General features: G+C 57.8%; 5 protein-coding genes and 3 long non-coding RNA genes across 24 annotated transcripts; 5 read left to right on the top strand and 3 right to left on the bottom strand.

Annotated features, from left to right (window-relative positions):
- Window positions 1-3,794: 3,794 nt before the first annotated feature.
- LOC102900580 lies at window positions 3,795-18,156 on the top strand. 4 transcript variants are annotated; one of them, XR_006591377.1, is made up of 4 exons: window positions 3,795-7,090; window positions 8,689-8,893; window positions 10,768-10,856; window positions 17,601-18,156. It is a non-coding gene; the product is annotated as an uncharacterized LOC102900580 (long non-coding RNA). The 4 variants fall into 4 exon arrangements; XR_006591375.1 differs by lacking the exon at window positions 17,601-18,156 and adding an exon at window positions 11,454-12,087; XR_006591376.1 differs by lacking the exon at window positions 17,601-18,156 and adding an exon at window positions 10,947-10,989.
- Window positions 18,157-20,632: 2,476 nt separating this feature from the next.
- IQGAP3 (IQ motif containing GTPase activating protein 3) lies at window positions 20,633-56,160 on the bottom strand. 4 transcript variants are annotated; one of them, XM_006943075.5, is made up of 38 exons: window positions 56,014-56,160; window positions 53,520-53,607; window positions 48,999-49,155; window positions 48,403-48,480; window positions 47,027-47,103; window positions 46,302-46,369; window positions 46,100-46,213; window positions 45,703-45,881; window positions 44,965-45,043; window positions 44,251-44,414; window positions 43,743-43,830; window positions 42,030-42,193; window positions 40,495-40,652; window positions 39,111-39,229; window positions 38,869-39,032; window positions 37,320-37,410; window positions 36,356-36,523; window positions 36,132-36,271; window positions 35,863-36,033; window positions 32,944-33,027; window positions 32,718-32,789; window positions 32,554-32,623; window positions 31,112-31,320; window positions 30,382-30,534; window positions 29,962-30,125; window positions 29,408-29,632; window positions 28,443-28,583; window positions 27,540-27,624; window positions 26,961-27,193; window positions 26,538-26,670; window positions 26,325-26,427; window positions 25,591-25,717; window positions 24,600-24,687; window positions 23,728-23,940; window positions 23,176-23,342; window positions 22,863-22,961; window positions 22,422-22,530; window positions 20,633-21,551 (listed from the first exon to the last, which is right to left on the bottom strand). In XM_006943075.5, exons 1-38 carry the CDS (start codon window positions 56,048-56,050, stop codon window positions 21,438-21,440), a joined length of 4,893 nt encoding a protein of 1,630 aa, XP_006943137.3. In that variant the 5' UTR covers window positions 56,051-56,160; the 3' UTR covers window positions 20,633-21,437. The 4 variants fall into 4 exon arrangements, with proteins under 4 accessions (XP_006943137.3, XP_044904325.1, XP_044904327.1 ...); XM_045048390.1 differs by lacking the exon at window positions 56,014-56,160 and adding an exon at window positions 55,004-55,022; XM_045048392.1 differs by lacking the exon at window positions 48,999-49,155 and having other exon boundaries at window positions 56,014-56,067.
- On the top strand, window positions 56,082-64,671 carry TTC24 (tetratricopeptide repeat domain 24). The gene is made up of 7 exons (XM_023247276.2): window positions 56,082-56,688; window positions 61,232-61,950; window positions 62,142-62,345; window positions 62,951-63,079; window positions 63,176-63,288; window positions 63,605-63,703; window positions 64,600-64,671. Exons 2-7 carry the CDS (start codon window positions 61,242-61,244, stop codon window positions 64,669-64,671), a joined length of 1,326 nt encoding a protein of 441 aa, XP_023103044.2. The 5' UTR covers window positions 56,082-56,688; window positions 61,232-61,241.
- Window positions 64,672-64,691: 20 nt separating this feature from the next.
- LOC123382689 lies at window positions 64,692-67,268 on the top strand. 2 transcript variants are annotated; one of them, XR_006591379.1, is made up of 3 exons: window positions 64,692-64,919; window positions 65,545-65,641; window positions 66,183-67,268. It is a non-coding gene; the product is annotated as an uncharacterized LOC123382689 (long non-coding RNA). The 2 variants fall into 2 exon arrangements; XR_006591378.1 differs by having other exon boundaries at window positions 64,692-65,641.
- A 3,677-nt stretch (window positions 67,269-70,945) lies between these two features.
- Window positions 70,946-73,227, top strand: NAXE (NAD(P)HX epimerase). Its single transcript, XM_023247279.2, has 6 exons — window positions 70,946-71,167; window positions 71,278-71,386; window positions 71,487-71,597; window positions 71,673-71,786; window positions 72,414-72,561; window positions 72,920-73,227. Exons 1-6 carry the CDS (start codon window positions 70,986-70,988, stop codon window positions 73,120-73,122), a joined length of 867 nt encoding a protein of 288 aa, XP_023103047.1. The 5' UTR covers window positions 70,946-70,985; the 3' UTR covers window positions 73,123-73,227.
- Window positions 73,228-73,428: 201 nt separating this feature from the next.
- On the bottom strand, window positions 73,429-80,267 carry GPATCH4. 2 transcript variants are annotated; one of them, XM_006943074.5, is made up of 8 exons: window positions 79,414-80,267; window positions 77,581-77,719; window positions 77,060-77,133; window positions 76,864-76,956; window positions 76,695-76,781; window positions 75,242-75,333; window positions 74,949-74,999; window positions 73,429-74,535 (listed from the first exon to the last, which is right to left on the bottom strand). In XM_006943074.5, exons 2-8 carry the CDS (start codon window positions 77,657-77,659, stop codon window positions 73,800-73,802), a joined length of 1,212 nt encoding a protein of 403 aa, XP_006943136.4. In that variant the 5' UTR covers window positions 77,660-77,719; window positions 79,414-80,267; the 3' UTR covers window positions 73,429-73,799. The 2 variants fall into 2 exon arrangements, with proteins under 2 accessions (XP_006943136.4, XP_044904328.1); XM_045048393.1 differs by lacking the exon at window positions 79,414-80,267 and adding an exon at window positions 78,513-79,338.
- A 10,278-nt stretch (window positions 80,268-90,545) lies between these two features.
- On the bottom strand, window positions 90,546-94,181 carry LOC123382799. The gene is made up of 2 exons (XR_006591769.1): window positions 92,722-94,181; window positions 90,546-92,002 (listed from the first exon to the last, which is right to left on the bottom strand). It is a non-coding gene; the product is annotated as an uncharacterized LOC123382799 (long non-coding RNA).
- Window positions 91,351-97,219, top strand: HAPLN2 (hyaluronan and proteoglycan link protein 2). 9 transcript variants are annotated; one of them, XM_023247671.2, is made up of 8 exons: window positions 91,351-91,823; window positions 92,769-92,839; window positions 93,179-93,237; window positions 95,244-95,355; window positions 95,570-95,923; window positions 96,061-96,177; window positions 96,305-96,487; window positions 96,690-97,219. In XM_023247671.2, exons 4-8 carry the CDS (start codon window positions 95,268-95,270, stop codon window positions 96,968-96,970), a joined length of 1,023 nt encoding a protein of 340 aa, XP_023103439.1. In that variant the 5' UTR covers window positions 91,351-91,823; window positions 92,769-92,839; window positions 93,179-93,237; window positions 95,244-95,267; the 3' UTR covers window positions 96,971-97,219. The 9 variants fall into 9 exon arrangements, with proteins under 9 accessions (XP_023103439.1, XP_023103435.1, XP_023103438.1 ...); XM_023247667.2 differs by having other exon boundaries at window positions 93,137-93,237; XM_023247670.2 differs by lacking the exon at window positions 91,351-91,823 and adding an exon at window positions 92,012-92,624.
- The last annotated feature ends 9,813 nt before the right edge of the window (window positions 97,220-107,032 follow it).

Below are 107,032 nucleotides of genomic sequence, written 5' to 3'. Positions count from 1 at the left end.
GGCGAGGCGAGGCGAGGCGAAGGGAGGGATGGGGAGGGGGCCGGGCTGGCGGCGCGGGGAGGCGAGGCTAGCCGATCGCGGAGGGCCGGCCGGCGCGGGGCGCCCCTCGGCGCTGCTGCTCCCGTGCGCTTGCCGTGGTCCTCCCCGCAGGCGCGGCAGCCGCCGCGCACCCGCGCACACGAGCGGCCCCCTTCGGCCCCCAAGCCCCGGGAGAGTTGGAGGTGGCGGTCTAAGTAGACAAATTCAGGGTGGACGCCAAATGGCGACAAGATTCCGGCTCCCCCACTTAGTGTGCGCCGAAGCCGAGCGCAGAGGAGCACGTTCTCTGCCGGGGGTTACCTGGGGAGCTCGCCCGCCCCTCTACCTGTGACGGGCGCCTCCCTCCCCGGGCCCGGTTCGGCAGACGCCCAGCAATTTAAAGCGACAGCTCATAGTTCTTGGGTGACCTAATCCCCAGTGCCTGCGGTCCCAGAGCACTTACAGCCGAGGGGGGCAATTTAAAGGGGCGAGACCTTAATTCCCCCCAGCACAGGAAACGCCCGAAAGCATCTTATTAAAGAAGCAGTAGTAGCTCTTAAAAAAAAAAAAATTAAAAATTAAAAAATCCCTAGTTGCCCCAGGGCGTGGTGAATCTTCACGTGCCCTACAACAGGAGTGTGGGTGCCATGCCTGCCTACCCCACTGACCCGGCAGACTTCTTCTCCAGCAAACCTATTACCTCCAGATCCTGCTGCTTTCTACCTGCAGCCTTAGGAAATGATGGAATCCGGCTTCGATCTCTAAGAACCTTGCAGAACAGAGGGGCGCTCAGTTCTTCACACACCCTGATTTCTATCTGGCTGGGTCTGATTTACTGAACAAAGACGAGATTCTGCGTGAAGTGTTGGGTTAAGTTCTGGGTGAAGAGACTAATATATACGAGAGAGACAGCTAGTCGTGGTGATTGAAAGCATCAACAGTGGAGCAGTGGAGCTGCCTGGGTTCGAGTCCTCACCTTACCCTGCGTTACCTTCCCCCATGTATGTTACCTGTGAACATGGGTACATGGGTTAACCTCCCTGAGCCTTGTGATCCTCATGGCTAAAATGGAGATGGTGATAACAGTGCCTAACCCCCACGTCTGGTGTGGAGATTAAATGAGCAAATGAGCGTATGCAAGTAGACTGCTTAGAACAGTGCCTCACGCTACATTATAATAACTTAAGGGTTGGACTCCCAAGACAACTTTAGGCCCATTGTCCCATACGGGCCTCAAAGGAGGCAAGATCAGTGGAGCTGCTTTGCCAATAGGTTGGAGGTTTATCTTGTATGTCCTAAAACAGGAAGCCAGCAGGCTCCTATTTCCTTGGCCTCAGTTTCCAACCCTTCCACCTGGCCCCTCCTTCGGGAAACCTGATTTAAACAGTGTCCTGCTTTGTCCCCAAATGTAGCTTCTCAGTTCTCCATCAGATCTGGGAGATGGGGCCCCAGCACCAGAAGATGTCAGTCTTCCCTGCGAGGCAGGGCTAGCTTGCCCCAAAGACCTCACTCAGGGGAGGCGAGGGGAGCCCATCTGTCCTGTCCCAGAGGACCGTGAGAGGAGCAGAGCCTTTGTGCCAGGGCTGGGGCTGTGGCAGTAGCAAGATGGGAAAGTGCCTCCCCCCTCAAGTGGGGAACCTCCCCTCACTTGTGGCCTCTATTTTTAGTGCTTCCCCAGGCTCTCGCTGGAGAAACCGTTTAGTCATCAGGGTGTTTATTTTCCGGCTGTTTCCGACGTCGGGAAAGCAGAATGTTGAGACTGGAGAGATCCAGGGCTGCTGGAAAAGACTTCTTAGGAACAGGCCTGGGAACTCAGCCTCCAGACCTTTGGGTCCCAGGATCGTAGTTAAAAACCAAAGTGGGCACGGGGCAGCCAAGCCCCCAGGAGACCGAGAGATGGGTTCTCAGCCTGCCTCCAGTTTGGAGTCTCTCCAAGCCAGAGACCCCTATGGCCCCAGCTCTACTTGAAGGATTTTCTCCAAGAACATAGGCAGCCCCCAGAACAAATTCTCCCTGACCGCTGATTCCCAGAAACCCCCTCCCCAACCTCTGATAGATCTGCGCGGTGAGCCTCCCGCCAACCACAGCTCCAGCCAATCTCAAGCCGGAGGCCGGCTTGCCAGGGCTGTGATTGGCTGGCTAGTCCTCCTGCCTTGGAATGTTGGGTCCTTAACAAAGGAATGAGGAAGGAAGGTGAGTCACCTGGGAGGGTGTTAAAGGGCCAGGAGCTGGAGAGAGAAAGCGAGGGAACAGTTCAGTGACGGAGATGGAGTGTCCCGAACCCTGCGATGCTGAATGATAATTCGCTAGAGAACAGAGTAGGAGAGAGTCGCAGAGACTGACGTTACAAGAGGGATAGAATTTACATATATTTATTGGGAGAAATTCATGGAAAAGAAAAGTAACAAATACAAGGTCTTCATTTCCGAGAAAGACTAAGAAAGGATCTAGGGAGAAATGTTGCTGGGAGTTAGATTATAATAAAGACTTCCTGAAACTGACTCACCGCATCTTTGTCTTCTAGCCCCTGCACTACCCATCCCAGGATCCTCAGGGGCCTGGGTTTTCATTCTTCCTTCTCCCCCTCTGGCTCCCAACCCATCTTTTGTAGAGAAAAGTCATCTTACAGCCCAAAGTTGCTATAAAACCCCCGAGGAGGCAGACAAGTGCCCACCAAAGGCCTGTAAAGTGTGTGACTCCTCCGTAACAGCACAGCGTGGCCCTCAAGGGCCCTCGTAGTTTCTACAACAAAGGGACACCCTTTATTCACACCGCCATGGTAATTGGGAAAGGTCTTCCTCACCCCCAAGGGCTGCTTCCCTTCTTGCCTGTTGTTCCAGAACCCTAGGAAGCCACTGCTGCTGTTCCAGCCTTCTTCTGGCTGCTTGGTTTGACCCCTTTCTCCTTCCTCACTGCCATTGGGAGGATCCCCGCCCCCCACCTCCCTCCATTTCATCCCTTCTACTGGGCTGATCATTCTTCCTCCCCATTTTTCAATCTCTCCCCACACCTTCCACCTTGTTTGTGAGGGCAGGGGCCATCAGCGGGGGTCTGGGGGCCCTCCTGTGTGCACATTCTCCACCAGGGCCTGTGTATCATCTGCTTGTGTAGAGTGCTCTGTAAGCCACGTGGCTACCTCGCCAGTACACATCTGGCTGGACTGACATTTTTGGTTTCCAATTTACTCTTCTGCACCGCGTCCTGATCTCCTTGAGGGCAGCAGTTAAATAAGCTTTGGTTTTGCAGGGCCTGGAGTGGAACGCGTTCAGCCAATGTCTGTTACATGAATCTGTGCATATCTGTGTACGTAGCTGTGTATCTCAGTTAAGATTACAAAAACTTTAATGGATATCTCCTCTATTTGTCCATTGATTACTCTGTGCTGGCCCAGGGATGGGGCTCTGATCTGGGGCCCAGACAAGTCCAGCTCTAGGCCAGAAAGGGGGGCGGGGGGGGAGGAGTTAAGCAGAGAGTTGTCCTAGGCTGTGCTGGCAAAGCTGTGCCCCAAGCTCAGTGCCAGGGTGCCCTGTCTGGGGCCAGGCCCGGGGCAAAGGGCAGAGGCCCCGCCCTGGATCTGAAGGGGGCAGGAAAGGGGTGCCAAAGCCGGGTCCTCGGTCCGTGCCCCCCCTACAAGAGTTCCCTGCCCCGGGCTGGGCAGGATGTGGTGGCAGCTGCAAGAGGGTGGGCAGGATGTGGGGGTGGGGGCAGCTGAAACGAAGCCTGACATTCGCCTCCCCAGCTCCTCCCTCCTTCCCTCCCCCCCCAACCCGCCCCCTCCAGGTCACGTGCTTCTAGCCCGGGCACCGACGGACTATTTCTCCCTTTCTGCGGAAGGACATAATTGACATGGCAAACTCAAGTCACCTTCGACTTCAGCGGGACCACGCCTTTTTCTTGCCTCGTAGCCCAGGACAGAAAGTTTGCCAGATACACATTTCTTTAAAGCCCTGCTCACCAATTCGGGAGTGGCCCCTTTAAATGCAAATGAACCGCCTTCTCGCTCTCGCCCCCCGCCCCCATCCCAACTTCGCTCCTCGTGCCCAGACTCCGCCAGCTGCCATTGACGTCACGCGTGCGTCAGCGTCGCCAGCCCAACCAGACGGCACGTGGGGGGAAGAAGGTGGCCTTAAAGGGCCAGCCGCCTTCGGCCGGCAGGGTCGCAGCTGTGAGTTTGGCCTTGGAAAGGAGGAATGAAATGAGAGGTGGGGAAATCTGTTGGAGCGAGAGGACGTGCAGGATAGACGTTAGGAAGGACAGGTAGGAGTTGTGCTCCTTCCCAGAGTAGGAGGGCCAGGCGTTTCCTCTAGACTCCCCAGAAGGTTGGGGTTTGCGCCCGGGGAGAGCAGCGCTGGAGGAGAACAGCTCTGAGGGTAGAGGAGGCTGGCACTTAAGACTCGCCCAGTTATAATGTCAGTCCTTCCTTCGTCCCTGCCCCGCATGTCCGCAACGCAAGGAACTCGTTCTCCTCCGCATCTCCAGCACGGTGCATTTCCAGCACGGAGAGCAAAGCTCCTGGTAGGCAGGTATTCGGTATTTGTAGAACCAATGGGATCCAGTGCAAAGTCGCCTCCTTCAGGAGGCTCTCCCTGAATGCCCCACCGGCGGGCTAGCGCGTCCCAGCTGCTAAGGACGGACCGCCCACAGCATTCAATGAACCTGCGTCTTCCTTCCTTGCATTAGCGACCACGAGGCAGTGCTGAAGCGCTCAGATCTTGGAGTGATGTAGACACGGGGTCGAATCCCCTTTATACTGTTTACTGGCTGAGGGACTTTGGAACAAGTGTGTTCATCTTACCTCTGCTAAGTGTCAAATGGGGCTAATGCTGCTTGGACCACATGTTAGCGGGATTGGTTGAAGGAGGCGGCCCCTCTTGCATGGTATCTGTTTCATTGTAAGCCGCTCAATGATGGTGGGGAGTGCGTTTTAGGATGCTTCCCTCCCCCACTAAACTGTGTGCTTATGGAGAGCGAGGACCGTGCCACACTAATTTATTCCCAGAACCCACACCATGCAGGGTTTAGGGTTGGTGATTTAAAAATGTTCGCTGAGTGAATAAACATGAGTGAATGAGTGATTTCAGTATTTCCTGAAATCTGACCTCCAAACCCACCCCTGAAGCTGTTACCCAAAGGGAGAAAACATTACAAACGCCCCCCTCTGTGCCCCAGCTTTTCAGCTCTGTGGCAGAGGTTGGGGTGAGGCCCTAATCACTGTGGTTGAACCAAAAGTATTATGCAAACAAGCCAGAAATGATGGGTCTGCAGCGGAGAGTTGAGGGGGCCTCCCCACCCCAGCTCTGCTGCTTAGAACCCTGACCCGGGACCCCCAGGCTGGGCTGCCAGGGGCAGAGGACACTAAATGGAGCTGGACGAGGGGAGTTTCTTGCCCCTTCAGAGTCTCTTAGCCCAGGCACGGGTCCATCCTCGGCCTCTCCTTCTCCGGAGCCCTGTCTGTCCTGTGCCCGGCTCTGCCTCCCATCCCCCACCCCAACCTCCATTCCTTCTACAGCTTCCCCGCGGTTATAGTGGGGGGTGAGGGGGGCACAAGGCCTCCTACCACCTGATTCCAGCTCGCTGGCCAGAGGAGCAAGAGCCACCTCATCCTGGTTCGGCCTGGCTCGTAGCTGCTTATCGATCTGATTTTCGATATCTGTCACCATCTCTGAAGTAGAAGGGCGTTCAGACAACAGAAGGAACTTCCTGCCAGGGGAGGAGCTCTGAGAGCCCTCTCCTTCCCTGAAGACCAGGAGGAAGTGGGGTGACCCTCCTCTGGGGGAGAGCAACCCTGTCAGCTCAGGAACCGCGAGGGGCACGGATGGGTCCCCACAGGACTCTCCCCGCTGCCTGGGTGCCGGCTCCACCCCCTGCCGGGGTAGGGTGCTGTCCAGGAGCATTCTGTGTTCCAGAAAACCCCAAAATAACCCAACTTTGCTGTCCAGCTGCTATTTCTGTCCATCTTGTTTAATTATTCAAACCCAAGTTGGGGAGTGAACTATAAAAAGCTCTCCTACTTGGGGACCCAGGAGAGCTGGGAGGCTCGCCAGGCTGCATTACCAACAGGGCCACATGGTTTGGGTGAGGTCACTCGGTCCGGTCTCCTGCCTGAAAGTTCCATCTGCTGTTTGCCTGCTTCCTCTGCTACAAGGCAGAGGCCAGGCCTCCCTCCCTGCATCTCCGGCTCTGTGGCAGCCCGTCCTGTCCTGCCGGGGAGCCGGGCTCCAGCCCGCACTCTGGAAGCGTGCGCTCACTGCTTCCTAGCCCTGGTTCTTATCCCACAGATCCTATTATCAGACCCAAGCATCCAGGACTGAGGGGGTGGGGTGGCAGGAAGTGCAGGTAAAGAGGTCAAGTCAGGTGGACAGTGCGATGGACCCTGGGCCCTTGGAGGGCACTCTGTCAGTGGGGGGGCTGGGGGACGCTTTTCTGGGTGGGGCAGGTTCCTGTCACAGGTGCTGAGCTTCTTCAGGGGCTTCTCTTGGGGACTCTGATATTGTAGCTGAAGGGACAGAGGGAAAGCAGCAGGGACTTTGTTTTTCTGGGCCTAATCCTCTTCTGGTCGCCCAGAAGTTCAACGTCCGTTTCCATTGAAACTGAAGCCCAGGTTGCAGGTGGCGGTGGGAGGTGCGGAAAGCAGGGTACCCCTGGGGGTCTGTTCTGGGATCCCCCTCCCCCCTCGGGCCTTTCCTAGAGAGGTGATAACAAAGGGTGTGGCCACAGTTGCTATGGCAACTTGGGGAGCGTAGTTGGGGGGGGCGGTTAGGACTGGGCCTCGCTCAGCCTGAGCAGGAGGGGCCGAAGGAGAGGACGGGCCTGCCCTTGGGACAGATGCAGGTGGAGGCAGACTTACAGGATGGACAAGAGGACTAGGGCTTTGAGAAGCTGGGGGCGGCGGAGCCCGGCAGGACTTTCCAAGAGACCGTGTGGGACCCAAGTGTTAAAGAGGGCCCTGGGCTTTACCCTCGACCTGTCTGGGGGCTTGTTCCCACACATTCCCTGGCAGCGGTTCCTGTGAAGTCCAACCTGCCCCCACCCCTGCCTCGGCTCTACTGGAGCTGCAGGGGAAGGTGCTGAGGTAGGGGAAGAGGCTGGCCGTTGCTAAGCAACCAGAGGCTGTGTACCTGGAGGGCATGGGAGGGGGCCCTGGCAAGGATCGCAGGCGCCAGGGAGGTGGGGAGACGGCGGAAGGCCTGGGTGGGTGGACAAAGCTCAAGGCTCCCTCTGCCATCGTCCTCCTGACAGCGGCAGAGGAGGGACGCACTTGTCACCCAGTAAGTGTGTTAATGAATGTGTAAGCGTGTGGCCCCTCTCCGGGGGGCTGCCACTGCACACGGCCCCCGTGGGACTCTCTCTGAGGGCAGGCGGGGCCCGGGCTGGGGGTAGGGGCCGAAAGACAGTGTCAGCATCTCTCACTGGTTATGGGAGGGGGGAGGGCTTGCCTGTCCGTTGAAGGTAGCGCCCCTGTGGAGATGCTGCGGCTGGAGGGGGGCAGCTTGGGTGAGACAGGCTACACAGGAGAGGCCGCCTGAAGTCCAAGTGCTCTCAAGGCTCGTGTTGTCCACCGTATTTCATCGTTTCTAATCTATTATTTTCAGCATATTTGGGGGCGGGCTGGAGATTGACAGAGGTAACCATCAAAGGGAGCCCTGTGGCCCACACACCTGCATCCCTGCCAGGCTAAGGAAGCCGCTCAGGCCATCCGCAGTGTGGACACACGACCGCTCCCGCACGTGGCTGGTGGCTCCCCACGGACTCAGCTCCCATCCAGAAAGCGCACCTTCATGGGGCGAGCATTTGCTGTGCACCTGTGCCGGGGTCCTGGGGACTCTCCCCCCGCGCCTGCGGTCTTTCCCGGGATGGTCCCCAAACCCTGCAGGGGACCGCCTGTGCTTTGCCCCCTCCTCTCCATAAGCGCTGGCAAGTCGCGAGACCCCCCCCCCCATTGCACGTGCTCCGGACTGACCCCCGAGGGCCGTGTTGCTGGAAGACGCAGGGGCCTCCTGGTTGCTGACCCACGAGAAAGAGAAAAACCTGGGAATAAAAGGGTACAGGCTCACTTTGTTTTCATGCCCGCCTCACGGGGGCACCCCGGAAGGCATGAGGCGTATGTTCTCAGCATCGCACCACAAGCCCACGGATGTCTGAATCCTCATCCGCCTTGTACAGATGACCAAACAGAAGCTCAGAGAGGTTGAGGAGCCATGTTCATGGTCACACAGCAGGAAATGGCTCTGGGATTCCAAGCCAGGCCTGTCTGTTGCCCCGTAAACGGTCAAGGGAGAAAACACTTTCCCTGTTGCCCTGACTATGTGGTCACAGGGACACTGGAGGGGCCCAGGACCCCAGAGGGAGGGGAGACCTCAGAGCATGGTTAGGCAGTACCCCCATGAACTAATAAAGAAGCAGCAGGCACTCAGAAATCCTGCGTGGTCACACGGGGACCTCGGAATCGCTCAGGTTTAGAGAAAGCCAGTGCAGAAGGCTGGGTCGGGCAGACCGGAGATTGAGTTCCAGCTCGGCCGTTTCTAGCTGTGTGACCTTAGGCACGCCACTGACCCTCTCTGAGCTTCACTTTCCTCAGAGTGAAGGTGACACTCCTGGAAAACCGCAGAGATGACATAGGGCTATGTGTGGTGCCTTGCAATAATTCTCCTCTCCTTCCTTTCCCTGCAGGAGGAGATCGCGGGTGACCAAGGGCACATTGAAAGGCCCACGCAAACCTGGTGGCCGAGTGACAACAGTACTTTGGGGGAGCCTCGAAGAGGTTTGTGGAAGGTCTCTGAGGTGTCTCCCCCTCTCGTGGCGGGGGCAGCAGGGAAGCGATATATGAAGCAAGAGTTATCAAGAAAGGGCCCGGAAGCTGTCCTCTGCTGGAGGGGTGAGTAATGACCACAGGTGACAGAGGGGACACAGTGTCCATTCCTGTTTCTCACCTTTAAGACAGATTTTTTTTAAGTTTATTTATTTTGAGAGAGAGTGAGAGAGCAGGGGAGGGGCAGAGAGAGAGCGGGAGAGAGAGAGTCCCAAGCAGGCTCCACGCTGTCAGCAGAGAGCCTGACGTGGGGCTCGAACTCACGCACCGCAAGATCATGACCTGAGCTGAAGCCGGATGCTTAACCAATTGGGCCACCCAGGCGCCCCCCAAGACAGATATTTAAAGTGGAGACAAGAGGGGCGCCTGGGTGGCTCAGTCGGTTAAGCGTCCGACTTCGGCTCAGGTCACGATCTCGCGGTCCATGAGTTCGAGCCCCGCGTCAGGCTCTGGGCTGATGGCTCAGAGCCTGGAGCCTGCTTCCGATTGTGTCTCCCTCTCTCTCTGCTCCTCCCCCGTTCATGCTCTGTCTCTTTCTGTCTCAAAAATAAATAAACTTAAAAAAAAAAAAAAAGCCCATATGACTTTGGGCAAATCGTTTAAAAAAATAAATAAATAAATAAAGTGGAGACAAGAGAATGGAAGTTCTAGAAAGGATGACAATAGATTCCCCAGCCCAGTCATCCGTGACTTCCTGTGTGCAACATGGGGATCAGCCGCTGTGCCCCGAACACACAGGTGGCCTCGCCTGGTCGTGCGCCCGAAGCAGGTGTACCATTATAGGGTAGTGGACTCGCAGGGAAAGAGGGAAGACGGAGCATCACTGCTGTGCCCGGTGCTTGGACTCTGTGCACAGGGCAGGGGTCTTTAAGGGTGGCCTCGAAGGCTAGGAGCTCGTCAAGGGCCCTCCCGGAGCTCCACGCAGGGCCCAGCGGCTTCCTGCGTTCGTTTCGCACAGCGGGCTCCCAAGTAGGCCTTCCTTTGAAGCCCCCTCCCCGGACCAAAGCAACCCCCCTTCCCCGCCCGCCGTGCTGCCTTGTGGAATGTCTCTGCCGCAGAAGAAAGGCCACACGGCCGCACGGGGCGAGGAGCCGAGCCGGACCCGCCGAATGGCAACTGTCGTTACAGTGACTTACGGTTTCCGGGATTGATTGGGTTCCGCTGGGTGGTTTTCACTCAGCGGCTCGTGTGCTGACCGGGTCAGGGGTGAAGGCGTCCTCTTGGCCTCACGTGTCTGGACTCGGGCTGGGAACACTCAGACGGGCGGGCTCCAGAAAAGCTCTGCTGATTTCTCTGTCTAGCCCGTCCTTGTGGTCTTTCCAGCACGGGGCCTTCAGAATCCTTCCAGGGGGGGCTCAGGGCTCCAGAATTGACGTGTCTGAGCACAGAGAGCCACGGGGGGTCGGTCCTGCTTCTTAGGACCTGGCCTTGGGAGTGACCTAGTGTCGCTTCTGGGCCACGGTAGTGAGGCGGTCACGGGCCCCGCCCGGGTGGGGACGGAGCCTCCACCGGTGGACAGGGCGAGGTTTTGGAAGAGCGGTGGGATAGGAAGTGGCCTGCCCGTTTCTGGAAACCGCACTCTGCCACAGTATGTTTGCACACGTGGATGCAAATATATAGAAAAAAGGCCCCAGAGGGTCTGTACGAAAATATCAGCAAGGCTTACCTGTGGAGGGGGTGGGGTGCAGGTGTCTTCTGTCTACCTCCGTATGCATTACTTGAGTCTTTTACGTGGAGATGATATGTACGTTATTTTGTTGAATGGAAAGGGAAGAAAAAAGGGAGAGACACCAGGTAAAAGTTGGCTGTAAGCCCTTCATCATAACAGGTTTGATAGATTGGTGTTTCTGGAGACTGTGGCACCAGGCATCTGAATTTCATGAACGCATTTCATTAGGTTGGTTATGTTTTATTCATTTTTTTAAGTTTATTTTTTTTAGTAATCTCTGCACCCGACGTGGGGCTCAAACTCACGACCCCGAGGTCAAGGGCTGGAGGTTCTTCCGACCGAGCCGGCCAGTAGCCTCAGGTTGGTTATATTTTATTTTATTTTGTTTTGTTTATTATTTATTATATTTTATTTTAATTGTTTTAATGTTTATTTATTTTGGGGAGACAGAGAGACAGAGCGTGAGCAGGGGAGGGGCAGAGAGAGAGGGAGACACAGAATCCGAAGCGGGCTCCAGGCTCTGAGCCGTCAGCGCAGAGCCCGACGCGGGACTTGAACTCACTGACTGCGAGATCCTGACCTGAGCTAAAGTGGGACACTTAACTGACTGAGCCACCCCGGCGCCCCAGGTTGGTTACATTTTTTTTTTCAACGTTTATTTATTTTTGGGACAGAGAGAGACAGAGCATGAACAGGGGAGGGGCAGAGAGAGAGGGAGACACAGAATCGGAAACAGGCTCCAGGCTCCGAGCCGTCCGCACAGAGCCCGACGCGGGGCTCGAACTCACGGACCGCGAGATCGTGACCTGGCTGAAGTCGGACGCTTAACCGACTGCGCCACCCAGGCGCCCCCAGGTTGGTTACATTTTAAGTAAGATGCAGAAATGGGGACAGAGTTATTATTATCTTTCAGCGTTATTGAGATATCGTTGACATATAACATTATATCAATTTCAGGTGTGCAATGTAACAATTCGATGCGAATTCCTATTGAGAAAGGATCACCATAGTAGGGTTAGTTAACATTCCACAACCTCACACCATCATCGTGTGCGCACGGGTGTGCGTGGGGAGGACATTTAGGACCTGCTCTCAGCAACTATCACGTGTCGCTAACTGTAGTCACCACGCTGTGAGTTACACGCTCAGCACTGGCTCCTCTCCTGACCAGAAGGTTGTGCCCTTTGACTAACATCCGCCATTTCTACCCCTGCCCCCGAGAACAGCGTGATTCACTCCTTTAACAAACATTTATTGCCTGCTGCGGCCGTACCCGGGACATCTTGTTAGCGGGTCTGAGTTAGCTTTGAGGGACATCTCTCTAGGTCCCTCCATGGCCGGGTCCTGCTCCCCACTTTTACGTGGAAAGAGAAAAGTGGGTCCTGTCGAGGAGATGGCGTCAGGATGTAAAAAGACTTCAACGTATTAGATAAAAATCGGGGTGCCTGGCTGGCGGTGGAGCGAGCGACTCTCGGTCTCCGGTTGTGAGTTCGAGCCCCACGCTGGGGGCACAGACTACTTTAAAAAAATCTTTAGGGGCGCCTGGGTGGCACAGTCGGTTAAGCGTCCGACTTCAGCCAGGTCACGATCTCGCGGTCCGTGAGTTCGAGCCCCGCGTCGGGCTCTGGGCTGATGGCTCGGACCCTGGAGCCTGTTTCCGATTCTGTGTCTCCCTCTCTCTCTGCCCCTCCCCCGTTCATGCTTTGTCTCTCTCTGTCCCAAAAATAAATAAACGTTGAAAAAAAAATTAAAAAAAAATCTTTAAACGTGTGTCTGTATATATGAAATAAAAATAGTGAAGATGTTCCTCTCCACCCTCGCGATTCTGTATTGCTATGTAACGAACCGCCTTAAAACGTAGTGGCTCAGAACAACAATAACAACGTGATGGGTATGATTATGGTTCTGGGCCTGACCGAGCTCAGCCGGGCGGCTCTGTCCCAGGGCCGCTCCGGTGGCTGGAGGGCCCCCAGAGGCTTCCGCTCACGCTCGGTTGTCAGCTGGGGCGTCCACCGCCAACGTCCCTGGACACTGACGCTTCTGCACGAGACCTCGGCTTCTTCACTGCGTGACCGGAGGCTTCCAAAAGAGGATGTCCCCCAGGACCAGACAGAAGTCCCCACATTTCTTACGATGTTGCCGTAGAAGTCAACAACCTCGCTCTCAGGGTGAATACAGATTCGAGGGGAGGGAGCACCGATGTCGCCTCTCAGTGGCAGCCGTGTTGCTGTCACAGCAAGCACATGGGCACGGCGATTCTGTCCTGTCCACCTTAGAAGATACAGTCTGTCGGGGCGCCCGGGTGGCTCAGTCGGTCGAGCGTCCGACTTCAGCTCAGGTCATGATCTCACGGTCCGTGAGTTCGAGCCCTGTGTCGGGCTCTGGGCTGATGGCTCATAGCCTGGAGCCTGCTTCCGATTCTGTGTCTCCCTCTCTCTCTGCCCCTCCTCGACTCATGCTCTGTCTCTCTCTGTCTCAGAAATAAATAAACATTAAAAAAAAATTTTTTTTTTAAAGACAGAAAATACAGTCTCCTACGTTCAGTAATTATCAAGGAAATTAAAGGTAAACAGCGATGCTTGTGTTTTTCAAACGAACAGTGGACTCAGTTGATGCGGTAAAAGCTGGGCCTTCTGTGTCAGGCCATGAGCTAAGCTGTGCTCCAGTGAGAGGCGCCCGAATCCCAGAGCAAGAGCCTCAGTGCCCGGGGGCACCCGGCTGACCCAGGCCGGGGACTGTGCGACTCTTTTTTTTTTTTTTTTCTAATGTTTTTGTTATATTTTTGAGAGAGAGAGAGACAGCATGTGAGCAAGGGAGGAGCAGAGAGAGAGGGAGACACAGAATCCGAAGCGGGCTCCGGTCTCCGAGCTGTCCACACACAGCCCGACGCGGGGCTCGAACTCACGGACCGTGAGATCATGACCGGAGCCGAAGTCGGATGCTTCACCTGCTGAGCGCCCCGGGAGTGTGCGACTCTTAATCTCAGGGTCGTGGGTTTGAGCCAGAGATTACTGGGCACAGAGATTACTATTAATTAATTGATTGATTAATTAATAAACAAACGAAAAGAAAAAAATGTCTCAGTGCCAGACAGTGGCTGTCTCTGTAGGGTGCTACCGGCCGGTGACTGGGCTCAGGACACGGGTCACACGGCGGGTCCCAGGCTGATGGAGGCTCCAGGGCTGTCGTCGCTGCTCCCCCTGGAGCACAGATACCACACCAGGGAAAGGAAGACTAGAGAATCACAAGCGGGACTTTTGTTGCCTGAGCCCGAAGGTAACTTGGTGCGTTTCCACTCCCGCTTCCGTGGCCGGGCCGGTGGCACAGCCCCGCCTAACTGCACGAGGCTGGGAGACGAAGCAGAGTAAGCCGGGGGGGGGGGGGGGGGGGGGCCTCTGCCCCAACCTGTTTGGCACCTGGAAGGCCACACGTGGTCTGTGTCACCACCTTTCCTCCAGGCGTCCCCACGGCTTACCTCTCCCTCCTTGTCAGTGCTGAGATGTCTTTTCCGCTGGGAAGCCCCTCCTGATCGCGCTATTTAAAATTGCAGCCCCCCCCCCCCCATTCCCGTGCGTCACCCGGGATGTCCCTTGTTCTGCTCTTTCCGTTTTCCTGAACACTTACTGCTTCGGACATACCGGAGTATCTGTCCCCCCCCCCCCCCCCCCCCCGCCCCACCGCCCCGCCACTGTCCGCTCCGTGAGGACACTGATTCAGGTTGGCTTTGTTTACTGTGCGTCCCAAGTGCCTGAGATCGCGAGGCCACGGAGCGCGTGGCAGTGTAGCGTGCCACGTGGCCTCGCCGTCTCAGGCACTTACTAAATATTTGTTGAAGGACTGAATTTCTTAAAAATACTTGCCGCTGGCAAGGCTGCGGTAAGACTAGCACTTCTGTGCCCTTTCGGCGGGACTACAAATTGGTGCAAACTGTCGTTTTAAGTCAACTTTCAATTTGGGCGCCGCGTCACATTTACAGAAAGGTTGCAAAAGCAGGACAGAGAGTTCCCGGACAGCACTCCCCGGTCTCCCCGAGGTTAGCGCCCCGCGTTGCTGCGGTCCATCTGTCAACACGAGGAAACCAGTATTGACCAACTCAACTCCAGTGCTCAGCGTCACCGGTGTTCCCGTTAACGGCCCTTTTCTCCCGTCCCAGGATCCAGTCCAGGGTCCCACACTGCATCTGGCAAGCCGTCCTTCTTAAACGTGTGTGTTCCCCGCAGAGAAAGGAGTCCCCTTATGCCTCCCTGGCGGAAAGGTAGTGGACGGGTTTCACAAGACCCGGCGAGGGCGGGTTCTGTTGATTCGCAGGAGTCAGGCTGGGCTCCTTTCCGGACTCTGGACGGCTGACCCCGGCGCGCACGCCTTCCCCTCGCCTCCTGTGCCCTCTTTCTGTGAGTTGGTGCAGGTTTTCTGGACGTTTGGCCGCAGGTGAGAAGATCCTTTATAAAGTGCACACCCTGCGAAGCAGAAACAGTCCAAGGAGATACACACGGGCACGCGGATCTAGGTGCCGGGACGAACCGGGAAAGCGGTCTTGGTTAGCAGCAAGAGAGGAACGTCAAGCAAGACGTGACGAGAGGCTTCCAGGCTTGTCTGGAGCAGAGCGACTTGACCCGGGAGAGGTGACGGTCTGACACCCCCCCCCCCCCCCGCCGGGGACCCCGGGGCCAGAAGCTGGTGGCCGTCTCTGCAGGGTGCTGCCAGCGGGTGACTCAGCCCCATCCGGCTTCGCTTCCTGGGTGCCGCCCTCAGAGTTCAGAATTCAAGTTCCCACGGCCGAGGGGAAGGAAGTCTGAGCGTCTGCTCTGGAGTCCTGAGCCCAACGTCCTGGTGGGAGGCAGTTCCGCTGTTAGCCCCACGGCTGCGCGGAGGGAGGGGGATCAGCTCCCCAAAGGAGGAGACCCAGAGAGACCGATGCCGACAGGCAAAGGGTTTGTAACACAGCATTCGTCTGCCAGAACATAAAGCATCTAGAGAGTTGTTTCTTTTTAAGTAATCTCTGCACCCAGTGTGGGGCTTGAACGCACGACCCTGAGATCCCGAGTCACACGCTCCACCTAGTGAACCAGCCGGGCACCCCTGCTTTGTCTCATTTAATGTGGGAGGCGCGGGGCACCTGGCTGGCTCCGTGGGTTAAGTGCCCAACTTCGGCTCAGGTCCTGATCTCTCGGTTCGTGGGTTTGTGCCCCGCGTCAGGCTCTGGGCGGACGGCTCGGAGCCTGGAGCCTGTTTCGGATTCTGTGCCTCCCTCTCTCTCTGCCCCTCCCCTGCTTGCACTCTGTCTCTCTCTCTGTCTCAAAAATAAACATTAAAAAAATATATGGGAGGCTGTTTACAATGTAAATAGAAAAAGCAGGTTATAAAATAAGATGCATAGCGTGGTTCTAATTGCAAATACGATTGGGAGAAAAGACATCAAATGTTACAAGTGGTTATCATTTTGTGACAGTGTCATGAATTGTTATGGGCCCTTTTTTGCTTTGTAAATATTTCCCAAACTTTCTACAATGAATATGTAATTGGGAAAAAGCGACAATAATTTCATTTATTTATTTTTAAATGTTTGTTTCTTTTTGAGACAGAGAGACACAGAGCGTGAGCAGGGGAGGGGCAGAGAGAGAGGGAGACACAGAATCCGAAGCAGGCTCCAGGCTCCGAGCCGTCCGCACAGAGCCCGACGCGGGGCTCGACCTCAGGAACCGTGAGATCGTGACCTGAGCCTCTAGATCTGAAGTCGGAGGCCCAACCGACTGAGCCCCTCGGGCGCCCATATTTTTTTTTTTTTTTAACTTTTGGATTTATTTTTATTTTTCTTATTTAAGCAGGCTCCACACCCACGTGGGGCTCAAACTCACAACCCCGAGACCAAGATCCGCACCTCCACCGGCTGAGCCAGGCCAGCGCCGCCGGGCCGGGCCGACATTTTTGTGAAATACCACAAACGCCAGTTACTAGAAAAATGCAGCGAAAACGTCCCGTGAAATACAAGCTCCATCTTTGCTCGGTAGATTCGGGGGTTAGGCCCCTGCCGGCCGGCTCGGCTGTAAGTTTCCGAGCGCTTGGTCTCAGGTTCTGCGTGCGGCTGGGGGCCAAGAAGGAACAGCTCGTGGGGCCCGCGGGGAGCTGCCGCTCTGGAACAAGGGACGCTCGTCCTCAGCGTGTGCTGGCTCTCCCCTTCCTGAGAGTGACAGAAGCTCATCAAAGTAGCAGCACAGACATTCCCCGCCCCCCCCCCCCCAAGGCGGCCACCACCGAGTTCCCCGGGCATCGTCCGGAACAGCACACACGGGGGCGGCTTTTCACACCAGTCCGCTCGTGTGTACTCATCGTCGCCGTTGGCCGTGCCATGTCCCGTCGTGGGGCTGCCCTGCCCTCACGCACAATCCTCTGCCCCCACGCACAATCCTTGCCCCATCCAGGTGTGTTCACGGGAAGCATCCCCTGCTGGGTGTGTGCAATTACAGCCTTAAAAAGTAACTGCTTGGGGGCGCCTGGGTGGCTCCATTGGTTGAGTGACGTTAGCTCAGGCCGGCTCACGGTTGAGGGGTTCGAGCCCCACATCAGGCTTTGCGCTGTCAGCTCAGAGCCTGCTTTGGATTCTCTGTCTCCTTCTCTCTCTGCCCCTCCCCTGCTCCTGCTCGCTCTCTCTCTCTCTCTCTCTCTCAAAAATAAGTAAACATTTAAAAAAAAAGTACAGCTTTATTGAAATATAACTCACATACCATAAAATGTACCCTTTGGAGATATGAAATCGAGTGGTTTCACTATGGTCAGAATTGCAGCCTTTAGGGGCGTCTGGGTGGCTCAGTCGGTTGAGCGTCCGACTTTGGCTCAGGTCACGATCTCAAGATTCATGGGTTTGAGCCCCGCGTCGGGCTCTGTGCGGACAGCTCAGAGCCTGCATCCTGCTTAGGATTCTGTGTGTCCCTCTCTCTCTGCCCCTCCCCTGCTCATGCTCTCTCTCTGTCTTTCAAAAATGAATAAATGTAAAAAAAAAAAAAAAAAAGGAATTTCAGCCTTACTACTTAATTACAGAGCATTTTCACCACCCCTAAAAGAAACCCCACACCCACCAGCACTCGCTCTGTTCTCCCTTTTTGCCAGACCCCGGCGGCGCACTGATCGACTTTCTGTTCCTGTGGATTGGCCTGTCCTGGACCCTCACACAAACGGAATCAGACATACGTGACCTTTCGTGTCTTTCACTTTGCGTGTTTTCAAGTGCCCTCTGTGTGGTAGCGTGTGTCGTGACTTCATCCCCTTCGATGGCCAAACGGTACTCCCTTCGTATATATCGCCCTCTCTTCATCCGCTCATCAGCTGGTGAGCATTTGTGCCCAGACTTTCCTGGCCACATCGGCTTCCAGTTCTCTCGGGTACGCGCTCAGGAGGGCGAGCTGCTGGCTCGTATGTTTGACATTTCGAGGAGACGCCAAATTGTTTTCCAAAGTGGCTCCACCGTTTTCCAACCCCCCGGGCACCATAGCAATTACAGTTTCTCCCCATCCTCAGCAAACCTTGTTGTTAGCTGTTTCACTTCAGCCATCCTCGTTGGGGATGAAGTGGCATCTCATTAAGATTTCATTTGCGGGGCGCCTGGGTGGCTCAGTGGGTTGGGTGTCCCTCTTGGGCTCAGGTCATGATCTCGCGATCCGTGGGTTCGAGCCCCGCGTCGGGCTCTGTGCTGACAGCTGGGAGCCTGGAGGCCGCTTCGCATTCTGTGTGTCTCTCTCTGCTCCTTCCCCGCTCAGCTCACACACTGTCTCTCTCTCAAGGATAAATAATAAAAAATCAAAAAAAATTCATTTGCATTATGCTAATACTAACGATGCTGAGCATCTTTTCATGTGCTTATTAACTAATTGCATATCTTTTTTACAGAAATGGCCACCAAAATTGCCCATGTAATTGGGTTGTCTTTTTCTTTTTGAAATAAGTCCCTTACAAGATAACACAATTTGTGGGGCGCCTGGGTGGCTGTCGGTGAAGCGTCTGACTTTGGCTCAGGTCGTGATCTCGTGGTTTGTGGGTTGGAGCCCCGTGTCAGGTTCTCTGCTGTCAGCACAGAGCCTGGAGCCTGCTTCGGATTCTGTGTCTCCCCTTCTCTCTGCCCCTCCCCCACCGGTGCTTCTCTCTCTATAAAAACACGCATTAAAAAAAAAAGACAAATGATTTGCAAACATCTCTCTCCCTTTCTGTGGGTTGTCCTTTCATTTTTTTCAACTTTTTAAAAGTTTATTTTACTATTTTTTAGCATTTATTTTTTTTTTTTTTGAGAGAGACAGTGTGAGTGGGGGAGGGGCAGAGAGAGAGGGAGACACGGAATCCGAAGCAGGCTCCAGGCTCCGAGCTGTCAGCGTAGGGCCCCAACACAGGGCTCGAACTCACAAACTGCATGATCATCACCTGAGCCGGAGTCTGATGCTTAACCGAATGAGTCACCCAGGCACCCCTAAGATAATTTATTTTGAGAGCAAGAGAAAGCATAAGCAGGGAAGGGGTAGAGAGAGAGGGAGAGAGAGAATCCCAAGCAGGCTCAGTGCTGTTAGCACAGAGCGCAACGCAGGGTTCCATCCCACGAACCGTGAGATCATGACCTAAACCGATCTCAACCAACTGAGCCACCCAGGTGCCCCTGTCTGCGTTTTCCTGAAGGGGTCCTTTAAAGCACAAGTTTTTGACTTTGTTGAGGCTCCAGTGTATCTAATTCTTGCCGCTGGTGCTTCTGGTGTCTTCAGAAACCATCGCCCGATCAACGTCATGCAAATTTACGTTTCCTTCTAAGAATGCTATAGTTTTAGCTGTTACATTTTGGTTTATGATCTGTTTCAATGTTGGTATACGGTATGAGGTAGGGGTCCGGCTTCATTCTTTTGTACATGGATATTCAGCTGTCCCAACACCGTTTGGTAGAAAGACCTCTCTTTCCCCATTTCTGATGTTGTCAAATTGTCCCTGAAGAGAGTGTACTCCCCCATAGGACCTACGTGCCTCTGTGTCACATTGGCCATTGACAGGAAGACAGTGATGAACCGGGGCGTGTCAGGGGCCACCGGGAGGGTTGAGCAGTGGGCTCGAAAGAGGGCAGCACGAGAGGGTGGGCTGAAGGAAGTGGAAATGTTTCTCTCAGATAAGACACGAGGTGGGGGAAGGTGAGCCCGGAGGGGGTGGGCCCGAGTTGAGAGCCCTGCTCTGCCCCTTGCCGGCTGTGACCCAGAGCTCTGAGCCTCGGCTCTGTCACCTGCCCGGCAGAGGGTGGGGGCGGGGCGCTCCCCTCTGTGGAGTTGCTGTGAGAAGTGCCTGCAAAGAGCCCCGCCACACAGGCCCTGGTGACAGTAGCCACGGTGACGAGCCAGCGCGTGCTCCACGCGGCTGAGCCCACGCGGCTGCCGGGGAGCATCACGGTGGCACCCAGTGCTGGAGCCGTCGGGCGAGTGTGAGCTTTCAGTGACGGCTGACGGTGTGTGGGAACCCGGATCCACTGTGTGTGTCACTGTCACTCAGAGTGAGGCAGTACCACCAGTCTCTGCTGTGACACGTTACGGGAAGGAGACGATGTGACAGCGAGACAGATCCTGAGTGACGGAGCGGAAGACAGACCCGCCAGGCAAACCGGGGGTGCCCAGCAGGGGCTTCTGGGCGGGATGTCAGGGCGGGTGCCTCTGTACTGTTCCCTCGTCCCCAGGCTTTGTCCCTGTTCCCGGACAGCAAGGAGGAAAGGAGGGGGGCTCTTGTCGCGGAAAGGGGGTTTTGCTCAGAGCACAGGGGCTGCAGCACACGTGGGCGGCTGTGGCCAGAGCACACGAGGAGAAGCTGCTGGAAGTGTGTGCGGAGCGGGTGGGGCGCAACCAGGCCCGGTTCCTCCTCCTCTTGGCTTCTGCCTCCAGAGCTGCGATAAAAACAGCACCAAAACCCAAGCACTCCTTCCCCGTCCCCGTGCCCCGGGGCAGGCGGGAGAGGAACCAACCCTCGTCTCATGAAGCTCTTAGGAGCTCGGCCAGGCGGGCACTTCAGGGGCTGCAGCGAGGAGCCAACCCCCCCCCCCCGCCCCCCGCCCCTCCTCTCCCGGGCAAGGGCCGTCTCAGAACCCGGAGACCCGCTCTGCAGGAAATGAAGCGGGGGATGAACTGCACATGTGTGGGTGACGGCTGCTTTTATTCAAGTGACATCAGGGGCAGACGGACAGGAAGTCGGTGGACGTGGGGGAGAGACGGTGGCAGGGACAAGAATGCAGGGACTGGGACCGCCCGGAAGGGTGAGCGAACAGAGGGAAAGACGCTCTTCGTGCCGTAGGAAGGGGACAGGATGAGTCTGAAACAGGAACGGGGACCTTCCTGCCCCCCACCCAAGGCGTCCTGCGCACACGGCAGGAGGGGCGTTGGGACTGTTGGGACTGTTGGGAGATGGCAACGCCTTCTCTGAGCTCAAAGAGATGAAGGGGTACACCCAGGAGGAGGGCCACACGGTGACCCCCAGTGCCGGGGTGGTGGTGGGGTGTCACCCGCTGCTGCTGAAGAGGGAGGAGGGAGCGGGAGCTGGCTTTGGGGCCTGCAGGGAGCAGGGAGGCAGAGGCGGCCGGGCAGTGCTTGCAAATACCGGGGTGACCGCGGGAGGGCAGCAGCGGGCAAAGAGCAAGGGCCTCGGCGGGCCAGGGTGCAGGGCCCAGGTCCCCGCGCTGCGGTCCGGCAGGGACACCGAGGGGCCCTGGGGCTTATCGGCCACACGGCCAGCCTCTGGGCAAGGCTCACTGTCGCCAGGGAGCCTCCGTGTGGCCCGGTGGGCCAGCTGCTCCAGCCGGGGCGGGGGTGGTGGGGTGGGGTGATGCTCCCGGAGCTCGGCCCAGCCCTGAGCCCTGGGCATCCGCAGGGCTGTGAGCTAGTGTTAGTGTGGAGACTGCAACCTGGCGGGGAAGAGGGGCTCGCAGAGCGGCCCCTGCCTCCGTCACTTCCGCAGCAGTTTCTTGTTGAGGAGGAAGATGAGAAGGTTGACGTTGACCTTGGCCTTGTTGAAGAGCTTCATAACAGCTACACCTTCGTACTGGAGCTGCAGGAGGTCCTGGGGAGAGGGCAGGGGTGGGGTGCGCGAGGGCTCCTGGTGGTGGCCCGGCCAGTCTACACAACACTCACGCCCCTGAGCCTCCCTCGCCCACCCAGGGGCGCTGGCCATCAAAACCCCAGTTCACAGATGAGGACATCAAGGCCAAGAGAGGCACAGGGACTTGACCAAATGTCAATTCGAGCAGAGTCAGGGCTTCAAACCCCTCTCTCATTCAAAAGGCCAAAGGGCAGAACAAAAAGACGTGGGTTTAAAGTCACTGCTTCCTGGGGCGCCTGGGTGGCTCAGTCGGTTGAGCGTCCGACTTCGGCACAGGTCACGATCTCACGGCTTGTGAGTTCAAGCCCCACGTTGGGCTCTGTGCTGACAGCGCGGAGGCTGCTTGGGATCCCCTCTCTCTCTCTCTCTCTCTCTCTCTCTCTCTCTCTGCCCCTCTATAGCTCGTGCTCTCTCTCTCAAAATAAATAAACCTAAACAAACAAAATCACAGCTGTCCTGAACACTGGCCTGTGTCTCAGGCTGCGTCTTGTGTCAGCCTCAGAGCCTGGAGAACAGGGGTCACGCTTCAGGGCTGTGCAGAGGGCCGCAGGGCGGCGTGTGCGAGGTCCCAGACACGTGCTGGGACATCAGGACTCATCCGCTCTGACAGTGCCCGCCAGCTGCACGCTCTGTGCTTGGTGGTGGGGTCTGGGCCAGGGCCCGGGGACAGAGGCGCTCGGGCCGCAAGACCCTCACCCTTCTGTTCAGGTGCTGATGGGCGGGGCGGGGAGCTGACGTCCTCCGCGGCTGAGAGGAGCGAGGCGGGCCCACTGTCCTCAGGCGGGCACCCGAGCCAGGCCGGCGGCTTGGGGCCCCTGGGGGGCCTCTCACCTGGTAGTGAAGCTGGAACCGCTCCACGTCCACACCCAGGAACCGGGCATTGACTTCGAACTTCCCTGCCTCGTCTCCAGGGCTGATGTCAAAGATCACATTTCTGAAGCTTTCAGGGACAGGATTCAAAACGCGGACTCAGTGCTTCCTTCCAGGGCCCCGGCCCCCCTCCTCCGGAGCCCAGACTTCCCGTCAGCGCTCGCGGGGCCCCGGCTGCCTCTGTCTTCGGCGTGCCTGGCCCTTACGGCTGTCCCCTCCTCCAGGACGGGTCCCCGGTGCCCTCCCCCTTGGGTGTGTCCAGGGCTGTGCCGGACCACGTGCGCTGCCCTTGGCTTTCTGTCTGGAGGTGTCCCGTCTCCCCATCACCCCGCAGCCCCTCCAAGGCGGGGCCACGCTGGGGCCCGGTGGGGGTCTGACACTGTGCCCTCCGAACACACGTACTGAGAGGTGGGAAGGCCCTCGATCTCCAGCAGGACCCCCTTGTCCAGGAGCTGGGCAGCAGTGTAACGGAGCGACGGCTTCTTCCCTTTCCCGGAGCTCCTGGTTTAAAAAAGGGCCCAGGGAGTTCACGGAGCCGGGTCTTCAACACCAAAGACCCCAGTTCTCCCTGTGGCGGCCGACTCAGGCCCCGAGGTTCTGTGAGGGGACCGAAGGCCAGAATCAGAAAGGGACCCTGCCGTCCCGGGGCGACCTCCCCTTCAGGGGTCACGTGGGCAGAGGTGAGAGGTCCCGGGGAGCGGGAGGGGGCACCCACTTGGGGTGGGGGGCCAGCTGGTCCAGGCAGGCCCGGATGTACTGGCTGTAGTGGTCGCCCTGCTCCTCGAAGAAGGTGGCCTTACTGTCCAGGCCGCGGAGCGTGGCCCCCAGCTTCACCAGCTCCGCCTTCCGCCTCTGCCGGCAACGGCGCTGGTTGCGGATGTCCTGGGGTTGGGGGACAAGGGAGGGGGAGTTGCCCCCAGCGACGGGAGCGCCTCGGGGCCTGGCGGGCCCACAACTCCCTGTGAGGGTCTCCGGGAGAAGCAGGAAGAGGGAGGCTTCCCAGCTGCTTTTCCGACGAGGAGGAGGGTCTCGAGGATTCCAGCCCGAACCCTCAGGGCCGGGGCCTCGCCCCCACCGAGGAGTCACGGTTTCAAGGCTCCTGGTCTTTCAGTACAAGAGCGGCCTGAGTAACGTTCCGACCTCGCCTTCAAAACGGACCCTCTGGCCTCCCCCGGCTGGTGAGGATCTGGGCGGACACGTGCGGGGGGGGGGGGGGGGGGGGCAGCCGGAAGGGGGGGGGCGTGTCCCAAGGCGCCCGGGTCACTACCTTGGCCAGTTCGTCCACCAGCCCCTGGTAGCCGTCGCTGGCGCTGACCAGCCCCAGGCCCTCCAGCCGGCGCAGGTTGCGCAGGACGCGCCGACGCTTGTCCGCCAGTGGCAAGAGGGACTGCGCGGTCAGCGAGCGGTGCCGTCGCAGGGGCTCCGGGGTCTGGCTCTCACGGGCCCGGCGCCAGCTCGTCAGCCGCTCGTGGGCCGCTTCCTGAGGGGCAAAAGAGCTGCAGGGATCCGCGGGGCGCGCCACTCCGCCCCCCAGGCCGGGGCGGACCCCAGCTCATCTGGGGCAGGGGTGGGTGCGGTGCGGATGTCAGAGACGGGCGAGGGCCTCGGGGGTCCCCACAGGGGAGCAGGGGCCCAAGGAGACCGGGGCGGAAGCCGCAGCGGAAGGGGTTCTGGACACACACCTCCTAACACCGCGATGGCTCCAGGGTATCTGGGGCGCCCCTCCCCTCCATCCTGTGCTTTGGGACCTGCCCCTACGGGCCATCCTCACCTTCTCTGGAAGGCCCTCGGCTTAGTCTTTGCTGCCGGGGGCCCAACCGGACCTCCACCCCGTACCTTCTCTGCCTCCAGGCCTCAGGCGGCCGCTCTCCCTGCAGGATGCCTGCCCTCCAGCGCCCACTGGGGTAGCTGCGTGATGCCCCTGAGCCCCCCCCCCCCCACCCAGCACGGACATCAGGGCCTTTGGGGTCCCTGCAGAGCTCACTCTTGCTGCAGGGGGAGCCGGGACGGGGGTGCTGTTCTCATTCCTGGGGGGCACATCTGTCTGCTTGTGGAGGCTGGGTGGGTCTAGGGGAGGAAATGGGCGGTGCCAGGAGGGGGTGATGAACAGACCAGACTTGGAGCTACCCGGCCACTCACCTGCTCTCTGGACGCCGGGAGGGACAGCATCTCCTCGAGGGAGTCCCCAGGCTGGAACTGCATGATGTCCACCAGCATCTGCTTGGTGCTGCAGGAGGAGGGGAGGCACAGGGAAGGGTCTGGGCCCGGGGCTGGCCGGGAGCTGAGGGTGGGTGCACCCTGCCCCACGTCATGGCTGCCAGGGACCTCGGGAGGTCAGGAGAACAAACAAGGAGGGAGACCCCAGGGTGAGATGCAGGGCCTGAGTACAGAACCCCCCGTGTGCACACACACCGGGCCGCCTCACCCCTGCCCTCACCCCCGTCCCCCTGCCAACAATGCCCTCCCACAAACTGTCGTCCTGAGTCCGTGAGCTAAAGGATGTGCCTCCTCCTCTGGGAGACCTTCCCCAGCTCAGGTGTCCCTTCTCTGAGCTCTCAGGGTGCCTGACGGCCACCTTCCTCTCGGTGGCTCTGGCTGCGTGCTCACGCCTGGCCTCGCCCTGCTAGGAGAGCGATGGCAAGACAAGGCCAAGGGCCCAGCTCACTGGTTCACTGGGCAAGTGGGTGGGGAGGGGCCGCCCTGCCAGCGCGGGGCCAAGGTGGCAACTTGGCTCCTCTTCTGCCCAGATGGCCGGCCAGCCCTGCGGGGCATCCCCCTTGCTCTCACAGGACCGGGGGGGTGGAAAGCTCCCGACCTTCTCTCTCGGCAGGACACCCACCCCGGGTCTCTACACTAAAGCAGGGAGACCATCCCCGACCTCACGGTCGTCCCTCGGGTCAAACAGTCACAGCGCAGAAACACACAAACGTCAGGTGTTACCAACACCCCCGTTCTCCCTCGGCCTCAGCTCAGCACAGAACAGAGGCCGAGGTGGACAGCGGAGGCCCGGCGAGGGCAGTGCCGGTGAGCCTCAGGGGGACCCGCCCGAAGGACAGGAGCCCAGGAAGACAGTGGAATGGCCTCGCCCCCCATCCGAGCAGGGGCCGGGGCTGGGGCCACCTTCACCCACCTCAGAAGCAGGCTCCGGGCACTGGCATCGCCGGGGTCCGTCTCCAGCCCTTCAAACTTGTTGGCGAGCGTCAGGGACACCTCCAGCTTGCTCGGGTCCAGGCTCCTGTCCGTGGCCACGCCCTCCCCTGAAGTGGGGGGAGGGATGAGACGAGCGTGCCCCACGTGCAGACAGCCGTGCTACGTGCCCACTCCGGGCACCTTTATGCCAGGAGAGGCGGGTCCACTGGGGGCAGCACCCACAGGACGGCTCTCGTCCATAGAGCTCAGCCTCCCGGTTCCTGCGGATGAACCTCTGACCGACACCCTCTGCCCAGGTGTTGGGGCTCCCAGCTTTCGATGTGTCACCACCCCCACCCTGAACTTCCACTCCTGCAGGGCCACATCCTGTCACTCCATGGACTCAAGGCCCTGTCAGAGAAACCCTTAGAGACCCCAAACGGACCCGTATTCATCCACACCGCTCTCCCAAGATTTGATTGGCCATTCGCACGCTGGCACTGGGTCCCTCTACTGTCTGTCCCCTTTCTTCCTATCAGTCCGGGTCCCTGTGTCCATCTCGGACCAGAGGGAAAGGAGAGGTGCTGTGCGGACTGGCTTTCCGGCACGCGTCCCTGACTATGGAACTCCGGAGAGAGCCTGCCGGCCTGCCATTCAGTCTGTCCGTCCCTCCCTCCCTGCAGGCCCTCCCCCCCCCCCCCACTGCCGGGCCCCCTCGCCAAGGACGGCGCGCACCGATGAGGTCAGGGATGGTGGGCAGCTCCCCCAGGTCCTCCAGGAGCTCGTGCAGGGGGTCGCAGTGATCGGGGGCAACCGAGTCCTGGTGCTCCAGCAACAGCTGCAGGTGGAAGGAGAGAGCAGCTACAGATCCAAGCCAGACCTTCCTCCGAGGGCCGCCCACGCCGCCCCGCCCCCCGCCCCGCCGCGACCCCCGGCCGCGCCCCTCACCCTGTGCGTGTTGACCAGCTCCCCCACGGTGATGTACACCACGGGTCTGGCCACAGCCACCATGTCCGAGTACTCGTCCATCGCAAAGCGCTCTTCCGGCTCCGGCACCTGGCAGGCTCGGCAGACGAACCTCCTGTCTCCAGAGGAAGGGTGTGGGAGAGGGCGGGCGGCACCCCCACCTGTTCTGTGCGCCCCCGCGGGGCCGCCCGGCCCCCCTCCTGGCGTCCCCTCAAGCCCACTGCCCTGGACGGCCCTCCTCTGTCTCCGCCGGGCGATGCTTCCAACAACCCACGCTCCGGCTCCCTGACCGCCGTGCCCCCGCCGTGCCGCGCTTCCCCCATGGCCCAGACGGGGGAGGGGGGGCATGGCAGAGGACGAGAGCAGGAGAAGGGGACAGGAGGGACAGGGTGCCGGGACGGAGACCTGAACTTGAGGTGCGTCTCCTCCAGGTAGTCGTTCAAGACCCGCAGGTGCCGGCTCTCCCCGCAGAAGGCCTTGCCGGCGGCGGCCTGCTGCAGGACTTGGGCCACGGCCCCGAGCGCGTGGCGCTGGGGGGCGGCCAGGGCACCGCCCGCCGCCACGGCCACGATGTCGAAGGCGTCAGGGGCCACGACGGCCGGGTTCAGGAAGCGGTAGTACAGGAGGTTCCCTACCACCTGAGGGCAGAGGAAACCGTCCCAGAAGCGTCCGGGGGTCCGCCCTGGCAGCCCCTGCCCCGCCCCCCAGCTCCCAGGCTGGCGACCCGCTCAAGGTCACGCGGCGAAAGCTGGGCAGGGGCTGGGACCGGAACCCAGGTCCCCTGGGCCCGTGCGGGGCTGTCCGGCCTCTTAGCTCACGACCATGCGCCTTTCCGCCCGCCGGCAGAGGCTCTGCTGGTGAGCCAGCGTGGAGATTTCCCCGCTTGATTTTTACAGCATCGGTCTTCTCTCCATTTGTCTCAGTCGGGGGTTCACCAGCAGGGCAAAAGGGAGCTCGCGAGTCTGGGGAGGAGGGGACACTCGCCTTGTAGACCTCGTTTTCTGGGGCGTCGGGGAACTTCTCCGCCAGGGTTGTCTTCAGGACCTTAGCAACGTACCGCATCCCGTACCTGCGGACAAAGTGTGCGTGAGCCGCGGTCCGCCCGTCTCTGCCGGAGCTCCAGGCAGTGTCCCCCTGCTACTCACGGCCCGCTCCCTGCTGCCCCCTCCCCGGCCCTAGTGTCAGTGCCCAAGGACCAGGGCCCTGTCTCCCCCTCCCCTGCCTCGGTGTCAGAACCCAGGACCAGGGCCCTGCCGCCCCCTCCCCTGCCTCAGTGTCAGTGCCCAGGACCAGGGCCCTGCCGCCCACTAAGCTTGCATGCGGCCTTCAGCCTGGCCCGAGACCCTCTTCTTTGCTCCAGTCTCCCCTGGGGAGCAGCCCAGGTCCCGATATTCACTTTGCCTCCCCCCACAGAAGCACCTTCAGCGTGGACCTGGGGTGTGGGGCACTCACAGCCAGAACCCTGTCCCAGGACAGCCTGGGAGGCTCTGGGAAGGCCAACCTTGTCTGTCATCACCGAGCACCCGGGAGGGGCTGGATTGGAGGCGGGGCCCGAGGAGAACAACAGATGGGGGCTTACCCCACCCCCTCCCCCTCGCCGACTCCTTCCCTGGTCTGGAAGATGGAGATGGCCATTCTTGCCCTCCCTCTAGCTCAGGGATTTTGTGAGGATCAAGTGAAACTATGTCGTGGAAGTAACGTACGATGACAGAACGGTGTTCAAATGTGTTAGATTCTATTATCGTCACTGTTCCTACCACAGATGTGCCACCTACTAATTTAACCTATTCCCGCCTCCTAGAGTGCTGGACACAGAGGTCTACAGCTCGCCTGGCCTGGCCCTCTTGAGGTCCCGTGCCCGGGCTGGGGCGCGGCTGATGCACTTACGGAATCTGGTCCACAGAGGAGATGATGGCTGCAAGGAACTTGTCCGTCACGGCGAGGAGGCTGCGGAGGGAGATGTCCAGCCGTCTCTGGACCTCGGGGTGGCTCAAGGCCTGCTCTGGAGTGACGTCATAGGGGAGGTGGCTGCGGGCAGAGAGACAAGGTATCAGCCAGAGCCCCTCCCATGGCCTCCCCTCCCGAGTTCCACCCTTTCAACCCTCCATCTAACAGGACTGCGCGTGCGTATACCTACACACGCGCTAAGGGCGGCCCCGCGTGCTGGAGGGGACCAGGCCGGAATAAGAGAAAGGACTCAGAGGGAATGGAGCGAGGTGGGTGGAAGACGGAGGAGAAGCTGAGGGCCCACGGGGTGGACGAGGAGGGACGAGCGGACGACCACAGTCTGCGTGGACTCCTCAGCGGGGCTGGAGGCAGGGCCATCCCTCAGCTAGTCTTTGGCGGTTGGGGCGATCGGGAAGACGGCCTCGGCCTTGCAGCTCCGACACGCGGGCCCGTGTGCCACTGGAGAGGCCGCCAGCGCGGGCGGCTCCTCGGCGGCCCCCTTCCCCAGGACCGTGCCCCCGAGTAGCACCCCCAGTCTACAAGGCCGACCAGCTCTCCTGCCACCCCACTTGTCTATCCGCCTGCAAATCTGGGTGCTCGGCTATCCCCCATCAAGGAGGCGTCCGTATCCCAACTCCCGGCAGGTCGGACGGGCCGCTCTCAAGCAAGCCCCGACACGCCAATTAAACACGTTTGCACGTTCACCTGTGCTCATTCTACACCCAGGTCCGCGTCATTTACATCAGTTCCACGCTAACCACCAGAGGGGGCGCTAAAAGCTGCTTTAGTTCATCCCGCGGGGCCGGCGTCGTATCTGCATACATCAGCAGCTCATTTCTATGCCACCTGCCGAGCTGGTCAAAGGCGCTCTCCCTCTGCTGCTGCTCACCTGCACCGCCCCTCACCTGCGCTGGCCGGTCTGGGCCTCGCTCTGGTTGATCCAGCTCTTGTAGAGGTGAACGGGGTCGATGTGGACGCTCAGCGTCTTGTCCTCCAGCACGTCCTGGACGACTCTGCCCAGGATCTCGCGCAGGGCGCTCTGGCCCCGCCCATTACGGTAGAACCTCACCACGAGCCCCACTACCGCGGCGTTGCCTGTCACCATGTCCTGGGGCTGCTCCACCTTTGACCTGTGGTTCGAGAGGTCACCGGAGCTGGTCTCCTGTCTCTGTGTAGGACAAAGAGCTGCTCCTCTCCGAGACTGCGGCCCTTCGAAGCCTGCTCTGCTATGGCCCCTCTCAAGGCCCGTCCTGACGGCCTGTGCGCTAACTTGCCCGCCCACATCCTCCCTCCGTACTGTCCTCGGAGGCTCTTACAGACGCTCCACGTGAGGCTGAGAAGAGGTCTCGTGATTCCATTTCTGCCCTCGAACCTCAACAAACCGTCCCCTTGTGAAGGGGCCGACGGTGACGTCTCTCAACCCGTTCCCTTCCCACTCGTCTGGGCGCGGAAAGCCTACCTGATCTCCTCCTGGAGCGCTGTCTTGAAGAGCTGGAGCAGGAGGTAGGCCTCGCGGCGGTTGGAGGCATAGTTGTACAGGCTGAAAATCACGGACTCCATGAACTTGGTGGTTCTGTTCTGTGGCATGTGAAAGATCAGCTTGGCCAGGTAGAGAGGCTGAGTCTGCAAGCAACGGGGGAAACAGGAGGCGTGTGATGGGCCTCGAGGGCCGGTGATGCATCAGAGGCTCTCCCGATGGGGACCGGAGAGGAGAAGGCTCCGGCCCGCTTCCTGGGAGGTGCGAGGAACCTTCCAGACAAGCAGCAGTGGGGGGCAGTCCCCGGGGTCAAGGCATGAGGGTTACGGGCACAGAGAGGCCTCCGGGCCCCAGACGCTTCGGGGACGGTGGGGTCCTCTCGTTCCAAAGGCTCCTGCTCACCTGCAGCAGGTAGAAGAGGTGCTGGTAAGCTTCTAGTTTCTGCCTTTTCTCTCTGCTCAGCGACTTCAGGCCCTTCTGCTTGTCCAGAACCATCATACCCGACAGCTGCTCTTTGTTCTTACTGGTCAGCTTCTTGCAGTGGGAGATCACCTCCTGCAGGTGCCGGGGGGCACGGCGCGGGGTCAGAATCAGGCCTCGAGGAACCGGGCCTTTCTGCGGTTCCAGGCGCCCCCGCACACGGTTCGAGGGTGCGCGCCCCCCCGCCCCCCGCCCTGCCACTCCGTCTGGCACCTCTGCTTCCACAGGGTGCGTCCCGTCCCCAGAGAGGGCCGGCCAGCAGCCCGGGCGTCGCGTCTGTGGGATTTTGCTCATTTCTCACGTCGCGCGCCCGGGCTGGGGCCGTCACTGCCGCTTCTACCCACGCGGCGCGGCCTCGTAATTTGCGGTTTGAGGTACTTTCCTCTCTGTCTACACGGGCCTGGTGAGGTGGGCGCTCTGATTATTCCCGCCTCCGAGGAGGAAACAGACTCAGAGATGAAAGAGGCGGCTGGCGGCCCCCTCACTGGGAAGCGGCAGAAGCAGGCGTTCCAGTTCCACCGTCACCTGCCCCCCGAAGCGCCGCGGGAGCGAGGGCCTGAGCCAGGTGATGAAATCCGACACGTAACACGTGCTCGAGTAGCCACCTCCCCGGAAGCAGCTGGGTCTGGCGGGGGGCAGCCCGGCCCCTCACCTGCAGGGTGATCCGGTTCTTCACCAGCAGGCCGATCTTGACGTCCATGAGGTTGAGGTCCTGCTGCAGCTGCTGGTTGGACCGGATCTTCCTGACCACCTCTTCCTGAAGCTTCAGCAGCTCTGCCTCGGCCAGGAAGTCCTCCTGGCTTTGATTCAAGAGGTGGGCAAATCTGCACACCACGCTGAGAGGGGGATGGGGCACGTGCACTGGCGGGAAGGGAAGAGGCGTCGGGACGAGCCGAGCCCTCGCGGGGGCTTCCTCAGCAGCTCCCTGCCTCTCACCACCTCCTGGTCCCCAGCCTGCTTGAGGCCAGCAGGCCGCCTCCAGGCCGGTCCTGTCCCCGAGCTCCTTGTCTCTTATGGGCAGTTATGACGGAAGAACCGTCCTTCCCTTGCTCTCCTCGCCCCTGGGCCCAGGCCAGGGACCTCTCCCGCCCCCAAGTCAGAGCCCTAGCTGCCTCCACGAACCCCCTACTCCAATTTGTCCTTCTGATCGGCTGAGTGCCCAGAGTCAGAGATGGGCAGGCGGCACCCCTGCGGGCAGGACGGGCAGAGTGGGGTAGGAGGGACGTCCCAGGGCAGTGCAGGCCACCTGATGCCCAGGAATGCTGCCTCAGGCCTGGAAGGGAAAGGGGCCCACCTGTTCCAGAACCCAAGGACTGGAGGAAACTTGGAAATGGACCCTGGGTCTATTTCACAAAGAGCAGGGCATCCGAGGCTGGGCTTCTGGACTTTCAGGACAGGAGCCAAGAAGGGCCCAGAAGGACCCCTTTGAGGCTTTAGGTGCGTGCCCCGCTGAGGGGACAAGGGGCAGGATGACGGAGCACCCCTAGGTGCTGGCACTCAGTCCTGACACTGCAGAAGGCTTCATGCACGGCCCAGAGGCCGGAGCTGGGGGAGCCACGGGTCACGCAAGGGTGTGGGGAGAAGCCCCTTCCCTTGATTACTTTGCTGGTAGCGACGGGGAGATAATGGAGGCCTGGCACAGAAAGAACGTGCTCGGGGGAGTCCTCCAGGGGCCCGGGCCATGTTACCTGGCGGGCAGGAGCTCCTGCTACAACCCCTATCGGACGTTCTGCACAGACGTCTCCTACTCTCTCCCTGCTGTGCGGCCCCAGGAGGGACATCTGGACCTGTCTGAGCCTGGGGGATTTCCTGTCTCTACCACCAGACTGGGCGATCCCCAAAGGCAGAGCACATGTCTTCACTCCCACACGCACCCCGGGTCCTGAGCCATATGCTCAAGGTCGGGGACATCAGCTGGCAACGAGGGCAGGGGCTCAAGAAGGGCCAACGGCGTCTCCAGAGCCCAGGCTGCAAGCTTGGGGGGGGGGGGGTGGCGTGACCCTCTGCCTTGCTGACTCTCGGGGGCCGTGGGCTCGCGCGGACAGGGGAGGGCAGGCCGTGTACTCACGACAGAGAGGAGACCAAGCCGCGTACCTAACATTCTGTAGTCATCCCGGGCTTTCCGGGCTCGGAAGAACGCCTGGATCTTCACAATGGAGTTAACCTGCCGTGAACACAGGTGCGAAAGGGCCGCTGGCCGCCCCTGCCCTGGTCTCATGCGTGAAGGCCGGGCACGGGGACAGCAGGAGGACACTCACGTTCTTCTGGAAGTATCCCAGACGCCTCCGGTACCGCCTCCGAGCTGCCCACATCCGGACCCAGGCCTGGATCTGAGGACGTGCACTGCGTCAGAGCTCCAGGCTCGGGGGCCACCCTCCGGCCCGGGCCAGTCCAGCTGTCCCCAGAGGCCACGAGGCAAGAGGACTAAACAATCGTTCTCAGAGGGTTCAAGAGACAGGAACCCACCCAAACCGTGACAGCTACCTTGATTACAGCGTCCGAGTTTGCTTTTAAATACTGCAGCCGTCCCAGGTAGGTCTTCCGCTGCCTGTAACCCCGCCAGTGAGCCTGGGCGTCAGGACAGGAAAGGAGAAGAGCCCGGCTGGTTCCCGCTTGCCTGAGAGGCCCTCCAGGGAAGCAGGAGGGAGGCAGGCAAGGGGAGGGGGAGGGGGAGGGGGAGGGGGAGGGGGAGGGGGAGGGGGAGGGGGAGGGGAGGGAAAGCCAGCCCTGGTGTCAGAGAACTCCCATCCACATGGGGAGACCAAACGCCTGCCGCCCTCCCTGGTCCCAGCACACGCATATGCACACGCACACACCCAGGCCAACCGACACCTCCTCGCAGGGACTCTACTGTAAGGCAACGAGCTTAAAAGACAGTAGTAATACAGTCTACACCCCGTCACCAGAGCACGCGCCGTCCCCCCAAACACACGCACGTGCTCCGCCATCCCCCACGCCCAGTCTGGGGAGGCGCACAGAGACACGGGCACACAGGCAGAGCCGTGTGGGCCGCGGGCCGCCCACGCTCCCCTAGTCACACTCCTGTTCCAACGACCTCACCCCGCTCGCACCCAACCCTGTGCCAGCCTCCCCTGCACAGAGCACAGCGATTCAGGGCACCCGGCCCTCTTCGGTCTCTAAAACCAAACCTCACGGCCCCCTTCCCTCTCAGGGGCCTCTCCCCTTTCATGCCAAGCCTGTGTAGATTAGTTTCCTAACGTACTTCTCGGACTGTGTCTCTCTCGGCCCCCAATTTCCAGAAGTTCTCGACCATCTGACACACACACGTCCCCCCACTGGCTCCTTCCTTCGTGATTCCAGCCACACCAGCCGATTCACTTTCCTCTAAACATGCCTGGTGACTTTCTGCCCTGACCCTTCGTTTACGCCCCCCATCCCGACCCCCAGCCCCACCTGCCCCCAAAACCCTTCCTGTCTTTTAGGGCTCACATGGAACATGTCCTGGGCGCTCAGGCCCTGGGCGATACCCCATCGCTGACACTGGGGCTGGTGCGTTTGGAGTATCCCTTCTCGACTAACTGCCCTCCCAACCCTCCCCAGAGCCAGTCCTCCGGGCCGGGCTCCCTCCTGAGGCTGACCGTGTCACCCTGTTGGGATGGGGTGTAAAAGAGGCAGGGTGGCCCCAGGACAGCAGCTGTCCACCCTGGAGCCTGCAGGCCCAGGAAGCCCCCAGCCCAGGCCTTTTCCAGGTGCTGCATCCTCTCCTTCTGCAGGTACAGACTGTCCCTCTGGATACCTGCTGCGGTGAAAAGCAGAGGGGACCCCTCTCCTCTCTTCCTCCGCCCCCCACACACAGCTCCTTCCTAAAGAGCCCCTCCCCCCCCCAGTCTGGATTGGTCGAAAGGCAGGACAGGGACTGGCTCTCAGCCAGGCTCAGAGCCTTCGGGAGAGAGGGAGGTCTCCGTACGCCCCACCAACACCATTGCTGACCCTTACTACTTCTCTACGGCGGGAGGACAGGTGGCCCGAGAGGCTCTGGGCCACCTCTCCCTTCCCCCGCCTCCCAGGACCGGGGCCGGAACCCGCACAGCTCCAGGGCTGGTGGCAAATGCGCCCTGACCCCATCCCCTCTGCCTCTGCTGCCGTGGCTTCTTAGCTCTGTAGTTTTGGGGTGAAATTCCAGTCCAGGCTCAGGCGGGGGGAATCCCTGCGATCAGACCACTCAGTGCTAACTGCTAAGGTTCTGCATTGACTTCTGGGACCAGCGCCCTGCCAGGTAACCTGGTATCATGGCCACCACCAGTGGAGTGCTCACCAGCTCAGCGCTACGTGAAACTTTCCTGCTCAACCCTCACAATCCACACGTGAGGTCAGGACCATCGTCGTGAATGAGGGGACGGTGCTGGAGAAGGCTTAGGGAAGGCGCCCAAGGTCCTCGTACGACCCAGAAATGGCAGGACCAGGAGACAAACTCCAGCCTCTAACTCTAAAGCCCAAACCCTCCGTTACCACCCCCCCACACGGGCTAGTGCATACTCAGGGACCACTCGCCCCCCCCCCCCACCCCCGCCCCAGGGGACTCTTCTGGGTTGCTCTGCGTCCCTATCAGCACAGCATCTAATGTCGGCTGTGTTCCTGGCCCCGCCAGGGGAGATGTGGTCGCTCCTCTGTGTGTCTCCCGTCCGTCTCCTGCCCTTGCCCCGGGCCAGCGGGCGTCCCTGCAGATACCGGGTGTGCGCACGTTCATTATGTAAAGTATCTTCACGGTGCACACGTGCCCGTGACACCTGCAGGTCACATCTACCTGGGGAGTCTCTGTGCTCGACTCCCATCTTTCCTGGCTCGTAAGGTGGTCGGGCCCGAGGCCCACCTTCCGAGTCGCCCCTGTCCCCAGCTACTCGTGGGACCATCCGCAGGTCGGAAGGATACAAGTCGAAAGGGCTGGCTGGAGACAAAAGTTCCCCTTGGGGCTGGTCCACCCTTTCCTGTTTACCCCCGACCCGGGACGCCCCCCTCATGTCCGAACCCCAATGGCTCACTAAACCTCACTCCCTCCTCCCCACGGGGAGGCAACGAAGCAGCTCATGCCCTGGGGACAGTGATGGTGATGACAGTGACTGGCACTGTTCAGATGCCCGTTGGATGTCACCTCGCTTAGGCCTCACGACAGCCCTGCATGGGGGGGGGGGGGGGCGCTACGACATTCACGTTTCCATTCTGCAGAGGGGGAAGCTGGTCCAGAGTACGTGCCTGGCGGGGTCACGTGGTGACTAAGTGGCGGAGATGGGACCCAAACCCAGGCTCTGGAACGCATGCTCCTCTCAAACCCCACCGCTCGGGGGCCGGAAGATCATCCGCCTCCCACTCAGCAGAGAGCAGGCGGGAAGGAAACCCCAAAGCCCAGACCCCAGGCCCTGGACTTCCAAGGCCAGTGCCCGCCACCTGGATCTTGATGACCGCCGGCAGCCAGGTCCTCAGAAAGCGGGAGCGCTCAGCGAACTTCTGCCGAACCAGGAAGCCGCGCATGCGGGCCTGGAGCTGGATGACTAAGCCGACGTTGGCCTTCCAGAGCTGTTGGCGGTCACGGGCAGCCGTGACCTTGGTGATGGCGGACTGTGGAGGCAGGAGAGAGCCTGTGGCACCCTGGCAGGCGGAGCCTCAGCTACAGGGAAGGCCCTCCCCGGCCCCTCCTGCACAGGGGCTCTGCCAACCTGGATCTCCTCCCGAGTCAGGTGGGACGCGTTCAGGCGGCAGCCGGTGGGCGGCTCCCAAGTTCCCCGGAAGGTCTGCAGGTGCAGGTAGTAGGCGGAGCCATCCCTCATGTCGTGTTGGACCCAGAGAGCCGCGTCCCCTGAGCAGAAGCCAGGTAAGGACGCGAGGCTCAGAGGAGGCAGCGGGCGGCTGGGACACGCGGCGGGAGGGGCTGGGCCATTACCTGGGCGCCGCTTCTTTGCCATGGCTCCTTCCAGGACTCGCTGGTAGCTGTCGGCGCAGTTGGGAACCACCCCCCGGAGGGCCACGGAGGGGTTCCTTAACACCCGCTCTGTCTGGGCCGCCTTGCCCTCCTTGATGGCCTGGTTGATGGCGGCCACACCGAGAGCCACTGACAGGGGCATCAGGAGGCAGGGGTTGGTCCCTACCCCTCCCCCAACTCCCTCCCAAGCACCCTGTCCTGCCTACGGGGGTGGGATTCACAGGACACAAAAGGCCCATCTAAAGGAGGGGACAGGGAACCTCCCAGCATGGATGCAGACATAGATGAAAACAGAGCACGCGGCTGTGCCTGGAGGAAAGGGTAGCAGTCAAGGAAGGCTTCCTGGAGGGAGGCAGCATGGGGCTGGCTGGGGCGGGGTAAGAAGACAGCTCCAATCTCTCTCGTACAGAAGCTCAAGGGCAGGATACGGGCAGAGAAGCTCAGGGCAGTTTCTTAGGGAGAGAATAAAGTCCGAGAAGTGCAGCACCTGCCTTCCGTCACGCAGACAGACAGACAGACAGACAGAGGGACTCCAGACAGTACGGACCGACACCACCAGCACGCGCTCTGCAACGCAAGTGTCTCTGTGTACTGACCCCCGCCGCCCACACCTGACTAGCCCCCCAGCCAGAGCGGGCGGTATGGGATGGACCTTCGGCCACCATCCAATTTCACACGCTCAGGCTTCAGGGTCAAGTACCCACTGGAAGGCGTGGACGGAGGCACGGGTGGGCTGTGGGCTCTCAGCCCCCTGAGACTTGCCAGCCCGGCTGCTGGAAGCCCACCCTCTAGTCCGAGCAGCAAGGCCCTGCTCTGGTTCTGGCCCATCTCCCTGGGTGGGGAGCCCTTACCTCTTTCCCTCCCCCAGCCCCCACCCCACCCCGGCCACAGACTCCTGCAGGGCCCCCCCCCCAGGCCCACGTACTCTGCTGTGCGGCGTTCGTGTCCTGGTTGGCTCGAACCACCTCCCGGCGGATCTCTTCCAGCCACAGCACCGCTCCGGGGTCCCCCGTTGCCTGGGATGTCAAGAGATGTGGGAGAGATGAGAGCCGGGCCAGGCAGGCCCCAAGCTCAGCTGTGCGAGGACCCGCGTGCAGACATGGCCTTGTCACCTGCTCCGGTGGGCTGCTGCCAGGCTCAGAAGGCTCGGTCCGGGACTGCTCTCAGGCTGGCCAAGCACCGACTCAGCTTGGCCGCAGCACCCCCAGAGCCTCCACCCTCCGGGCAGCTCACCTCCCTGCCCTTGTGCCTCAGCCACGTCCCAGGAGAGCCCGGACCAAAGTCTCCCTGCACCTGCCCTGCTCCTGCGCCCCTGTGCCTCACTGTGCACCTTCTCGGGCCGACCCTGACCCTGGCCTCCCCTCTGTCCTTCCCATCCCTGCTCCAAACCTTCTACACCACCAGGCGTGGCAGGCTATGTGTGACCACAGGCTGAGAGTCTGTGCAGGCCTCAGGGTCAGGCTGGTTCCCCACCGCCCCACCCCCCTTCACCCAGCCCCAACCCCAGACTTCGCTCCCTGCCAACCCTCCTCACAGACAGGAGGAACTTTTTTTTTTTTTAATTTTTTAATGTGTTTATTTTTGAGAGAGAGACGGAGCGTGAGCGGGGGAGGGGCGGGGGGGGTGGACACAGAATCCGAAGCAGGCTTCAGGTTCTGAGCTGTCAGCACAGAGCCCGATGCAGGGCTCGAACCCACGAACTGTGGGATCATGACCTGAGCCGAAGTCGGATGCTTAACCGACTGAGCCACCCAGACGCCCCATGGGAGAACCTTTCTAAACAGAACGTGACGGGCCGCTGTGCTCCAGGCAGCGCTCTAAAGCACTTTCTTTGGAACCGGCTTTTGTAAAGCCCACAATGCTCGGCCCGGGAAGAACCCAGGCAGCTTTACCAGCACGCCATGTCCCCGAACCCCTGACCGCGAGACACGTCGACTGTCATGCCGTGTCTGCAGGTGAGGAAACAGCAGGACGTGGGCAGGGTCAGCCCACCAGGATGCACATTGAGGCGTCTGGCCCAGCAGGTCTAGCCCCCAACCCCCCGCGCCACCATGGGCTCAGGGCGCTACAGACTTAGGACCCCACCACGCTCTCCGATCGTGTGATTCCCCCATTCCGGAAGGCACGTAGAACCAGCGCATGCAGCGTGTTACGGACGCGTTAGCAGAGCTCAGAGACACGGGATTTGCTGGAGGTCACAACGTCGCTGAGTGTCAGAGCAGGAAGTCCAGCCTCGTTCTCTGGCCCCCAGGCCTGTGCTCTACCCACGCACAAGCCCCCACCACTCTCTGCGTGCTGGCATCCGGAGCTCGGTCCAGTGCCCTGGCCGTGGGGCCACCTACCCCCACGGCCCCTCCTGCCCTCCACCCCCAGAGGGGACTCTCATCAGACTGGGCTGGCCCCAGGTGCATCCTGGGCACAGCTCCGCCCACGGCGGATGCTCTTTCTGCTCCAGCGACCGACGCAGACCTCACCTGGGCCTTCTGCCTTTTGGCCGCCACAAGGAGGAGATGGTACCGAGGGGCCACAGGCAGGTGGACGTCGTCCAGGCCAGCCGAGGGGAGCAGGAGGGCCGACAGGGTCTTCTCGGGGCTGCCCTGGTCCAGAGCCTCGTTGATGAGGCTGACCGCCAGCACCTCTGGGCAAGACACACGTCGGTGGGCAGAGGGACTAGGTAAGGGATGGGCTGCCTCTGCCCGCCCTGGACTCCACTCACGATCGGTTTCTTCCTGCACCTGAGCGTTGACCTGGTTCACGGTGGCCTGCAGGTCATTCCAGCTCAAGACGCCGTCTGGCGCACGCCCCTGCCGCAGCGCCACCAGCGCATCAAAGTAACTGGCAGCAGAGGGAGAGAGGGTGGGCAGCGGGGGCCCCACCAGCGGGAAGTCAGGGGGCTCACCACGCTCTCCTACTCTTCTCCCCTTGTCCACTGTTCTTCCGAGGCCCCTGTGCTGGCTCCCCGCCCTGCCCGAGCCCCGCGTGCCCCAGCCTCCCACCGCTCGGTCTCCAGACTCATACCCTGACCTCACGGCTCAGGACGCCGAAACCTTAAGGTCTCCCCAACCCGCCACCCGTGCGCAAACGCCAGCGGCCTCCTCGCTCCTTCCGCGGATGCCGGATGTGATCACACGCCTGCCGCTCACGCCTGAGCTCTGCACCTCCATTTGGCCTGTGTGCCCCAGTCCTTCCCACTCCTGTCAACACACACTCCAATCTCTAAGGGAGGAAATCTTGGAGCCACAGGTGACCACGCTCTCCCCCTCACAGCCACATCCACACGCAACCAAGTCCCATCAGATCCACTTGGGGAACAGACCCAGGAGCAGACTCCCCTTCGCCACCACCCACACCCGCTGCCCTCGGCCATGACTTCCTTGCGCCTGGCCTGGAGGCTGCCTGCCCGTCCTGATCAACCCTGGAGCCGTCCGCAGTGCAGCAGCCACCGAGAGCCTGGCAAAAGGTCACATCGGCCCCTCCTCACTGAAACCCTCCTGTGGCTCCCTTCCCAAGCTATGGCGTGGCCCCCACTGCTTCACAGCCACCGCTCGGCCCTCTCTGCCTGGCGACGCCGGCTTCCACGGCACTCCCTGCACACACCAAGCAATGTCCTGCTCTGGGCCTGTGCCCCACGCAGCTCCCCGCAACCACAGATGCCCCGAGGTCCCTCTCAACGCCCCCTTACCGACGGGGCCTTCCCTAACCCCCCGCCTGTCCCCAGCCTTTTCCCCCTCGGCCCCTTCTGGTTCTGCCATGGCTCTTCCTCCCTGCCAGTCATCCGGCACGTTGGCTTTGCCTGTCCCCTCTACGAGCACGTGGGTTGGATGAGAGCCGGAACTTGGCTTTGTTCACTGCCGTTTCCCACCACCCGGGATAGTACCTGGCACAGGGCGGGACTCAAACCTCTACGAAAGCACAAGGAATGGAGGAAGGGGGGATGCTTGAGCCCCCCTCCCAGGACGAGTCACGGGCCAGGGGCTGCGAACAGCCCCAGAGAGGGGCCTGGGCTCAGGAGCAAGGAACCTCGCAGAAGGCTGGGTCCCAGGCAGAGGGTGGAGTCCTGGCTCCGCCCCCTCCCGCTCACACCTGCTAAACCTTCTCACCGCTGAGCGTTCTCTCCTTGCACCTCGGCCAGGCCCGTGGCGGGGTTCACCAGACTGCTCCAGAAGCCGCCGACATCCCTGGCCTCCAGGGCCTGGTCAATCAGGACCACGGCTGACAGCATCTCCACGGCCACAAAGAGCTCCTCGTGGCCGAGCTCCTACAACAGGGGAGCACCGATTCCGTGGGGCGGGTCAAGGGCTTGGGGCCACTGCCATCCTGCCCCCAAGGCCCTCCCACATCCCAGTCTCTATCCCAAGCCCCAACTCATTCGCTAATTCACTGTGCCCAACACTGAGTGTGCTCACCGTGTGCTCAGTGGGTAAATGCTCCACACACACTCACTCTGTCCTCGTAACAGGCCAGCGAGGGAGGTACCGTTAATGTCCCCACTTTGCAGATGAGCACACAGTGTAAGTTGAAGCTAGCCACCTGGTTCCAGAGCCCACGCTCAGCCAGAGAGACGCACCGACTCCCTTCTGATTCCTGGCACACGCCAGGGAGGGCGCAAGGCCCCGGGAGACAGAGAGGGGGACACAGGGCCCCTCCACACGGCACCACACGCCCCGCTTCCCGGCCCAGCTTTCTCCTCCCTTCCAAACACCTGCGCGTGCTGTTCCCTCCTTCTAGAGCACCTCCCTGTCCCGTACAGAAGGAGTACGGCAGATAAGGGTCACAGCAGCTGAGCTCATATACCGGGGTCACTTCTAAGCACGTGCGGTGACGCGTGTAGCCCTCACAACAATCCTGTGGGGAATTATGTTATTGTTCCCATTTCACACATGAATTGAAGAGCAGACAAGGAACTAACGCCCAAGGTCGCACAGTGAGGACACAGCAGAGCCAGAAGCCGACTCCCGCTCTGCCGTCCGTGGCCCGGGTCACCGCGCGTCACCTCCTAGGGCTCGCCTTCTCTGCCTCGTACTGCAGTCACCGGTATGGAGACCGTGCCCTTCCCGAAGGCCATGACTGGGGTCGTGCTCTAAACTTCCCTCTGTGGGTAGGATTCTCCACGGGTCTCCTCTCTTCCAGGAAGCCTTCCCGGACTTACCCCAGCTCTGCTCCCTCCATTTCCTAGTCTGAAGTCCTCTGCCACTGACACCATCCGTTTCTCCCTCCCTGTGACTATCTGGACCCTCAGGTGTGTTCCAACTCCTGCAGGGACTGGGACTTCCCTGCAGGAGGGCTCTGTCACCTCCATGTCTCGGAAGCCATCTGGACAGGGGTGAGGGGGCACACAGAGGTGACAGGCACAGACTTCCACGCAGCCGGCTTAGCACGCCTTCTCAGCACTGCCGGCCACGGCCGTCAGGAACCGTATCCACCTCTGCGCCTCAGTTCCCTCACCTCTAAATGGAAATCTTCCTCACCCACCAGGGTTCTAGCAAGGATCAGTGACCGTGTAGGGCAGCGTCCGCTCAAGAGTGCTAGCTACTAGGAGAGCTCAGGATCCCTCCGAGGGTGCTCTGCACGGACCACCCCGGGCCCCCCCCACTGCTTAGGACGCGGGGGCAGGACCCTCGTTTCTGGGGCTCACCCCTCCCTGCTGCTGCTGGAGCACTGCCAGCTCCTGCTGGTACACAGCCGGGGCGCGGGGGCACACCGGAGGCAGCCGGGCTTCTGGGCACATCAGCTCCGCCACCGTGTCAGCCGCCACTCCCCTCCGGATGGCTCCGTTGATCCTGCACACGGCCTGGAGCGCTGCAGGGGAGGGGGGAGAGGGCTGTACGGGCCGGGCGTCCAGGGCCCGTCCTAGTCTCCCGGCTGACTGGCTTCTGCTGGGGTACCCGAGGGGGAAACGCCTCTTCAAAACCGTTCTGCCTTCTGCTAGGTCCAGAACGAGCTTCTAAGTGTGTGTGAGGGAGGGGTGCCGAGTCACTTTGCGAGGCACCGAAAGAAGCAGTGCGTCAGGCCCAGAGACGGAGCAGCTTGGCGGGTGGCAGAGCGGCCGCCTTGGCGGGGGGAGGCGCAGGGGCGGTGGACACAAGACCGGCAGGAGGCTACGGGGCACGGCTAAGAAGAGGTCAGTCAAGGGCTCCAGGGGCCACATCTCGCCGACAGCACAGAGGGGCAGGTGGAGCCGCTTGGGCCACAAGGGGCAGGAGCGAGCTTGGAGGGGCCACGGGGCACCAGCGGGGTTTCCGATTTCAAACACCGGGGCTTGGGAAGTGCCGAGCAGATGCAGGCCCTGCTATCAGGATGCATCCCCTGGGGAGAAGGGTCCAAAGACACCGGCCACTCCGTGCCAGCGCTGCCTCCCGCCCCCAGAGCTCTGGCAGCCGGGGAAGGAGGGGTCCTGGTGGGAGACGGGGGACGGAAGGGGCAGAGGCGGCGCTGACGGATGCCATCACCCGCTTTCCACGGGTGAAAGTGCACAAGGAAAGCAGCCTGGACGACCGAAGGGCTGGCAGCGGGACAGCGAGGGAAGGACGGGCTGTCCGACCGGGCGGAATGGGCGTGTGACAAGAGGAGGGGGCACCGGAGGCCTCATCTGCCTCACGGAGCATATGGGACCGAAGTCCAGGCCGAGTCAGGGAAGAGGCCAGGAAGGCCCGAAGACACGCGACACAGAGGTGAGCGTCTCACGCCCGTACGCGACTTCTAACGGCAGGTCAGGACGGAGTTACACGGCTGAAACGGGGCTGGTGGCCACAGGCTGTGGCACCCCCCTCCCCCCCCCAACTCTGCTTCACTTCACCCCTGCCACACGCTGACCTCCCGGGAGGGACACGATCACCAGGCCACACTCCTCTAATAAAAAATTGTATTTGTATGTGAAGTTTTGTTTTTCAGTTGGCTTCATGCCCAGCGTGGGGCCCAGTGGGGGGCTTGAACTCACGACCCCAAGATCAAGACCTGAGCGGAGCTGGACACTTAACCGACTGAGTCACCTAGGTGTCCCTGTAGATAATGTTTTTAAGGGAAAGTGAGCTGATCATGAGTTTCTCACTACAGTCGAGAGGCAAGGACTCAAGCAGGTTGAAACCGTCCAGATACAGGGCAAGTGCCCTTGAAGGAAACTGTCTGCCCCAGGAGCCGGCCTGATGCAGGACTGACTGTCCTTACCCCTAAGGCCTTAAGGAACCCGTCTGTAGTGTGCATGCAGGCAGCCTGGGCCCGGGCACACCAGGGAGGGGAGAGGGCCCGCTGGAAACGTGGGCAGCAGTTTGCATCACCCTACACACCCCTATACAGAAGCCGGCCGAGGGTTAGATGCCGCAGTGAAGGCCTCAGCCTGGAAGTGACTTACTGGCTTGCTCCTGATAACCCTTCACGTTGGCTGCAGCCACACCAGCTTGGACCTCCTCCTTTTCCAGAAGATCCACCAGGCCCAACTCCTGGGGAGGGGAAGAGGTGATGTAGGAGAGAGCTCTCACAGGAGCTGCCCTCACGGGCTCCCAGGCCCACCCACCCCCACCTCCCTGCCTCTAAGTCTGGCTCTTTCTTACGCAGCAGGCACTGAACTAACAACACAGGCAGCACGAGGAGAGTGTCATGGAGAAAGCCAATGGCAGCGAGGACGAGATCTCTCGTCGCTGAGGCCCCCATTCGGCCATGGGGGAGCACGTCACTGCTCGCCGGCTGCCCCCGGGGACCCCTTGGTCAGTCTGGGCCATCAGGCTTTGGGGTGATGTAACCATTTACACACATAGTCAGCACTTACTGAATACAAGGAGGGGACGGAGGGGATGCCTAAGGAAGAGGCGGTCCCCATCCCACAGCAGACAGACAGAGCAGGGAGCAGGTAATCAGCTGACCTGTGCCTTCTGTTCTCTGTCTGAGCTCAGCTGTTCCAGGTACCAGTCAGCAAAGTCTCTCCTCACTCCGCGCAGGGCCAGGGCAGGGTCATGAAGGGCCTCGAGCAAGGCCCCAGGGCTCTGTCTCTCCAGGGCATCATCAACAACTTCTAGAGCCCCATGGACTGCAAAGACCAAGACCCCATAATGAACAATGTGCAGAAGCCCAGCTGGTCCACCCCAGACCTGCCCTGTTCTTCCTGCCCAGCATGACCCCCCACCCTAAACCTTGATCTTGGCAGCCTCCCCTCCTCCCCATCCCAGACGGGGAGGACATCCTGACCCCAACAGGCAGATGCCCACTCCATCCTGGGCCTCCAAACAGCCCCTCCTGCCCTCGTGTCCGCCCCACCCCGTCCATTCCTCGCAGCTCCTTCTCCCAGGACCCCGGGCCAGCTGCCCTTCTAGCAGCAAGAGCTGGAAGGTCTGTCCTTTGCCTCTGCCCTGTCCATGGATCTCCATTCAAACAGAAACCCCCCGGACAGGGTCACTTCTCCGGACAGCGAGAGCCGAAAAGCAACACACACCCTGCTGTTTGACTTTGGTCTTTCCCTGAGACCAGGGTTGGCCCAAGTGAGGCTACAGGGCCTCTGGCCTGAGAGCTATCCCTGAACCTCCCGATGCGGGGGCTTGCCCTGGGAGCACCCTGAAGCCCTCCTGACCCAGGTCTCTTACCGTTGACGTGGTTGATGTGCCCCTGGATTTCAGCCTGAGTCAGGTAGCAGTCATATATGTCCCAGCTTTCTCCACCATCCTGCAAGGACCATGCCGAAAGGGAGACCTGGGAAACCAGCTCAGTCCTCTCCTGCTCCCCCCTCCCTGTCTCCAATTCTTCCCTCCCCTGGGCGCCTTCCCAGGCCAAAGGTCAGCCTGGTCAGGAGGAATCTGGGGCTGCCTGGGGGGCTCAGTCGGTTGAGCGTCCAACTTCGGCTCAGGTCATGATCTCACGGTTCATGAGTTCGAGCCCCATGTCGGGCTCTGTGCTGACAGCTCAGAGCCTGGAGCCTGCTTCGGATTCGGTGTCTCCCTCTCTCTCTGTCCCTCCCCTGCTTGCACTCTGTCTCTCAAAAATATATAAACATTAAAAAAAAAAAAGAAGAAGAAGGAATCTGGAGAACCCCTGGGTTCAAGCCCTTGGCATGGACACGGTTAAGTCAAATCTCCTGTCCAGTCTTGGCCAGTTCTACGTCCCCACCTCAGCCCGGCCAGAAGATCCAGTCCCCAGAACCCGTCTCCCGCCTTCTCTCCTGAATCCTCATCCCTGGGTGCCTCCTCTGCTTCTCTACAACAACCAACAAGCGTTTCTCTCAGCAACTCTGGGGCGTGGAGACAGGATGTGTCGGAGTCCTGTCCGCCGGAGGCCTTCTGGGCCACCCCGCTCTCCATGCCTGCACAGCAAAGGCTCCTCCTTACTCGGGTCTGGGCGCTGGCAGTCTTCTCTGCCTTGGCCTGGGCCAGCAGCTCCTGGTAGATGGCTGCCAGAGGCTCTCGAAGATTCTCCAGCAGAGCACTGGGATTCCGCAAGGCAGCCAGGGTGTCCTCAACCACCCCTCGCTCCACCGCCTCATTGATGGCGAGGACCGCCGCGTGGACTGGGAGGGGCATGGAGACAAGGTCAGGAGGCCAGAACAAACCCCAGACCGCCGCAGCGCGACCAGCCACAGGCCACCCTGACACCATTCCCCTTTTCCATCCAGAGGGCCGCGCAAACCAGGTCACCTCACAGATGACAGCCAGAATGCATTGGAGGCTTGGAGTCTGCCCTTTCATACAGAGCCCACCCCCCAGCAGGGCAGAGCCACACCCCTACCTGCAGCTTCATCCACTGACAGCTCATTGGCCAGAATGCCCCCGATCTTGCTGAAGGCCGGCAGCTGGAGGCCATATTTGGCCAGTTCAGAGGCCATGTTGCTAAGTTCCTCGGCTGCAATGACACCACAGGTGCCTTTCCTCAGGGCCAGAGCCCCCAAGACCCTGCCCGCACGAGCGGCTGGGGAAGGAGCTGGGCTCACCTGAGAATTTCACTTTCCCGTAGAGATCATGTATCTGAGGGGCCAGTCCCAGCCGGAAGAGGAAGAGACTGGAAGAGAATGGAAGGCGTTGGGGCCTATTTATTCTGACACGGTCTGCAGGAGATGCCACAGGGACCTGGACAGGGAGCCCACCACACCTGCTCCCAAGTCCCCCCAGTCCACGGGGAGCGATGTTACTGGAAGTCAGGCCGAGGCAAGCGCTACAGAAGGTAAGTACGATGCTCGAGAGGCCAGGGGGCATCGGGACTTCACAGAGAAGGGCACACTGCAGTTACCAGACGGACACAGAGGGTAAGGCAAGCAGAGACCCGCAGAGCTGGGCGGGCTTAAAAGGACGTGGGAAATGAAGTCAGGACGAGACGACACGACAGACGCAGGAACTGGTCGGCCGCTTTAAGCTCTAGCCAGCTGGATGCTGATGGCCGCTTCTGAGAAGAACCAAACAGCCTGAACGTTCCCGCTAGGTGAGCTGCGTGTGACGCTCTTGACGGCTCGTTTTGCTTCCTTTGGGCCCCAGGCACACACTGAAGACCCTTCCCTCCTGCCCTTTTCCTTCACCCCTGCGGGTCACACACAAACGTGCGCATAAATCTACGCACAACTGCAAAACTCTGAAGTCTCACTCTCCTGAGAAGCGCCTGCCTTCCTTCCTGCGGCCATGTTTCCTGTATCCACCTGGAAGACGGAAGTCTGGGGCCTCTCACCTGAGGGCATGGATGCAGTAGACCACCCGGGGCATGTTCTTCTTGTCATAGATGTCTGTGGTCTCCGGGAAGAAGGTCTGGAGGGGAAAGCAGCTGGTTACTGCCGCTGGAAACGTGAAGCAGCACCAGCTCTGGAGAGAGGGGCTGGGGCATGGGTCTTCCTCTCTGACCCGGGGAGATACTCTTTTGTTGCCTGGGGCTTCGAAGTCGGCCTCCCCAACCTCTGACAGCCAGCACTGTGGCCACACACACCAAGTGTTAAAGAAAGCGAGCCGAGGCCCAGGCGCAGACGCACATCGCCGGATTCACGGGACACAGGCAAGACTATTGCGGTTAGAGGATGCAGGCCGTGTCCTCCGGGAGAAAGAGGCCCCCTGCGCATCCCGTAGACACAGCGAGCCTGTGCCCCTGTGGACTCTCGCCAGGCAGGCGGCATGCTGGGGGGCCGGCCGTGCTCCCTCGGAAGGCCCAAAGAGGCACACGCTGTCCAGGACCACCGAGGGCACAGGGCGTTCGTCCCTGTCTCTGGGCCACGGGCCTCTGATCAGTGGGGTCCCCTCGAAGAACTGAGTCCTCCCTCCAAGACACGGCGTCCCATTCCGCCTGGCGACTCCCATGAGGTCGAAGCTCAAAACCTCTTGGTTACTTCAGGGTCACAGGAAGGACCCAATCTAGAGACTTAACAGCGTTCCAGCCTCACTGAGGACAGCTGGCCCCTGTTACTCCTGCCTCCCACCAAAGTCCCCTTACTGCTGCTTCCTTGTCGCACAGTTGCCTGTAAGAAGAACCCTGCAGAGTCCTATCATGCCTTAGTTGGTACAGTTCCTTAGGAGTCATAAAGGGAACCCACGCACATCACCCGGTCCTCCTGACAGCCTCCCGGGGTACACAGGGCAGGGATCACCATCCCCATTTCACAGTCAAGTAACATGCTGAGACCCAAAGGGCAAGGGGACGTGCCGCGTGTGGCCAACAGGGGACCCGGGCCCGGGCCTCCAAGTCCACCACCAGGGGATGTGGCCCGTAGCAAGCCCACATCACGCCACGAAATTCTGGTGGAAGCCTGGCTAAATATGCATCCCCTGCGTTGCACGGGGGCCTCGCTCACTAATGGGGACAGTGCAGCTTAGGTCAGGGGGCCTTCACCTCCCTCCACTTCCCTCGCCCACAGGAAGTAGAGGCAGAGACCAAGTAACGTGGTTCAAAGACAGACACCTGCAGGCAATTTAAACCCTCAGGTTAAGTTAGCTAAGGAGACACGTGCTGACGAGGGCTGAAGGACCCGGGGAGACAAAGCGTGCGTGGTGGGGGTGGGGGTGGGGGTGGGGGGCCGGTGGAGAGTAAAGATGCACCCCAGTCTCGAGGCCCAGCGTTACCGAAGGCAGGCCGACGTGGGCTATGGCCGACAGCCAGAAGTTGATGTTGTCTGTGTGGCGGAAATGCAAGCCAGTTGCCTGAAAGGGAAGGAAAGAGAAGAGAATCTATTTCTACGGTTCTCAGAGCTCCCCACGGGCACAGCCCAGACCGCGGCTTGGAGATCTGAAGGGCGGGGTGGGGGGTGGGGAGCCAGCGGACCCTGCCCTGCAGATTTCCCATACTCCGTCCCCCGACCCTCCAGGAGAGAGTCACAGACGGAAGCCACCAGGAACGGATGACCCAGCAGGACGTTTGGGAAGGACGGCAGACGGGGGATCAACAACCTAGTAAGGCTTCCTAGTAAAGGGGAGTCCAGAGTGAGGCGGGAAGGAGACAGGGCTGTGCCGGCCAGAGCGTGGCGAAGGGGCGGCGCGTCCAGGAAGTAGCCTCACGGCGGCAAAGCCCCCAGGCCTCTGAGCGTAGACTTGGGTAGACCAGTTTGCTCAGAAGCCTCGTGGCAGGGGCAGCCCAGGGCCCACCTAGCAAGAGTCCCTTGTTGCTAAGGAGAAGGGCAAGCAAGAGGAAGCCGGTAGAAGGGAGAGGCCTCCCGCCCCACCTGGTACCGCAGCTGCTCCACATCATAGATCTTCTTCAAGGGGACCACGGCGGGCGCAAAACAGTGGCCCAGCTTGGCCAGCAGCACCCCGTTCCGGAGGCTCTCCTCCAGCTCCACGGGGGGAGGAAGCTCCTCCTTCAGGCAGGCCTCCATCCAGCTGAAAGCACCAGAGCAGGGCTGTGCCTGCCACCCACCCTGGCCCAGCTCCCGCCCCTCCCCCGGCTCCCCTCCCTGCCCGCTGTCTGGGTGCTCCCACCTCACCCCAAGCCGCCCCGGACACTGGGATGGCCAGTCCTCAGCCCCCTCCACCCCTGAAGCTCCTCCCGGTCAGATCCGGAACCCGCGCATCCCCGGTGTGGTTCAAACGGGCCAGAACCTCCCGCTCGGTCCGGTCACGCAGGCCTGCCGGCCACACCGCATCTGTCATCCTGCGTGTTTTCTGGGAACCCGGGTACTGAAGGGTTCTGTCCGCCCCAGCGACCTACACAGCTCATAGCCCAGCTTGGAGGACGACGAGGGTAGTGGGGAACCCCCAGGCTTGGTGGGAGGGGAGCAGCACACAGGGCCAGGAAGGCCACAGCCCTCCGAGTCAGAAGTCCCGCTTTCCACACCATCCCCCACTTCGCCTTCGGAGCCTCACTCGTACAACTTGCAAAATGAAGAGAACGCGACCCGTACTGTCTCTGCCTCGGCAGTAAGTGAGCTAACGAGAGCGAAAGTGCTGGGGACAGAAACGTAAAGCATCATTATCACCGATGGTCGCGCGAGGGGCGCAAGGGAGAGCGTAAGCGATCTTCAGATGGCCTTTCCAGGCTTCTCCCTGTACGACGTCTACAGGAAAGTGTCTGTTTCCAGAGCGAGCCAGTCACACTGCGCTGCACTCCGTGCCTTCCCTGCCACAGATGCCTGCTTTCCTGTCCACTCATGCTATCTGTTTTCCTGGAGAAGATTAAAAATACGCTATTGATTAAAAGGACAGAATGAAGCATTTTCTGCTGCCTTAGAGCCCACATCCATTTACAGGAAACACGGGTACAGAGGAACAAGCTGGCTGAAGCAAGGAAGAAAACAGACAAACCCAGGAGGGGAGATGAGCCACGGGGCACATGAGCCGGTTTCTTCACCGAGTCCGTGACGTAAAGAACTGAAAAGGGGAGGCGGGTCATCCTGGATTAAAGAAGATGTAAGAGACACAACGTCGGATACAATATGTGAGCGTTTCAGATCCTTATTTGAATAAGCCAGCTGAAAAACAGGCTATTTTTTTCAGACAATCAGGAAAATTTGAAAATGGCCTGGGTATGGACCTTCCCGGGATCGATGGAGGACTTCTTTGGCTATTATAATAGCATCGTGGTTAGTATGTAAGCAGATGTCCACACACTTTAGAGACAGGCAAGGACGTGTGTAGGGGGATAAGAGGACGGGGTGTTGTCTTTGTCCGCAGCGTGACCGTCTCCGTGGAAAATCGGAAAGAAGGCGACACAAAGCCTCCGGGACCCAGTAAGGAGCGCAGCAAAGCTGCGGGACGCGGGCTTAATACGCTGAAGTCAACCACTGTCCCATATACTGCAGCGAACAGTGGGGTTTGAAAAACACACACGGTTCCCATCAGCACCCCCAAAATGAAATACTTAGGTCTAAGTCTAACAAAATACGTACAAGATCTCTGAGGAAAACTACGAAACCCTGATGAACAAAATCAACGGAAAACCACACTACGTGGAAGACGCCCACGTCCTGTACCGTGAGGACGCCAGCTCTTCCCGGCTGGATCCACACGCTCGGAGCCATCCCGAACGAACTGCCAGCCAGTTACGCTGTGGATAGCAAGACCCTGATCCTAAAGCCTGTATGCGGAGCCTGAAGGACCAGGAGAGCCAACACGACATTGCAGGAGAAGAACAGAGTTGGAAGACGGACGAGACCCAACTTAGCCACAGGAATCGAGGCAGTGTGAAAAAACAGACAGACCAACGGGACAGGATGCAGAGCCCAGAAACAGACCCACGTAAACACAGCCAGCTGATCTTTGACAGAGGAGCAAAGGCGATCCGATGGAGCAGAGATCATCTCCTCAACAAATGGCACTGGAACAGCGGGACGTCCACACGCAAAAGAAATCCATCCAGAGGCTGACTTCACACCCTTCACAAAAATCAACTCAAAAGGGATCATCAGCTTAAATGTAAAATGCAGAACTATAAAACCCCTCGAAGATAACACGGGGGAAACCTAGGTGACCTTGGGTGTGGCGATAACTTTTTTTTTTTTTTTAAGTAATCTTCGTACCCGACGTGGGGCTCAAACTCACGACCCCGAGATCAAAGGTCACATGCTTCACCGACTGAGCCAGCCAGGCACCCCTGGCAATGACTTTTTAAATATAATGCCAAAGGCACAGTCGTTGAAAAAAAATAATTGGCCAGCTGGACTTAATTAAAATGAAAAACTTCTGCTCCAGAAAAGACAATGTCAAGAGAATGAGAAGACGAGACACGCTCTGGGAGAAAATATTTGCAAAACGCACATCTGATAAAAGACCAGTATCTGAAATACACAAAGAACGGGACGCCTGGCTGGCTCAGTCGGTAGAGCATGTGGCTCCTGATCTCAGGGTTGTGAGTTTGAGTCCTGTGTTGGGTGTGGAGCTTATTAAGAATGAATGAATTGGGCGCCTGGGTGGCGCAGTCGGTTAAGCGTCCGACTTCAGCCAGGTCACGATCTCGCGGTCCGTGAGTTCGAGCCCCGCATCGGGCTCTGGGCTGACGGCTCGGAGCCTGGAGCCTGTTTCCGATTCTGTGTCTCCCTCTCTCTCTGCCCCTCCCCTGTTCATGCTCTGTCTCTCTCTGTCCCAAAAATAAATAAAAAACGTTGAAAAAAAAATTAAAAAAAAAAAAAAAGAATGAATGAATGAATGAATGGAAGCAAGGACTCTTAAAACTCAACAATAAAAGAACAGCTGATTAAAATATGGGCCACAGAGACCCATTAACGAACACCTCACCAAAGACACACAGATGGGAAAGAAGCACAGGAGAGTTGCCCCACTCCATTATGTCACCCGGGAAAAAATGAAATAGAAGCAATGAGATACCACTGCACCTGTTGGAATGACCGCAGTCTGCACACCGTCTACACCCGGTGCCGCAAGGAGGTGCACCACCAGGAGCCCTTGCTCACTGCTGCTGGGAAAGCAAAATGGTGCAGCCGCCTTGGAACACGGCTTGGTGCTTTCTTACAAACCCAGAATTTTCCTATCATACAACCCAGCCGCCTCACCCTGGGTAATTGCCCACAGGAGTTGAAACATATGACCACAGAACAACCTGCATGCAGGGGTGCCTAGGTGGCTCAGTTGGTTGAGCATCCAACTCTCGATCTTGGCTCAGGTCATGATCCCAGGGGTCCTGGGGTCAAACCCTGCATTGGGCTCCGTGCTGAGCATGGAGCCTACTTAAGATTCTCTATCTTCCTCTGCCCCTCCCCCGCTTGTGCTCTCTATAGAGGGATGGATGGATGGATGGATGGATGGATGGATGGATGGATAGATAGATAAAAACCCTGCAGGCAGATGTTTATAGCAGCTTTGATGGTAAATGGCATAGCTTGGAAGCAACCAAGAAGTCCTTCAGTAGGTGATCCCTCTCTGCCTTTCCCCTGATCACACTTTCTCTGTGTCTCTCTCGCTCTCAAAAATAAACTTAAAAGAAAAAAAAGGAATGAGCAGTCAAGCCCTGAAAAGACACGGAGGAATCTCAAACGCACGTCGCTAAGTGAAAGAAGCTAGTCTGCAAAGGCTACGTACCTTATGGTTCCAACTATGGAGAAACGATGGAGACCGTAAAAAAGATAAGTGGTTGCCAGGGGGCGGGATGCGGGGACAAAGAGGCAAAGCATAGAGGATGTTTAGGGCAGTGAACTTACTCCAACACACCACACTGACGGATAACGTCATTCTACGTTTGTGACGCATTCCACAGGGTGTGCAACACCAAGAGTGAACTCCAAGGTAAGCTGCGGGCTTTGGGGGATCATGTGTCAAGGTGAGTTGATCACGTGCAACCAACGTACCACTCTTGGAGATGCTGATAGTGGAGGAGGCTGTGTATGTGTGGGAGCAGGGGGCATATGGGAAATCTCTATCCTCCTCTTAACTTTGAGCCTGAAACTGCTCTAGCAAGATAAAGCCTTAAAACAAGAAGAAAAAAAAAAAAAAAGATGGGGTGCTTGGGGGGCTCGTCCATGAAGCATCTGACTCTTGATCTTGGCTCAGGTCATGATCTCACGGGTTCGTGAATTCGATCCCTGCGTCGGGCTATGAAATGTCAGTGAGTAGGCTACTCTCTCTCTGTTCCTCCCCCGCTAACCTGCTCTCTCTCTAAATAAAAGAGAGAGAGGGGTGCTATTTCAACTCTCCCTCTCCCACAGAATGGACTCCTTTTGCATTGGCTAGGGGCAGGTGCCTGGGGCGGGCAGGGAGGGGACGGGGCTCCAGAAGGAGGCAGCCCCTCCGCTTACCGCTTGGCTTCCTCCAGCCGGCACAGGTACTGATAGGCCACGTTCTGCCGCCTCTGCTCGTCCATTTCCTCGGCTGTGAGGCGTTCATCTGAGGAGTCAGGGGGATAAGGTCAAGGCGGGGAGTGTAGGACAAAGGGCCACAGCACTGAAGCTGCTTCTTAACAGACTTTCTTAGGCAACTCTGCCCAGTGACCTGGAGCACCTCACACGTCGGTGCCCCTCTTCCCGACAGCCCTGCCTCCCATCTCCAGCCCCCACCCCGTAAAGCCGCTCTGGTCAGCACCCGCAACAGGGGGCTCCCCTGTGTCAGAGGTGTTCCCTCCTGTTCCTCTCCAGCCAGCTCCTGACCCCTCCTTCCCCTCCATTTCAAGCCCTTCCCTCGGGGTCTCCCCACACGGATGTCCAGACCCCTCCGTGGCTGGGAACTTAGCTCCTTATTCTATCCCTAATAGCCTCTGAGTTCTCTAAGACCTGGGCCGTGTCGTCCTCCCCAAGGACCCTCCCAGAGACTTAGGCTAACAGGACCAACGGGACTCACCATCCCACAGCCACTCATTCACGTGCTACCTTCTGCATGTCAGGCTCTGGGCTAGCAGACCCTTACTCTCAAGAAACAGGGCACCTGGGTGGCTCAGTAGGTTAAGAGTCCCACTCTTGATTTCGGCTCAGGTCATGATCTCACTGTTTGTGAGATGGAGCCCTCCAGGCTGATAGCGAGGAGCCTGCTTGGGATTCTCTCTCTTCCTCTCTCCTGCCCCTCCCCTGCTCATATACATGCGTGCTCACACACGCGCTCTCTCTCAAAACAAATAAACTTAAAAAAAACAAAGAAACAGGGGCGCCTGGATGGCTCAGTCGGTTAAGTGTCCAACTTCGACTCAGCTCATGATCTCATGCTTCATGAGTTCAAGCCCCACATCAGGCTCTGTGCTGACAGCTGGGAGCCTGGAGCCTGCTTCGGATTCTGTGTCTCCCTCTCTCTCTGCCCCTCCCCTGCTCTCTCTCTCTCTCAAAAAATAAACATTAAAAAAATTTTTAAGAACAAACAGGCAGAAAGGGGCAGAGGGGGAGGTCGTTCAACAAAGGGAATCATGTGGAAAAGGGCACTCACTTGGGATTAAGTGGAAAGAGAGAGAGTTTTAAAAGATCACAAAGCTACCTTTACTCTCCTTTTTGGTATAAGTCACTCGAGGAGGAGAATAATCTCCAAGCTCAATAAAATGCAGACAATATTCTGACCCCAAACTTAAGAACTGGGGTCCCTTAAGTGAGAGAGCACACGTATTGTGCCCTCCCACAGCCCCCTCCTCCTGTCCCCCCACCTCTGGAGTCTCCTTAGGGAAGACAATACAAAACCAGACGCGGTGAGACAAAGTTGCACGCACACACACACACACAAGAAATAAACACAGAGGGCCTGAAAAGAGACAGAGCTGAATCAGTCTGTCTTTGACTCAACACTTCATGCCAATCCTACTCTTTACCTCATTTCCTTATCGTGCATATCCTGCAACATGATTTGGAGGAGGGGCAGGGCTTGTTGGAACCGGCAGTTGAGCAAGTTAAAACACACACACACACACACACACACGCACAAAACCTCTGCGTTCAGATCCGAAAGGCCCAGCCAATCATAGGAAATCCATCGGTTCCCTCCAGGGAGTGTACAAGGAACAAGTGTTGGCTGCTAAGCACGGAAAATCGACCAGTAAGCGAATGACATCACCTCAGAGCCCCGAGCTGAGGGCTGTGTGAGATGGGCGGGGCTTTGGACACTCATGGGTCTTAAAAACAGTCTTCCTGCCCTTCTAAGGTCTGAAACTAGCTTCCCTTCAACAGAACGGAGAACCGGGACTTTGTTTTTTAAACGCTAACGGCAAGGAAGGGGAAGAGGCGGAAGAAGGAGATTTCGCCTTTCATTCAGAAGGTCAAACAGAAACCTTTCTGCCACCAAACCTCCTGACCCCGGTCTCTTTCTCAAGCAGTGTATTTGCAAGCGCGGCCCACGGACTACCTGCCTGATTACGTGGGGTGCGGGAAGCAGCGCAGCGGGCTTGCTACAAACGCAGAGAAGGGCCCCAGTCCAGACCTGCTGGAGCTGAAGCTCTGGGAGAGGGCTGCGGAATGCGGATTCGAAACAAGTCTCCTGGGTAATTCTGACCCTAACCTTTGAGAGGCCTGATCTCAAAGCGTCATCAAAAGCCGAGGTCTCTGGGTGTCCCGCCCCCCCCCCTTCCCCGCGTAGCGCTGGGCGTGCAAGCCTGCCATCCGTAACTGCTGCCTTTCTACGCGGCCACCCAGACCACCTACACCCGCTCAGCCTCAGGGCCCCGGAACGTGGGGATGCGGCAGAAAGGTCGGTAAGCTTGGAAGCGCGGCGGGGTCCGGCGTTTCGCCGCTCCCGGTGCCACTGCGGCCCGCCGGAGACGCGACTGGGGGCTCCCTCCCCGCGCAGCGCAGGCCCGCCGCCCTCCTCGGTCCCCTCCGCACTCACACGGCGCCGGGCCCGCGCCCGCTCTCCGCCGCTCCATGTTCCTCCTCTTTCCAGGTTTGAATCTCCCGCCGCCCGGCCACCGCCCTCACCGACGCCGCGGCCGGAGCGCACTTCCGGCCAGGCCGCGGGGGGCGCTGGGATTTGTAGTTCCAGGCCGCGCGCGCGCAGGCGCAGGAGAGCCGCCAGGTGCGGAGGCGGAGGCCGCCGCGGGTGGGGGAAGGGCGGGGGGAGCCGCCCTCCCTTTTCCGCCCTGCGGTGGGCGCTTTGTTCCTCTAGGGCTCCTCCGCTGCTAAGGTAGCCTCTGCCCTTGCCGCCGTCATTTCTCTCCGGTGTCCCCACGGACCCCGCTCCGCTTCCTGTAGCTTTCTTGGTTCCCGCCAACTTGCGGGCCAGCTTGTACTGAACTAGATGGTGCGGATGCAGAGGTAAATCAACATGATTAGTGCCTTAAAAGCCGCTGTTCTGGAATCGGTGACAGACCTAAAGTCAAATAAATTAGAGGTCAGTGATACTCAGAGGGACGAGGTCACTGCTGCCGCGAAGCTAAGGGCAGGGAAGGTCAGGAAGACTTCCTAGTGGAGGCGGCAGCTGATCTGGGTTGGAAAGGGAACAAGAATTCATCAGACTGAAAGAGGAATTTCAGTCCGTGGAAACAGCATGTGCAAGAGCCCGGAGGTGAGTTCAGGAAATAAGAAGCGGTTCGGTTTTATCGGAGAACGACGCTCGGTCGGGGAGACGCGGGAAGAGAGCCTGGAGGGGCACGGCGGGCGCTGCGGTACCTCGCGCGGCGCTGACGTGCCTGGAGGTGCTCTGGGGGGCTGTCACGAGCCGAGGAACACTTCGGACCCAGGGCAGCGCCAGATTCCGAGTTTATAAAGACTCCTTCTGCAGCCGGGCGTGGAGCGGGGGGAGGCTAGGGGCAGAGGCCAGTGGAGACCGCAAGGCAGTAGCACAGGTGGAGATAGTAAAGTCTGAACTCGTAAAAATAATTCTGACACCTGTCCTGAATTTTATTTTATTTTTTTACTATATTAACTAGCAGGCTTCCCCATCTGGTGTTTCTCCTATTGCCCTCCGCCCCCCCCCCCCCACTCCCATGCCTCATTCAAGCAAGGAGGCAGCCTAGGTTCATAGCCTCAGGGGAGGGATGTGAAGGGGTACGAAACAGAAAACATCCAAACCTTCAGAGGGACAGAAGAGACTCAGGGCGGAGACAAAACTGGGAGATGTGGGGTTTGAAGACACGGGGTGCTCCCTGAGATCCGAAGGGATCCCCTTTGCTCTCCACCAGCAGGAAAGCACAGAGAATCTAGGCTCCTGGTGATGGAGGTCGCCCTCCCTGCTTTCCGGGCAGCACAGGACCCTGACAAGGAGCAGTTGCATAATGAGGTTGTGCAGAAACTCCCCAGCTGAACCAGAAAGGAAGTACCCGGATGGGTTACCCTCACTTCCGCTTTGGGACGAGGGCCCCTGGCCCCGTCAGGGCCAGGTCCATGAGATGAAAGGAGGTGTCGGTGGATAGTAAGTAAATGGCTGAGGACCCAACGGGCCTTCCCTCTCAAGTCCTAGCGTCCCATACTCCCTGCATCCTGGGAGAAAGGAGGGGACAGAGATCCCGACTCATATTGTCTCCACCATCCCAGTGCAACAGGGGCTTGAAACAGGGGCTGAGCAGAGAGGTATTTCTCGCATACCAGGGTTAGGGACCAACACACAAGAATGACACGCATCCGGTGTTCTTGCCTACTGGTACTATATTTAGCATTATCTTGTTTAATCTTCACAAGAGGGATGAGGGAACCGGAGGCTTAGAAATGTCATACAGCTAAAAACTGGTGGCACCAAGACATAAGTGCAGCCCCAAGCTTGAATTCTCCACCGCCGTGCGCTAAGCCGCCTCCATGGCTGTGGCTATGAAACAGCGGAGGAGGGCGCGCTGGGGAGAGGCTTCAGAGGTAGAACCGTAAGACCCAGAGCAGAGGAGAGGGGTCACGGATGGCCCCCGCGTTCCCAGTTCACGACTGGGTTGGTGGTGGGGCAGCTAACACTGGGAACGTGGGGTCAGTAGATGGGAGGAAACAGGAATTTTGCTTGGACGAAGTAAGTCTAGAGATAGGCATGTAGAAATTATTGGCGGGGGGGGGGGGGGGGGGGGGGCGGGGGCACGCCTGGGTGGCTCAGTCGGTTAAGCTTAATCGTCTGAGTCTTGATTTCCCCTCAGGTCATGATCTCATAGTGATGAGATCAAGCCCTGCATGGAGCTTTGAGCTGACATCGCAGTCTGCCTGGGATTCTCTCTCTCCTCTCTCTCTGCCCCTCCCCAGCTGGTGCTCACTCACCCTCTCTCTCTCTCTCTCTCTCTCTCTCTCTCTCTCTCTCTCTCTCTCAAAATAAATAAATAAACAATAAAAGAAATTATTGGCTTATCAGTGGTGTGAAAATCAGAGGCGTGGATGCAGTGTTCGTGGATGTGTGCGTAAGGTAAGAAAAGGGCAGAGGGCAGAGCACTGGGGACCGTTAGCATTTAAGGGGTGGACAGAGGGCCCAGCAAAGGAGACAGAGAAGGAACTGTCCGGAGAAAAGAAAGAGCCAGGACACGGGTCCTGGAAGCCCTAGTGAGGACGGAGTTGCAAGGAGATGTCGGATAAAGTGGGGGGTCAAACAAGAAAATGATTCGGAAATGATCACTGGGTCATTGAGAGGTCGTTGGAACCTCGGTGAGAGTAGTTCGAGTCCCTGTACCTCCGTAAAACCTCTCCCCTTAAGGGAAGGCTGCTGACTGGGCACAGAGGAGCTGCCTGGCAGGCCCTGGCCGGGCTGTGGGAGCGTCCTGGAGGCCAGCCCACGGGTGGGAGCTGCAGGCAGCTGGGAAAGCCTGCGGGCACGGGCCCTGTCTGTGGCACAAGGCACGGTGTCTGCAAACCGCAGACGTTCAGCAAACACTGTCCAGCCGTTTCAGGGGAGCCCAACTACTTCCTGGTAACTTGGTTTCTGGCGAAGGCCTCTCTACTTTAAAAGAGGCTTCCGGGGGCGCCTGGGTGGCTCGGTTCGTTAAGCGTCTGACTGCGGCTCAGGTCATGATCTCGCAGTTTGGGAGTTCGAGCCCCGCGTCGGGCTCTGTGCTGACAGCCCGGAGCCTGCTTCGGATTCTGTGTCTCCCTCTCTCTGCCTCTTCCCTGCTCATGCTCTTTCTCTCTCAAAAATAAATAAACATTAAAAATTTAAAAAAAATAAAAAGGCTTCTGCCCCAGGTAAATGAGGACACTTGCTTTCTAATGCCAGCCACCCTCAGCGAGTTAGCACAGTAGGGTCCGCTGTCACGGGCCTGCTGTCCTCTCATTAAGCAGAACATGGATGTTGCAGATCAGAGCGGGGGCAGAGAGACTCTTCTGATCTCCAGGCCTTTCGTGACCATCACCTTTCCCCTCGTTCCCAAATGTGGAATGTACCCACACAGGAGCACAGTGTATAAGTGTGTGTGTGTGTGTGTGTGTGTGTGTGTGTGTGTGTGTGTGTGTGAAAGGGCTCACTTCTAGGACAGCCCAGGCCTCATTAAAGCTTGCAATCCCAGTGCAGTGGAAGGGACCCTGGGCTAATCAGCCCAGAATCAGAAAACCTGGGCTCTAACCCCAGCTGCATGGTTCTGTGACCTCAGGCAAGTCCTGCCTGCGTTCTGAGCCTGGTCCCCTCCTCTGCGGAATGAGAGTTTGGCACAGATGATCTCTGAGGTCGTAACCAGGCACAGGCCCGTCACGCTTTGGCTCCTTGCTTAAAGTGAGGGACTTGAGGGGTGTGTGCAGAGGTGGGCAGTGGTGGGGCAGGAAGGGCGATGGAATCCAGGTAACTGCCCAAGTGCCATCAGTGATTCAGCACTGGGATAGGTCGTCTGAACTGTCCATCAAAAGATTCCCTAGGAGTGGAGGGCGGTGCCTGGTTGTCTGGTAACCCCGGGGCTTTGAGCTAAGGGCTTGGGGAGGTAACCCAAGCCAGAGGGACCATTCCAGAAAGCCGGCCGCAGAGAGGATCGAGGGAGGTAAGGGATCCTGTGGCTGGGGCCGCGAGACCTGGTGGGGTTAGCGCGGAATGTCCCAGGGATGAGGGCCTTGAAGGCAGGATTCCTAGGTGTTCTTAGTTGCAGGGGGAATTTCTTTGAAAAGAGAGACATCTCTGCCTGCCTCTTCCAAGAAAGAGGGGAAAGAAGGAAAGAAATGGGGGGGGGGGAGAGGGTGCTGAGCGTGCAGGCCCCAGTCTTTACCACCCTCCCCCCGGTCTCCTGGGAAGAGAGTTCAGGAAAAGGCTTTGCCTTTCTAGGAGAGAGATCCTAACAGGGAAGCACATGTGATGGCTGGAGCAGGGGGCTGGGGGCCCAGAACCAGCCAGTTGTGGAACAAGACGCCCCGAAGTGGGGCGTGGGCATGAATGGCCGGACGGCATCCTCCATCCTGAAAGCTGACTCCTTGCCGATTCAATAGCCCTCTCGGCTCCGCGTCCCCGGCACCCTGTATGGCTCCCGGGGTGCAGCAGGTGCTCACCGAGCATCTGTTGAGCTGACCCGACCCACACCCAGGAGCACCTAGATTGTGAGTGCAAGGGTGTCCGTGGGGAACAGTGATGGTGGAGGAGAACAGATGATGGGGGGGAGGCCCTGCGCGTGCTCCGTTCAGGTGCCCTTTCGTTTGCTCGTTCAGTGAATGTTTTTTGTGTTGTGGTAAGGTACACATACCTTTTTATCCCATCAAGCCGTTTCTAAGCGCACAGCCCAGTGGCAGCGGGTACACACGCGTTAACGCATTAGCCATCGCCTCCAGCCACCTCCATCTCATTCGATGGACGTTTATTGAGGACCTACTACGTGCCAGACCCTAACGTCGTTCCAAATCTGGCAGGAGAGGTAGACAAGAAAGTCCGCAACTTTCACCCGGTGTGATAAACGCTGGAAAAGACGCGGGCACAAGGTGCCGTGGGGTCCAGAAGGACCCAGATGGCTGAGGGAGGAGGCTTTCTGTTACTTGAACTGGGTCCTGTAGGAGGACAGAGAACGAGTTGGGACGTTGGAGTAAGGGCTGATGTGGCGCCCAGTAGGGGTGCGGAAGCGGAGTTCGGTGGCGGCAGCGGGAAGTCCTTACGGCTCTGGGGGCGGGGTTAGAGCTGAATCACCCGAGAGGGAGCCTGCTTTGGAGGAAGCCCAGGGTGACATATTGACCCCCCTGCTCCGCAGTGTCAGCACGATGTCTTCCTCCAGCCCTGAGGATACCCCCCGAGAGCCTGAGTCTGAGCCTGAACCCTCAACCTCCAAGCAGAAACAGAGGGGAAAGCGGCCACAGCAAGAGGCCAGCGTCCACGCCCTCACCAGGGCTGGCCACGGGGCGCTCCTGGCTGGCCGGAACCACGAAGCCCTGAGCAGCTTCCAGAGGGCCTTCGTCCTGGCCTCGGAGGCCCCGCAAACTCGCGACACCCCTGTGCTCCGGGCCTGTGCCTTCAACCTGGGGGCTGCCTACGTGGAGACTGGGGACCCAGCCCGGGGCCTCGAGCTGCTCCTGAGAGCCCGACCTGAGGAGAAGGCGCAGGGCAGGCGTCACGGCGACCAGTGTTTCAACGTGGCTTTGGCCTACCACGCCCTGGGCGACCTGCCTCAAGCTTTGGCCTGGTACCACAGGGCCCTGGGTCACTACCAGCCACTAGGCGACCATGGGCAAGTCCAGGCCAAAATGGGAGCCTGCTACCAGGCTCTGGGACAGCCTGAGCTGGCAGCCCACTGTCTGCAGGAGGCAAGCCGGGCCTACGCCCAAGCAGGGCAGCCCCAGGCTGCGGCCTTGGCCTTGGGGGCTGCGGCGGGGTGTATGCTGAAGAGCGGGCGACATGGGGTGGGCGCGGTGACGCGGGTGCTGGAGGAGAGCCGGAGGCTCGCTGAGAGGAGCCCTGAGCACAGACTGCTGGGTGAGGCCCGCGGGCAGAGAAGCGGGGTCTGGGGAGATCAGACCGGGCGATGCTCTGAGACGTGGGGTGCAAGCGGAGGCTTTTCCGAGGGCTGGGGAAAGGGCCGGAGGACCCCAGGAGAGGGGGACAGGGGCCGCACCGGGACAGCTGCAGCTGACCTGGCTGCCCGTGACCCTGGCCACGCCCTCCAGGGCATCTCTATAACGACCTAGGCCTGAGCTACTGCCAGCTCCAGCTGTTCCCGCTTGCAGCGGAGGCCTTCCTGCGGGCCCTGCCCCTGTGTCGCGGGCCGGGAGAGGAGGCCACAGTGCTGAGAAACCTCGGGACGGCCCACAGTGCCCTCGGCAACTACCGGCAAGCCCGGGAGTGTCACCAGAAGGCTGCTGACCTGCACGGTGGGCACCAGGGGCTGGGGGCTGCGTTGGGACCGAAGGACTAAGGCTGGGGGGGGGGGGGGCTCCAGCCAGGGCCCGAGGCTGGAGCGTGGACGGACCTTTGGGACTGGTTATGGGGCCAGGAAGTCCAGAGCCGGGAGGTGAGGGCTGGGGGAGCAGGAGATGGGATGGCCAGACAGGACGGTGGGTTGAGGGCCCGGAGACGAGGCCTGGGGCTGGGGGGACACGTGGGGGGGGGGGGCAGAGGGCAGAGCCCCGGGCGCGAGAGGCGCCTGACGTGGAAGCCAGTGCCTCTCTGATTAAGTGGTTGTGTGCAAGTGAGTCCCTGTCGCTCTCCGAGCTTCGGGTGCTGCACGTGCAGGAAGGGAACTTTGCCGCTTCGCAGGGTCAGGTCGCAGGGTCGTTGCCCAGCTCCAGGTGGCCAGCGGGGGTGGGGGGTGGGGTGCATTCAGGCCGAAAAGCAGGCCTGAGGAGAGGCCTCCGCGGTGCAGCTGGAGGCGCGCGGGGGCTGAGCGCCGGGACTCCCGGGGGCCCGGCCTTGGCCGCCAGGGGATACGCCTCAGAGGCCAAGGCCCCCGCTTACGATGGGGTGGCTCTGTCGTCAGGCTCCGGGGGGCAGCGGCGGGAGCAGGGCCGGAGCTTTGGCAGCCTGGCGTTTGTACTGAGCCAGCTGGGGGACCACAGGGCAGCCAGAGACAACTACCTACACGCCCTGCAGGCGGCCCGGGACACTGGTGAGTGGCAGGGGGATGGGCAGAGGGTCCCCGGGGCTGGTGGGGAGGGTCAGTCGCGTGGGGAGCCGCCAGAGGACCCCCGGGCTCTCTCCCCAGGGGACACGAAGGGCCAATGGCAGGCCTGCGAGGGGCTGGGGGCTGCCGCAGCCAGACTGGGGCAGCACGACCAGGCCTTGACGTACTATAAGGAGGCGCTGGCTCGGAGTCAGGTGAGACCCCGTGCCCCAGAATCTAACTCTCCCTGCTCCCCTCCTCTGCTGACACTCCTGCCTTCGCCTTGTCTCCCCCACCTCTCGTCACCCACCAGACACACTGGGCACAGTGTGCTGGACCCCGGGACACTGCTGGCAGGAGGGGTTTGTCTGTCCACAACTGTGCACAGGCGGTGACAGGATCCTGGCAAAGGCCCGGGGCTGCGGTAGAAGAGAAGGAAGACGAAGCCCCCTTCCCTCCTCCGCCTCCTGTCTCTTTCCTCCCCAATCCCCAGAGGACCCCCACCACCCCCGTTATCCACCCTCCCTCCAGAAGGAGCCAGACTCTGTGCGGGACCGGCTGGTGGCCAAGCTGGAGGACGCCATGAGGACCCACCTGGCCCGGGCCGGGCTCGTCCCCACACATGCCCTGGTGAGGTGACACCTGAGACAAGGAGTGGGGGCGGGGACAGGTGGCCCAGAGAAGGGGGTGGTGGCAAAGCAGAGCTGATGCCCTCAGGGCTGCTGCCCCGGGCTGCTGTGTGTGTGTTCACCTGCCCCAGAGCCCGCAGAGTGGACACGTGTCGCTTTTCCGAGGACACCTGCGGGTAGGGAGGTGGGCGGGGGGGGGGGTGTGTGGCCTGTCTCCCATCGCTAGGCAGTGCCAGGCCTTTGCCTGGGTGGTCACTAGCCCGGAGGCTGAGCCCTACCCAGAGGAGCTGGAAACCAAGTCCCGGGCTGCAGTTCTCCAACAGGCCACACGGTGGGGGCGGTGCTGCGGTTCCCGGTTGGGGCGGCTCTCCCTGAGTCTCCACCACCCCCTGGCACTCTGGCTCCCCCCACCCTCTCTCCGCCTCCCTGCCTCTCACCCCTCCAGATAACCTCGGGGAACCTCCCACCCAGGAATTAAAATTATACTCGACTATTTATTATATTTATTTAATGGGATTCATGTCTTCTCTCAAAGACTAGGACACTGTATTTATAATTTGCAAATGAAACTAAATTAGCCTGGTCCGGGCAGAGGACTGGACTGGGGAAGAGCTGGGGTCCGTCTGAAGGCAGCCACCGACTTCCTGTGACTTTGCCCCTGGAGGCCCCAGGCAGGATGAGGTGGAGGCCAAGCTCTGGCCATGTCTGATCGTCCGTGAGCCCGAGTTCTAACTTGAGCGTTACTAGCGCGGACCTCGCCACGGATTTCCACTCTCAGAGGCGTGGCCCATCCCAGTTAGTGTCTAGCACCGCTCTGTGTGGGGCCGCTGCGTGTGGAGGGAACATACGCTCGTGGATATGTCACAGCGGGTTCCCTTTACTCCCCGCCATCCCCAGACTTTGGCTCCAGGGAGGCCCCAGGCTCCAGGAGGGCCGGGAAGGGGCAGAGTGGAAGTGAGGCACAGGTGAGTGGGGTGGGGCCGGGGCTCCGGGGCTCCACGGGGGTTCGGACGCTGGTGGGGTTGGGGCCGCGGCCACGCAGGCACCCCAGGGAGGGGGGGGGGAACCTGTCCCTGGTGCTGCTCTGCCTCCTGTTCCCCACCCCTCCAGGTCTTCGGGTGGGTGGGAGGAAGAGGAATTGGAGGAGGGCCAGGAGGAGAGAGAGGACCAGGCCCCACCGGATGTCCCCCCCGCGTCTTGGGCACAGAGGCTGGAGTGTGAGTGGCAGCAGGCTGTCCCTAGCTGTGCATCTCCTACCTGGACACGGGAGCACTCTCCCCCACGTTGGTTTCCTGGATGCCCCGCCTCCCCCTGGGTCTGCCGCTGAGGCCTGACCAGTCCCCTCCCCTTCCTGCTCACCTCTCAAGGCCCTGGCCCAGTCTCCCTGACCCCTTTCTCAGTCACCTCTTCCTGGCCGCTTCCTTGGCTTTCCTAACTTCTAGAACTTTGCATCTTAGAACACCAAGTTTTATTGAAAGCCTACCACGTGCCAGGTACGGAGACCGAGTGATTTTCTTGCCCTAGCTCACCGTACACCAGCCTCGTCCCCCAAAGACTTCGACCTCTGGGGCCAGAGCTGTTTGCTACTTGCTATTCACACTTGAACTCCTTGTCTTCCGTTCAGTGTGTCGTCCTCCGGGCAGCGGTGGGCGGTGGGCGGCCCAGCTTTGCCAAGCGCCTGCCCCGTACGGAGGGTAGTCTTTTGTGCGCCCCGTGCCAGCGCCCGGTGAACGCACCCTGACACGCACCCTCCTTGTTCTTCTCCCAAAGTTTTCTCTTTGCACCATGTGGTTCTTGGCGCAGAGAGGCCTGTGATGAGTGTGCCCGTCCCTTTCCATCCAGGTCCAGGATCCGGGGCCCATCTCCCGGTTGGAGGCCAAGGCCCCCTCCGAATGGAGCATCCTGGCATTCTGGTCCCCAGTGGCCCCCAAGTCAATAGGTGGGTCCCCGGGGGAGGGGAAGAGGCCTGGGGAATGGATGAAAGGAGTAGGAGAGGGTGTGGCTTTGGATGGTTTTAAGGGGGGTGGAGGAGATACGCCCCCAGTACTTGGGGGCATAGTGCTTGGACCCTCTCTGCCCTCGAGCACTCTTTTTTTTGTTTTTTTAAATATAATTTATTGTCGAATTGGCTAACATACAGTCTTGGTTTTGGGGGTAGATTCCCATGGTTCATCACCTACATACAACACCCAGTGCTCATCCCAACAGGTGCCCTCCTCCATGCCCATCACCCGCTTTCCCCTCTCCCCCACCCCACCCCGTCCACCCTCAGTTTGTTCTCTATAAGCCCTCGAACACTCTTAACAACACTCACGCAACTCTGGAGCCCTGGGCGTCCCCTGTCTCCTGCACAGCCTGACCGTAGGCGTCCCAGAGAGGGAGAGTCCCACTGAATGGGGGGGGCGTGCAGCTCAAGCTTGCCCCCTCCTGCCCTGGGGCCCAGCGGCCAAGGTGAAGGCTGCCCTCTGCTCTGTCCCCAGCCGCTGCCCCTGGCAAGCCCTCCCTGACTCTCGCGGGTCGCCCGGATGGCCCAGGGAAACCCCAAGCAGGAACCCTCAGAGGAGACTCACCAAGTCTGGCTTCTGTACGATCATGTGACTCCACTCTGCTGGCCCGGAACGCGGCCTCTGTGCTTCCTCCGCAACACTCAAGCGTTCTGGGTTTCTGGGACTAAGCCTCTTCCCGGGGGTTCAGTGCTGCATGGACACATGATGTGCCATCATCGACAGATGGGCTGTTGTGCACATTGAACAAGGGCTTGGCAGTCTCGGCACTGAGATGTCCAGTTTGCTCCTCGCTGGAAGTTTGGGGCTCAGGGGGCTAAAGGAAGGAGGAACATGGACAGTGAATTTCCTTCTGGATCCAAACCTCATGATTGCTAAGGCCCTTGCCAGTTCCAAAAGCTGTGACATGTTGGCCAAGAGGCTTTGCAGTCACTGACGTCTCCAGACGTCTATTTTCTCAAATGGGAAACGGGGATATAGCCTGAGAGAGGACACCTCTGAACGCACTGCTGTACCGTCACGGGTTTGGGAGGCAGCCCCGCAGGCCTGTGGGACAGCCGCGATGAGCGGTCACACGGCGGTCACACAGGGCACAAACCACACGGTGCTTCCTCCTGCAGTCCTCACAGTGGATGACCCGCTTTCCCAGATGCAGAAAAGACAGCACCAGGGTTAATGAGTTTGTCCTCTCAGGCTACACCACTAGGCAGTGGGGAAGCCAGGACTCAAACCCAGGCCGTCAACACCTTCTAGAACGCGGTGCAGTTCCGCGCCTCCACCCCCGCCCCGGTCATGCTGGTGCTTACCAAGAGCTGACCGTGTTGGTACCAAATGTGCTTACACTGGTGTATGTGTTATTGCAATTTGTCATTTAATTAAATATCATGCAAACTGGTGAACCAAGTGTGAAAACAAGCACCGTTTCTATGAAAACTAAGTCGAATCCTTAGAAGTCTTGATTAAGGTGACTCAATTCAAAAACTACTATTGAATTAGATGGGACCAAGACAATTATCACATTTGGCTGCAAAATAATAAAAGTCTAGATGAATTTTGCACTTAGATTGCTTCAACCACGCCACTCGCTGTTCCGCCCCCCGTGAGCAAACTGGAAATCGCAGGTGGTCCATTTATGCGCGAAGGATGAAGAAGTCAGCCGCGGCCTGTTCTCCAAGAAGAGACCCTGGCCACACTTTGACAGACGGCAGATGAATGTATTTTTTTGTTTTAAGTTGAAATAAAAGAACCCATTCCAGGTCGTGTCAGAGAAGAGGGTTTCCACTACACCGTGAACTCCTCACCGTGAGATTTTGAGGATTCATTAAAATATCTGCCGAGGGCCTACCATATGCCCAGCATGCCACGAGTTGCTGAGGACACTGGGGACACAGCCGCTCACCTTTCTTATTGTCTCGTCAGGTGTTGGGGGTGTGTTGATTTGGATGCAGGTTCACCAGCTGTAACAGAGTCCAATGTAATCTACCATTTATTTATTTATGAGAGAGAGATGGGGGGGGAAAGAGAGAGAGAGAGAGAGAGAGAGAGAGAGAGAATCCCAAGCAGGCTCTGCAAGGCCAGCCACGGGGCTCGACCCACGAACGGTGAGATCATGACCTGAGCTGAAATCGAGAGCAGGACGCTTAACCGACCGAGCCACCCAGGAGCCCCGTAACTGTGCCTTTAAACAGAGAGAACTTTACTCCTGTCTCACGTAAGCAGTCCCCACGGAGGCGGTGGCTTCCTGGAGCTCAGGGAGTCAGGCAGGACGCTCTGCCGTCCCCCACACAGCATTCCCATGCCATGTCCTAAACTGGCTGCCCCACCCGCGGCATAGCACCTTCATTCCTGCCGGTAAGAAGGAAAAAGGAAGTGGAGGAAACCCTGCGTTTTTTTCGAAGGTGCCATCTGGCAGTTTCAAGTCATTTCTGCTCGGACCTCATTGGTCAGAGTTTAGTCACATGTACGTGCCCGGCTGCTGCAAGGGAGACTGGAAAATGTAGTGTGTAGCCGGGCAGCCGTGTGGCCACATAAAACTCCGGGGTTCTGTTGCCGAAGGAAGAAAGGAGAGTGGATTTTGAGGGACAAGCAGCGGCAGCTGCCACACGGGAGTATCACCACGGGGTCAGGCCAACCCCGTGTCAACCGTCACTGACTCTACTACTGAAGAGCTGTATTATCTTAGGAAAATGACTTCTCTCTGTGCTAGTCAACGTCCTCATCTATAACACGAGGATAAAAATGCATCGTAGGATCGACAGGGTGAAATGTGTAAGCATCCGGAACTCAGGAGTGCTCGATCCATGAGCCTTTAATAAATTGGTTTTGAAGGCATTTCTCAAAGAAAACTCTGGAAGCCTGGAAGCAGAAATAGGATGGAGTAGGTCTTCGGCTCCACTTCCTGGGGACATGGGGTGAGATATGCTTGTGTCACTGTCCTACACTTAACATCTCATCAGAATGAAGATAGCAATGACAACCCTTTAATTACGTATTTCCACACCAGAGAGGGCAGTTCAGTACAGAATAATGCCTTAGAGTGCAGACTCTAGGTCAGGCTGTTTGGACCCTAGCTCCCCCTCCGCCAACAGCTACCGCTGTGTCATCGGGCACGTGGTTCAACACCTTGAAGCCTCAGTTTGCTCTTCTGTGAAATGGGAACGATAACAGGGTTGCTGCTTCATATTGTGTTTTAGAAATAAATCTTCAGGGGGCACCTGGCTGGCTCAGTTGGTGGAGCGTGTGACTCTTGATCTCGGGGTCATGAGCTCGAGCCCCATGTTGGGCGTAGAGATTACTTAAAAACAAAAAAAAGAGATCCTAACAAAAAGAGGAAGGACTTCTACATACTGGTGATGGTACAAAATGAATGAGGTCTTGGATAAGATTATCCAATTGTAAGGTACATTACAATTTAGATGTAAAAACCCAATTTCCAGCCACACACACAGTCTAACAAAAACAATTTTCCACCGCAAATGCAGTCTGATAAATTCTATTTCATACAACAAACGTGTAAAACTAACATAGCTGGGGGACAAGGGTACATCTTACAGGAGATGATAAATCTTTTATTATTCAAAAGGAGAATAGCAGAAGAGTAATTAAAAGCAGGGGGAGTTGTTGCCTTTCTCAGTGAACTAGCCAGGATACAATTCATGGCACAGAAAAATAACATGAAAACAGGACCTTCACCTGGTTAATTACTTTATCTTAATGTCTTAGTGGTAACTGGTGTGTTATTCCCAAGACTTCCCCCCGCCCACACTCCGCGGCTTAAGTATGTGAGGGTGTGTGTTTGCATTCTATTTATTTAGTTATTTTATCTATTATTTTTGAGGGGGGGGTGCAGAGAGAGAGGGGAACAGAGGATCTGAAGAGGACAGCGGCAAACTCACCAAATTTGAGATCACAATCTGAGCCGAAGGCATATGCTTAACTGACTCAGCCACCCTGGCACCCCTCTTTTTAGTTTTTATTTTTTTATTTTTGTATTTGCGTTCTTAAAACCTCTTGGGTACAAACTGCAGTCTTCCCCTCCAGGTGTTTCTTGATATGTTATTGGAATCTGGAGTCTATGGTTTCAACTACATTTTTAACCATGACACTCTCAACCTATTTAAGGTTTATAACTTTGTATTTCCATAGCTATTATGTTGATGACAGGGAACAAGTATTATGTATGATGAGAGAAATGAAGCATGCTATCCTGGTAAGCAGAGGTAGGGACAGCTAATGTATTTGGGAGAGGGGTCTTAAATTATACTGTAAACAGCACTGCAACCACTCTTAAGGGTTAACTTAAAAAAAAAAAGGGTTAACTTACTTCAAGCTTAGGGGCTCCTTGCTTGCCCACCTAAGTCCCTTGGTCTGTAGCAGAACACCTACTTTCCTAGGGATTAGACCACTGGCCTTGAGGAATGAGGGATCAGGCTCTCTGGGAGGTAAGGCCTGCCCAAGATCATGACCACAAACGACTAAGGGCCCAGGCACCAGCTTCCTTTGCACCAGCCCCCACGTTTCTGGCACCGCCCTCCCGTTTAAAACCCTCTGGCTTGGGGGCGCCTGGGTGGTTCAGTCGGTTAAGCCTCCGACTTCGGCTCAGGTCATGATGTCACGGTTTGTGGGTTCGAGCCCTGCGTTGGGCTCTGTGCTCACAGCTTGGAGCCTGGAGCCTGCTTCGGATTCTGCGTCTCCCTCTCTCTCTGTTCCTCCCTGCTCTCACTCTGTCTCTGTCTCTCTCTCAAAAATAAAGATTTAAAAAAAAAACGTTTTTTTTTTTTAAACCCTCAGCTGTGCGGATGGGGAAGATGGCCTTTGGGGTGTTAGTGTACTCTCTTCCTGAATAAAGCAAACCTTCGTTTCCCACCATCACTTGTCTCTCGAGTACCGCTCTTCCAGCCGGAGCAGTCCATCCCGCGTTGGGAACCGCTTGCCGTGTGACAACATCAGCTCAATTTACCGAGCGCCCGTCGCGGGCGCGGTGGCCGGGTCTGCAAGCGCTGGCGCCCGTGGAGCGCGTACTCGCAGGGCACTGACACCAGAGGTGTCACATGCACCCGCAGCTGGTACGTGCCCGGGCCGCCCTCTGGGCAGGACCCGCAAGGCGACCAGCCACCGCCCACGCCGCTGCGAGCGAAGCGCTCCGCCCCCAGGGAACGCGAGGCCAGGCGTCCGCGCGCTCGCGAGGGGGCGGGACGAGCCGAGACCCCGCCTCCAGGGGGCGGGGCGAGCGCCGCGCCTGCGCCGGACGAGGCGGGAGGGGCGCGCGCCGCGAGCTCCATGAGGGCCCTGCGGGCGCTGCTGGGGTTCGGTCTGCTGGCCGCCGGTTCGCACCTGCAGCGCGTCCGGGGCCCGGTCGGGGTCTGCCGCGCGAGGCCAGCCTGGTGGGGGACGCGGCGGCCGCAGTCGGGCGGCCGCGGGGACCCGGCGCTCATGGCGAGCCCGGCGGTGAAGTACTTGAGGTAGGCGAGGCTCGGGCGGGCTCGCTCCGGGGCGGGGGCCGGGACTGGGGCGGCCGCGCGCCCGCGCTCCGAGCGCCCTGGGGCGGGACTCAGGCCGTGGGTGTCCGCAGCCAGGAGGAGGCCCAGGCCGTGGACGAGGAGCTGTTCAACGAGTACCAGTTCAGCGTGGACCAGCTGATGGAGCTGGCGGGGCTGAGCTGCGCCACAGCCATAGCCAAGGTCGGTGGCGCCGGTCAAGCCCGGGGGGGGAGAGGGGAGGGGGCCGGGGCGGCCTGGGGCCGCCCAGGGCCCCTGTGACGCCCCCTGACTCCGCCTCCAGGCCTATCCCCCCAAGTCTATGTCCCGGAGCCCCCCCACGGTCCTGGTCATCTGCGGGCCCGGGAATAACGGAGGAGACGGCCTGGTCTGTGCCCGGCACCTCAAGCTGTTTGTGAGTATCGGGGAAGGGCTGGGCGGCGGGGGGCTCCGAGCTCTGACTTTGAATGACCCCTCTCCTTCCCCCTAGGGCTACCAGCCAACCATCTATTACCCCAAAAGGCCTAACAAGCCACTCTTCGGTGCACTGGTGACCCAGTGCCAGAAAATGGACATCCCCTTCCTTGGTGAAATGCCCCCGGAGGTAGGTGGCCGTGGTCTCCCCTCGTGTTTCCAGGCTGAGCTCCCCCGCCCATGTCTCTGGAGGACAGACTCCGGGCAGGTGGGGAAGTGCCCCGCACAGGTGCCTAAGTGTACCGTTTGACCAGGAACAGTGTGAAGAGCCTGCCCCCGCTCCAGCAGTGCCCGAGGCCGCCTCTCACATCCATGGCCACACCTTTCCCTCTGACTTCTGAGGTCAGGGCCTGCTGGGCAGGCAGTAACCCCGAGAAGGGGCTGATGTGACTGCCTCATCCTAAGCCCTTTCTGCAGGGACATGGACCTAAGACATGGGACATAAGAACTTTGCTTTTGAGTTTCTTAAGGCGTTTCACAGGTGAAGAGACTGAGGTGTTGCAGAGGAAGCAAGGGGTCTGTCCTGCCTCCAGCTGCAGGCGGCCCCACCCTGTACCCGCCCCAACGGCAGGCAGGCGGACAGGCACTCGGAACAGAAACCACGCGTGGACTCCGCTTGGTCTCGATCACTGACCAGTTTGCCCCGAAGTCTCTGAGGCAGAGAAAGTGACCCGTGTGCCCCTGAGTGGCGTGTGCAGGGGACAGCCCTGTCCGGTCAGGGGCTCCCACACCCTCTCCTCTCCCTGCTCCACCACAGCCCATGCTGATCGACGAACTGTACGAGCTGGTAGTGGATGCCATCTTCGGCTTCAGCTTCAAAGGGGACGTCCGGGAGCCATTCCGGAGCGTCCTGGGCGTCCTGAGCGGGCTCACCGTGCCCATTGCGAGTATCGACATTCCCTCAGGTGCCGGGTCCGAGGAGCTTGGGCGGGATGGGGCCTGGGTCCTGCCCTTTCTTGAGATAGGTACCCAGGAGTCCTCATTCTTCCAAGGCTCAGACCAAGCTCTAAACAAGCTGAGCGTAAAGGGGCAGAACACAGCTTTTGGGATTCCACAAAAGGGCCAGGGGGCAGGCCGGGAGCACCGTTTGTGTGCTGGACCCAAGAGACCAAAGCCTAGGAGGCCATGGCCGTGGAGCTCCAAGCATGCGGGTTCCCCAGGCGGAGACACGGGGCCCCCTCTCGTTCAGGACAGGGGCAGAACAAAGTAGGGAAGAATGGACACCTGCTCTTTTCTCTCTCCCTGAATACACCCTCTTTTCAGGATGGGATGTGGAGAAGGGAAATTCTGGAGGGATCCAGCCAGACTTGCTCATCTCCCTGACTGCACCCAAAAAGTCTGCGAGCCACTTCACCGGTCGCTATCACTACCTGGGAGGTCGTTTCGTGCCTCCTGCTCTGGAAAAGAAGTACCAGCTGAACTTGCCGCCCTACCCTGACACGGAGTGTGTCTACCGTCTGCAGTGAGGGAAGACGGGCGGGCGTCCTTCCCAATAAAGACTTAGCGCCCCCCTCCCAGCGCCGTGGGGTCCTGGGAGCTGTTCTGGCAATAAAAGTTACTGGGTGGCAGGAGCCGGACAGCCAACTGAATGAGACCTGGCGCCACCTTTCTGGGAGAACGGAGCAGGCAAGGGAGGTGGCCGTGGCATTTGAGGGCAATGAAAATGGACTTTCAGGTGCTGAAAAAAAACCCAAGTGAGGTTCTCTGAGCTTTCTCCGTCCACTAACAGGGTAGCAAGATGGAGGTGAACAGAAGAAATCCCTTCAGAGGCATCCCAGGAAACGAATTTGTATTTAGGATGTTAGCAGGTGGGGGGTGGAGAGGCCAGTCAGGACTTGACCTGGCCTGGAGCCCAAGCTAACCATTTTTTCTAGTGCTGACACTGGCAGGCTATGGGCTGGAGTCCATTCTGCCCACACCTGCATCTGCCTTCAGCAAGGGTGCCCCTCCAGAGGGCCTCTGCCTTCCTGTCCCCACAGTCCCCAGCGCTGTGCCCACACCGTCCTGTGAGCAGCTGGCGCTCCGGCACTCGGCTTCCTCCTTGGGAGGGACTCCACGGGGAGGGCGCAGGAGCCCTCGTCCACTGGGGTCTCAGACTTAAGTCCTGAAAAGGAATCTGTAGAGCCCCGCCTTGACCTGCCCTTCAGTCTTTCTTCTGTTTCTCCTTCCTTGTTCTCCCATCAGGGCTGACTCCAGCTGTGCCCCCCTCCCCCTCTCCCTCTGTTACATCCTCCTCCTCCTCCTGGGGCCGCTGCCTTTTCTTCTTGCTTCTCCTGCTTTTCCCGTCACCGTGCCTTCTGCTTGCTGCCTCCTGGGCCCCGCGGTCTTCGGCAGCCGGGGCCGTGGCTTCTGCGCCCAAATCTTGCTGCTGCCGCCTCTGCTCGCGTCTGCTGCCCGGCTCCGCGTGTGCCCCGCTCTCCGACTGCTCCGGCCCAATGCCTCCTGTTCCACCCGACACCCCCACCTTCTCTGCTCGGTGCCGCCGCTTCTTCCTTTTCCCGAAGGGCTCATCCGTTTGCTCCCCGTTCTTCCACTCTCCCAGCTCACTTGTTCCTGTGGCCTCCCCGTCCCCGCCTCCGACAGCTGTGCCCCCTGTCTCATCTGCAACCACCTTTTCTCGCTGTTGCCTTTTCTTCTGGCTTCTCCTGGTGCTCTGGCCTGGGTCCTCTGGGCACTCCTCTTCTGCATCCCCATCTGTTGCCGTAGCCTTTTCCTCCCCTTCCTGCTTTCTTTTCTTTTTCTTCTTTTTGCGGGGCTTACTCTCGGACTGTAGTTGAGAGGTCCCGGGGTCCTGGCCTTTGAGACGAGCCAGGAAGGCCTGTTCTTGGGCCTCCAACCGAGCGAGCTTAGCCTTCATCGTGATCCCAAGACGAGCAGCCCTGAAACACATGGAGGCCCGGGTCAGAGTGAGGTATGGGGGAGCAGGCCTAGTCCTGAGATTGTGTGCAGAACTGGCAGGGGAGGAGCTGCCTCTCTCTCTTTCCAACGTTTATTGTTTTGAGAGAAGGCGCACGTGAGCAGGGGAAGGACAGAGAGAGAAGGAGGTTCCACACGGTTGGCACAGAACCCGACGTGAGACTCGATCTCCTGAACCGTGAGATCATGACCTGAGCCATGATGAAGAGCTGGACACTTAAGTGACTGAGCCCCCCAGGTGCCGCGGAGCTGCCTGCGGGCAGCTGGAACCCTTCCCTCTGGGGTGGGAAGAGTACAGAGTGACGCAGACCATCCTCTAGGGTGGGCTTGCGACAGGGAGGAAGGCAGGGAGCCCGGGGAGCCGAACACTACTCACTTGTGTGCTGTTCGCCCCTCACAGGCTTGGAGCAGCATCTCATCGGTCAGACTGTGGGGTGGGGGGATCAAGAATTACACACACAGCTCGTGGAAAGGCCTGCCCTCTAAGGCATTCCTTCAACACTGACTTCCTGTTCAGGACCTGGCACTTTCTAGGTGCCAGTGATGCAAAGATCAGTACAACGCGGTTCCACCCGAAGCAGCCCAGTCAGGCACGAGACTTGGTGCCTTCTCTGGAGGTTCAAAGGTCTCTCCTCCCGCACCCCCCCCACCACTGAAATGAGGTCTCACATCTTTGGAGGCTTGGATCCCTGGCTGTCATCATCACTGTGGCTCTCCACGTCTTTGTCTGGCTGCTCACCACCTGACGTCAGCGTGGCCGTCTAGGAGTGATCATGGGGGTGGACAAAGCCCACTCAACACCACTGCCAATCCCTCTCCCCTCCTGGAACCCCCCCCCCCCCCGCCCCAGGAATTGGTAGCCATAGGCACAAATCTGCCAGTCCCCGATACGGCTCCCTGAGACCCCCAGGGAGGTGTGCCGAGCTGCATACTTCCAACTTGGGCAGGAGGTGGGCTGCAGCTGTGGGGGGTGGGGGGCAGTGGGCAGAAGGGAGGAGGGAGCGCTCCGGACCAGCAGGTCCTCATGGTGCTAATTGTAAAGACGGTGCTTCTCACCCCTCCCCCACACCTACACACAGGGCTTTATTTAACCAGACTGAAAACCAACCACGGGCCAAGGGTTGGGGTACACAGTGGAACAGGATCGAGAGGTCCAGCCCACGTGAAATCTATGTGTGGGGCGAAGGGAGGATGGCAGAACACAGGCCATCGTGGTGAAAGCGCTGCCTGTGCCAGAGGAGGGGTACCCAAGCTGACTTCAGGGTTTAGGGAAGCTTCAGGACCTTGGTGAGCTCCGGAAGACAGACAAAAGTTGGCAGGCAGAGGGGGAAAGGCAGCGGGAGGAGCACGTGCAAAGCCCCGAAGGTGAAAGAAGATGGTACATTCCTGAGAACTGATTCTATCCGGCTAACAGTGCAGAGGTCTTAACAAGGGTGAGTACGGGACCAGGCTGCAGGGCCACATGAGCCAGTGTGACACATCAGGACTGTCCTCCTAGGTCAGGGACGAGCCAGAGCCCCAGTGAACTCTGTTACAGAGAGCACTCTGGACGCTCTGTGGCACTGAACTAACGGGGTGAGGAGTCTGCGTGTACGGCTGGGACAAAATCCAGCAGAAAGGACAACGGCCACAGTGATGAGGACCAGGGGAAAGGGCTGCTACATGACACAGAGCCCATAGCACATAACAGATGCTCCCTTCTATCAGTAAGCTGGAAAGCAGGTGTCTGCAGACCTGGGTTCTAGTCCTGTCCACAAGCCACTTTCCCCACTCTGGGCCACAACTGCACAGTACAGAGGATGGGTCAGATCCTCTCTCAGGTCCCCTCTGGATTTGGAGTCCTTCGCACCAGGCATCCCCTCTCACCCTGCTCTGGCAGCATCTCTGTCCCCCCACCCTCTATCGCCGCCCCTCAGCAGATGGTAGGATCCACGGGACCTGCAGACCTCAGTCCTGGCCGAGGGCCAGGCAGTCTAGACAAGCAATGGCAAAGTTGGTCACAGAATGCGACGTTAGGGTGGTCCCCAGAACAGGTAAGGCATGCAAAGCAACTGTTCAGGCCCCGGGGGAGGCCAGGGAGGGGGGAAAAAGGATGGACCCTCTCACACCCGGCCCCTGGTACCTTTACAAACTTCTGATACAGCAAGTTGGGCTTGGGACGATTACGACGGGTAGTCTCCTTAGAAAGATGCCTTATCCGGACTCCATCCTGGGGGAAGGTGTCAGTCAATGGGTGGCACAGGCGTGTCCCAGGCCCCCACGGTCCAATGGCCATCTGTCAGCACTCCTACCTGCCCAGTCTCCACAACCAAGCCGGCTGCGGTCTTGTTGAAGAGCTCATTCCACCAGTGGTCCGTGAACTCCTTGGCAGGGTCATGTCCCACCTGCCAGAGGAAGAAGCGGGAACCCTGAGGACCTGTCCCTGCCCTGTCCCCAGAGTCCCCCTCTCCCATCCACACTGCCCTCCCTCAGCCTGCCCAGTCTTACCCCATGAGTGTCCTGCTTCAGCGTCACCCTGAGGGCCTGGGTGATGCCATTCTCCTTCCGGCCCAGACCTTTGCCTGCAGGACGGGGAGCGACCCGTTTATTCTGCTGCCTGCCCTGAGCCCCCACTGGGAGGGCCACTCTGCCCTCCCACACGGAGCGCTGGCTACACTCCATCCCGGGCGGATGCCCTCCAGTCCCAGTGTTCCTGGCATTTCTGCACACAGTGTCCCTGCCTTTGTCTGAGCTCAAGCTGTCTTTTCCTTCTTGCTTCCTCCAGGACAGAGGTTGTGCCCCTTCCCCCCTCTCCCAGTCCTCCCAACCACTTCTTTCCCACGGACCCACTGTAAAATTTCTTCCACTTTTCCATTTTCTGGAAAAGCTGGGAATTTTCACCTGTAAATTTCCCTTTAAACTAGCTTTTCCTCCTCCAGCTGCACGGATTACAAATGGGTAGCCCAGGATGCCGCCGCTCCCCTGGGCAGAAAGTTGGAAGGATGTGGAAGGGGTGCCACGGGGATGACCTTGGGTCCATCCATGCTTCAGCAGCTGCTCCTCGGCAAACTTCATCCCACGACTCTTAATCTCTGGCGTGACACTCATGGTGACGGGAGGGTCACTAAACTCAGGCCTTCAGCAGAGCAGACGACATCATTCTCATCCCTTCAAGAGAAAAGGAGAAAGTGCCCAAATCACCCATCAAATCCATCCTGGCTGCTCTCATAAAAATTCTTTTCCGAACCCGGGGCAGAGACAGAGGAAGGAGGCCCAGTCTTTGGGGAGCTCCCTGTCTGACCACAGAGAGGTCAGCAAGTCGAAAAGTCAAATCCTAGTGTCAATAATAATACTGAAATGTACCGAGAGCTCACCACATGATGATTTCACTCAATCTTCCCAGCCCGGGAAGAGTACTCTGCATTCAGAAAGGTATTACTCTCCCTACTTTAGAAATGAGGAAATTAAGGCCTAAGGAGGTTAGGCAACTTGCTCCAGGTTACACAGCTGATGTGTAGACGGCAACCAGACATCTTGTCTGCAGACTCCCTGCTCTTCGCCACTGCCTGACAACATCTCCCACCGTTTATTACCATGTAAAAACAAAGCTGAGAGGCTTTTAACCTGAGTTATAAGAATACTCAACAAAGGGACGCCTGGATGGCTCAGTTGGTTGAGCGTCCGGCTTCAGCTTGGGTCACGATCTCACAGTTCATGGGCTCGAGGCCCGCTCTGTGCCGACAGCTCGGAACCTGGAGCCTGCTTCAGATTCTAGATCTCCCACTCTCTCTGCCCCAATCCCGCTCGCTCTCTTGTCTCTCAAAAAATAAAATAAACATTAAAACAACAACAACAACAACAAAACAATGATGACCAGTCTGGTTAGGTATGAAAACAAACTCAGAATGACTTCCATTTCTGTTCACGTTCTTACCGTGAAGGACGATTAAAGGACGATTACCTGAAAACCTGATACTCTGAGAATCCCAACAGAAAAGCGCTGAATGAAGAAATGGCTCTGTCTTGCTTCTTGAATTTTTAAGAATGGTAAAAAGACACTGGGGCCTTTAAGGCTACCTCAAAACTCTGCCTCCTCCCAGAAGTTATCACTGATGCATCAGCCCCCAAATTTCAACAATAAAAACATCTAACACGAACACATTTACTCGATGCCAGCATGCTGCTAATTGCTTTACACAGATTATCTTATTTCCTCCTCCCAACAATCCTACTAGCAAGTGTTGCCATCATTTGCAAACGAAGAAATGGCACTGAGGAGTTTAACTACCCGCCCAAATCAGAGAGCTGGCAAGTCGTGGATCCGGGATCTCAGACATCCCAGAACTGGTGTTAATACCCCCTCGGTCTCTTAGGGCTCTCTGTGCTTCCCGACGAAAGGTTTACCGCAGCCTCTCCCTCGTGGCAGAAACCATTCGCCCTGGAAATCGGAGTCGGACTTTGTTCTCTAACCCCAGTGCGCTTAACGCAGCGCCCGGAGTGAGAATGCGTCCAGCCGGTATGACACAGGTGGGGGCTGCTTTAGCCCGCTGCCCATGGATAACTGTGGACAGAAGCAACTAGATCCCAGACTGCGCGCCGCAGGCTCTGTTAAGTCTGCGGGCGCGCCTGCACGAACTATCTCCTCTCCTGTCAACCTGAGTTTTCTGGGAAAGTGGCCTAGGCCAGTCTCCTGACAGCAGTTCCAAAGGGCAGCTACCCTCTCCCTAGCCTCCTTCCTCGTGAGGTTTAAATCCCAGCCCTCCCGCCGCGGTCCCGCCGGGCAAAGCTTCTCTCCTGCTCTAGCCTTTGCTCCCGAGCCCGGGCTCCGAATGCCACCGTCGCGGAGGGCGGTAGCCCCTTACCGTCACCGCGGGGCCCTCTCCGCAGGAACACGTGCCTCCTCCGACCAGTGCGCCGCCATCTTCCCGGAAGTGCCGGGGACTCGGCCCCTCTAGGCTGCCGAAACCATAGAGACCATCTCGGGCCCCGGAAGCCCGGGTCCTTGGGGCTTGGTGGGTGTTGCGGAGGCTCCCTGGCGGGTATGGTTGCCATGGAAACTCGCGCGCGCCCGTGTCCGGAGGTTCGGGGGTGTTCTACTCGCCGCCAGCCTACAGCCCCGGAGCGGCCGAGGGACTTGTCCTAACTGGCCCCGGGAACGCCGAGAACAGCTTTGGCTGCGACGCTGAGCTAGTCCCGCCACAGACGTGGGGAAGGAGTCTCCGGGGAGTGCGCAGGGGTCGGGAGGGGGCCCCTCGGGAGTGGTTTCGGCGGGACCAGTGCTCAGCTTGCGGGAACAGGCGTTTGGAGGTTTGAGTAGGCTCATCAAACGCTGTGCCGGGACCTGCCTCTTTGGTACTGGTGATGCCCTGACTCGGGAGCCTCTGGCCTGGCCGGGGTCGTTGACACCGTGAGTGGGGCTGGAGGAGGTGGGGGTGGGGCCCGGAGCGCGCGCCAAGCTGGGGACTTTGCACTTGCAAGGTGGCTCCACTGAGCAAACTGTGCAGTTAGCTGCACTTGGCTAGCAAGTTAGCAGGAGAAGTTGCAATGCCCCCAGCCACACCCACTGTGCCTGGGCCTCACCAAGCCCCCCGCAGAACTAAAACCTGAAAAAATCCGCCCATCGGCCTCCCTATATCAGTATTTACGGGAAGTTAAGGGTGCACCTGCTCCAGAAACTGGAAGAGAAAAACCGGCATCTCCCGGTAAGGTTTGTCACAATTGCTCACTTTGTCACACTCCTCTTCATCATATTTTCTCCGTAAAATTAACTTTACTTTTAAAATATGCTAAATGTGGTGCGGAGGGAGGAGGGGGGCGCCTGGGTGGCTCAGTCGGTTAAACGTTGAACTCTTGGTTTCAGCTCAGGTCATGATGTCACGGTTAGTGAGTTCGAGCCCCACGTTGGGCTCTGCACTGACAGCGCAGAGCCTGCTTGGGATTCTCTGTCTCCCCCTCTCTCTGCCTCTCCCTCTCTCTGCCTCTCCCTCTCTCTCTCAAAAATAAATACACATTTTTTTTTTTTTAAACATGCTACATGGAGGGGCGCCTGGGTGGCTCAGTCAGTTACGCCTCTGACTTCGGCCCAGGTCATGATCTCAGGGTTGGTGGGTTCGAGCCCCGCATCCGGCTTTGTGCTGACAGCTCGGAGCCTGGAGCCTGCTTCCGAGTCTGTGTCTCCTTCTCTCTGCCCCTTCCCCGTTAGCGCTCTGTCTCCTCCTCTCTCAAAAATAAATAAACATTTAAAAAAATGCTACATGGGAACACTAGTTTAAACAATGGCGCTCGGTTAGTGGAATTCTAGATGCTTGCCTAGTGAAATTCTTCGTGATTGCTACGAAGATGCTCCTCAGACACTGGATTCAGTTTTGGAATCTTCTGTGAATGGGAGTCACTTCTGAGTCCTTTTCTCTGCCACTAACTCTGGGACCTTGAACAAGTCACTTCTGCTCAAGAGCACCCTTTCCCTGTCTGGAAAATTAGAATGTTGGACTAGTTAAATCATCTTTACAGACTTGGTTTTTTTGTGGTCTCTCGGGGGCCACTGAGGGAATCCCCAGACCGGGCTTCAGTTTCCACCACCTCCCTCTGCATTTCTTCTCTCTCCTCTCCCTATCCAATGTCTTACATCATATTGTGGTGATAAAAGAAGTTTGAAAACTCCGGAATGAGGGAACCGCAGGGGCCCTTCCCAGCTCACAATACTCTGTGGGTCACTCTAAAACCCGAGTGGCCCTAATTCCGGACCCAGGGCCCCTATTCTGGTCTAAGGCCTTGAGCTCTGTGTTCTGCCTGACTCATTTATTCAATAAACATTTATTAAGGGTCTTCTTTTTTTTTTTAATATTTTTAAACATATTTTTTAGTTTATTTATTTTGAGAGAGAGAAAGTATGGGAGGGGCAGAAAAAGAGAGAGAGAGAGAGAGAGAGAGAGAATCCCAAGCAGGCTCCACGCTGTCAGCGCAGACCACGATGCGGGGCTCAAACTCACTAACTGTGAGATCATGACCTGAGCCAAAAGCAAGTCAGACCCTCAACTGATGGAGGCTACCCAGGTGCCCCCATTAAGGGCTTTCCATAGACCAAGGGCTGGAGGTATAAAAGTGCTCTGTCTTGTTGGCCCTCACAGTCTTGTTGAGATACAACAAGTTGCCAAGCATTTATATCACAGGAACACGAGCTCTGGTGAGGTTAGGACACAGTACTGGGGTGGGGGTGGGGAGTAAGATGGCTGCACCTGCCCGTGTTCGGGGGGCCCCCGGGCGAAGCTTTCTGAAGGAGCCTCCCTTGAAGGTGCAGGCCTGGCCCTGGGGACGGTGTGGGATCGCAAGGGAAGTGGGCCTCAAGGAGTTCCAAGTGACGTGGAGTCTCACGCCTCCTCACAAGAGTAGGAACAAAGGCTGTTAGAACAAGAATACGCGAGTACTTAGAAGGAGGTAATCTGACTTGCAGACATAGCACGGTACATGGAAATACTTACTACAGTAATATCTAAAAATGGAAAAATTGTAAAGAACCTAAATAGCCCACAACAGAATGGCCAAATAAGTTAGTGTGACCACACGGTGGGCTAACATGCAGCCTTAAAATATGATGTTGAAGAAGGATTCTTAATAACTTGGGGGAAATGTCTATGATGTAATTGAATTGAAAAGAGCAGATACAAGATGGCGCCCATAGGAAGGGCTCATCCTTGTTAAACATCCATAGGTAAGGGCTCATTCTTGTTGTTGTTGTTTTTAACATAATTTATTGTCAAATTGGTTTCCATACAACACCCAGTGCTCATCCCAACAGGTGCTCTCCTCCATGCCCATCACCCACTTTCCCCTCCTCCCCCACCCCCCATCAACCCTCAGTTTGGTCTTAGTATCCAAGAGTCTCTTATGGTTTGCCTCCCTCCCTCTCTGTAACTTTTTCCCCCCTCCCCCTCCCCCATGGTCTTCTGTTACGTTTCTCAGGATCCACATCGGTTTTCACTCATGTGTGGATCTTGAGAAACTTAACAGAAGGGCTCATTCTTGTTAAGCGTCCATAGGTAAGGGCTCAGCCTTGTTAAACATCCATAAGTAACGGCATCAGAAGGAATAAGACAGTTAAGCGTTAAAGTAATATAGCAAAAGAAGTACAAGACTTGTACATGAAAACAAAATGTTACTGAAAGAAAATAAGGAAGATCTAAATAAATGGAAAGATGCCCATGTTCATGAATGGGAAGACTTAATGTCACAATACTCTCCAAATTCAACACAATGAATCTGCAGACTCAACAGAGTCTCTATCAAAATCCCAGTCAGCTTTTTGGCATGAATTGACAAGCTGATCCAAACATTCATATGGAAATCCAAGGAGCCCAGAATAGCCAAAACATTCTCGAGAAGGAACAAAGCTGAAGGACTAATGCTTTCCTATTTCAAAATTTACTACAAAGCTACAGTAATCAAGAGTGTTGTTCTGGTATAGGATAGATGTACAGGTCAATGGAATAGAATCCAGAGTCCGGGAATAAACCCATAAATTTATGGACAATTTTTTGGCAACAAGAATGCCAGGATTCAATGGGGAGAGAATAGTCTTTTCTTTTCTTTTCTTTTCTTTTCTTTTTTAAAATTTTTTTTTAACGTTTATTTATTTTTGAGACAGAGAGAGACAGAGCATGAACGGGGGAGGGGCAGAGAGAGAGGGAGACACAGAATCGGAAGCAGGCTCCAGGCTCTGAGCCATCAGCCCAGAGCCCGACGCGGGGCTTGAACTCACAGACCGCGAGATCGTGACCTGGCTGAAGTCAGACACTTAACCGACTGTGCCACCCAGGCGCCCCTAGAATAGTCTTTTCAACAATGGTGATGAAACAACTGGATAGCCAGATGTAAAAAAAAAAAAAAAAGAATTTGGACCCTTCCCTCATATCATGCTAAAACTAACTCCAAATGGATCAGAGAACTCAATGTAGGAGCTAAATCTCTAAGGCTCTTTTTTTTTTTTTTAATTAAAAATGTTTTATTTATTTATTTATTTTGAGTGAGACACAGAGAGAGCACAAGCCTGGGAAAGGCAGAGAAAGGGAGTACAGAGGATCCAAAGCAGGCTCTGTGCTGACAGCAGAGAGCCCAACGCCGGGCTTGAACTCACAAACAGTGAGATCGTGACCTAAGCCAAAGTCAGATGCTTAGCCAACTGAGCCACCCAGGCACCCCTCTCTAAATCTCTTAAAATTAAAACTTTTGTGGTCCAAAGGACATTATCAGGAAATTCAAGAGACAATCCACAGAATGGGAGGAAATATTTGCAAATCATATATCTGTTGAGGTTCTAATATCCAGAATATATAAAGAACTCTTACAACTCAACAATAAAAAGACAACAGGATTTTACAGTGGACAGAGGATCTGAATACACATTTCTCCAAAGAAGATCTACACATGACAAATAAGCTCATGAAAAGATGCCCAACTTTATTAGTCATCAGGGAAATGCAAATGAAAATCATAAGGGATACCATTTCACACCTACTAAGATAACTAATTTTTTTTTTTTTTTTTTAAGGATAACAACATGGAGAGGATGTGGAAAAATTGGAGCCCTCATGTATTGCTGGTGGGAATGTAAAATGGGGCAGCTGCCTTGGAAAACAGTTTGAAAGTTCCTGAGAAAGTTAAACATAGAATTACCATAGGACACAACCATCCCACATCCTGGGTGTGCGCCCAAAGAGAACTGAAAACCTATGTCTGTATGAAAACTTGTATGTGATTGTTAATAGAAGCATCATTTATGACATTCAAGAAGTGAAAACAGCCCAAACATCTATCAACTGCTGGATGGATAAATGAGACATGGGAGGCGCACGCAATGCAATATTACTTGACCATCAAAAGGAGTGAAGGGCCGGTGCTCGCCACAATGTGGAGAAACCTTGGCAACGTGCCAGGTGAAAGAAACCAGAGACAAAGGCCTCATCCTGTGTGGTTCCGTCTACACACAATGTACAGAACAGGCAAATCTGTAGACACAAGTCAGTTTGGGAGAGGGCAATGAAGAGTGACTGATCTGGGTACAGGGCTTCTTTTTAGATTGGTGAATTGTTCTGGAATTACATAGTGGTGGCAGCTAAACTCATGAATATCCTAAAAACAACTGAACTGCATTTTACAGCATGTGAATTATACCTTTAAAAAATGCACAGGCACACGAGAACAAAGGAAGAACACGAACATGTTATAAGCAGCCGTTCCTAGGTGAAGGGATTATGGGTAAGAGTTTCCTCCTCTTTGTACCTTTTCCCTGAATTTCAAATTTTCTGGAGTTAGCATATATTATTTTATCAGAACATAACTTAAAAAATTTTTTTTAATGTTTATTCATTTTTTGATAGGGACAGAGCGTGAGTGGGGGAGGGGCAGAGAGAGAGGGAGACACAGAATCCAAAGCAGGTTCCAGGCTCTGAACTGACAGCACAGAGCCCAACGCGGGGCCCGAACTCACAGACTGTGAGATCGTGACCTGAGCTGAAGTCGGACGCCTAACCGACTGAGCCACCCAGGCGCCCCTTGGAAAATAACTTTAAAGCAGCAAATGGGTACAGCCCAGAGTCAGTGCTGAGGGATTTGGCACAGAGAAGAGAAACATAGAGGAAGTGAGCGTGGCCCTGGGATTACCGACTCGAATTCCTTTCTGTGTTTCTGGACTCGAGTGAAATCCTCAAGGTATTGGGTTAATTTTCTGTACTGCGTTTAAGCTCCCCCAGCAAAGCCTGAGGGCTCATGAATGCCTGAGTCACTTCTCTTCCCCAGCTCTTGTCACCCCTTTTTTTTCCCCCTGCAGATAAAACCTGAAACTGGGGTGCCTGGGTGGCTCAGCAGGCTAAGCGTCCAACTCTTGGTTTCGGCTCAGGTCATGATCTCAGGGTTCGTGTGCAGAACCTGCTTGGGATTCTCTCCTCCTCCTCTTTCTGCCCCTCCCTGCTTGCGTTCTTGCTCTCTCTCAAAAATGAGTAAGTAAATAAATAAATGAAACAAAACCTGAGAGCGAGCTCAGACAAAACAGCTTGTGGTCGCAAGTACAATGTGGGGCTTTGAAAAGCCTGTATCGCGAGCACTGGCATGTTTACAGAACAGCCTCTGTTCACTTTTGTTTCCGGGTGGAAAAGAAGGCGCCAGGTCTCAGTTCTCCTTAGACCCAGATGACTTCCTAATCCCTCGCCTAGGCAGTCTCGTTTTTCTACCTCATTGACCCAGTTCGCGATAATAAACACATTACAACCCTCTGCGCACAGCGCTTTGCTATTGAAAACTAATGGTTTTTATAATGGTGGTTTACAGTTTTAAATGCCATTTTCACAAACATTATCATATTTGATCCCCGCCGTGACCCCGCGTTGGGTGTAGTTGTCCCTATTTGCAGGCAAGCCAGCGGAGGGCCAGAGGGCACACAAAACGGGGATGGAGAGAGAGGACCGCGGGCTCAGGGGGAGACAGGTGTATCCCAGAAACGCCACTGCCACCTGAGCTTGGTACCGTCCTCCTCTCCCTTCGGGGTCAAGGCCTGAACTCCAATCGCTGTCTCCCCAGTGCTTCTGTGGACCTTTTCCTGGCCTCATGTCCCCCCTGAAGGGGCCTGAACCCCGAACGCGGAAATGCTGGCCTTGGGGTGGGGTGAGCCCGGAGGGCGGGAGGGGGCAGGCGCCAAGGGGCCCTCTGTCCTCCGCAGCTCTCGGCCACCTCTAGAGTCACCCTGGAGAAGCACAGTGTTCAGGGGAGCGGATGCATCCACATCTGGGTTGCTTGTTTTCTCTTTGTTTTATTTATTTTTAGGTGCAAAAGGTGATTTTATTAAAGCACAGGGAGGACCCTGGGCAGGAAGAGCTGCCCTTTTTTCTATTTTTAAAGTGCAGTCCTTCCAGAGACCTCAGTGGAAAAGCAGTGGGACCGGTCCTGCAACGGATGGCGTGGGAGACCCCGCAAGCTCCCGCCCCCAACTCCCCGTCTCGGAAAGAGACTTTGAGAAATCGGGACTCCGCCCCCTGCGCCCCGGGCTCGCGAGAGAGCGAGGGTCGTCCCAAGGGCGAGCGGACACCTGCGCGCGCCCCCTGCTGGCCCTCGGGCGCCCTGCACGCTAGCACCGCAGCCCAGACTCCCGACTCGACTCAACCCACGTGATCCCAGTCCTGGAAGTTTGGAAGGACAAACAAGAAAATGTTCAATTTACTCTATGTGGTGGGATTGAGGGAGATTTTCATTTTTTATGTTTTGATGTTAAGTTGTATACAATTAAGTATCATCGTGTGATCGTGTTTTTAAAAAGCAATAAAAGTTGCCTTCCAATGGAAAAATTGATTAGTCTGGGATTCATTTTGGCTTCACTGTTACATTTAATTCTCTAAGATTCCTGGGATTGATTTAGTTTATGGAGAGGGTTGTGGCTCATATACATCTATATTTTTTCCCTCAAGATGTCCAACTAGTTGTCCCAACCTGTGGCACCGTGAATGTCCACCAGGGGGCGTCAGGGTAAATATGCTGCAGTCACCCACTGGGACACCATTCAGACCCAGAATCAAAGAGGGAAGCTTTATGTCCCATGCTGATGGGACACATGGCATGCACTATTAGGCGAAAAGAGCAAGGCAGGGAACAGCTCCTAGGATATGATCTCAAGTAGATTTAAAAAGAACATGCAGGGCACCTGGGTGGCTCAGCAGGTTAAGCATCTGACTTCCGCTCAGGTCATGGTCTCACGGTTGGTGGGTTCGAGCCCCCCCGTCCGGCTCTGTGCTGAGGGCTCAGAGCCTGGAGACAGCCTGCTTCCGCTTCTGATTCTGTCTCCCTCTCTCTGCCCCTCCCCCACTCACACCCCGTCTCTCTCAAAAATAAAAAAATAAAAAGAAAATAAGAACATGCAGGGGCACTGGGGCGGCTCAGTCGCTTGAGGGTCCAACTCTTGGTTTTGGCTCAGGTCTTGATCTCACTGTTTGTGAGTTCAAGCCCTCCATTGGGCTCTATGCTGGCAGCATGGAGCCTGCTTGGGATTCTCTCTCTCCCTCTCTGCCCCTTCCCTGCTCTCTCTCTCTCTCTCAAATAAAGTTAAAAATAACTTAAAAAACAAACATTGATTTAACTCATTAATGAGGGAACAAGGCAAAAAAGGAATCTCAAAGTAAGATTACTAATTTACATATGAGACTGGTCGACTTTCTAAGGCAACCAAACTGAAACACTTTTATGGTTAACTTCTGTATTGGGCAACAACAGCCGATTACTTTATCCACTTCTGCGGGTTAACCACCAATAGGACGGAACTGTAAATGTCTGGTTGTGGACCATTTATCAAGTGGACTAACAACAAAGGTACATTCTCCAGGCGAGTCCGGTGGCTGTCAAGCAAGCTTTTGACGATGCTCCGGAGTGATACCAAAAAACCACCCGGAACACGCACTTGTCCGTTTACCTTTTCCAAGTTTGGAGGAATTATTCTATCACAGAAGGGAGGAACTCCTCCAGCTTTGGACATAAGCTACCTGGGTTACCCAGTGGCTAGATGACCTCGAACAAGTTACTAACCTTCTCTGGACACTGGTTTCTGTGTCCACGAGACGGGAATGATGCTGTGACAGTATATCTCCCGTGGGAAAGGATGGGAGCTCTGGGATGGGGCTCGCTCTGTAAATTATTCAAATTCTGGTCTGAGAATGGTAGATGGGTACGTCCTTCTGGGTTTCAGTTTGATCCACGGGAGCCTGGGAGTGGGGGTCTGCACACGGTGCAGTGGGACCTAGCCTCGACCAGCTGGGCAGAGAGCACAAGCAGGGGTGTGGGAGAGCCCCAGGCCCCGCACCATGAGAACGGCTGATGAATTGGGAGTCGGGGTCTCAAGGTACTTGCAGGAGGTAGTTGAACAGAAATACAGTTTCAATGGTCCACTCGTGGGGCGCCTGGGTGGCTCAGTCGGCTGAGCGTGTGACTCTTGATTTCGGCTCGGGTCACGATCTCACGGTTCGTGAAATCGAGTCCTGTGTCGGGCTCTGTGATGACAGCGTGGAGCCTGCTTGGGATTCTCCCTCTCTCTCTCTGCCCCTCCCCCTCTCAAAAATAAACAAATAAACATAATAAATAAATAAATAAATAAATGCCCCCCTTGAACACAATGGCAAACAGACTATTAACAAACAGAATGACAGGTGACATGACTATTAAAAAGTAAAATACAGGGGCGCCTGGGTGGCGCAGTCGGTTAAGCGTCCGACTTCAGCCAGGTCACGATCTCGCGGTCCGGGAGTTCGAGCCCCACGTCAGGCTCTGGGCTGATGGCTCAGAGCCTGGAGCCTGTTTCCGATTCTGTGTCTCCCTCTCTCTCTGCCCCTCCCCCGTTCATGTTCTGTCTCTCTCTGTCCCAAAAATAAATAAACATTGAAAAAAAAATTTAAAAAAAAAAAAAAAAGTAAAATACAATTGTAGGGGGCACCTGGGTGGCTCAGCCGGTTAAGCGTCCGACTTTGGCTCAGGTCATGACCTCGTGGTTTGTGAGTTCAAGCTCCGTGTCGGGCTCTGCCGACAGCTCAGAGCCTGGAGCCGCTTCGGATTCTGTGTCTCCCTCTCTCTCTGCCCCTCCCCAACTTGTGCTCTGTCTCTCTCTGTCTCTCAAAAAATAAAAAATAAATGTAAAAATAAAAAGTAAAATATAATTGTCAAATCTTTGCCACCATGAAAATAGCTTCTAGATGTTTGTCTTTTACTGTTCTCTGTGCTTCCTGCCATTTGACCTAACCTCACCTCCACCAGACATCACCCCCAGACTGGGAACTTCCATCCGTTAGCGTTCTCTGCACACTGAGGCCCTTCAGAAAACTGTCATTTTATTTTTAACGTTTGTTTATTCGTTTTGAGAGAAAGACACAGAGAGAGAGACAGAGAGACAGAGAGAGAGAGAGAGCTGGGGAGGAGCAGAGAGAGAGGAAGAGAGAGAATCCCAAGCAGGTTCCACGCCGTGAGCCTGGAGCCTGACACGGGGCTCGATCCCACAAACACGAGATCATGACCTGAGCCGAAATCGAGTCGGACGCTGAACCGACTGAGCCCCCCGGGCGCCCCCAGAAAATAGTTTAAATGGATCGCAGTCCCGTTGTTCAGGTGAGGACACAGGCCCAGTGAAGAGGCTGCGCCCCGGGGATACACAGCCTGCAGCAGAATCATGACCGGTACCCAAGGCCGGCTCAGATGCAGGCTCAACCGTGCCCCGCGGCTGTAACGTTTGGACCCTGGAGCTCTGTCCTGCACACACAAGGCAGGTGTCTGTCTAGCTGGTGGGTACATCCGTGGCCAGGAGCGGAATCCAGGTGAGGGGTCGAATTGAGCAGAATGCTGAGTTGAGCACTGCTGCCTTTTGTCTCTCAGGGAAAAGCCAGGGACAGCCATGCCTTCTAAGGCTCTGTCCGCTCTCCTCTGACAGCCCTCTGGTGCCGTGAGAAGGTTTCCGCACAGGAGGAGCTCCCCCTGCCCCCCAGCAGGCCCTCAGAATAGACAGGGCTGATGGACCGGAACACTGGCCAGGTTGGGTGAGCACCAGGTGACACCCCCATTCCATTCCCTTGAGACTTTGCCGAGCCAGACAGGAGCTGTCCATGTGGCCAGCCCAGTCCTCCCCCTGGACACGGTCAGTCCCAGTTTCGAGGTCCCGGTCCTACTGAAGTGGGCACCGGGACGCCCACTTCTCAGGAGCCCCAAGCTTTAAAAGGGCTCAAGACACTGAGCTCCATCCAGGATCTCCAGGTGGGGCCGGGCCACCGAGACGAGGAACAGTTTCCTGCCAAGGCTCCGTGGGGCCTCTGAGGCACGGAGGTGACGTCCTCACGCTCCGCAGACAGACGGAAGTACAGAGAGTGGGAGGCAGCGGTCCTGAGTGGAAAAAGTGCCTTTTCCTGAAGACTGACGCGTCCCCAGCCTCCTCCCTACCTCCTCCCACGGGGATGCAGGGATCCAGCCCCCCAGGAGGCTCCGCCTGGGCCAGAGAGAAGCGTGGCCTGGGGCTCGCAGGGTGGAGGAGGGAGGCAGCTGTGTGTGAACCTCGCTGGAAGGAGACGGGGTCCTGCCAGTCACCCACAGCCTCTCCCTGCCACCGCCTAAAGGGCTGCCTTGCCAACTGTCCTCATCCCTCATGCAACAGTCAACGGGACCTGCTTGTGCGCAGCAGGGATCAAGAAGCTGGTCGCCGGCTGCCTGACGCCAGGTCTGGGTGCTCGAGGAAGAGAAGTCAGGGCTTGGGCGGGCTGGTTCCCGTCACCTTGCTGAGTCTGCGGCAGCGGGTGGCAAAGACCTCGGCCCAGAAGAGCGAGCCCAGCAGCCAACCCTCCCGGTCTGCTGAGTGTCTGGCAGACTGAGGACCGGGGGTGAGAGGACCTCGGGCAAAGGGAGTGCAGTCTGGCTCACCGCACATTTCTTCCGGGCCGTCCCTTCCCCAGCTCCATCCTCAAAGGGCTCTTTCCGCCTCCATCAACTGTTTCCAGGCCTTCCTCCCTGCCAAACTCAGCCTCTCGTGGGTTCACACACCTGAGACTTGCAAACCACGGTTCAGAAGCGATCTGGGGAGGCGGGAGGGCAGGCCGGGGGGGCCTGGGTGGTGGCAGAGCCGCCGTGTCCCCCTCCGAGCCGCTGCAGGGGGCTGTTTGTCTGAGTTGGGTGTTGGCCAGTCAGATGCGCGGGATCGGATCCGGGTGTCCTCGGCCTGAGACAGGGGCCGTTTGTCCTTTTCCTCTGGGAGGAGGAGGGAAGGGCTCGGGACGGGGATGGTGATGCAGGACGGTGGAGACTGTCCTCCAAAGCCCTGAAGGGAGCAGGTGGCGTGGGCTCCCTGTTAGAAGATGCGGCCCCAGCGGAAAAGCCCGCAGCCCGCGGACTCGGAGAATCCGACTGAGGCTCCGAAGAGGGATTGGCGGGAACAGCAGCAAGTCCCAGCCTCCACAGCTGCCTTCCGTGCGGGCTTGGGCAAGGCCCTCTCTCACCAGGTCCTCTTGGTCGGTGACTGAAGAAGCTGGGCGTCCTGAGGTCCCCTCCGGTTCCCAAAAGCGCGCGATCACAATATTGCAAAGCTGCTGATGAGGGGTTGCCGGGCAGACAGAAAGTAAGGCTAAGAGGGACCGGAAGCTGGAACCTTCCTAAATGGCTATTTCCGGAGAGAGTCGTCCCTCTGCCCTGACAGCAAACAAAAAAGAAACAGGCTCATCCTGGGCGTTGAAACGTTCTATATGCTGATCCGAGGCTTAGTTCCGTGGCGTGTACACTGGTAAGTGCGGTGAGCTGTCCACTGGAGGTCCCTGCTGCTTGTTGGAGGCAGATTGTACCTCGACAGAAAGGTCCGGACTGGGCGTGTGAACTCCAGCCGCTTAGACTCCAGGGGGCGCTGTGGAGAAGCGTATGTCCTCCCAGGGAGGTCGAGGACCTCCCTTCTCCGGAGCACTGGCACTAGGAGGAGGCGGGACAAATAAACCGACCCCTCTTTTGGAGAGCTCTCCGAAGTCCTTCTCGGAAACTCCCGTTACCCTCCCGGGCGCAGAAAGCCCTCCTGCCTTCGCTCCCAGTGCTATTCCCACCACGCGTTCTGCCCTCCACGGGGCGCCGCCACCCCTGGCCTCACACCACATCTCTCCCGAGGCTTGAAGCCTGGCGTGGAGGGGACCCCCCCCCTTTCAACCTTCTCACCAACCGCTCTCCCCGCCCCCACTCCCCTCTCCCTGGGGATGTCCAGTCCTGTTCTGAGCCTGCCCCTACCCCGGCCCTTTTTCCGGTGCTGTGTGCCAGCCGGTCCCGCATCCCACATCCCCAGCTGTTGACATTTCGTTGCCCTTGCCCACAGGATAAAGAAAGGGCCCCTGTTATTCAACAATAGGGGGAAAGACAGAGACAATGGGAACTTGTGCTTCCGATGGGGTGGGGACGGAGCGGGAAAGAACAGACAGACGGACAGACAGGGGGCTGGACCGAAGGGGTCAGGTTTCTTGAAGCAGCTGGAGGTCCTGGAAGTCTGGGTCCCACCCTGAGAGCCTCCTCCCACAGGCAATGCGCACCCAGGCTCCGGAGGACAGAGGTGAGGACTGGTTGGGGGAGGGGAGGGTGCTGCTTGGAGGAGGCCCTCGGGGGAAACCGGAGACAGCGGGGGCTTGGCCACAGGTCCTCGAGCTCACCTTAGCTCGTCCGCACACCCAGCGGCCGGCATCTTCATACCCATCAGGCAGTCTGCTCCTTCTCTGGCCCTCGGGCATCAGGAAGAAACGAGGCACCACCTCCTCCACGTTCTTCCAGGTAATCCTTCCCGGGTGCCTCCTTTACTGCATCCCTTTGGGGGTCCCCACCCCTGGCCCCAAGCGCCGCATCTTCCCCAGGCCCAGGACCGTGAGCAGTGCGCATACAGTGCCGGGTCACGGGCTGGACACAGGTCACTTAGCCTGGCTTAGTGGAGTGGCGAGGGGAAGAAAGCTCTCGGCACCTTGGCTGCTTCTGCGAGCTCAGGGCAGAAGCCTTTCCTCAAAGGTGCAAGAGGAGGGACCCCGCTGATCAGGCGCCCAAGTCCCAGGGCCCTGAAGTGCTTGGGTCTCGCAGGGGCCCAGGCAGCGCCTTCACCGGAACCTCTTCCTGGAGCAGGACAAGACGCCGCCAGTCCCTGTCGCTCCCGTCCCCGTGAAGAGAGCGACTTCTAACAGGTAGGCAACTGGGGCTGTCGGCTCTCTGGTTCTCTGTCAGGGCTACGAAGAGGGTATGTGTGCGCCTGCTTTCAAGGACAGAAGTACGGACCGGTGGGCTTGAGCCTGACCTCAAATACGCGTTCAAATCCCAGCAAACCCTCCTCTTACCAACTGTGCGACCTCCCTCAAGTCTCCTAGAATTTGTGCCCTTTGTCTGAGCATGCGTAAAAGGGGCTTCGTACGTACGAGGGGAGGGCCGGGCGCGCTCTCACGCAGGTGCGTCGGCGTGGCTTCCCACCCGCCCTCGGCCCACGCGGCCCTCCCGCCCTGGGCGCGTCCCCGGCCCACGCACTTGCCCTCCAACCACCGCGAGGCCCTGCGTGCCCGGCCCGTTTCTCCCGCCGCCAAGGCCTTCGTTTGCAGGAGGAGGAGGGGCTCGGCTCCACCTCTTCCGACTCCAGCTCTGTCTCCTCCTTCTCCCTCCCGGCCGGCTCTCCTTCCCAGAATCCTTCGTGTGGGCTCATTCACTAACACACACGCTTACTTAGCACCCACTGTGTGCCAGAAGCGAGGCTGGATGCTGCGGATAATAGCTAACACATACATGGCGCTTACTGCATACCAGACACGATTTTGAGCACTGTACACGTTACTTCAGTGAGGTCCATGGGAATTACTACCCGCATTTTACTGATGAGGACTCTGAGGCCGAGAGAAGTTAAAGAACTCGTTCAGAGTCACGCAGTTAGCACCTCGAGGAATCAGGTTTAGAAAATGAGTCAAGCTAGGCTAAGGGGTCCTTAGTCCAACTTCTAAAAAATGGTCAAGGTGATAAAGAACAGATAGAATAAGGCAGGGGGGAAAAACTGGGGGGCCTGGCTGGCTCAGTTGGCCGAGCACTGACGCTTGGTCTCAGGGTCGTGAGAGCTAACCCCATGTTGGGGGTAGAGCCTACTTACTAAAGTCAAATAGATTTTTTTAAAAAGAAGGGGAAAATCTGGGGCGCGTGGGTGGCGCAGTCGGTTAAGTGTCCGACTTCAGCCAGGTCACGATCTCGCGGTCCATGAGTTCGAGCCCCGCATCAGGCTCTGGGCTGATGGCTCAGAGCCTGGAGCCTGTTTCCGATTCTGTGTCTCCCTCTCTCTCTGCCCCTCCCCCGTTCATGCTCTGTCTCTCTCTGTCCCCAAAAAATAAATAAATAAACGTTGAAAAAAAATTAAAAAAAAAAAAGAAGGGGAAAATCAACTATTGAAATAGACAATTGTGTTCGGAATTAGTTTTTATAATTTTGTAATTGCCAGAAACCTCACTGATACGGCCTACACGCGCATATGTATTAAAATTCACACTGTTAATTCAGTGGCTAATAAAAGTCCTTCTAAGACCAAGTGTCCAGGCCAGTGTGGTAGGCCACAGTGCACTGCCGCCGGCCGGGGAAGAGGAAGGTTTTCCCAGAGGCGGTTTGGCCGGCAGTGACGCCTGGGAGAACCAGGTGAGAGTGAATCTGGGCACTTTTGGAGCCAGAAGTGTCTGGAAGACTGTGCAGAGGGCACAGCGGGTGGGAGGCGACATTGAAGGCACGGTGAGAGGCTGGATCCCAGAGGGCCTTGGAAGCCCTGGCTAGCAGACCAGACTGTATCCTTAGGGCAAAGGGAGCGACTGCTTTAAGCAGGAGAGTGACAAGGTTTCGTTGGTCACTCTGGCTCCGCTGGCGGGTAGCGCTGGGAGAGGAGAGAGCCGGCGGCCGCAATCGCGCTAGGCAATCCGGGTTTCAGGACCCAGATGGGATGGCCCCGGGGAGGGGTGGGGGAGGGGAGGCGGCGCCAAGTCTGGCCCTGCGGTCTGAGAGGGGCGGCCCAGCAGGCCTGGGGGAAGGGAGTTTGTTACTGCCCCTTTCCCCATCACCTTTTGCCCCCAACAGCCCCCTTCTCTGCCCTCACGCCTTCCAGCTGGACCCCTCAGGGATCCCTGATAGATGGGAGCTCATCTCCAACCCCACTGCCTCCCCGCTTTGTGCCCCGCAGACGGCGCTGGGCTGACTCTCCATCATGCCAGGCCTGCTTAGTCTCCCAACATTCTGCCACTTCCTTCTCCCCTGGGGCCTCGCCATCTTCCACAAAGCGCTGGGGGACCTAGGTAAGCCCTCAGCCCCGCCCAGACTCTGGGGAAGGTGGGGGAGCGGCTCCAGGGGTGGGTAAAGTGGATAGGGCAGCCGTCTGAGGTGTTCAGGGAGTGAGAGCCTTTGCTGAGTGCGCAGTGGAGGGGGGGCGGGAGTCTGGGGAGCAGCGTCTGGACGGGCACCTGCAGTGGGGGTCAGGGGGTTCCTGCCACTGTGGCCCCCTCTGCTCAGCACCCCACCCCGGCCCCCACTACCTCCTGCCCCCCATCCACGAGGTCATTCACTCTCGTCGTGGGGCCACGGCCACGCTGCCTTGCGTCCTGGGCGCCCCGCCTCCCAGCTACAAGGTCCGCTGGAGCAAAGTGGAGCCCGGGGAGCTCCGGGAAACGCTGATCCTCATCACCAACGGCCTGCACGCCCGGGGCTACGGGCCCCTGGGGGGGCGCGCCAGGATGCGGAGGGGGCATCGGCTGGACGCCTCCCTGGTCATCGCGGACGTGCGCCTGGAGGACGAGGGCAGGTACCGCTGCGAACTCATCAACGGCATCGAGGACGAGAGCGTGGCGCTGACCCTGCGCCTGGAGGGTGAGGCCCTTGGGTTCCCGCCCCCCTCTTCTCCTGTGGGGCTCTGGCCGCCCCAGCTCGGGTCTCCCGGGGTCCCCCAGCCCTCTCCCCCGTCTGCCGGCCCTCCTCAGGCTGTCGGCGTCCCCCCCCCCCCCCAGGTGTGGTGTTCCCGTACCAGCCCAGCCGGGGCCGGTACCAGTTCAATTACTACGAGGCGAAACAGGCGTGCGAGGAGCAGGACGGGCGTCTGGCCACCTACGCCCAGCTGTACCAGGGTGAGCGCCTGACCTGGGCACCGCCCGGGCCTGTCGGGGCTGTCACCCGGCTCCGCGGGGGGCGAGCTCGGGTCAGGTTCCTGCCGGGACCCCTCTGACCCCCGCCCCGTCTCCCCCTGCCCGCCAGCGTGGACCGAGGGCCTGGACTGGTGCAACGCGGGCTGGCTGCTCGAGGGCTCCGTGCGCTACCCCGTGCTCACCGCGCGCGCCCCGTGCGGTGGCCCGGGGCGGCCCGGGATCCGCAGCTACGGGCCCCGCGACCGGAAGCGCGACCGCTACGACGCCTTCTGCTTCACTTCGGTGACTGCAGGTGAGCGCGTGGGCGGCGGTGGGGGGTGGGTGGGGGGGGTGACGGGGGGCGGGACCTGGACCCGCGTGGTCCCTGCGTCACTGCGCGGGCCGGGCTCCCGCCCCCGCCTCCCCCGAGCCTGCCTCGGCACCCCCACCGCTGCCCAGCCTCGGTCCCGGGGAGGCTTCGGCCGCGGCGGGGGGTGACGCGCCCCGCTCCCCAGGCCACGTGTTCTTCGTGCCCGGGCGGCTGACCCTGTCTGAAGCGCACGCGGCGTGCCGGCGGCGCGGGGCCACGGTGGCCAAGGTCGGGCACCTCTACGCCGCCTGGAAGTTCTCGGGGCTGGACCAGTGCGACGGCGGCTGGCTGGCGGACGGCAGCGTGCGCTTCCCCATCACTTCGCCGCGGCCGCGCTGCGGGGGCCTCCCCGACCCCGGCGTGCGTAGCTTCGGCTTCCCGCGGGCGCAGCAGGCGGCCTTCGGGACGTACTGCTACTCGGAGTAGGGCCGCCGCGGCCCCCGTCCCGCAGCCTGCCACGGTCGGGGTCCCGGGGTCCCAGGGTCCCGGCCGGGCGGGGGAGGGGAGGTGGCGGCGCCCTGCGAGAGGGGGGACACCCTTCCCCCCGGACGCTCGCACCCGGACCAGCGGCCGTTCGCGCGCTCCCGCGGCCGCTGCTGGGGGAGGGCGAGCGCCCGGGGCATTAACCCACTTCTGTCCACAGCAGTTAAGTAACTTGAGGACTTCGTGTATAGAGGCGGGGCGGGGGCGGGGGTGGGCACGGGGTGGCCTTGGGCCCATCCGGCCGACCACGCTCCCGGGGAGACAGTCAGAGGTGGGGCCCCTGCCGCTGGGAGCGAGCCTGCCGGAAGGCGGGGGTCGCGAGGAGGGGGCCCCAAAGGTCGAGGGGGACTGCGGGCACCGCGGGCGGCAGAACCCGGGGACGACGCGGGAGAACGCGGGGTGCTGTTGCGCCGGGCGCCACGCGGGGGCGCCACGCACCCACCGGAGACTGTGGTTCAGATCTGCCCGAGCGCTCCAAACCCGCAGGCCTGCCCGCTGGGCACCACGGAACGAGCAAAGATGAGCCTACACATATTTCACAATGTGTTTGTATCCTGCCAGTCTCCTACCCTGTGTAGGAAACTCATAGCGTTGTTCCGCCGACGGGAAGCTGACCCGTGCTCGGGGAGGAGGCGGCCAACACCAGCACCAGCTAAGGCCACCACCAGCCACCTGCCGGGCTGAGCCTTGAGGGGACTGTGTGTCCGGCAGGCGCGAGGCGAGGCGGGGAGCTGGACCGGGAGCATTCTTAACATCCGGCTGCGGGAAACAGACCGGGAACTCAAGACAGAAGCTCAACTCTCATTAATTCGTTTTTCTTTAATATGTATACTATTTTAATTAATTGCCTAATTCGTTTGTTTATTCATTTTACTGTTCAAGCAATCTAACTGCACCGCAACAAGCTTGGGCTAGTGACTAACCACTGGAGCAAAGGGTATGAACTTTCTAATGGTGCTTGATATATATGTTGTAAAACTGCTTTCCCTGAGGGTTCTTGGCTGTAATTGTTAAAGGGACGTCATCTCGTGGGGTTTTATATAAAGGACAACGAATGATCAAATGAACGGCATCTTCGATGACTCTCAGACAGCAAGTGGAATGTTTGTGGCAGTTCCTAAGCTTTGCTTTTCTGATCTTGGTCACGGGGCAGGAAGATCTGCCTCCAGGGTCTGCCGGGATCGGTAACTGAGACGACGGGTGGCACGTCCTGGGGGCACATAGAGGTGCTCAGTAAATGGCACCTGTGATGATGGACGGTTGTTATTACAAGAATACTAACAGTAACAGAACAACCGCAGCAATTATTCAGGTTCTTACCAGGTAGCCTGTAGGACTGGTTGCTGCATGGTGCTGTGTTCACCAGGAGGAGCTCGGTTATGCTGCGGTAACAAACGACCTCCGAGTATCAGGGACTTAAGACGAGATCATTTCTCCCTTAGGCTACCTGTGCATGGTGGTCAAACAAGGGGGCTCTTCTCATTTTCTTATTCAGGGACCCAGGCTGCTAGAGCCACCGTTACCTCAAATGCCGCCAGTCCCCACACCAGGAGGAGAAGACAAAAAGAGCTCTGGAGGGTCTTGTCTCTGCAATTAGCCATCGCTGCCCAGAGAGACTAGAACTAGTTACAGACTTCGCTCAACCACAAGGGGGCAGGAGAGAGCAACCCCACTCGGGCCTAGACGTAAAATTGCAACTAATTAATTGTTCAGCACCTGGCAGCAGCCTCACCACAAGCACCCGGGAGGGCAGCCTAGATTCTGGAACATGCTAGCAGTCATCCACTCCTCCAGGGCCCTTCTGGCTTTTCTAAGTTCCGGCCTGTCATGGAGTCAGAAAGCCAAGACGCTGGGCCCAGCACCGCTTTGTTCTTTCCCGCGCGGAAAACGCATACACACGACCGCTCATTTCTACAACTATTCTCTGTGCTGCTGCTACTTTTTTTTTTGAGAACTTCAAACATACACAAAAAATAGAACATTGGAACCCTTCATCATCTGGCTTGACCATCCCCAAGTTCTTTCCTGTTCCACAAAGTCCCTCACTTGTGTTCATGTCTGCTAGAGTATTTCAAAGCAAATCACCTGTACGTGTTCACTATGTATTTCTAACGTATGATGACTTTGAAAAAGAACCATACTTAGGACACCTGGGTGGCTCGGTTAGTTAAGCGTCCGACTTCGGCTCAGGTCATGCTCTCAGGGCTCGTGGGTTCGAGCTCGATATTGGGCTCTGTGCTGACAGCTCGGAGCCTGGAGCCTGCTTCGGATTCTGTGTCTCCCTCTCTCTCTGCCCCTCCCCCGCTCATGCTCTGTCTCTCTCTCTCTCTCTCTCTCTCTCTCTCTGTCAAAAAAATAAATAAACATTAAAAAAAAAAAGAATATTAAAAGAAACTGGGTTATTTCCCTGTCAGGTTCCCCATGTTCTAGATTCAGTTGAGTGTGTCCCTGTCGTGACAATTCACGTGGTCCTCTGTCCCCTCTAATTATATTTAGAAGTTTGATTAAACATACATTTATTTTTAGGGGCACCTGGGTGGCTCAGTGAGTTGAGCATATGACTCTTGGTTCCGATTCAGATCGTGATCTCACGGTTTTGTGGGTTTGGGCCCCGCGTGGGGTTCCGCACTGACAGTGCAGAGCCTGCTTGGGGTTCTCTTTCTCTCTCTCTCTCTCTGCCCCTCCCCCCCTCGTGCTGTCTCTGTCTCTCTCAAATAAACAAAATATTCTTTAAAAATATTTAAACATACATTCTTTTTTTCCCAGGAATATTTCATAAGCAGTACCGTGTGTCCCATCAGGAGGCACGCGGTGTCTGATTGTCGATGCCGTGGTTGAACAGGAAGTTCTGGTAATTTCAGCCTGGTCCATTCATTATAAAGCTCCTTGCTGCGTTCGGTGCCCACGGCCGCTGTAACAAAGTACCACAAACGTGGTGGCTTAAGACAACAGAAATGTATTCTTTCTTTTTTAATATTTATTTTGAGAGAAAGAGAGAATGTGCAGGGGAGGGGCAGAGAGAGAGGGAGACAGAATCCCAAGCGGGTTCCACAACGCCAGTGCAGAACCCGATGTGGGGCTTGAACCCACGCACCGTGAGATCATGACCTGAGCCGAGATTAAGAGTCGGACGCTTAACGGACTGAGCCACCCAGGCGCCCCAGGAATGTGTTCTACGGTTCTGGAGGCCGGACGTCCACACCGGGGGTGACGTCCTCCCTCTGCAGACTCTGGGGAGAATTTTCTTGCTCCTTCCATCTCCTGGTGGCAGGAGGCCCTTGTTGGCTTCTCCGGCTGCACGGCTCCAGTCTCTGCCTCTGAGGTCACGTTGCCTCATCCTTTTCAAGTGTCTGTCTCCTCTTCATCGGTCTCTCACGAGGACGCTTGTCACTGGATTTACCCCACCTGCTAATCCAGGGTGATCTCATCTCAAAACCGTCAACTGAATTTCGGGAATGAATTCATGTAATGCGTTACATCCACACAGACCCTTTTTCCAAACAAGTTGACATTCTCGGGGCTTCGGGGCTTAGGATGCGGACGTATCTTTTTGCGGCCGCCATGCAGCCCTCTGGGTCCATCGCCTTCTAATCTAATGGCTGCTGATGACCATTGTCTAGACCTATCAATCGTCAGGAGCCCCAGACAGAGACCCTGCAGTTGTGTCATTTCTCCTTCCTTTATTATTAGCTGTGAATTGTCTCTAAAGAAGAGTTTCCCTTGTCGATTATTGTTACCCTGGCTTAGAAGCACTCAGGGAAGGTAGGATTAATGGGACCGGTGCTACGGCGTGAATGTTTGCACCGCCTCCCCGAGTCCCGTGTTAAAGCCCGATCCCCAGGGTGATGGTTTTGGACACGGCGCCTTTAGGAGGTAGTCCCAGGATGAAGCTGGTGCCCTCATCAGAGGGGTCTGGGGCAGCTGGCTTCTCTCCTGGCCCCCCCCTACCCCCCCTGCCCCCCCCCCCCCCCGCCAAACCAATGAGAAAGTGAGGGACCCTCACCAGACTCAGATCTGCCGGCCTCCAGTGTTGACAGGAGCAAAATGTCTGTTGTTGAAACCATCCAGTCTGTGGTGATCGGTTTATTTTATGTTTTTATTTTAGAGAGAGAGAGCACGAGCCGGGGAGAGGGGCAGAGGGAGAGAGAGACAGGATCCTGAGCAGCCTCCACGCTCAGCACGGAGCCCGAGGCGGGACTCGACCCCACGACCCTGGGATCACGACCTGAGCTGAAATCAAGAGTCGGATGCTCAACCGACTGCGCCACCCAGGTGCCCCTGTGGTGACGTGTCACAGCAGCCTGAACTAAGACCAGAGGGCTTCCCCAAGCCAGATGTTGAGGCAAGGCTTTGAGTAGGAGCAGTTTATTGGGGGGAGGGTCATGCTGAGAGGTAGAGAACTGGAGAGGAGGTGGGGAGGGGAGGCAGGGAAGGGTGTGAAGCAGAACAGGGCAAAGACAGTAGGGTCATACTCGTCACCGTCCTGTCTGAAAGTCGATGGCCGCTTCTGGGAGCCCTGAGCACAGACACGCCCTCGGGCAGAGTCGCAGAGGCCACGGAGGAGCCTCCTGGCTGTGGAGATGACAGCGGAGGATGGGGTCACAGCCTCTGTCCACCCTGTGTCCCCATATTCGCTCTGTCCTGTCACCGACTCTTCAAGGCGGCGGCTGGGCGCAATTTCTAGTCTTAGGAAGGAAAGTCACGGCAGGAGGGTGAGCGGGGCATCTTGGGGAGGCCGCGGCTGGCGTCGGCTCCGGGGCTGTCCCCAGCAGCCCGCCTCGCCTTCCTCCACGGTTCCTCTGTTGGTCTGTGGGGCTTTCACAGGAGAACCCAGACCCTCACCCCCCCCAGGGCCTTTCATCACCACGCCCCTGAAGGGCCAACGTTGTGGCAACTGCCCGCTCACGATGACCACCGGACAGGGGACGGTCAGGAGCAAGTGTCGTTGGCGCTAGAATTCTCTTCTTGGCCCGTGGGTCAGTTGGCAGTGAGCTGCCCAAAGGGACCAGAGGCTGCTGGCCGACCCACCTCCCACCCTGGGAGCTAGGGCTTCTGATCCCTCAGGGCCTAAATGTACGGGAACAGAAGCACAGACCCCCCCCCCCGAGCTGGGCCACCGGGGCTGATGCTGACAGGATTGTTCCTGCTTCCTTCTCATTTCCCACGATTCCCAGCCGTCTGGCATATGGCGCCATAGAATGGCCATTGGCTCAAAACGGATACTGCGTGTCGACGTCCGGGACCCAATCCCAGAGGATGTCTTCCCCAAGCTGGTACTTAGACGTGCTGTAAAGAGGCCACACGAACGTCCCCTGCCACCTCACCTGGCTGGTACGCCGAGGGGCAAACGGATGCCGTGCTCTTGTGTCCTCGTCACTTTTCCTTCACTATAAAGTGGATCCCCTTGGTTAGAGGTGATACTATGGGATCTCATAGGGATAAATCGTTTCCTTTATGTCCTTGGATACAGGTGCTGGCCAAGGCACTTGGGCAGGGAGGCAAATCCGTATCCAGGATGTGCGTAATCCGGGGCGTCTAGGGGGCCCAGTCGGTCAAGTATTCGACTTCGGATCGGGTGCTGATCTCACAGCTCCTGAGTTCAAGCCCCACATCGGGCTCTGTGCTGACAGCTAGGAGCCTGGAGCCTGCTTTGGATTCTGTGTCTCCCTCTCTCTGCCCCTCCCCTGAGCCACCTCTCCCCCTGCAAACCAGCGTGGCCAGCGTGCGGAGCCTCCTCCCCATCAGCTCCTATCAGGGCATCAAAGCGACCCATCCACGAAGCAGGCCTGGACTTCTTCCTCCTCTGAAGCCTGGTCACAGAGATGCCCTGCGACCCTCTGGGTGAGCTGAGAGAGAGTCACGGGTACGACACAGACCGGGCACGTGGGAGGCGGGCTTGCTTGTGCTCCCTGAACGCACTCACGCCCCAGCACAAACGTTCACCCACGCGTGCTCATGACCTGGTGGCTCTGAATTCCCAGATCTTTTTTTTTTCATGTGTATTTGCTTTTTGAGAGAGAGAGAGCAAAAGAGACAAAGTGCGAGTGGGCAAGGGACACACAGAATCTGAAGCAGGTTCCAGGCTCCGAGCTGTCAGCACAGAGCCGGACGCAGAGCTTGAACCAATGAACTGTGAGATCGTGACCTGAGCCGAGGTAGGACGCTTCACTGACTGAGCCACCTGGGCGCCCTGAATTCCCAGATCTAATAGGACAGTGAGACAGGGAAGGGAAGGAATCCCATAAATTGAGCAAATGACCCAAAAAACAGGAGCAGGTGATGACTGTGGACAGCTGGAGCCCAAAGCTGCTGGGAGTGAGGGGGGACGGGGGAACTTGCCTCACGGTGTCCCCACCTGAGGGGGACCAGGGCTCTAGTCTACCAACTCTCTCTCTGTCACTGGCTGAGGCCTGTTTCCAGGGCACCAACTCCCACGCATGAATGACTTGAACCAAACGTACCCGCACACTCAGAAAAAGTCCTCGGCCAATCAGCAGCCTTTGTCTTGTCAGGGTGGCCACTAAGGGGACACAGGTGGACACTGACAGGACCCACTAGACCCTATTAATTCTCACAACTGTGAGTTGCTGCCCCATCAATGCCCAAGGGTGACCAGGGACCTTATTTTGTTTATTTCATTTTTTATTTTTTTATTTTAGAGTGAGAGAGGGTGCACACAAGCAGGGGAGGGGCAGAGAGAGAGAGAATCCCAAGCAGGCTTCATGCTCAGCACAGAGCCCAATGTGGGGCTCAATCCCATGACCCTGGGATCATGACTTGAGCCAAAATCAACAGTCGGACGCTCAACTGACCGAGGCCACCCAAGTGCCCATGGATTTTTAAAAAAATGTTTATTCATTTTTGAGAGAGAGAGAGAGAGAGAGCAGGAGCAGGGGAGGGGCAGAGAGAGAGGGAGACACAGAATCCGAAGCAGGCTCAAGGCTCTGAGCTGTCAGCACAGAGCCTGACGCAGGGCTCGAACTCACAGACTGTGAGATCATGACCTGAGCTGAAGTCGGACGCTCAACTGACTGATCCACCCACGTGCCCCTTAAAAATTTAAAAAAAAAAAATTGTTTTAATGTTTATTTATTTATGAGAGAGAGAGAGAGACAAGGTGCAAGTGGGGGAGGGGCAGAGAGAGAGGGAGACACAGAATCCAAAGCAGGCTCCAGGCTCTGAGCTGTCAGCACAGAGCCCGACGCGGGCCTTGAACCCATGAACCGTGAGATCATGACCTGAGCCGAAGTCGGACGTTCAATCGGCTGAGCCCCCCAGGCACCCCAGGGATTTTATCTTTTGGTATCATTATGAATTCTTGGGTTTTATATATCTGATGTGCGTCAATCCCTTGCAGTCGATATTCATTTTACAGCTGACATTTCATCGTGGCTAACAGGAATCTTCACAAATTGGCTCATGGGTCCCTTTGACGTGAGCCTGGCCTGAGTCTCAAAACTTCCTTTATTCTCAAGTACGACAAGCTATCCTGTCCCTGACTGGAATGCGTCCAGGAGGCCTGGTTCCTGTGAGTGGAGAGTACTCTTTAGAGACCACAATCTGGCCACCGGGGCCACGCAGTGTTACTGGGTGGTCACTGTTGCTCAGCCTTTTCAGCAGACGGGAGCTGTCGGTACAAATCGCGAGTTCGTGATGTTATTTCCAATTCACAGAAAACATTGGCAGTTTTGCTTGACTTTCCTTTTCTCGCACTGAAACTCCCAGTTCCGAACACCGTTACCATCATTACTTATTTGCTTTCTTAAGAGAAATAATGCATTTTGAAATGACAATGCCAACATTATGATTTCTTCGTGGTTCTTTTTGTCCTGAGGGATGAAGAGTCAAAATGGTGCGTTTTATAGTCACTTGAAAGAAAATTCCCCCCACGTGGCTTTGCCTCCAATGTCATCTTTTATGCACAATTATGCACACTTGTTTCACTTTGTTTTATTTATTTTTTAAGTTTATTTATTTGTTTTGGGGCAGGGAGGGGCAGAAAGAAGGAGAGAGAATCCGAAGCAGGCTCCACGCTGTCAGCACAGGACTGGATCCCATGAACCATGAGATCATAACCTGAGTCAAACCAGCTTGGGTCCGACAAGAGTCGGTTGCTTAACCGCCTGAGCCACCTAGGCACCCCCACTTTGTTTCAGATTTATAGGGATTGCATCCCTGTGTTCCTTTTAATTTAATCCAAAATTAATTTAATTATTTCAAATTTAATTTTATGTGTTTTTAAAGTTTATTTATTTTGACAGACGGTGGGGCAGGGGAAGGGCACACAGAGAGAGAGGGAGAGAGAAGCCCAAGCAGGTTCCATGCTGTCAGCACAGAGCCCGGATCGGGGCTCGATCCCAACACACCGTGAGATCATGACATGAGCCAAAATCACGAGTCAGATGCTTAACTGACTGCGCCACCCAGGTGCCCTGCTTTTATGTTTCGATTGTATAAATTGTTTATGTGGCACCAATGTCAAAACCATAAACAGGATGCTGTTACCACTTTACAGGTGAAGAAACTGAGGCCCACAGACACGAGCGTTGCCCCAGCACCACAGAAAAGTGAACAATCTCTCGCCAGCAGGAGCAGGGAGAGGGGCTGCGAGGACTCTGCCTACGGGACCCCTTTCTCTAGAAGGAGCTCTGGATGGTCTCAGGGTCCAACTCTCCAGTCCCTTCCGCTGCTCTTTGGGGAACAGTCTGGTGGTCCCCTCTGAACACAGGACTTTGCTCCCCTCCGGGCGGCGATCTGTCCTCTCCTGCTCAAGGGCTCTCCCAAGATGCTGTTCAGCCTGTAGGTCCCACTGCTGCCCCCTCGCCACCCCGCCTGCCCTGGCACCCCGCCCCCCGGCCCTCAGCTGCAGGAACCATCAGAACACTGCTGGCCGCTCCCCCGTCTGGGCTGGGGTCCCGTGCTTCCTGGCCCCTTTCAGAAGTTATCAAAGCCCCCATTCTCCCAGCACAGCTGTGCCAGCGTCCAGAGTGCGTGTGCACAGCCCCTGTCCCGCGTCCCCACGGCAGAGGGCCCAGGTGCCTCTAAGACTTGCAGGGCCTGGGGAGGAACTGAGCTGCCCGGGCCCCACCTCCAAGCCTGGGAAAGTGGGGCCAGGTGCCCAAGGGGCTGCAGGGGCCACCGTGGCAGGGAGTCCACTGAGGAAGGCTGGGGGCTAATACTGGGGGGAACTCTGTTTCTTCAACTTGGGTCACGGCCTCAGCATTGGCCTGGAGTAGGGGGAGGGGAGGGGAGGGGATGTCAGGGGAGGAGGAGGGGGAGAGGCAGGAGATGGATTGTTCTCATCCAGAGAGACTGGAAAAGTCCCCAGGGCCCAGGAGGCTGGGAGGCCGGCCAGCTGGGCTGCCCTCGCTCTCCCTCCCTCTCTCTTTCTCTCTCTCTGCCTGCACCATTTCTGTCCCCTGAGAGACAGCTGGGGCCCGGGCGAGAACCCTGGCCTGGGCGTCCGTCAGAAGACTTGCATTTGGCCATGGTCAGCCAATCGCATGCTGTGTGACCCGAGGCAGTCGCTTCACCTCTGGGTGTGTTTCCTTGTGCAGAAGGTACGACGACTTCTGACACCTTCTCCTTCTGTTACTGGGGCAGGAAGTTCTCCCTGAAATCTCACTTTGATTCCTCCTGCCTCTGTCGACCCTCCTGCTCTCAGTCAGTCCCTGAGGGTCCCTTTCGGAGACCTCGAGGGGGTCTTGGTTCTTGCCTCTTCTCAGAAAGGGACAGAAGTCGGGGGGGGGATCGTGTGGCCAGGGACAAGACGGTAAAGAAAGCCCCTGATCGGCAGGTGCTGGTTAGACTTCAGCGTGGATCTTCAGCGCTGGAAATGTGGGGAGGCCTTCATCTCCTCCCCTGGGCAATCCTCAGGAAGGACTCCTTTCTCAGATAACCATGAGCCCTCCGTCCCATCCACAGGGGAGTGGCCTGCCGACCTCCTGGCCAGTAGATCGGTGCAGATTACGGTGTGTGTGTGTGTGTGTGTGTGTGTGTGTGTGT

Source organism: Felis catus, chromosome F1, assembly GCF_018350175.1.
Source record: "Felis catus isolate Fca126 chromosome F1, F.catus_Fca126_mat1.0, whole genome shotgun sequence".
Classification (NCBI taxonomy): domain Eukaryota; kingdom Metazoa; phylum Chordata; class Mammalia; order Carnivora; family Felidae; genus Felis; species Felis catus.
This window is presented reverse-complemented; position numbering and strand designations above follow the sequence as displayed.

Bases quoted from the DNA above. Each gene is read 5' to 3' on its own strand.
- IQGAP3 (XM_006943075.5), bottom strand. From the start codon at position 56,050: ATGGAGCGGCGGAGAGCGGGCGCGGGCCCGGCGCCGT. The intron at 28,584-29,407 runs GTGAGGGGCGGT...CTCTGCCCGCAG, and splicing joins GCCCAGACCGGCCAGCGCAG to CCACCTCCCCTATGACGTCA. The intron at 24,688-25,590 runs GTGGGTGAAGGT...CTCCTCCTGCAG, and splicing joins GCCCGGAGCCTGCTTCTGAG to CACCAAGCAGATGCTGGTGG.
- TTC24 (XM_023247276.2), top strand. From the start codon at position 61,242: ATGTCTTCCTCCAGCCCTGAGGATACCCCCCGAGAGCCTGAGTCTGAG. The intron at 61,951-62,141 runs GTGAGGCCCGCG...CACGCCCTCCAG, and splicing joins CCCTGAGCACAGACTGCTGG to GGCATCTCTATAACGACCTA. The intron at 63,080-63,175 runs GTGAGTGGCAGG...CTCTCTCCCCAG, and splicing joins GCAGGCGGCCCGGGACACTG to GGGACACGAAGGGCCAATGG.
- NAXE (XM_023247279.2), top strand. From the start codon at position 70,986: ATGAGGGCCCTGCGGGCGCTGCTGGGGTTCGGTCTGCTGGCCGCCGGT. The intron at 71,387-71,486 runs GTCGGTGGCGCC...CTCCGCCTCCAG, and splicing joins GCGCCACAGCCATAGCCAAG to GCCTATCCCCCCAAGTCTAT. The intron at 72,562-72,919 runs GTGCCGGGTCCG...CCCTCTTTTCAG, and splicing joins GAGTATCGACATTCCCTCAG to GATGGGATGTGGAGAAGGGA.
- GPATCH4 (XM_006943074.5), bottom strand. From the start codon at position 77,659: ATGAGTGTCACGCCAGAGATTAAGAGTCGTGGGATGAAGTTTGCCGAG. The intron at 77,134-77,580 runs GTCATCCCCGTG...CCCGTCCTGCAG, and splicing joins GAAGCATGGATGGACCCAAG to GCAAAGGTCTGGGCCGGAAG. The intron at 75,334-76,694 runs GTACCAGGGGCC...GATCACTCCTAG, and splicing joins TGTATCAGAAGTTTGTAAAG to ACGGCCACGCTGACGTCAGG.
- HAPLN2 (XM_023247671.2), top strand. From the start codon at position 95,268: ATGCCAGGCCTGCTTAGTCTCCCAACATTCTGCCACTTCCTTCTCCCC. The intron at 96,178-96,304 runs GTGAGCGCCTGA...CCTGCCCGCCAG, and splicing joins CTACGCCCAGCTGTACCAGG to CGTGGACCGAGGGCCTGGAC. The intron at 96,488-96,689 runs GTGAGCGCGTGG...CCCGCTCCCCAG, and splicing joins CTTCACTTCGGTGACTGCAG to GCCACGTGTTCTTCGTGCCC.